Source organism: Muntiacus reevesi, chromosome 2 (assembly GCF_963930625.1).
Source record: "Muntiacus reevesi chromosome 2, mMunRee1.1, whole genome shotgun sequence".
NCBI classification, from domain to species: Eukaryota; Metazoa; Chordata; class Mammalia; order Artiodactyla; family Cervidae; genus Muntiacus; species Muntiacus reevesi.
In genome coordinates, this window is record NC_089250.1 from 265,612,210 (window position 1) to 265,721,361 (window position 109,152).

At 50.7% G+C, this 109,152-nt stretch overlaps 2 protein-coding genes across 3 annotated transcripts; both read left to right on the forward strand.

Annotated features, from left to right (window-relative positions):
- The first annotated feature begins 21,690 nt into the window (after window positions 1-21,690).
- HIF3A (hypoxia inducible factor 3 subunit alpha) lies at window positions 21,691-51,020 on the forward strand. Of its 2 annotated transcripts, XM_065926355.1 has the most exons (15): window positions 21,691-21,754; window positions 27,939-28,129; window positions 29,557-29,702; window positions 31,342-31,426; window positions 31,860-31,972; window positions 32,479-32,687; window positions 34,273-34,379; window positions 34,545-34,692; window positions 40,484-40,602; window positions 41,618-41,808; window positions 42,888-42,992; window positions 45,175-45,446; window positions 46,817-46,934; window positions 48,488-48,569; window positions 49,992-51,020. In XM_065926355.1, exons 1-15 carry the CDS (start codon window positions 21,729-21,731, stop codon window positions 50,087-50,089), a joined length of 2,010 nt encoding a protein of 669 aa, XP_065782427.1. In that variant the 5' UTR covers window positions 21,691-21,728; the 3' UTR covers window positions 50,090-51,020. The 2 variants fall into 2 exon arrangements, with proteins under 2 accessions (XP_065782427.1, XP_065782428.1); XM_065926356.1 differs by lacking the exon at window positions 45,175-45,446.
- A 3,769-nt stretch (window positions 51,021-54,789) lies between these two features.
- PPP5C (protein phosphatase 5 catalytic subunit) lies at window positions 54,790-76,230 on the forward strand. Its single transcript, XM_065926357.1, has 13 exons — window positions 54,790-55,054; window positions 61,001-61,242; window positions 67,004-67,151; window positions 67,766-67,887; window positions 69,878-69,943; window positions 70,247-70,345; window positions 71,189-71,294; window positions 73,511-73,653; window positions 73,756-73,843; window positions 74,332-74,372; window positions 74,468-74,646; window positions 75,458-75,539; window positions 75,716-76,230. Exons 1-13 carry the CDS (start codon window positions 54,934-54,936, stop codon window positions 75,776-75,778), a joined length of 1,500 nt encoding a protein of 499 aa, XP_065782429.1. The 5' UTR covers window positions 54,790-54,933; the 3' UTR covers window positions 75,779-76,230.
- The last annotated feature ends 32,922 nt before the right edge of the window (window positions 76,231-109,152 follow it).

Genomic DNA, 109,152 nt, shown 5'->3' on the forward strand with positions numbered 1-109,152 from the left:
ATCCAAGCAAGACACTGACCCAAGGTCCCACTGCTGGTCAGTGACTCAGGCTGGACTAGATCCCAGGTCTCCTGAACCCCAGTGCAGGGGCCACTGGACATCCCTGGCCCAGCCCATCTAGGAAGGACAAGCAGCCTCTGCTCATAGACCACCACCCTGGGGAAGACCCAGGTTAACGATCCCACGTGTCCTGGCTGGGGCTGGCAGAGCTGGCTCCTTGGGTGTGATACCAGGGGTTTGCTGTCAGTTCCTGCTCTCACCAATTCCCTACTGGCTTCCCCACTGCCCCAGGAATAAATAGACTAGGTCTTCCTCCTGGCAGTATCTGGGTATTATTTCCATCTGGCCTTAGGGAGCCTCTCCCAGGAAACAGGCAGGAATGAGGTAGACTTTCAAGTGTATGGAAGGAATGTCAGGTATGCAGGAGGAGGGGCTGGGGCTCCCCAGAACCACGAGGTTCCTCCTCTGCTGGCTGATGGGGAGGCTGTGCCCTCCTTTGCACAACCCTATCCCTGGGATCACACAAACAGATCCCCGCTCCCTGCAACGTGACTTCAGGTGACCAAAGAATGGATGGTCTGGCTTGACCCAGCTCTGGTTGGATCCTCCAAATGATATAGTCGATTAAGAGCTTATGTGTCTTAGGAGTGGCTGGAGGAAGAGGCTCTAGGCTGTGTCTCCTTGCATTGATCCAGGATCCAGATACTCTCGTTTCTGCTCAGTGGCTTGTTGGCACCTCAGAGCTGTCGCCTAAACTCACGGTTGCTGCTGGGGAAACACCTGGTGACTCCATGACTGTGATGCACAGGGCTTCAAGTACATCCAGAACCCCAGCTGCCAGGGCTTGTGGGAAAGGCGGACTGATGCTTCCCAGCCTCTGCAGGCAAGGAGGCCCTCAGTGAAGGGCGATGGTGCCAAGTGTCCTTCCTACACATTCCTCATGGTTCCCCATTGCCCTGGGCTTATTATAACTCCGTGTGTGTGTGTGTGTGTGTGTGTGTGTGTGTGTGTGAGTTGCTTAGTTATGCCCGATTCTTTGTGACCACATGGACTGTAGCCCGCCAGGCTCGTCTGTCCATGGGGTTCTCCAGGCAAAAATTCTGGAGTGGGCTGCCATTTCCTCCTTCAGGGGATCTTCCCAACCCAGGGATCAAACCCATGTCTCCTACATTAGCAAGAAAATTCTTTACCACTGAGACACATGGGAAGTCACCTTCCATATCAGAGCCTAGATCTGTGAGAGGGGATCTGGCCTGGGTTGACCGAAGCCATCTCTAGGTGTTGGGACCTGCCTCTACTTATGGCTAGAGAAAGTTCTAGCTGTCTTGGCAACAAGTGTAAGATCCTGACTTCAAACAACTCTTTGTTTCATTCTCTCATTCTGTTTCTTGAATCCAAGCAAGACACTGACCCAAGGTCCCACTGCTGGTCAGTGACTCAGGCTGGACTAGATCCCAGGTCTCCTGAACCCCAGTGCAGGGGCCACTTGGACATCCCTGGCCCAGCCCATCTAGGAAGGACAAGCAACCTCTGCTCATAGACCACCACCCTGAGGAAAACCCAGGTTAACGATCCCACGTGTCCTGGCTGGGGCTGGCAGAGCTGGCTAGGGCTGGCAAAGCTGGCTCCTTGGGTGTGATACCAGGGGTTTGCTGTCAGTTCCTGCTCTCACCAATTCCCTACTGGCTTCCCCACTGCCCCAGGAATAAATAGACTAGGTCTTCCTCCTGGCAGTATCTGGGTGTTATTTCCATCTGGCCTTAGGGAGCCTCTCCCAGGAAACAGGCAGGAATGAGGTAGACTTTCAAGTGTATGGAAGGAATGTCAGGTATGCCGGAGGAGGGGCTGGGGCTCCCCAGAACCACGAGGTTCCTCCTCTGCTGGCTGATGGGGAGGCTGTGCCCTCCTTTGCACAACCCTATCCCTGGGATCACACAAACAGATCCCCGCTCCCTGCAACGTGACTTCAGGTGACCAAAGAATGGATGGTCTGGCTTGACCCAGCCCTGGTTGGATCCTCCAAATGATATAGTCGATTAAGAGCTTATGTGTCTTAGGAGTGGCTGGAGGAAGAGGCCCTAGGCTGTGTCTCCTTGCATTGATCCAGGATCCAGATACTCTCGTTTCTGCTCAGTGACTAGTTGGCACCTCAGAACTGTTGCCTAAACTCACGGTTGCTGCTGGGGAAACACCTGGTGACTCCATGACTGTGATGCACAGGGCTTCAAGTACATCCAGAACCCCAGCTGCCAGGGCTTGTGGGAAAGGCGGACTGATGCTTCCCAGCCTCTGCAGGCAAGGAGGCCCTCAGTGAAGGACGATGGTGCCAAGTGTCCTTCCTACATATTCCTCATGGTTCCCCATTGCCCTCGGCTTATTGTAAGTCCATGTGTGTCTGTGTGTGTGTGTGTGAGTTGCTTAGTTATGCCCGATTCTTTGTGACCACATGGACTGTAGCCCGCCAGGCTACATGGGGTTCTCCAGGCAAGAAAACTGGAGTGAGTTGCCATGCCCTCCTCCAGAGGATCTCCCCAACTCTGGGAATCCACAAGCCATTGACTCAACAGCACTGAGACTTTGGGATAAGATAACCCTGGGTTCATGTCTTGCCTCAGCCCCTTCTTGAGGTACCGAAAAAGCCCTTGCAAAAACTTCTGCCCCATCCTACCACCAGCCTCCTCAGAGAGCCCCATTCTACTGTGCCCACCATAAGAACTCACTGTCTGGCATGGTTCTGTCTTCTGCATGTGTGTGTGTGTGTGTGTGTGCGTGCACGCTCAGTCGTGTTTGACTCTTTGTGACGCCATGGACTGTAACCCTCCAGGCTCCTCTGTCCATGGGATTCTCCAGGCAAGAATACTGGAGTGGGCTGCCATTTCCTCCTCCAGGGGATCTTCCCAACCCAGGGATCAAGCCCCAGTCTCCTGCATTGCAGGCAGATCCTTTACCGTCAGAGTCACCAGGGCAGCCTTATTACAACCCAGATGTCTCCCAACGACTCAACAGCTATGTCCTCAGTTGTATGCCTCACCACTCTCTTCCCCCCTTTTGTGTGTCCCCTACACCCCCAAGTTCCGTGGTTCATACATGATGGTTTCGGCCAGACCCTCTCCCCACTCTCTTCACGTGCCTTCCATTCACCCCCCCCCCCCCAGATTTCAGTTTAAACGCCACCCTCCTGAGATGTCCCTCAATTCAGAGGATGAGGTCTGTAACATCATGACATCCTGATAACACCTTGGACATCGTCTCCTGAGCACTTTTCAGTTTTTTGTGGCTTTGTTGTCAAGAAAGACACTTGAGAATCAGGCCTCGTTGTGCCTCAGTGAGAAGGGAATGAGTTTCGTCTGGAACCAAACAGATCAAGGGTTTCAGATTGAGGTAAACCACACCAGCCTTCACCCTGCATGAGCAGGTGGCAATCTAAATCACACTGTGAAGTGAAGCTACTCAGGGGAAGTATCGTTCCAGCAACAGAACTAACGAGAGATTGGTCAGCACCGGTGTTGTGGACAGTTCCTTGTGTTCCCTGGACTGACAACATCTGCATTCAAATGTTTTTACTTTTCATTTTTTAGAGAATTAAGTGTACTTATTTTTGGCCATGCTGGATCTTCACTGCTGCTTGGACTTTTCTCTAGTTGTGGTGAACTAATCTCATGGTGGATTCTCTTGTTGCAGAACACAGGCTTTAGGCCTCTTGGGCTTCAGCGGTTGTGGCCCCTGGGCTCTAGAGCACAAGTCCAATAGTTGCGGTGCACGGATTTAGTTGCTCCAAGGCAGGTGGGATCTTCCCAGACCAGGGATCAAACCTGTGTCTCCTGCCTTGGCAGGTGGGTTCTTTACCACTGAGCCACCAGAGAAGCCCTTGATTTTCAGTTACAATTCTATATATATTCTGGAGACTACCTTTCAGATCTTTATTAGATTTGCGATTTGCAAATATTTTCTCCTATTCTGTGAGTTGCATTTTCACTTTCTCGACAGTATCCTTTGATACACAGAATTTTAAACTTTTTTAAAAGCCCAATATAGCCTGTATCTTTTTTTTTCTTTGCCTGTTTGCTTTTTGTGTCATGTCTAAGAAACGATTTTCAAATCCAAGGCCATGAACATTTACTCTGTTGTTTCTTCTAAGACTTTTCTAGTTTTAACTCTTCCATTTAGGGTTTTTTAAAAGATGATTTTAATTTTATTTTTTACTTTTGCCTGTGCTGGGCTTCATTGCTGCGGGGGCTTTTTCTCTAGTTGTGATGAGTGGGGGCTACTCTTCTTTGCAGCGTGTGGGTGTCTCATTGCATTGGCTTCTCTTGTGGAGCACAGGCTGTAGGTCCATGGGCTTCGGTAGATGCAGTGTGTGGGCTCTAGGGTGTTTGAGCTTCAGTAGTTTTGATTCCTGGGCTCAGTAGTTTTGGCTCATGGGCTCTAGAGCACAGGTTCAGTAGCTGTGGTGAACAGGCTTAATTGTTCCATGATATGTGGGATCTTCCCAGACCAGGGATCGAACTTGTGTCCTCTGCATTGGCAGGGAGATTCTTCTTCACTGGGCCACCAGGAAAGCTTTTTAAAGTTTTTAAAGTGAAGACAAAATTCATGGAAGATAGGAGAGTGTGCACAGCAGAGAATCTTCACAAATACTTGGTAATCATGTATTTTTGGACTGTGTGTAACTCACATAACAATGCAATATCTATTTTTCCCAGTGAGTCACATAGATTAATAAATACACAAGAGATTGGAAAGACTCCAGGCACAGGCTTGCCTGCTGCTTTCCAAAGATCCGGTGACTTGCTATCCCACTGTGTCTTTCAAAAAAATGGGCTCAGCACTCACGTCGTCCAGCCCAGGTGTTTGGCACCCAGTCCGGTAGGCTTGGCACCCAGCGTGGTGTTTCTACCAGAAAGAGGGTTGAGGTTGGTGTGGACATGGGCCAGTTCCCAAGAGAAGCCAATTGCCCAGGGCGGGCTTGGAGTTGGCATCTCTCGGGAGTGAGGAGCCAGTCCTGCCCCCATCCGGAGTTCAGAGCCTGGCCTCTCTGGGTGGCTGAGTCAGTTCCTGGGTGGACAAGTGAGAAGAGATTAGGGCAGTGGGGGTGGTTCTGAGAGGCTGTCCTCAGGGAGGCTGTGGGGGGCCCGACCAGGGCTCCATAGACACGGAAGATACCAGCCCCCAAAGTGATGAGGCTTTGGAGTCAGAGAGCCCGGGGTTTGAACTTCTACAGATAGACCATTTACAGGCAACGCCTCGCATGAGAGGACTCAGTTTCTCCTGTTGGACTCTGACAGTTTTTTAAAAAAAATAACAATTTTATTTATTTATTGGCTGGGCTGGGTTCTTCGTTGCTGCGTGGGCTCCTCTCTAGCTGTGGCGAGCGGGGGTTGCTCTCTAGTTTCAGCGCTCAGGCTTCTCATTGCGGTGTCTTCTCTTGTTTCGGAGCCCAGGCTCTAACCTGGGAGGGCTTCTGTAGTTGTGGTTCCTGGGCTCCCGAGCACTGGCTTAATAATTGCGGCACCTGGGCTTAATTGCTCTATGGCCTGTGGGATCTTCGTGACCCAGGGATCGAACTTGCGTCTCCTGCATTGGCAGGCAGATCCTTTACGGCTGAGTCACCAGGGAAGTCCAAGCAGCTTTTTATTTTTATTTTATTTTGTTGAAGTATAGTTGATTTACAATGTTGTGTTCATTTCTGCTGTAGAGCCAAGTGATTCATTGTACATATACATACATTCTTTTTCGTATTTTTTTCATTATGATTTATCACAGGATATTGGATATAGTTCCCTGTGCTATACGGCAGGGCCTTGTTGCTTATCCATCCCGTACATGCGAATCTGCATCTGGTAACCCCAAACTCCCACGTCTGTTCTCTATGTTTGTGTGACTCTGACAGCTTTTGAGCTTCACCTCACTCACCTCGAAGCCATTTCTGGGGAGACCATGTTCTCCTTCTCTTGGGGTCAGAAGGAAAGTCACACCCTCAACCCCAGTCCACATTCAAGAACCTCACTCTGGAGCTTCCCTGGTGGTTCAGTGGTAAAGAATCCACCTGCTAATGCAGTGGACACAGGTTCCATCTCTGATCCGGGAAGGTTCCACATGCCTGGGAGCAACTAAGTCCGTGGGCCACAACTATTGAGCCTCTGCTCTGGGGCCAGCGACTCGCAGCTCCTGAACCCATGTGCCCTGGAGCTCATGCTCTACAACAAGAGAAACGCTGGCACAGGAACAGAGACCCAGCACAACCAGAAATAAATAAAAATTAAAAAAACAAACCTCACTCTGACCCCAGGCCCTGGACCCAAGAACGAAATCAAAGTCACCGTTCATATTTGCTTCACATGGCACTGAACCCCCTTGGGGGAGGCCTGTTGCTGTTGTCTAGGGGAAACATAAGCAATATTTTACTTACAGTGGTGCCTGAGTGTTGTTCTGTCATCCAGGACCATTCCTGGACAGTCATCGGCCCAGTGGGCAGCAGAAGCAACTGAAAGCCCACATCAACAGTCTCCAAACACAGCGACTTCCCTGGTGGTCCAGTGGTTAAAAATTCATCTGCCAATGCAGGGGACACAGGTTTGATCTCTGATCTGGAATCTGAGATCCCACATGCCCCAAGGCAGCTGAGCCTGGGCGCCACATCCGCTGAGCCTGCAAGCCCTAGAGCCTGTGCTCCACAACAAGAGAAGCCACTGCAATGAGAAGTGCATGCCCTGAAACTGCAGAGTAGCCCACACACGTTGCAACTAGAGGAAAGTCCAGGCAGCAACGAAGACCCAGCGCAATCAAAACTAAAATGAATTAAATTTAAAAAAAAATAGCAACAGTCCCCAAACAAGTTGCCTGTCATCTGGGAATGAGTCTGGGATCTCCACTGGACCTGGAGCTCCGTGAAGACAGGGACCACGGCTGCCTCATCACCACCATGGTCTTAGGTGCTCCCACTGGCAAAGGATGCTCAGAAGACCATGGGAAACAAGAGATGCTGGAAGCCTCATTGGTTGTAATCTCTCACCTCAGTTCCCTGGAACAGTTCACCGCAGACCCTGGCATGAGGGCCCACTGCAGGTCAGAGACACAGTCCTGACTGGTCCCAGACACCCTAAATCCCAACCAGGGAAACTCCATCAGGCTCAAGCCCAGCCCCTGGGAAAGTGCAAGGAGGCCCTGCGTTAAGGGATTCCTGAACAAACCCAGCAATGCTTCTGGAATGTACCGCTCATCTGCGGAGTCAGGGACTTCCCCTCAGCACCAGGGTGTAAAAAGACTGAACTTCCTCCTGGGTTGTAGGAAGTTTTATCACCATCTGGCCTCAGGGATCCCCTACTAGGGAGCAGGCAGGAACCTGGTGGAACTTCATATTTTCTGAAGCAATGTCAGGTATGCAGCATGCCCGTTAGGAGGCAAGACTGGGACTCCCCAGGGCCAGAGGGCCCCAACCTCTGGTGTCTGATCGTGCTATTTATTCTCCCTGCAGACGTCAATGTCACAAGCTGGTCCCTGCTCCATGTAACACAGGCAACCACTTGCCACACCTGATGGTCAGGCCACATCCCTTCCTGCTTCAGATATTGTGAATCAGCAGAAGCAGCGTCACAACAGAAGAAAAAAGAAGCTACTCAAATGACAAATGACGACAAATAGAAGGACTTTTCCAGTGAATGGGATCTGATCCATCTCTGGCAGGGCTGCAAGTGTTGAATCCATGTCAGAAGCCCTAGAGATGACCTGTAACACCACCTCTGAGCTAGAAACGTTAAATTTTTTTAAATTTAATTTAAAAATTTTAATTAAAAAATGTTAATTGAAGTGTCATTGATTTAGGATGTGGTGTTAGTTTCAGGTGTAATTAGTTCATTTCAAAGTGAACAGGGAACTCTATTTCCCAAGGAAGAGATTGGGGCAGGGATTTCCCTGGTGGGACAAAGGTAAAGAATCCACCTGCCAATGTAGGATGGAGAAGGAAATGGCAACCCACTCCAGTGTTCTTGCCTGGAGAATCCCGTGGACAGAGGAGCCTGGTGGGCTGCTGTCCATGGGGTCGCACAGAGTTGGACAGGACTGAAGCGACTTCGCATGCACGCATGCATTGGAGAAGGAAATGGCAACTCACTCCAGTGTTCTTGCCTGGAGAATCCCAGGGATGGAGGAGCCTGGTGGGCTGCCATCTATGGGGTCTCACAGAGTCGAACATGACCCAGCACAGCCAAAAATAAATAAATAAAATTATTTTTTTTAAAAAAGAATCCGCTTTGCAAGGTAGGGAATCAGGTTTGATCCCTGGTTGGGGAATTAAGATCCCACATACTTGGGAGCAGCTAAGCCTGAGCGCCACAACTCCTGAGCCCACACGCCGCAACTAGAGAGTCTGTGTGTGCTGCAGTGGAGGATCTCATAGCGCACAACGAAGATCCTATGTACTGCAACCGAGACCTGACGGACCCAAGTGAGTAGATTAAAAAAAAAATGGGACATTTTTGGGTAGGATGTAAAACCAATTCACTTGGGCATAAACAGTATTATGTTTTACGTGAATAAGAATAGACTAGAATACCAGAGAAAGTGCTCTGAGCAGAGTCCTCGGCTATGGTGTTTCACGCACTTTTCTCTGTGACTGTATCTGAGCCGCGTAATGATGAAATATCTATTTCCCTTGGTGAGTCACTAAACCCAGTGGTTAGTACACTTGGGGCTAGAGAAGGTTTGGGGGAATCACCTTCTCTTTTCCTGAGAAACCCTAACTTAGCCTGCCCCATCACGTCGTGTTCCCATGAAGGGGTTCCTCTCTTTGGTCCTCAGTGTTACCAGGAGTGTCCTGGAGGAATGCAAACCTGGTTAGCGCGAGCAGGAAGGGACGTGAGGCCAGACCCGGATCCCGGCCGGGGTGAGGGAGAGGAGCACGGTGCGGAGGCCCGCGCGGGGAGCAGCATCACCGAGGAGGGAGGAGCATGGTCCCCCACTCCCCGGCCTGGAGTCTAGTGTCAGGCCCTGCGGTGGGACAGAGTGGGGGACCCCGACACCGCAGGGGAGACTCAGAGGCTCTGCTGTTGGGAGGACAGCGGGGGGCCGGGCCAGGGCTCGGTGGACTCTGAGAGCCCTGACTCGACCGCGATGAGGCTTTGGGCTGCCATCCTGCCTCTGTTCCTTCTCAAGTGTCACAAAAGTCGTTACACGTGGTGCTGTCCAATGCCACCGCCAGCTCCTTCAGAGACCCCCCACTTCCCTTCTGCCTGATCTCAGCTGGCCTCAGCTTGCAGCGGCTTGAGGCAGGATTTCAGTTCCCTGCCAGAGACTGGAGTCAGTTCAGTTCAGTTCAGCCGCTCAGTCGTGTCCGACTCTTTGCGACCCCATAGACTGCAGCACGCCAGGCCTCCCTGTCCACCACCAACTCCCGGAGTTTACTCAGCAACCGCAACGAGGGCACCAAATCCTAACCACTAGCCCACCAGGGACCAGGGGTCAGTGACAAGGCCCAGGCCCATCAGCTGTGTAGAAATAAATTTCCACATAGAGAGAGAGAGAGAGAGAGATGTGATGCAAGGCGAGTGTTTACTGAGAGGAGTAAGAGCGTGTGTGGATAGACACGTGGGAGGGCTCACCGAAAGTTACACCCTCAGGGTGGTTTGAATCACTTTGCTGGCGTGTTTCTCCCGGGTCTCCTTTGGCCAGTCATCTTGCTCCCGTGTGTTCACGTGCATCTCTTAGCCAACATGGAATCTAGTGAAAATGGCTGTGGGTGGGAGGACATCACTTACTAATCGGTGACACCCATTGGCATTTCTGGGCATGTGTCATTGACTTTGAGGATGAGGAGCACGTGGTCTTGGTCTTCTATCTGGGCAGGGCCCTGCTCCTCCCTTGCTGCTGCTGCTCTGGGGTTTCTCTTCACGGGGAACCATTCCAGCTGTTCACCCAGGGGCCCCTCTGTCTCCTGCCTCTTGCCCTCCTGGGTCCTCTCTGTGTGCGGATGGCTCTGACTTCCTCTCCTGAGCCCAGCTTTGTGAGGATGCTGAACGGAAGCTATCTCAGCTGTTGGGACTCTGCCTCTACTGTGTGTAAAAGATGCTGGGTTTCTGGACGGTAAGTATGAAATCAATTGGCCATTTATTGAATTCTCTCAACCTGATCCCTGGATAGAAGTGAGACACTAGGCTGAGGTCCCATGCTGGTCGGTGATACAGGCTGGAACAAACCCCAGACCCCTGAATCCCTCCAAGAGCCTCCAACCCCGCTGGCCCAGCCCATCTGGGAAAGGCAGGCCGGCCCTGGTCACAGACACCCCTGAATAAGACCCGCCATGTCCTTCCTCCAGCTCCAAGTCCAGGATGGCAGGGCTGGGCTCCTGGATGTGAAAGCCAAGATGATGCTGTAAGTTCCCGTTTTCACCTGCTTCCTCGCTGGATTTCCCTTTGCCCCAAGAATAAATGGACTAAATCTTCCTCCTGGCTGCATCTAGTGTTGTTTTTATCTGGCCAGAGAGAACCTCTCCCTGGAAACTTACAGGAGGTGGATTTACAGGAGGGCAGAGAGAGTGTCAGGCATGCAGGAGAAGGAGCTGCGGGTAGGAGCACGACCCAGAGAAAAGCACCTGGTTTTTAGGACTGACAGATGCCTTGAATACATTTGTTTGTGTATCAATGCACGACCCAGAAATTTCTTTTTTTTTTTTTTTTGTTCTGCTGTATAATTTCTATTTTTAACCATTTTTTATTGGAGTAGAGTTGATTTACAATGTTGTGTTAATTTCTACTGTACAGCAAAGTGATTCACACACATATATACTTTTCCATGATGGTTTATTACAGGATATTGAATTTATTTCCCTGTGATTTACAGTAGGACTCTGTTGTTTGTCTAGGCTATATATACCAGTTCATCACAAACTCCATTCCATCCCTCCCCAGCCCCCTCTCCCTCTTAGCAACCACAAGTCAGAGTCTGTTTCTGTTTTGAAGATAGGTTCATTTGTGTTGTATTTTAGATTCCATGTGTAAGTGATATCACACGGTATTTGTGTTTCTCTTTCTGATTTATTTCACTTTGTATGATAATCTCTAGGTGCATCCATGTTACTGCAAGTGGGATTATTTCATTCTGTTTTATGGCTGAGTAGTATCCCATTGTATATATGTACCACATCTTTATCCATTCACCCACTGATGGACATTTAGACAGTGCTGCTATGAACACAGGGGTGCATGTGTCTTTTTGAATTGTAGTCTTCTCTGAATATATATGACCAGAAGTGGGATTGCTGGATCACACGGTAATTCTATTTTTAATTTTCTGAGGAAGCTCCATGCTGTTTTCCATAGTAGCTGCACCAAGTTACATTCCCACCAACAGTGTAGAAGGCTTCCCCTTTTTTCCACACCCTCTCCAGGATTTATTATTTTTAGACTTTAAATCATGGCCATTCTATAATGAGGTGATACCTCATTATAGTTGTGTTTCCCTAGTAATTCGTGATGTCAACCAGTTCATATTTTTACAAGCAAAATGAGTGATTCTGAGCGAGAGATTCCTGTCCTTGAGCGCATGCCCCTCAGGTGCTGTGTGTGCAACTCCCAAACTTCTATGCCATCTATGATTTGGTTTTGAGTCCCTCAGGCTGTGAAGACCGATCATTTAATGAGAACACACAGAACCTCTCATGTCTCTACTGACCTACTGTCCACCTCTCACATCATCATACACCCCTGTCAAACCCTTAACCCTGACGCCCTGCTTCCTTTACCCCCTGATCGGACATCCCAAGATGGTGTCCCCAGTATCAGATTATTATCTTGTCCTAGATTAGATTTATCAGAAATCCCTCTTCTCCAAGTTGCTGCTGCTGCTAAGTCACTTCAATGATGTCCGACTCTGTGCAACCCCATAGACGGCAGCCCACCAGGCTCCCCCATCCCTGGGATTCTCCAGGCAACAACACTGGAGTGGGTTGCCATTTCCTTCTCCAGGGGATCCTCCCAATGCAGGGATCAAACAAGTGTCTCCTGCACTAGCCAGTGGATCCTTCACTACTGTGCCACCGGGGAAACCCCATAGTGGTCCTGCTAAGTGAGTTCAGAAAGGTGAATGAATGGCTTTCATTCGAATTGGCGTAAGGGCGGAGGAATGAAGGTTAACATCTGTACTCACAGCCCTTATGCCTTTGGGGTGTAAAGGACTTGTGTCGGTTATGGGAACAGACAGGATTTGTGACAGCACCTGGTACCCCTCTCCATCTGCTAAACTGGATACTACCCAACTCATGAGTATTTGAATAAAAACAATAAGATCTTTAAAATGAACTCAGTTGAATTTTGTTTTCTAACACTTATCCCCTCCACAGACAGGAAAGAAAAAGACAAGCCCTCTTCCTGTTACAGGATCAGGGAACCAGGTCAGTATGATGAGAATTGGTCCAAAAAAAAAAAAAAAAAAAAATCAAGTATTTATTTTGCCTTTCACGTAAGACCTGGACCTCAGGACATACAGTTAGTGGAGAAATAATTTTTTTTTCTTCATAGAAGTAATCCAAACAAAAAAAGGTTGGGATAAAGGACAGGATTACATGATTACTATTTTTGTGACTCGTGAATGAATGGGTCTGTAAGCAGTAACCAGAGATGAATGGCTGTGGACATTGTAACTTGAAGGAATGCTATGCGCCACCTGGTGGAAGCACAGAACACGGGCAACAAAGTACCAACGTTATACACAAGTATTCTTCCCTGGTGGGTTTCCCTGGTGGCTCAGTGGGAAAGAATCTGCCTGTCAACACAGAAGACACAGCTTCCATCCCCTGGTCAGGAAGATCCCCTGGAGAAGGAAGTGGCAACCCACTCCAGTATTCTTGCCTGGGAAATCCCATGGACAGAGGAACCTGGTGGGCTACAGCCCATGGGGTCACAAAAGAGTCGGACACAACTTAGCGACTAAACAATAGGAGAACAAGAGATATTGACAGGCTCAAATCATTAAAAGTAATCAAGTTAATTTCATGGGTAATGATATAAATCAGAATCATGTTTCCCAGGAAAGGATGCAATAAGAAAACTGAATCCCTTCTGATGTGTCCCTACCAGAGATACATATCCTGGAGTGAATGATGAGCAAACATCAGACAACCCCAAATCGAGGGATGTTCTACAAAATAACTGGCCTGTAAGCTTCAAAAGACTGAAGACTGAATTTCCCTGGTGGTCCAGTGGTTAAAAATCTGCCTGCCAACACAGGGACCATGAGTTGGATCCCTGGTCCTGGAAGATCCCACATATCACTGGGCAACTAAGCCGATGGGCCGCAACGACTGAGCCTGGGAGCTGAAAGTACTAAGCTCACGAGCTGCAACTACTGAAGCCCGTGTACCCTACAGCACGTGCTCTGCAACAAGAGAAGCCACAGCAATGAGAAACACGACAAGGAAGGCCCAGAGCATCCAAAAAATAAATAAAGTTATAAAAATAAGTTGAAAGTGTTAAAATACGTAATCAGTGTGATCTTTACCTGTACATTGCCATTTCACAACCAAGCGGACACACACACATACACGTTTTAGGTGTGTATGTTTGAGTGTATATATCATCACATCCACCAGGGGGCGCGTCAGGCTTAGATTAGGCTTTGATTGCTAATGATTTGGTCTCAGAACGCCTTTATTTTTTATTTATTTATTTTTTTCAGAACGCCTTTATATTCTTAAAAATCATTGAGGAAAGAAGAATCATTTTTATGACATCTCTTTATTTGTTTATTTTAGCCACACTGGGCAGCATGCAGGATTTTAGTTCCCTGGCCAGGAATAGAATGGGTGCCCCTTGCATTGTGAGCATGGGAATCTTAACGACTGGATTGCCTGGGAAATCTCCAGGATCCTGAGTCTTTGTGTGGGTAACATACAGTATGGTGTGATGTTCATCCAGCTCTCTGAAAAAAAAAAACTATGATATAATGTCTCTGTGGTGTACATCCTCCAAACCAGGCCCATTTCATGCTACCAAAGATTTAACAATTGGCACATATGATGAGAAATTAAACAATTCACTCTCCCGAGTCAGTAGGAGCTGACACCAGCACACCACAGGACAGCTCTTCCTATTTACCTTATATGAATCTAAACTGATCATTCTTAAAAATTCCTATTTATTTATTTGGCTGCACTGGGTCTCAGTTGTGGCAAGTGGGATCTAGTTCCCCAACCAGGGTTTGAACCTGGGTCCCCTCTACTGCACTGGGAGCACAGAGCCCAGTCACTGGATGACCAGGGGAGCCCCTAGACTGATAATCTTTTAAATATTTATTTTTTGATTGGAAAGTAGCAGTGATAAATACACTGCATGCTAATATCAGAGCAATGACATACTCAAATATCACATGGCCTCTGGAAAACTTTACCTTATAGTGGGAAGTAGCATAAGGCCAGGGGACTTCCCTGGTGATCCAGTGGCTAAGACTCCACACTCCCAATACAGGGGACCGGGGTTTGAACTCTGGTCAGGCAACTAGACTCCCACATGCTGCTAAGACCTGGCACAGCCAAATAAATTTTTAAAAGAGTAGCACCAATAACGTCTTAGTATTCTGATCCTACAGAGCTCATGAAAGGAGCTCAGAGACTCCCAAGGGTCTGCAGACCATACTTTGGGAATCACTGACTTAGTGATATAATAATATCAATTGACTGTAATAATAGATACAAAATCTATTCAATTCAGTACCCCCTTTAAAAATAATAGATTTTTAAAAATATTACTTTTATTACCAGGAAATGAAATTCATGCACAGACGAACTCATCTGTACCTATAATCTTTAATTAAAAATTATGGTAGGACTTCCCTGGTGGTGCACTGGGTAAGAATCTGCCTGCCAATGTCAGGGACTGGGTTCAGTCCCTGGTTCAGGAAGATCCCACGTGTCGTGGAGCAATTAAGCCCAGGCACCACAACTACAAAGCCATCCTCTAGAGCCTGAAAGCTGAAACTTCTGAGCTCACATGCTGCAACTACTGAAACCCGTCCACCTAGAACCTGTGCTCCGCAACTGGAGACTAGCCCTTGCTCTGCAACTAGAGAAAGCCCACCCACAAACAAAGACCTCAGCACAACCAAACATAAAATTAATTTAAAAATTATGACAAGGTATTATCCATAGTATAGAAAAGAACCAAAAGAAAAATAAGCTCAACTGTCCTTTACTAAACATGTGAGTTTAAGAATGAAGGAGGTGTTTGATTTTTAGAAAGGTGGTTTGTGTACATGATATGTATGAGGTCAGCCCAGCTGGGTTCAGGGTGACTCATGGAAGCAAACAGATCAATATTCCCACAGTGAAATGTGGGCTGTTTACACCACAGTAGGATAAATATAGATCACCAAAGTAGCCCATGTGGGGTCAGCCTTTGCCATCAAGTACACTCGATGACACTGTCTCCTTTTAGGAGCTCTTTGGATCTCCAAATTGTGAATGACTGATGGTGAGTCTGTAATTTATGATAAATAGGAAGTGCTCCATTAGGTCAACATTCTCAGACATTACAGGGCTGGATGTCCCTGCTTTTGATGACTAGTAAGTTTAGATTTAAAGTGAATAAGACAAGATCCAGTCAAATGTCTATCTTTCTTGATAGATGACATTTTGAGATAAGGGCTAAATGAAAAAAATTCATATATCTATTAAGAGAGAAGAAAAAACAGAGTGACTGGCTAATTTGTCTGGCACTCAAATACCCTAAAGACGAGGAATGTCAGTGCTATGATTCTCTAATATGAGAATCAGTTCAGTCCCTCAGTCGTGTCCGACTCTTTGTGACCCCATGGACTGCAGCACTCCAGGCCTCCCTGTCCATCACCAACTCCTGGAGTTTACTCAAACTCATGTCCATTGAGTCAGTGATGCCATCCAACCATCTCATCCTCTGTTGTCCCCTTCTCCTCCTGCCCTCAATCTTTCCCAGCATCAGGGTCTTTTCAAATGAGTCAGCTCTCCGCATCAGGTGACCAAAGTATTGGAGTTTCAGCTTCAGCATCAGTCCTTCCAATGAATACCCAGGACTATCTCCTTTAGGATGGACTGGTTGGATCTCCTTGCAGTCCAAGGGACTCTCAAGAGTCTCCTTCAACTCCACAGTTCAAAAGTATCAATTCTTCGGCACTCAGCTTTCTTTATAGTCCAACTCTCACATCCATACATGACTACTGGAAAAATCATAGCTTTGACTAGACAGACCTTTGTCAGCAAAGTAATGTCTCCGCTTTTTAATATGCTGTCCAGGTTGGTCATAACTTTTCTTCCAAGGAGCAAGTGTCTTTTAATTTCATGGCTGCAGTCACCATCTGCAGTGATTTTGGAGCCCCAAAAATAAAACTCCAACTCTCATATATGTACATGACTACTGGGAAAAACCATACCTTTGACTATACAAACCATTGTCCACAAAGTGCTATCTCTGCTTTTTAATATACTGTCTAGGTTTATCACAGCTTTCCTTCCAAGGAGCAATTGTCTTTTAATTTCATGACTGCAGTCACTGTTCACAGTGTTTTTGGAGCCCAAGAAGAGAGAACTTGTCTCCACTTTCCCCCTTCTATTTACCATGAAGTGATGGGACCAGATGCCATGATCTTTGTTTTCAGAATGTTTTGAGTTTTAAGCCAGCTTTTTCACTCTCTTCTTTCAACCTCATCAAGAGGCTTTTCAGTTCCTCTTTGCTTTCTTCCATTAGAGTGGCATCATCTACATATCTGAGGTTGTTGATATATTAAAATAATGCAAAATTCTTGCTGGTTATAGGTAAAAATGGGAGCCTCTGTAGCCTAAGATGGTCGTTAAGAGGTTCTTCTTGCACCCCATTCGAGTAGGAACCCAGGAAACCGCTTCTGGTCCAGGCTGCACACTGCATCTCAACAATCTGGATTCCCGGGCCACCAAATGTCAGAGGACTTACAGATTTACACACATCTCCTAGGATGGCTCCAAGGGCTGAGACTTGCTCACTGAACTTCAAAGGAGGGATGTACCAGGGAGCAGGGGGACTTAGAGAACTGGGGAGGAGCGTCCAGGCCTCCAGAGTCTAAGGAGAGGTTTCACTGCAGGGGACGCCAAAGCCCTGAGCGCAGGGGGACTTGGGTCACTGTATCTATCACTCCCACGGCAGGGCGGTTTCCTGCGTTTACACCAACATACACATCAGAGTCTTCAGAGAGAACCATGTGATGCAAGAGATTTTTAGATGCGTGTGCTTATAGTCGTATGTGTGAGTTTCGCGTGTCTCATGGATGACAGGTGCCGTTGTTACAGAACCCAGATACCTACACGCGTCTGTGCCAACAGCAACAAGCAGGCTAACATCAAGGTATGCCTAAGGCCAAGACGGGCTTCCCTGGTGGCTCAGCTGTAAAGAGTCCGCCTGCCAACGCAAGAGACTCGGTTTCTATCCCAGGGTTGGGGAGATCCCCTGGAGAAGGAAATGGCAAGTCACTCCAACATTCTTGCCTGGGAAATCTCATGGACTGAGGAGCATGGCGGGCTGCAGTCCACGGGGTGCCAAAAGAGCCGTGGGACACATCTTAGCGGCTGAACAACAAGGCCAAGACATAGATCTCGACCATGGTACGTGCCAGCTCGTGCATTTGTCAGAATCCACGTGTTGCTCCTGACTTGTGTGTTAATGGCAGCCTGTTACGTGACACCTATGTGTGTGACATCAAAATGCACATGGACATGTATGCACGTGAACTTGTGGGTAGTGACTGTGCCTGTCTGAGCTATGCTTGCTCACCCTCCAGAATGGACCCCCTTGCCTGGCAGGGAAGTGAAGATTTGGAAACAATAGTCTGATCTGCTTCAGGGTTTTTTTTTTTTTTTTTTAAACTCAAAGCATTTTACAGAAATGACTCAGTCATGGAGAAATTAAGCAACATGCCCAAGCTCACACAGCTTGCAAGTGATGGAGTCAAAATTTGAACCCACGCAGGCTGGCTCTAGAACCATGGATCATAACCACTGATCAGCAGGAAAATAATGGTGCCCACGTAATGGAGCTGCGCTGATGTTCCAGTAAGAGCAGGGCTTGCTCTTGGCATAGAGCCCGTGCATAACACTTAGGACTCCTCCTATTTAATCCATCGTCTGGTTCCAGGTTGGCTTGGCTCGAGTTTGGAGGGATTTTCTGCTCCTGGCAGTGTTCCAGGAATGCCAGCTGACCTTTATAAGCCCATTTTATTAGGAGTCAGAGCCAGGGAAGGGGAGAGCTGAGATAAAATCAGATCACAAGATGGGACGTCCCTGGTGGTCTGGCAGTTAAGACTCCGAGCTCCTAATGCAGGGGGCCCGAGTTTGATCCCTGGTCAGGGAACTAGATCACACCTGCCACAATTAAGACCAGGTGCAGCCAAATAAATAAATATGTTTAAAAATTAAAATAAGAATTAGGTCACAAGAGGTGGAGGTTATAGAGTGGTTAGGAGCTATTCCCCCCAGTCTTCGACAGCAGGGAGAGTGAGTCATATAGGAGTGGACATCAGCAAGTGAAACGTCCAAGCAGATGTACAGAAAACAGCAGCCAGGAATGCTGACTTGTCAGACTGGGTATGTTCACGGTTCTGGGGCTTTGTTGCTGAACCCTATTTCCCTGTTGATGAAATAAGCATTTTTTTCTCTAACATCCCAAAGCCTAAGACTCCACCTCCATGGCACTGCTTGTAGGCAGAACTCCAAGGTAATGTTCTGTAAAAAGTGTGGCAGATATTTTCCCAAAATAGCTGCAGTAATGTTTCTAGTTCCACATGTTTTTCCCTGTGGAAGCTTGATCTTTCCCATCAAGATATGGAGTCTCTTTCCCTCCACTGGGCAGGATTTTGTGATTGCCTTGATGAAAGGAATGAGAAGGAAGTGATGCTGCATGACTCTCAAGGCGAGGTCATAAAGGAGATACAGCTTCTGCATGTGTCCTCACTCACTCTTCCTCTCCACTGGGACTTGGAAGCCATGATGGGAGGAAGCCCAAGCAGCCACATGGAAGGACCACATGTAGATGCTCCAGTCACAGTCCCCAGGTGAGGTTCTAGGTGACAGGCAGCACCAACCACCAAGCAGGTGAGTGAGGAAGCGTCAGATCACTCCAGCTTCCCTTGCCAGGGGCCTGTGTTTGATCCCTGATCAGCAAACTAGGTAGGATCGATCCCATAAGCCATGCAGCTCAGGCAAAAAAAAAAAAAAAGAAAAATCAACTCCTTTTAAAAAAAATTAATCAATTTATTTGACTACATCATGTCTTAGTTGCAGCATGTGGGATCTTTGATCTAAGATGTGGCATGCAAGATCTTTTTATTGCAGCATGTGAACTCTTATTTGCAGCATGTGGGATTTGGTTCCCTGACCAGAGATTGAACTCAGGACCCCTGCTTTGGGAGCACGGAGTCTTAGCCACCAGACCACCAGGGAAGTCCCCCAAACATATCCTTTTAGCAAAAATTAGAAACTATTTCAACAAACACATTTCCTGTATTGCTTTTGCTGCCAGGAACAACCAAGTAAAGTTTAATGTTGACCTAGATCATAGATACCTGGCACATCTGTGTATAAAAGTTTTAGTCCTGTTTTAATTTTTGTTTAACATATGCTAGTTTTCCTTGGACACCATAAATCCTCAGATTGGCTATCTGCTGTGAGTTGGATAACCTCTGCTTCCTTGAATAGGACACTGCTTCTCCTGCAGCCCTTTCTAAATTTGGCCTCTCATTGACACGTCTCTCTCCTGAGGTTCAGGACATAGTCTCTCAGTTTATCAAGATTCTTTTCAGGGTAAGCAGCTGACATCAACTCAACTAATCTAAGCACAGAGTAAATAAATAAAACAATATTTAATAACAACAGCAACCACCAAAAACCCCATAATGGTTCCATGATTAAAATGGTGTTCAGGTATGGCTGAATCCAGGCACCTAAGTGCTAGTGTCAAGACTATATTTCACAAACTTTCATTTCTGCTTTCCTCTGCATTGACATTCATCTCATAAAGCCTTTCTCAGCAACAGAGCCCCATAAGCTCCAGGCTCACACCCCACCAGCTTGGCAACTCCAGTAGAAAGAACATCTTTCATGATAGTTGCAGCAAATGTCTGTGGGCTGGTTGTCACTAGACTAGGTTAGGTCACACACCTTCCCTGAACTAATCACTGTGATCTGAGAAACAGAATAAACTGGCTAGGTCTACTCCCTGGTGGCTAAGTGGTAGAGAATCCAACTGCCAATGCAGGAGACCTGGGTTCAATCCCTGGGTCAAGATGACCCCTTAGAGGAGGAAACGGCAACCCTCTTCAGTATTCTTGCCTGGGAAATCCCATGGACAGAGGAGTCTGGTGGGCTACAGTCCATGGGGTTGCAAGAGTCTGACATGACCTAGTTATTAAACCAATCCATCACCAGTCCCTGGAGCTGGTGTTGGTAGGGCTATGGCCAGTCCTGCTCAAATTAAATAGACTGAGGGACTTCCCTGGTCCAGTGGCTGAACCTCTGCGCTCCCAATGCATGCGGGCTTGGGTTCGGTCTCTGGTCATGGAACTATATCCTACATGCCGCAACTAAGAGTTCATATGTTGAAACTAAAGATCCCATGTGCTGCAACTATGACCCAGTGCAGCCAAATAAATAAGTAAAAGTATTTAAAAAAAAAAAAGATTAAGAGGAAAGAAGTATTTCCCCAAAAGAAAACTGAGTGGGATACTAGGGTGGGCAAAACCCACAGACTTCTGCGATAGTGTCCTTTCCTCTGCCCAAAGCTGCGTCCAGAATATTGACCTGCGGTGGATTAACACCCACCTTAGACAATTGTAACACTCCTTGGTGACCTCGCCTCTCTACCTTCTCCCTTACTTCACTGGTAGAAAGCTACCACTTCTCCGCTCTTCTGAAAAGTGGGTGTGATTGAGTTTTACATATTTACCTGACATAAACTTAATCGCTCACCAGTGAGAACCTGAAAAGGGAGTTCGAGAGGCAAGGAGGCGGGGTTGGGGACCTGAGGGGTGCCAGACCAGAGGAGCGGGGACCAGGGGGCGTGGGCGCGAGAGGGAGGGATGGGAGGGTGGAGGGAAGGGCCAGGGGACTGAGGGGGATGGTGGGGTACAGAAGGGGAGGGACCGCAGAACTGGGGCTGGTGGGGTCGGGAGTTGGGGGGCGAAGAGGCAAAGCGGGGGACTCGGGGGATAGGGAAGACGAGACAGAGCAGGCGGAGCCGGGCGACTCCGGAGGCAGGGCTGGGCCACTGGAGGGGGTGGGATTGGAAGTCGGAGGGGCCCGTCTGGGGGTAGAAAGTGGAGGCGTGCGCCGCGGGTGGGAGTTAGAGGGTGGGGGCTGGGGTGTAAGGGACAGAGAGAACTAGGTGGATTCAGCAGAGTGTCGGTGTCGGAACTTGGCGGGATAGACTGGGCCAGAAGGCGAGGCCCGTCGACTGTGCTTGGGGCGGGTGACACTGCCTAGAAGTCCGCGGCAAGGGGTGTGGCGGGGTGTGTGTGTGTATTCCTCGGGACCCGCCCCCTGCACACACACACACTCGCCTGGCGTTCTAAGGCTCGGTCTCTGATCCCGCCTCTTTCTTGGAAGTGACAGACCGACCAACCAATCAGAGCCGCGGGCAGGGCGCGGGGCAGCCAACCGCGCGGCGGGAGGAGGGGCTGAGGAGGGGGCTCGCGGGGCAGGGGAGGGGGCTAGGGGCCTCGAAGGGCTCCGGAGCTGCGACTGGGGAGCCATGGCGCTGGGACTACAGCGCGCAAGGTACCGGGCTTCGCGGGCAGGAGTGACGAGAGCTGGGGGCTCTTCCTCCAGCGACCCCTGAGCCGGGTGGGGAAGGAGCGGGTGCAAGCCTAGGGCGCCCTCGGCCGCGCGGCTGCAGGCACATCCCCGCCGCACCCTCCACCCTAGGGGATCGCAGGGGTGGGGGCATTTCCCCTGGCCCAGGCTGCCACGCCCCTCTAGCCAGGAGCCACTTTGGGGTCTTGGCCCCCGATTTCCTGCTGCTCCGGGTTCGCTTCCCTTCTGACTAGGGGTGAAACTCGGGGTCCCCACGGAATTGGGGTGGTTGCACTTGAGCAGTTCCCGGGCTTCTGCGGGAGGCGTTTTCCTTCTTCAGAGTAACTTTTCTGGCCTCCGAGCCCCCAGAATTGAGGTTGTTCTTTGACAGAAGACCCCTGGGGTCCTAGGAGATACGGGACAGCCCCGAATTGAGCCTTCCCAGATAAACGGAGTCCCTTAGAATTGGGAGTCAGCTATTGATTCAAGAGAGAACCTCTATAACTGGACTCTCCCTGACACTGTTTCCCAAACCTTGGGTTGCCTAGAAATAGGCGGAGGCGGTCACCTTTCAGAAGCCACCTGGGGGACCCTTCCCAAGGACTTTTTTGTATTCCTGTGAAAGGTAGGGTCATCCGGTCAATAATAGGAAAACAGCTTGACCCACTTCCCAAAGTCTAGCCTCTTATCTGACTCCCCCAACCCCACCCAGTCCCTGTGACAGTGGGAAGCGGCACCCAAGCCTTATTTGGGAAGACCCCAGAGAGGGTGCTGTGCCTGCTTCAGTGCGAGCTGGGCGCGCCCCCTGCCGCAGCGGCCAGCTAGGTCATCCTGGGCAGGGAGTGGGTTTCTGTGTTCCCTTCCCAACAGGTGCAGATCTGCTGGGCAGCACAGGGAACTGGTGTTCTGGGTCCACAGCCAGGGGGTCCTGTCTGACCATGTTTTCATGGGACCCCGGAAAGTATCTCAAGCCCTTGATTTTTCCCGTCCAATCTGAGGCGTCCAGGAAGCCTCACCCCCTTCCCTCCTCCCTGGCTTCACAGGTCTGATTGGATCCATCTACACCCCTATGTTTTCACATCCCTCCCCTCCTCACCTATACTTCCCCCCCCCCCCCTCAATTCTATTCCAGTCTCTGGCTCTGGGCCTGCCAGGGAAACTCTATCCCACCCTTTCTGGGCCAGCCGTGGCCCAGCCCCTCCTGGCTGGGTGGGGGCCCCTCTTGGCTGAGCTGGGGGCTCTCCCCCCTCCCCATCTAAGGACAGCCCTTTCCTTTGGTGTCATCTGAGCCTGCGCACCACCCACTCATAACTTGCACCCGGATCCCGGCCACGCTCCATCCCCTCCTGCACCCCTAGGATGGCATTTGGGCCAAAGAGGGTCTGGGTGATGGTGAGTGGGCCCCCATACTCCCTTACTGCTTCCCCCTCTTCCAGCTCTGGCTAACTGCCATCCCACTCCAGGCAAGGGTGATTCTCGGGAAGCCCCTGATGGGCACTTGGCCCTGGGTGTCCCTCAGGTCAGAGGGTTCCCAGAGAACATAAGACTTGGGGTACAGGCAGCCCACTGGATTACCAGGTCTTTGAGAATGAGCAGAGTCAGGAGTAGAGAGACGCCCCCGACCCCCTTCCCCAAGTCCCTTCTTCAACCCAAACCCTGCCTCTGGCCTTTTCAGGCCACCTCGGGGCAATGCCAAGAGGATCCTTGCATGATTCAGCCTAAGGCCCCCCAGATCCTCTATATTTTTTGCAAGACCCCAAATACCCAGTCGACTGTCAGGAGAGAGAGGCCCAGGAGCACCCCCAAATGTGGGGCCGGTGTCCCCACTTTCTCCGTGCCTTTGCTCTCAGGGGCAAGTTCTTCAGAGCAGAGAAGAGGCGGGCTTCTCCCTCTCCTGATGGGGGGGGCACCAGGCCCTACTCCCCATCCCAGGCCTTACCCCGGGGCCTCCCGGCCTGGCTCCACCCCCTGTTCTCTGCTGGAACACAGAGGAAGGGTGGCAGGGCTCCAGCTGCACGTCTCAACCTGGGCAGAATGCCAAGGGGCTGGACCAGGGCTGGGCATGGGGCCAGCTGGGGAGACTGGCCAGCTGGGGAAATCCGGAGGCAGCAGGGGTGGGAGCAGGGGAAAGGACGGGGGTCCCTTGGGTGGCATGCCCACCAAAGCATGGCACTTAAAAGCCCAGGCCCCAAAGTCAGGGTTCAAATCGCAGCTCACCAGCTTCCTGGTTGTGTGGCTTTATGCCAGCAGGCTGCTCTCTGAGCCTCAGTTTCATAGCCTGGAAAATGAGGGTTCTACTTCCCATCTCCTGCACCAGATCTAGATGAGGAGTGGTGAGGGGACAGACCTTTGAGGCAGAATACTTCACAGGAGGGCAATAAACTGTGCTCAAGTCAGACAGGATTCTGGGCAAAAGCAAATGCGTGGCTGGACTAACAGAAGCGTTGAGCACAACTGCACATTGGTCGAGGGTCCTGGGATTACCAGCTTGGTGACTTGGGCTGGTAATGCAATTGCTTGGAGACTCGGTTTCTGACTCTATAAAAGGGAGATCACTTTTCCAGGTGCTTAGGGTTGTTGAAGGGAGTTAAGTCTAAGCTCATGAGTTTTCAAAATACCAGAGCTATCATTATTATTAGTATCACTATGATTTAGTCTTTTTCTCAAGGTATTATGTAAAAGTCACATGTGTGATTGCACACGCATACCACACCACAGGTTTACCACCGAAGCCCGAGGGTTTCTCCAGAGCCTACAAGTCTCCTAAGCCTTCCATCCCTGATGTGGACAAAGAGGGAATAATAAAAGTTGCCTGCAATGCCGGAGACCCAGGTTTGATGCCTGGGTTGGGAAGATCCCCTGGGGAAGGGGATAGGCTACCCACTCCAGTATTCTTGGGCTTCCCTTGTGGCTCAGACAGTAAAGAATCTGCGTGTGATGCAGGAGACCTGGGTTTGATCCCTGGGTTGGGAAGATCCCCTGGAGAAGGGTGTGGCAACCCACTCCAGTATTCTTGCCTGAAGAATTCTGCTGCAGTCCATGGGGTCGCAAATCCACCTATATATAGCATTGACCAATTGCCAGCCTCGATTCTAAGCCCTTGACGTACAGTAACTCCTTTAGTCTTCACAACAGCCCCATGAGTTTATGCTGTTCTTGGGCACAGGGAGGCCGTGCAACTTGTCCAAAGTCACACAGCTAATAAATCATGGAGTCGAGACTGGAAGGCTGAACCAGAGGAATTAACCCCGAGTCTGTTTAAAGAGAAAGGCCAGGGACTTCCTTGGTGGTTGAGTGGTTAAGGCTTCGCCTTCCAATGCAGCCGGTAGGGGTTCCATCCCTGGTCAGACCAGGGAGCTACGATCCCACATGCCTGGGGGCCAAAGAAAAACCCCAAAACAAAGAAACAGAAGCAACAATGTAACAAATTCAATAAAAACTTTAATAATAATAATAAAATAAAATGTGTAAATAAATACAGGGAAAGGCCAGAGACCAGACAGCTTGTGGAGCAAGTGAGAGACCCACCCACGCTTGCTGTCAGGATATCTGGAGAACAGGCTGGGAGCTGGAGGGAGGGTCCCGCCGCAGCCACCAGCTAGCTCCTTCTATGAAGGGAGAAGGAGTCGGCCACAGAGAGGATTATAGAGCCCAGCTGCCCGGGAGGTGGGGGGGCCAACCCCACCCCTACCCCTGTCCCTGTTCCCATTCCCTGTTCCCTCTGTCTGGGCCCCCAGCTCAGGCCCGCCCACCCCCACCCTCTGGGCAGGAAGACAAACAAGGCTGGAACAGAACGGGACAGGAGGACGGAATGTCCTCTGGGCAGAGGAGGACTGGAGGCCCCTGCCCCCCACCAGCCAGGAGGGAGGGGATGAGGGCAGTTGCTGGCTCCCTCCACCCCTCCACCCAGCCTGTCCCCTTCTGTGCCTCCCTCTCACTTGCATGAGGAGATTTTTCCCATCTGTACAGACAGGAGGTACCACGCGCCTCCCTCCATTGTGCCTGGGGGTGGCGCTGCAGGGCTCCTGTTTGGAGGAGCAGTTAATGCCCCAGAAATGGCGTCTAGCTTTTAGGAAGGTCAGCTTCTCCCTCTTGAGTTTTGCTTCCATGGAGGTTGTGGAAGGGGCCGGGTGTGGTGGGGGTTGGGGGGAGTGGTTCATAAGACAGGAATTAGAAGAATGAAGGCTTTGAAATCTCACTGCCCGAGTTCAGATCCCAACTCTTCCAGTTAATGGCTTTATGACTCTGGGGGCGAAGGACTTACCTTTTCAGAGTCTCAGTTTCCCCTTTGTGAAATGGAGGTTTCAGAGCCTAGGCTTTCTTTAAAAAAAAAAAAAAAAAAAAAAAAATATATATATATATATATATATATATATATTTGGCTGCCTCCGGTCTTATTTGCAGCGCCTGGGCTTAGTTGCCCCATAACATGTGGGATTTTAGTTCCCTATACCAGGGATCAAACCCTTGTCTCCTGCATTGGAAGGTAGATTGTTAACCACTGGACCACCAGGGAAGTCCCGGCCTAGGGCTTTCTTAGGATTGAATGAGTACACGTAGGCTGAGTCCTTCCTTAGTGCAATGCCAGACTCATAAATACTTAGCAAATTATAGTTGCTTATTAGTGGTTTTTCATACTGTCCATGGCGTTCTCCAGGCAAGGATACTGGAGTGGGTTGCCATTTATAGCCAACTCACTGGAGAAGACCTTGATCCTGGGAAAAACTGAAGGTCAAAGGAGAAGGGGTGGAAGAGGATGAGATGGTTAGATAGCATCACCAACTCAGTGAACATGAATTTGAGCAAACTCCGGGAGATAGTGGAGGACAGAGGAGGCTGGTGTGCTGTACTCCATGGAGTTGCAAAGAGTTGGACACAACTTGGCAAGGGAACAACAAATTTATGGTTTTTTATCAATAGTAGTATCTCAATACAGATAAGATTACATATACTATACTATATGTAACATACTCTTATCATTTTTCCCCCCAAAACTATAGAGTTTGGATTCAGAGAGACCTGGAGTTTGACTTTTAAGACAGTGCAGAAACAGGAAGAAGTACTAAAACCTGGAGATAATCCAGGGCGATACAACAGGAGGTGAGGGTTCGATCCCTGGGTCAGGAAGATCCCCTGGAGAAGGAAATGGCAAACTACTCCAGTATTCTTGCCTGGAGAGTCCCATGAACAGAGGAGCCTGGCAGGCTATAGTCCATAGGATCGCAAAGAGTTGGACACGACTGAAGCGACTCAGCACGTACATACAACAGAGGAAACTGAAGAATTCATGCAGAACAGTGTTCACTCCTTGTGGGCAAGCGCTGCATCTCTCTGTGCCCGGGTTTCATCTGTTCAATGAGATGTTATTACCTTCCTCCTAGGGATGTCTGAGCTACATGGGTTAATTTAAGTCACACACAGGGCACAGGGTCTGACATGATAGTAAAAGCTGGATAAGTGGCAGATATTTCTGAAAACAATCAAACAAACAAAAAAACACGATAACTTTCTACTTCCAACCCCACACACAGAATTCAAGCATTTGAAATGGATTAAAAGGCAGGTGTGTGGTTAGCCATTGGCTGAACAGAACCCCCCCAAGACCCTAGGGATGGTTTGCTGTATCTCCCTGGCAGGGCCCCGGGAGGTGGGTCGTTGGACTTTGAGATCTGTACTCCAAGATTCTGAGAACTCAGCTCAGCTGAGGAGGGAAAAGGGCAGGAGACGGGGTTCAGGGAGGTTGTAGGGCAGAGGGCCTGGAGGGGGCTGTATGCATCTTCTTGCACCCTCCCTTCCCTGGTTCCTGACCATCTCTGCCAGCCTCCTCCCAGCAGGAGGCCTCCCTGTTACCCAGTCGCCCCAAGCCCGGGGAATAATCAGCAGATAAGTCAGGGAGGGGACAGGGCGGCCCTGGGCACGCCTTGGAGAGGAGTGAGGCACCGGAGGGCAGCATGGGCTGGCGCACGGACAATAAAACCCGAGGCTAGGAGCGACTCCATAGTGTAACCCACCCAGAGAGCTCCAGGAACTCGCCCGGGCCACACAGCGAGGCCTGCACTGTCGCGGCTCTGACTTCTCTGAGACCCATGTGGCCGCACCCCACGTGCTTGCCGCATTCAACTCTTTCCCTTCCCGGAGCGCCCCCAGTGAACGCAGGCCATGCCCGCAGGTCGAGCACGGAGCTGCGCAAGGAGAAGTCCCGGGATGCGGCCCGCAGCCGGCGCAGCCAGGAGACCGAGGTGCTGTACCAGCTGGCGCACACGCTACCCTTCGCGCGCGGGGTCAGCGCCCACCTGGACAAGGCCTCCATCATGCGCCTCACCATCAGCTACCTGCGCATGCACCGCCTCTGCTCCGCAGGTGAGCCCCGCCCCCGGGAATTCCCACCTGGGCAAGGCCCCGCCCTTGGAAAGGTACATCCCGAGGAGACCCCTCCTCCGGGAAGCCGCGTCCCAAGTCCCGGCTCCCAGATGGCTTCCCTGCGGAGCCCCGCCCCTCTGGAATCCAAGTCCCTGGAGAGGCCCCGCCTCTTCGAGTTCTGGCCAATCGGAATCCAGTCCTAGGAATCCCCGTCCTCTTAGAAGTCTGTCATTTGTTAGGCCCCGCCCGTTGGAATGCTCCCTTGCATAGCTCCGCCTCCTTAGAATTAGAACTCTAGGGAATAGAAGGCTCAGCCCCTAAAGAATCCGCCTGCAAAGCAAGTGACCCGGATTCCATCCCTGGGTCGGAAGATTCCCCTGGAGAAGGGAATGGCTACCCACTCCAGTATTCTTGCCTGGAGAGTTCCATGGACAGAGGAGCCTGGCGGGCTATACAGTCCATGCGGTCACAAGGAGTCAGACAGGACTGAACGGCTACCACTTTCACTTCACTGCTTCCACTAAACTCCCTAAGGCACCTGGACTCTTAGGATTTGGTCCCCTGGGAGATCTTCTCAGCTAGGCTCACTAGTTATGTTGCTTGTCCCCTTGAATTCCCACCCTGTTAAGCTAAAATTCAGCAGGAAGCCTTCTCTCTCTCTTTCTCACACACACACCCCTTGGAATCCCAGGACCCTGAAAAGATTTTATTATGGGGAAAGTGGAGTCATCCTCTGGAGACTCTGCCCCTTAGACTTTCCTGTCTTGTATTCTGCCCTCCTTAGAATTCTGTCACTTGGGAGTCCCTGCTTCTTTAGAATTCTGCCCATCTGGAAGGTCCTGCCCCAAGAATTCTGAACCCCTGGCAAGCTTGGCCCCCTTGGAATTCTGACTCCCCTTACACCTTGGCCCCTTAGAATTTTGACCCCTGGGAATTTCATCCCGTTAGGATTCTGCCCTCCTCAGGGTTCTATTAGGGGCTTCGCAGATGGCTCAGTGGTAAAGAATCTGCCTGCAATGCCAGAGACTCAGGTTCGATACCTGGGTTTGGAAGACCCCCTGGAGAAGGAAATGGCAACCCACTCCAGTATTCTTGCCTGGGAAATCCCATGGGCAGAGTCTGGCGGGCTACAGTCCCAAAAGAGTCATAGGACACTACTTATTGACTAAACAACAAGAGTTCTATTCCCTTGGGAGACCCCTGCCTTTCTAGAATTCTGTACTCCTGGGAGGCCTTGTTCTCTTAGAATTCCAGTCCTTCTTGGTCCTCCCCTCTTCCTTGGGACTCCAAGTCACTGGGAAGGATGTGCCCCCACTCACCTGGAGGTTCCTGTAAGTTCCTCTAAGTGAAGGAAAGCAGAGGGAGGCTAGCTAGGGCGGGCTCATGGCTGACTGGACACACTCTATCCATCCTGGCCCGGACACCAGGGGAGTGGAACCAGGTGGGAGCAGGGGGCGAACCACTGGATGCCTGCTACCTGAAGGCCCTGGAGGGCTTTGTTATGGTGCTCACCGCCGAGGGAGACATGGCTTACCTGTCAGAGAATGTCAGCAAACACCTGGGCCTCAGCCAGGTAAGAGGAGCTCCTACTTTGTGCAGGCGATGCTGGGATACGGACAGCACCAGAACCACCTTAGCCCTGCTTTTACAAGGCCCACAGTGCAAAGGGGAGGCAAATATGTCACCAGAAAGGAAAATTTGGAATGGGTAGGGCTGAGGTGGGGCAGCTTAAGGGGCTGTATAAGCCCGGGGTGGAGGCTGGTACCTGACCCAGATTTGGAGGGAATCAAGGGCTTCCTGGAAAAGACATCTGAGCTAAAACCTGAAGGACTTACCTAGTCAAAGGATATGGCAAATGGTTGGGGCCACCAAAGACTAGGAATGTACATGGCCGAGGAAACAGAATATGCCAAGACACAGATGTGAGATAAAAGCAGAGCCTTTGGGGACATTTCTCCGAGTTAGGTGCAGAGTGCAGTGGGAGAAGGTGAAAAAAAGACTAGAGGTCAAAATTTAGGACTGAGATAGAAGATTTGCCTCTAGGGCACTGGGGAGTCATGGAAGGATTTTAAGCAGAGGAGAGATTGTGTCATAAAGGTGCAATCAGATTTTCATTTTAGAAAGATCCCTCTAGCTACTGCACAGAGATAAAATTGGAGAGAGTGAATCTAGAGGCTGGAAGCTCCGTAAAACGGTGGATGCAGGGTCCCAAATGGGAGAAAAGGAGTAGGATGAGGGGCCTGGGGTGGGGAGACAAGAGACTTAGGGAGTAGAACTAATTTCAGCTCATCTTATGCCTAGTCCCATGAGAGGGCTACTGTTTTTTTCTTATATCACATCAATGATCTCCACAGTTGGCATCTATTCCTTTCCCTTGCCTTGTTATCCCACTCTTTAAAAAAGAAAATGTATTCATCTGCGTCAGGTCTTAGTTGCATCACGAGGGACCTTTTGTTGTGGCACATGGACTCTCTAGTCGTGGCCTTCCTGGCTCAGTAGGTGCGGCTCTCAGTCTTAGTTACTCCTCAGCGTGTGGGATCTTAGTTCCCCAACGATTCTTAACCACTGGACCACAAGGGAAGTCCCCATCCCACTCTTGATGCCAACTTTTCTGTTAGTTTGAGCTCTTGAGTTCAGAGAGGTGAATGTTCCAAGGTCCCAGAGCTAGGAAATGACTAGGACTCCAAGATCTCATCACTCTCCTGTTCAGCTTTAGCTCTGACCACTGCTTCTAAGATAGTATTCCATCATTTCATCATAAGGGCTTCCCTAGTAGCTCAGCTGGTAAAGAATCTGCCTGCAATGCAGGAGACCTGGGTTCAATCCCTGGGTCGGGAAGATCCCCTGGAGGAGGGCCTGGCAACCCACTCCAGGATTCTTGTCTGGAGAATCTCCACGGACAGAGGAGCCTGGTGGGCTACAGTCCATGGGGTCACAAAGCCAGACATGACTAAAGTGACTGAGCTTGCATCCCACTACCCAGGAAGCTCTGAGAGTTAGATTTGTCTTTGTAGTTACTTCTGTGCCCACACCATCTAGGAGAAGGCCTGGCACATAATATGCTGAAGAAAGCAATGAATAAGGAGACTGGGAAAATAATCCGGGTTCATGAATTGGGGCAGGGTGATGAGGATGGGAAGGGTGAAATGGGTCAGAGGCCCTTGTAAAAATGCTTTTCCTCCAAGGCACCCCTCTGCTTCCCTCCCTCCCAGCTGGAGCTGATCGGACACAATATCTTTGATTTTATCCATCCCTGTGACCAAGAGGAGCTTCAAGATGCCCTGACCCCTCGGCAGAGTAAGTTCCCTGGAGGTCTCTGCCCCTAAATTACAGAAACTGAAGCTCCATCCTGCCCTTAGCATATCCTCTCCCCTCTGGAATCAGTTCAGTCACTCAGTCGTGTCTGATTCTTTGTGACCCCATGGACTGCAGCACGCCAAGCTTCCCTGTCCACTGAGAAAAAAAAGATGGGAAGAGAAGGACGCTGTGGCCCTGCCCTGAGGGAATGCAGGGACTCACCCCACTCTGGGGGGGATCATCTTAAAGAGCGTAGTATACTCCTGGAGACCCTCTCTGGTTTCAGGTCTAGATTTTGAGGATGAGGCTGGGAAGAGCTTAGTAACTGGGGTGCTGGAGGGAACTGGGCCCTCTACCCGATGACCAGCTCCTCCCTCCCCCGCCCCCTCCCTTCCCCTCCTCCCCCTGCCCCCCACCCCACGGCCCTCCTCAGGCCTGTCCAAAAAGAAGCCGGAGGCCCCCACCGAGCGGTGCTTCTCCTTGCGCATGAAGAGCACCCTCAGCAGCCGCGGGCGCACCCTCAATCTCAAGGCGGCCACCTGGAAGGTGGGCAGGACATGGCCTGGAGGGGAGGGGCCCGCCGGGGCTGGACCTGAGCCCTAAAGTTCCCACAACGGGTTGCAGTCCGTGGGCCTCCTGGGCCCGGGATCCAGTGGGGCTTTCTCAGGCTGGGTCTTGGACATCCTCTGGGTACTTAGGAGGTTGGGGATCGGGGGTCCTTGTATCCTTTCTTAGTCTGGATCTCTGTGGGCCTAGCGCTGGGAGTCCTCAGTGTCCTGAGTCTGGAGTCTCCATGGGGTAGGAAAATCTGGGGTCCTCAAAACTCCCTGTGTCTTAGAATCTGGAGATTGTCAGAACCTTCTTAGGTTGGGGTCTCTATGGGGTTGGGGTCTGGGGGTCCTCAGAGCTCCCTGAGCTGGGGCTCTGGAATCCTCAGGGCTTTCTTCTTCACAGCTCCCTAGGGGAGGGGCCCACAGGAACATACCTCCCAGCCCCTTGGGTAGCCCTAGGCCCAGGTGCATCACCCTCTTGCCCTCAACTACCCCCACCAGGTACTACACTGTTCTGGACACATGAGGGTCTACAAGCCCCCAGCACAGACTTCCCCGGCTGGGAGTCCCAACTTGGAGCCCCCCCTGCAATGCCTGGTGCTAATCTGTGAAGCCATCCCCCACCCTGGCAGCCTGGAGCCCCCGTTGGGCCGAGGGGCCTTCCTCAGCCGCCACAGCCTAGACATGAAGTTCACCTACTGTGATGAGAGGTGGGCAGGAGACAGAAGCCCACCCACCACCTGCCAACCCCAGTTCCTCGTCTTCCTTTCTGCCCAAGTTCACTCACCATCTCCTGTCCTACCCCCCACCGCCAGCTTCTCCCTCTGGTCTGTTTCCGGCTTTCTGACTCCATCTCTCTCTGTCTTGATGTGTCTGCCTGTCTCTAAATTGTCTGTGGGTCTTCTTTTTTTTTTTTTTTAATTTTTGGTCATGCCTCTGGTCATGGGGGATCTTAGTTCTTTGACCTGGGTTCGAACCTGAGCCCCCTGCATGGAAACGTGGATTCAACTTCTGGACTGCCAGGGAAGTTCCCCATATGTGGGTCTTCTTATCTGGGTTCAGACTGCTCGAGTTCAAATGCTGGCTGTGCATCCTTGGCCAAAGTACCTTACCTCTCTGTACCCCACTTTCCTCATCTGTCCTGTGAAGTGAGAACAGAGCCTACTTAGAACAGGTGTTCTGAGCACTCAGTGAGTTGCCTGATGCAGAGTAGTCTAGACGTGCCTATTTTTTGAAAATCATTATCATCACGATTACTTTTTATTTCTATTCGTTCTCTCTTATTTTTCTTTTTGTGATGTTCTTTTTTCCTTTCTCTACCCCTCTCCTATTTATTTCACGTTCTCTTTTGTCTTTCTTTTCATCGCTCTCCCCATTTTTACCTTCTCTTCTCCCCTATTCAGGCTTTCCAGGTGGCTCAGTGGGCAGAGAATCCACCTGCAATGCAGGGCTGCGTGTTCGATCCCCGGGGTCAGGAAGATCCCCTGGAGGAGGGCATGGCAACTCACTCCAGTGTTCTTGCCTGAAAAATCCCATGAACAGAGAAGCCTGGCGGGTTACAGTCGATAGCGTTGCAAAGAGTCGGATAGGGCTGAAGCGCCTGAGCATGCATGCATGCATGCTCCTTATGCACGCACGCTGGTCACGCGTGCATGCTCCTCCACTATTAATTTCCTATGGCTGCTGTATCATATTAACACGTATGTAGTGGCTCAGAACAACATATATTGTCTATCTCAGAGTTCTGGAGGTGACAAGTCTGCGATGAGTCTTATGAAATGAAAATCAAGGACTGTGTTCTTTCCAGAGGCTCCAGGGAAGAATCCGTTTCCTTGCCTTAGAAGCTTCTGGGGACCCCCTACATCCCTTGGCTCGTGGCCCCTCGCTCCACCTCAAAGCAGGTCACTTCCACCTCCGCCTCCATCATCGCATCTTCTGTTCTCTGACCGTGTGCTCCCCCCTCGTGTAAGGACTCCCGTAATTACATTGGGCCCACCCAGGGGATCCAGGATCATCTCTCCATCTCAAGATAATTAACTTCATCACATCTACAAAATCCCTTTTGCCATAGAAGGTAGCATGTTCACAGGTTCAGGGAATTAGGACGGAGACTTCTTCAGGGGCCTTTATTCAGTCTGCCACACTCCTTTTCCTATCCCTTGCTCGCCCTTCCTCTCTGTTACAAGCCTGTCCCTCTCTTGCTGGCTTCATCCCCGTGGCCCGCCTCTCCTTCCTTTCACCCACCCTCCACCTTAGCCAGCTGAACTGACCTAGGCTCCACTGCACCCACCTCAGGATCGCGGAGGTTGCCGGCTACAGCCCCGACGACCTGATTGGCTGTTCTGCCTACGAGTACATCCACGCGCTCGACTCGGATGCAGTCGGCCAGAGCATCCATACATGTATGTGTTCAGGTTCCACTTCCGGTGGACAACACCAGCCACCACCAGCTCCGCGCTCCCCAAGCCCCAGGGAGCATTCTCTTCCCTGACCCTTCATACCCCATGCCCTGCCCCCACTGCCTTCTCGCCTCAGTTTCCCTAACCCCTCCCCATGCCCCTCCCCAGTGCTGAGCAAGGGCCAGGCAGTAACGGGGCAGTACCGCTTCCTGGCCCGGAGTGGTGGCTACCTGTGGACCCAGACCCAGGCCACAGTGGTGTCAGGGGGCCGGGGTCCCCAATCTGAGAGTATCGTCTGCGTCCACTTCCTGATCAGGTAAGCGGGAAGGAGGTGGGATGTCTGTGTGCATGGGTCTGGTCTGCATATGTATGACCAGGTATGTGTGTATATGTACAAGTGTGCATGTGTACGGTGCACACATGTGTGAGAGGAAGTGTGCACATGTATGTAAAACGTGTGTGACTGATCACACACAGGCATCGGCATGTAGACACAAATATATGAGCAGGTACTGGTAATTTAAATGAAACTATTTCAAGTTTCATTGAAATGAAACTATTTTCAAGTTATAATAAGACAGCTGAATCTTAGGACCTTTTAAAAAACTGACATGTAATTTACATGAGAAGATTCACTCTTTTTTTGTATGTGGTTCTGTGAGTTTCGACAAATGCACGAATCGTGTAACCCCAACCACAGTCAGGCTATGGAGTAGGGAATTTCCTGGCAGCCCAATGGTTAGGACTTGACTTATTTCTTGACTTTTACTGCTGGGGCCAGGGTTCAGTCCCTGGTTGGGGAATTAAAATCCCACAAACTTCACAGTAAGGTAAAAAAAAAAAAAAGCTCTAGAGTAGTTTCATCACCCCCCAAAATGCTTATATAGTGAACCTCAGCCCACCCCCTAGTGATCTAATCTCTGATGCTAGAATTTTGCCTTTCTAGAATGTCATGTACATGAAATTCTGTAATATGTAGTCTTGGAGCCTGGCTTCTTTCACTTAGCCTAATAGATTTTAAATTTATGTCGTGGTGTGTATCCATCAGTTCCTTTTTGATGCTAGGTAATCTATGCTATGAATATGTATGGACTGCTGTTTAACCATTCATCAGTTGGAGGACATTTGAACTGTTGTCTATTTGGGGTGATTACGAGAAAAGTAAACATTCTCATCCATGATTTTGTGAGGTCATATGTTTTCATTCTTCTTGGATCAACACCTTGAAATGGAATGGATGGGTCCTATGGTCGGTGTATGCTTAACTTCAGAAGAAATTGCCAAACTGCTCTCTAAGGTGGCTGTACCCTTTTGAATTCCCATCAGCATTGTGTGAGGGTTCTAGTTCCTCCGCATCCTTGCCAGCATTTTATTTTACATTGTCTGTTTTTGTTTTCATTGTTGTTCAGTCGCTGTGTCCGACTCTGCAACCATGTGGACTGCAGCAAGCCAGGCTCCTCTGTCCTTCACTATTTCCTGGAGTTTGCTCGGATTCATGTCCATTGAGTTGGTGATGCTGTCTAACCATCTCACCCTCTGCCGCCCCCTTCTCTTGCCTTCAATCTTTTCCTTTTCCAGCGAGTTGGCTCTTCGCATCAGGTGGCCAGAGTATTGGAGCTTCGGCGTCAGTCCTTCCAGTGAATATTCAGGGTTGATTTCCTCTGTCTTCATGAGAACGATTCTAATGAGCGTGTAGTGGTAAAGCATAGGCTCCTCCCCGCTTCCATCATGCATCTTAGAAGTTTTTCACCATGACAACGTGTGACAAGGGCAGCTAATTATCACCCAAGACAGAGAATTACAGCTTTTCTTTGAAGTCTGTCTCCCAGGACATGGCATTCATTTCTAAAGCCATAGGAGTTTCCTTGGGTTTTTTTTTTTTAATTTACTTGGCTGAGCCAAGTCTTAGTTGTGGCATATGAACTCTTAGTTGCAGCATGCAGGATATAGTTCCCTGACCAGGATCAAACCAGGGCCCCCTGCTTGGGGAGCATGGAGTCTTAGCCCCTGGACCACCAGGGAAGTCCCTCCCAGGGTCTTTTTGATCAAGAAGAGATTGTATTAGAAAACAGAGGTTGATAACAGGAATATTTATGCAAATCTTCATACACAGGAAAACAAGCCTGGTCTTTGAAATGCTCTCCCATCAACCTCCTTTCAAATCAGAATCTTTGAATAACTTGTAGCCTTGAGAGGAATCAGAGCAAAGGAGAGGGGACCTGCCCTCTTATCTTTTCTGGAAGCTCCTTTTATTCATTTTGAAGACTTGCCTTTGGGTGGCCAGGCCCTGGAATTTCAATCTTTCGCCCTCTAAGCAAAGAGCAGGCCTGGGGAGTTCAGTTTTACTGGGAGAAAATGGATGAAGCATGAATAGGAGGTTACTCAGTAACAGGTTCCCTCTCCTTTGCTCTGATTCTTCTCAAGGCTGCAAGTTATTCAAAGATTCTGATTTGAAAGGGGGTTAACTGTGAGATGAGAAGCATTGAGTATGAATATTGTGTGGCATGCAGCTGTGTGGCTCTCTGTGCCTGCTTGAGTGCTGACACTTTGTAGACCCCATCCCTCCTCTTCCACCCCTAAGCCTCCTTCCAGTGCCGGTAGCACCTACGCCATAAAAATAAAACTCACTTGCACGGGACACTTACAGCATTCTACACCGTGGGCTTTGCGCTCACAAGAAGCCCACGAGGCACAGCCGTTATTTCGATGCCCATTTTAACAGATCATTTATTTCTTTGTTTTTGGCTGCATCAGATCTTAGTTCATATGCAGGGTCTTCGTTTAGGCGTGTGAGTTTCTCTCTAGTTGTGGTGGATGGGCTCCAGAGCGCGTGGGCTCAGTCATTTGCTGCAAGCAGGCTCTCTAGTTGTGGCAGTGTGGGCTTAGTTGCCCTGAGGCATGGGGGATCTTAGTTCCCTGACTAGGGATTGAACCCACATCCTCTACATTGGAAAGCAGATTCTTAACCACTGGACCGCCAAGGAGGTTCCTCGATCCCTATTTTTGAGGAGGGAAAACTGAAGACCAGAGAGGGGAAGTCCTTTGCCTGATGTCACACAGTTAGCTGAGTTTTGACCCAATGCAGGTCTGGAGGACCCTTCTCCTTTTGTCTTCAGTCTTTCCCAACATCAGGGTCTTTTCCAGTGAGTCGGCTCTTCACATCAGGTGTCCAAAGTATTGGAGCTTCAGCTTCAGCATCAGTACTTCCAAGGAAGATTCAGGGTTGATTTCCTTTAGGACAGACTGGTTTGATCTTGCTGTCCAAGGGACTCTCAACAGTCTTCTACAACACCACAGTTCAAAAGCATCAGTTCTTTGGCACTCAGCCTTCTTTATAGTCCAACTGTCACATCCATACACGACTACTGGAAAAACCATAGCTTTGACTATATGGATTAATGTAATTAATAATAGACTATTAAATTATTGTACATTATGTTATAGGTACATGTGTACATATTCTAATGCATACAATATCATTTCAACATATAATTGATATTAAAAATTATTATTTCAAAAGTTTTAAAGATTTTTTTGGCCATGCTGAGTGGGATGTGGGATCTTAATTCCTGCATCAGGGATCAAACCTGAGGTCCCTACAGTGAAAGGTCTGGAAGTTTGGAGTCTTAACCCCTGGACTGTCAGGGAAGTCCCCTAAAAATTATTGGGACTTTTAGATTCTTTTTTCATACTCAAATTTTCAATCTAGTGTGTATTCTGTTTTATTATTTTTAGTATTTTATTTATTTATTTGGCTGCTCCCAGGTGGCATGAGAGTTCTTCCATCTTCACTGGGGCATGTGGGATCTTTAGTTGCAGTATGTGGGATCTAGTCCCCTTACCAGGGATCGAACTCAGGCTCCCTGCATTGGGAATATGGACTCTTAGCCGCTGGACCACCAGGAAAGTCTCTGGGGTGTGTTTCACACTGACCTGCTCCGCGTGCTCAGGCACGTCAGTCATGTCCGACTCTTTGCCATCCTGTGGACTGTAGCCTGCCATGTTCTTCTGTCCATGGGATTCTCCAGGCAAGAAGACTGGAGCGGGTTTGCCATTTCCTTATCCAGGGAATCTTCCCGACCTGGGGATTGCATTGCATGCAGATTCTTTGCCGCTGAGCCACTGGGAAAGCTGTTTACATGACAGTATATCTCAGGTCCAACCAGCCATGTTTCAAGTGCTTTGTTTACTGAAAAGATGTATAATACATTTTGTAATTACATAGATAGGGCTTCCCTGGTGACTCAGTGGTAAAGAATCCGCTTGCCAATGCAGGAGATGCAGGTTTGATCCCTGGGTCGGGAAAATCCCCTGGAGAAGGAAATGGCAGATCTCTCCAGTATTCTTGCCTGGGAAATCCTATCGACAGAGGAGGCTGGCAAGCTACAGTCAGTCCATGGGGTCACAAAGAGTCAGACATGACTTAGCAACTAAACAACAACGGCGACATAGGTACATTTACTAACAAATAATGTCTTTTACTTAAGGTCTGTCTTTTCCCACTAGCACTTCCCACCATGAGAGCCAAAGTCTTGTCTGTCTTGTTCATTGTTGAATCTCCAGTGTCTAGAACAGTGCCTGGCACATAGTAATTACTCAGTAAACAATAATGGCAAATATATAGAGCTCATCCTGTGCCACAGTTCTATGCATTTGACATATACTAACTTATTTAGGCCTCATGGGGAGGAGGTACTCTTCTTATCCCCACTTTACAGAAGAGGAAAATGAGGCCCAGAGAGGTTCCGCCATAGACTAAAGGTCACACAGCTTGTACGTGGCAGAGTTGGAATCTGAATCCCAGGCTGCTGGCTGCAGAGCCCTTGCTCTTAACCACTAAGTATTTCTGGTTGTCTAGGAAAGGAATTCTGAGGTGGCACAGTGGTAGAGAATCCACCTGCCAATGCAAGGAGGGGGTATAAGAGACGTGGGTCCAATCCCTGGATTGGAAAGAGCCCCTGGAGTAGGAAATAGCAACCCACTCCAGTATTCTTGCCTGGGAAATCCCACGGACAGAGGAAGCTGGTGGGCTCCAGCCCACAGGAGCACAAAGAGTTGTACATGACTGAGCGACAGCACAAACAAGGGAAGGTCTGGAAGGAATGAATATGTGCATCCCATGTGGCATGTAGGCACGTGTGCTAGCCCCAGCGTAGACAGTATGTGTGCCTACCGGAGCAGGAACACACCTGGGGGTACATGAGGGTTCCTGTCTGTGCCTGTGAGTACAGAGTGCATGTACACCCGACTGTATGAGCCTCTGTTTTTCAAGAGGGGTGGGGTAGCTTTGGATCCAGTCTCAACTGGGATGCTTCCAGCCCAGAAGGGGTGGGTAAGGATGGGGCAGGGTCCCAGCTTCTGGAAGAGCTGGTGGAAGGACCACCCACACCCCGTCCTGGAGAGTGTTATGCAAAGGAGATGCAAATGAGGGTCTGGTCCTCCACTCGGGCCCCATTCCCCAGTTTGCAGAGGGAACATTTGGACTGCTTCTGCAGCTGGAGGCTGGGGAGGGAGGGGGCGGCAGAAGACACGAGGGACAGAAGCATTTATTTATAAATTCCTTCCTTTGAATGTGGCAAATGTCTATGAATAGAAGCTTCCTAAATAAAATCTTATTCATAAAAATATAGCCCTATAAATGTTTCATATTTGGTAACATAAGAATATGGTGCATATATAGTCTTCATCAATACATTTATAGGAATGTGTTTATAAGTAAATGTCTATAAAGAGAATATTTAGTTCTCATGCCTTTCAATCTCCCTGTTCTCTGCCCCTCGTGGCCCCTTATTCTCTCTTCTCTTTCTCTCTTCCCAGGCTGTGCTAAATGCCAACTCTTTTTTTCCTGCCTTTCCTTCCACAGAGGGAATTTGGGAAGACACCCTTAACTTTCTTTTCAATGCTATTCTTAATAAAAAAAAAAAAAGCAGTCAACAAAATTTAAATCTTTAAAACAAGTCAGCATGGCAAATTATTTTCCGCACAATGCCCTCCCACCCCTGGATGAGATGGCCTCCTGTAACAGGACATCACTAGGGGGGGACTGCCTAGGGGTGGGGCCAGACACCCTCTCTGACTCCCATTCCCCTTTCTGCCCTGTACCCCAGCCGGGTGGAAGAGACCGAAGTGGTGCTGTCCCTGGAGCAAACGGAGCGACACTCTCGCAGACACATTCAGCAGGGCAGCCCCTCTCAGAAGGACGCCCCTAATCCTGGAGACAGACTTGGTATGGGGCCGGGCTGGGGCTGGGTGGGGTTGTGTCCCCAGGATGCTTGGGAGAAAGCCCAAGTGCCTTCGTCTGACCCACTTGGCCCCGTGTGACCTGCCTCCTGTCTCCTTCCCCTTCTTACTCACTCTCTGAACCACACCAGCTTCCTTAGTGCTCTGGGAACGTAATACTCTTCCTGCCTCAGGGCCTTTGCACGTGCAGTTTCCTTTGCCCAGAATGCTCTTTTCTGTCCTCCCTCTTCTCCTGTATTGCTTCAGTCTTATTGTCCTGTGGTCTGGATCCTGCTGTGACCCCCAACTGTCCCCACTTTCAATTTGTTCCCTGCTCCCACTTCACTGTACTCTGGCTTCCAATAGTCTTGACCCTTCCACATCTGGCTTCTTTTTACCTCTTCCTTCTCTCCTGTTTAATAGCATCACCCTCCCCCTCCAATCCTGGATAAATGAGTTTCCCTCCTTGATTGTTCTTTAGGGCTTCATCTGCAAAGGGTTGCTAGCAACCCATGCTCCTGGGTGTGGTATGAGGTCACCCACACCCTTTCCGTTTCTGACTTAGAACTGGCTCGGGACCCCATCTTGACTTCTAGGGTCCTTAGAACCTCCCTGAGGGTCTTGGGCCGGCTCCCTCCCCCAACATGCCCACTCACCCTCCCTCCACCAGAGCCAAATGGCCAAAGGCTGTTCTGTGCTACTGGAGAATCAGGTTAGTTTTGTGCCCCAGTCCAGCTGTGTCAATCTGAAACATTAAAACATGTCCCCACCACTGGCCAGTTGCTACTGTCCCTATCTGCTGTATGCCCCCACTGCATGTTGCCCCTCCCCTAGGACCCTTCAGGGCCGCTGAAGGGATGGCACCTGGCCCAGCAGGTCTTCTCCAGCACTCAGCTCCCAATGCTGTGAATGGGGTCCATGCTGATTATATCATCAGTTCTGCTCCCTGAGGTGGGCAGAAAGCTCTGCCCTCAACTCTGAGGGACCCTCCTGTGTCCTATGCATCTTGATGTGTCCTGCAGACACCTCTGGTCCCCGGATCCTGGCTTTCCTGCACCCCCCTGCCCTGAGTGAGGCTGCCCTGGCCGCTGACCCCCGTCGGTTCTGTAGCCCTGACCTCCGTCGCCTCTTGGCACCAATCCTGGATGGGACTTCAGTAGCCGCTACCCCCAGCGCACCCCCAGCCACACGGCGCCCCCAAAGTCCTCTTCTGGTAAGCATTCCCTCCACTTCAGCCCTCAGGATCCAGGCTTTTGGGTTTTTGGCTTGAACCTTGCTATTCTCTGAGCGTCAGTTTCTTCCTCTGTGGAGTGGAAAGGTTGGGGATGAGATGGAGTTGGGGTTCCTTCAAGATCTAGATTCCAGATTCTTTCAACTGTTATCTGGATCAAAATGTAGGATGTTTGGGACTGGCAAGGGTAACCCCTCATGGCTTATGACTAAGCATCTGAATTTTGTTTTTTTAATTTTTACTTTGTGGCCGCACCACACAGCATGTGGGATCTTAGTTCCCTGACCAGGGATCGAACCTGCACCCCCTGTAGCGGAAGCACGGAGTCTTAACCACTGCACTGCTAGGGAAGTCCTGGGTTCTCTGAATTTTGACCTCACAGAGACAAGAATGCCTGATGTTTTAGATTACTCAAGCCTGAATTCAAACCCTGATTCTGCCACGTAGAGCTGTGTAACCCAGGAAAAGTGGGGCCTTGGTTTCCTCACCTGTAAAATTAGGATAGTAGCACGTAGGCACCTCATTGGTTATGGCAAGGGTCCAGTGATATCATTCATGACAAGCACTTGGTAAAGACTTCAATAGACCATAATGGTTACTGTTTTTACTTAAGAGTCCAGAAAGCTGACCTTTGACTCAGGGGTCCATATTATCTAGTCTTAACTTTACTTATCCCCAACTTCATGACCCCCCAAAATATCTTCTCTCCACCAGAGAAACAGACGGTGACCTTTGACCTCACCTTTACCCTTGGGACAACTGGACTCTGCATTGTCTCCCCCAGACTCCAAGACCTTTAACCCGTCAGGGCCTGAGTATCTTGGCCTCAGACTTCGGTCTTTTGAACCTCTGATGTGTGCTCTGCCAGTCTACACCCAGGCACTCAGACTTGCACACCCAGGTTCAGAAACTCACATTTGCTATTTGACTCGCTTGGTGTCCCAGCTGTCTGACAACTGACGACCCTCACTTCTAACCCGAGCTCAAATGTTTAGACTGCCTTACTGCCAACATCTCCCAGGCCCAAGATTTCCTTGAGTCTCTACTCTCTGTCCCCACAGGCTGATCTCCCAGATGAACTACTTGTGGATGTGGAGAATGCACACACAGTCCTGGCCTCTGGGAAGGACCTGCAGGCAGTGGAAACAGATCTAGATATCGCTCAGGTAAGGGCGAGCATGGAAGGAATGGTCTTTACCTCTGGGTTCTGGGTGACATATCTAAGCTTTAGAGAAGGATGGTGGAGTGGTTAAGGGGATGAATGGATGAATAGATAGACGGGTCACTGAATTCACTAGGTGAGTGATAGTAGCGAGATGGATGGGTAATGCTTAGGTATCCAGATAGATGGATGAATGGGTCACTGGATAGACAGACTGTTGGATGGATGATAGATGGAAAGTGTTTGGATGACTGACGGTCTGGAGAGATAAATGACAGTGGCCTGATGTATCAGCTATCTATCACTGTGTAACAAATTACCCCAAAACTCAGTACCTTAAACATTTATTATGTCGCACAGTTTCTGAGAATTAGAAATCGGGAAGCAGCTTAGCCAGATGGTTTCATCTGAGTCTTTCTTGAGGTTGAAGTCAAGTTCTCAATCAGGGCCACAGTCACCTGGGGCTAGAGGATCCACTTCCAAATTCATGCACATGGTTGCTGGCAGGCTGCAGTCCATCATAGCTTTGGCTGGAGGTCTCAGTTCCTCACCACGTGGGCCTGCACAGAGGCTGCCTAGGCATCCTCACAGCACGGCAGCTGGCCTCCCCCAAGGCAAGTAATCCGAGAGAGAGAGAGAGAGAGAGAACCCAAGACAGAAGATTCGGTCGTTTATATCCTAATCTCAGAAGTGACATCCCACCACTTCTGCTGTATTGTATTGGTCAGACAGACCAACGGTGGCACAGTATGGAAGGCAGGCACAAACAAGTGGGAATGCCAGAAGGCAGTGATCCTTGGGACCCCCAGTGATTCATGTCTCTCCCTCAAACAAGGTACACTCACCCCTCCCAAGGCCCCCCAAAGTCTCTTCCCATTACAACTTCAAGTCCAGAATCTCATCACCTCAGTCAGGTCTGGGTGTGGCTGAGCACCTTAAATACAGTTCCTCTCAATCTGCTGGCCTCTGAACTAAAGAGACAAGTTGTCTGCCATCTACATTCCCAATACCCAGTGATGGGACAGGCATAGAATAACTGCCAAAATATTCCTATTCAAAAAAATGGGGGGAACAACACGTGGATCACTGATCCATAGCAGCTTTGAAATCCATTTGGGCAAATGTCAAAAGTCGCTTGTCATGTCGGCAGAAACCAACACAATATTGTAAAGCAATTATCCTTCAATTAAAACAAACAAACAAACAGTTCCTTGATCAGAACTCATCCCTAGTATTTCCCAGTAGTTTTTCTACACGGTTCTTGGCTCTACCCTCTGGGCTCTTCATAATTCAGTCATCCTTCCTTTTTCAGAAAAAGGTAGCATGTGTTTGCAGCTGAGTGGCCTTTGTAACCTGCTTTCTCCTTAGAGAGTTTTGATGGTCCAGAGGTCCCTTTTCATTTTATACCATCTCTTTCCCTTTCAGTCCAAGCTGCTGGTGCTTCTGTTTATGTGTCTTTGGAGTTCACTCCACTAGACAAAAGCCATACCCACTTCTCCACTTAAGGCTTCTGTTGAGATGGCTGAGTGACAGAGGTCTGAAGTTTAATAGAAGCTCTAAGGTTTGGTTGAGAAGACCTATGAGGTACATCCTTAAACTCGAGAGTACCTTTTCTCAGACTGAGGGTATTCTAGAGACCACCTTTTGTCTTTCCAAGGTCTTTGTTGTTGTTGTTCAGTTGCTAAGTTGTGTCTGACTCTTTGTGATCCCATGGACTGCAGTACGCCAGGCTTCCTATTTCCTATTTCCTATTTGTTCAAACTCATGTCCATTGAATCGGTGATGCCATCCAACCATTTCATCCTCTGTCGTCCCCTTCTCCTGCCTTCAATCTTTCCCAGCATCAGGGTCTTTTCCAATAAGTCAGCTCTTCGCATCGGGTGGCCAAAGTATTGGAGCTTCAGCATCTGTCCTTCCAGTGGATATTCAGGGTTGATGTCTTTTAGGATTGACTGGACACGGTAGCTGGGGACTAAACTAGGGCCTAAATACCAAGAGGTGAGGATCCTTGGGGGCCATCTTGGCAACTGGCTACCAGAGTCCTTCTGCCCATTTTACAGATGAGGAAACTGAGGCTCAGACCCTTGATGGCAGGCACACAACTCAGAAGTGGAGGAGCTGGGACTCCAGCTCAGGTCCACCTAAGGCCAAAGCTCATGCTCTTAACTCCCTCCTGCCCTCTGCAGGACGTCGATGCTCTGGATTTGGAGATGCTGGCCCCCTACATCTCCATGGATGATGATTTTCAGCTCAACTCCAGCGAGCAGCTACCCAGGGCCTACCACAGACCTCCAGGGGCTGTCCCCCGGCCCCGTGCTCGGAGCTTCCACGGCATGTCGCCCCCAACCCCTGAGACCTCCCTGCTGCCCCGCTGGGGGAGTGACCCCCGGCTGAGTTGCTCCAGCCCTTCCAGAGGGGACCCCTCAGCATCCTCCCCCATGGTTGGGGCTCGGAAGAGGTGAGCTGCAGTCGAGCGGGGATAGGAAGGAAGAGGAGGGAATTCACTGGCAGCCCAGTGGTTAGGATCTGTGCTTTCACTGCCGAGGGCGTGGGTTCAATCCCTGGTCGGGGAACTAAGATAAAAGGGAGGTGGAGAGAAGGTCCCTGACCCCATCTTTCTCCTGCCCACTACTTTCAGCCTCATGCCTCCTCGTTCCTCCCACCCTGACCTCTGCTCCAGCCAGGCCCTCGGTGTCCCCAGCACTTGCCTGTTTGTTTCAATCTTTATGTCTTTGTCTGGGCTGTGCCCTCCTTCTGGAGTTCCTGCCACTGTTCTTATTGTTTATTCAAATCCCACCAGCCAACCTCTCCTTTAGGACATATTTCTGGCCTAGTGAGTTTTTGTCACAGTGAAGAGGACACTGCCATGGTGTCAGAGAAACTGTCCAGAACCAAATTTCCTAACACCTCTGAGAATCTGTTGAAAGCCACGCACTCTTCCTAAGAAACTTGACACATACATATATCGACACACAATTTCGCATATAATTTCAAGAGGATCCGTGTCCCCCTTTCAAAGATGTTAGATCATTATTTTTCTTTAACAATTCTAATTATTTTGGGCTGTGCTGGGTCTTCGTTGCTGCATGGGCTTTTCTCTAGTTGCAGGGAGCAGGGGCTACTCTTCATTGAGGTGCTTGGTCTCCTCACTGGGGTGGCCTCTCTTATTGTGGAGCCTGGACTCTAGGCATTTGGGCTTCAGTCGTTGCCGCTCCCGAGCCCTGGAGTGCAGGCTCAATAGCTGTGGTGCACAGGCTTAGCTACACTGCAGCATGTGGGATCTTCCCAGACCAGGGATCGAACCCGTGTCTCCTGCACTGACCGGCGGATTCTTAACCACTGAGCCACCACGGAAGCCCCCTAGATCCCTATTATTAATACTCAAGTTTCTGCTCTCCAAGTTGCAGGCATGAGCCCATTAGTCTCTAGGGTGGTCTCATAACTATCCTTACAAGGCTTTCATGGATACATCTCATTATTTTCCAAGGCTCTCAGCCTAGAGCTGGATACAGTGGGTACCTAACAAAGATTTGTGAAACAAGAGAGGGAGGAAATTAGTGAGTATAGTAGGTGGATGGATGGATAGGTAGATGAATGGAAGGTCAGATGGATGGAGGCTGTATAGGTATGTGGGTGAGTGATGGGTCATTGGCTAGATGAATGGGAAGATGTATTGATAGACAGACGAATGAATGGATTGGTGGGTGGATGAGTAAAGTAATAAACGGGTGCTTGGGGGAGTGAATGGATGCTCCTCACCTGCGCACACTGGGGCCCACACCTGCCCAGGTTTGCTGGGCCCTGAGATTCTTGCCTGTCTCCCTCCAGGGCTCTGGTCCCGAGCTCAGAAGACGAGGCAGAGAAGGTGGAGCTCCTGGGCATAAGACCCCCCAAACGATCCCCCAGCCCAGAACCCGAAAACTTCCTGTTGCCTCCCCTCAGCCTGGTATGTATGGGATTGCATGGTGTGGGATTCTCTGACCCTCAGAACCTAGCAGGCTTAAACCTATTGTTTTTAGAGATGGAAAAACAAGGAGGGCAGGGGCTGGCTGAAGGTCAAATGGATGGTCAGTCATCCAGTCAAGGGTAGGCCCTTGATCTGCTGGCTCAGGCAGTAAGTATGAAAGGGCTTTGCAAATAGATCTAAGTTGGTGGTAAGTGCTAAGAAGAAAAAAAATAAGCAGAGTAAGGGGAGAAACGACAAGGGTGAGTATCTGTAGGAAACCTCAGCTCCCATGGCAACCACTCCCCGCCCCCTGCCCCCTGGTAAATCTAGCACTGTCCTGGCCTTGGATTATTTGTGCAGCTTTAAGAGTACAGACACTAGAGTCAGACTGAGTTGGGTTCAAATCCCAGGTCTGTCACCTAGTAACTCTGATACCTTGGGTGTGTGGGTGAGGTCACCACCCTGAGCCTCAGTCTCCTCATCTGGAGAGTGGGGATAGTTACATTCCATAGGACTGGCATGAGATGCAATGAAATCAGGCCCTCAGCTGCTCCTTAGTGGGCTGTTGATAAATGGTCGTATAAAAACCAACCAAACAAAAGCCTGAATTCTCAGTCTGAACAGAGCTGTTTGAACATGAGGGTATATTATCAGGTTGATAATATCAACAGTTTCTTACTTATTTAGTGTCTACCACGTGCCAGACGCTGACTGCACTAAATGCCTAGTATGATTAAATTATTCAATCCCTATAGTCACTCTTGAATAGTAGTAATTATTTTACTTTTTTTTCTTTAAATTTATTTGTTTGTTTTTGGCCATGCCAGGCAGCTTGTGGGATCTGAGTTCCCTGACCGGGGACTAAACCTGGGCCCTCAGCAGTGAAGGCACACTGGACCACCACGGAATTCCCAAGTATTATTATTCACATTTACACTCAAGAGGTTAAGCAACTCTATCAGTCAGAGTCTGGACAGGACACAGAGAGCATGTTCAAATGGGGTATTAAGGAGAATTTAGTAACAGGACTGTTCGTAAAGGTGTGGGCAAGACCCTGGGATTAGCAACACCACCTCTAGCCTAAAGGCACAGGGCAAGGGGGTGGTGACCGGATCCTTGAGAGAGTAGGGTCCACCTGGTAAGAGCTGACACCTTCAGTGGAGGGACACAGCCAACCCATGAAGAGCCCGCAGGGAAGCAGCTAGAAGATCAGATATCCCTGGTCTTTCTCCTCCCGCCTGCTGGTATCTCCCATCATCGTGGGATGATATCACCATCTGCTGGTATCACTATCATCGTGAACCCCAAGGGAAAACACGGAGCAGCAAGGCTGCACCTAGATGGAGTCCATGGGAGCAGGTCAGCTTGCTGGGGCCCAGGAGAAGGGAAGAACAAGGCTCTGGAAGGAGCCGCAGAGCATGTCTGGGACAACCACTCACCCAAGGTCACAGAGCTGATAAGTGGCCACTGACCCCACGGTGCCCTTAAGCATTGCACCATCCTGCCTCCTTGGATATGGTGGTAATGACGGCGGCTTTGTCTTTGTCTCCTAGAGCTTCCTTCTGACAGGAGGACCAGCCCCAGGGAGCCGGCAGGATCCCAGCACCCACCTCCTGGAACTGAATGAGCCCCTGGGTGAGTAGCAACCTGGGTAGACGGGCCCTGGGTCCCTGTCTCCCGTGAGAGGTGCCTTAGATGGTTGAGAGAAGGTGGGGTGAACCTGAGGGTGGTGGAGGGCTGTCAGTGCCTGCCCATGACCTTACTGGAAACAGGCAGCCCCTCCTGCTTTCTCAGGGGTGGGGGGGGGGCACTGTGGGAGGAAAGAAGAGGCCCTGAGGGAGGCAGGGGCTGGCCAAACCTGCCCCCTGAGGTGGAAGTGGAGCCCAGGTCTCCCAAAGCCCTTGTTTGATTGCGCCTTGGTCATTCCCAGCTTGTGGCCCTGGGAGAAAGTTTCTGCTTCTGGAGTCCTGGTTTCCTGCCTCTGTTAGTGACAGTATGCTCAGTCGCTCAGTCGTGTCCGACTCTGCGACCCCCGGGACTGTAGCCTGCCAGGCTCCTCTGTCCATGGGATTAGAATACTGGAGTGGGTCACCATTTCCTCCTCCAGGGCATCTTCCGGACCCAGGGATCGAACCTACATCTCCTGCTTTGGCAGGCGGGTTCTTAACCAGTAGCACCATCTGGGAAGCGCCTCTGTGAGGGCCTATTGTAAGAGTTCACACTTTAAGGAGATGTTTTGAGGACTTGTAGAGATGCTGCCGAGACCGGTTTCATAAGAAACACTCAAAAAGCTCGCCCTTGTGGTGATGCTGGTTCCAGAGCCCCCCTGCAGTGCTGTGTCTGTGTGGCTCCCAGCATCATTGTCAACAGCCATGGCTCCCCTGAAACCTCTAGGCATCAGCCAGAGGGAGCTTTCTCAAGCATGACTCTGACCCTGGTCTTCCTCTGCTCAAAGTTCTTCCGTGGCTCCCTAGTGCCCTTCAGAAAGAGGCAGCCCCTCAGCTTGGACTCTAGTCTCCGTGGGGTCTGACCACTGCCTCATCTCAGACGACACTCTGCATCACATCCTCCATTTCAGCCACGGCCATGGTCCCTTGATTCATTCTTTTCCTTTATATGTGTAACGAATATTCACTGAACACACAGTAAATGCCAGGTACTGTCTGAGGAGCTGGAGACACACCTAGGAGTGAAACAGGCAGAACTCCCTGCTCTCACAGAGCTGACATTCTAGTGAGGGAGCTGGTCCAGAACAAAGAAACAAATACAGTAATGAAAAACAGTGCTACTGGGGAAAGCAGTGCATGCAGTGGGGAAAGGAGTTTGGCAGTGGGGGGGGGGGGGGTTGCCATTTTATTTTTTTTGGCTGCACCGAGCAGCATTCGGGATCTTAGTTTCCCAACAAGGGGTGGAACTCGTGTCCTCTGCACTGGAAGGCGGATTCTTAACCACTGGACCACCAGGGAAGTCCCAGCAGTCAGGCTTTTAACTGTCTGGAAGGGAAGACGGGTTGGGGTGATACCTCCCCATTGGTTTTCCTTCCATCTTCCCCCACAGGCCCGGGCCCCTCCCTGCTCTCTCTCTACCCGGACGAGGACACGGCCCAGCCCAGGAGCCACTTTCAGCTAGCAGCAGGCTTGGCCCAGGCCATCTGAGTCAGCTCCTCTTCTCCTCTCCTTTCTCCTCCCCAAGAAAGGATGTCAACCATACTCCAAGCCGGCAGCCAACGCACAGGATGGCGGTGCCCGGAGAAGGGTTCCCTCTCTCCTCTCGGTGACCCCCACCCGCCTCGGGCCTACCTCAGCCCCCACCCTTTTGCCCCCCACCATTGGGGGGCGCTCGGGGGTGGTCTCAGCTCAGTGACCTCTGGGAGGGGGTCCCTGGCCCCCTCCTGCTTCACTCAGGACTTCCTTTGAGGTTCTCAATCCTGGTTACCTCATCCTTTTCTTCAATTCTCTTGGCTTTATTTTCGGTAATTGGGGGGTGGGGGAAGTTGGGGTTCAGATCTGTATTTCTGGACTCTGGGGTGTATTGATAATCATATTCACGTTTCTTTCTATCCATCTTTCTCTCATTCTTATTTTTGATGTTTTCATGGTATGTTTTTAATTGCTACAAGTTGCCCGGGGTTTATAAGAATGTGGGACTCTGACCTCCCCCTCTCATCATAGGTGTCAGTGGGGAAGGGGGACCCCTGGGCCAGACCTAACTGCCTAACTGCCCCCTCCTCCATACCCCATAACTTCTCATTGAGCCTCCCAAGCAGCCACCTAGCTCTGTCCACACCTCCACTCTGAACTTCCAGCTGGTGCCTGACCTGGACACCAACTCCATCGCTGGTTTTTCTATCACAGGTGTAGCCTCCTGCCTCTGCTTCCAGACCATACAACCTCCAACCCTTTCTGGTTCTAGTCCATACTCAGCTTTTGACCCTCTGTGGTTCTAGACTGTGCCACTCCCAGCCTCCTCTGGTTCTAGACTGTACAACCGTCAACATTCTCTGGTTCTAGATGGTGTGCCGCCGTCCCCATCCATCTCTGGCTCCAGATTGCACGATGCCCAATGTGGTCTGCTTTAGCTCTCCCATCCTCCAAACCACTGGGATTCTAGATCTCACAGTCTTCAGCTTTTTCTCATTCTCGAGTTTACACTTTCCTACTCTTTCTTCTTCACAGTCTCCAAAGCTGTCTGGTTCTAAGGCTCACAACTTCCAACCCCCTCTGGCGCAGGACCACCGGAATCCTCTGCTTCCAGAACTAACTCTGCCTTCCTCTGGTTCTAGAGCTCTTCCCACACTTCTCCCTTGTTCCCAATGGCACATGCTCCCACTCCTGCTGATTCCAGCTCTTAAGACTAAAGATTTCCTCTGATGTTGGACCTCACAACCCCAAGCTCTCAATTGGTGCTAGTCTTCCTGACCTTTGATGCATTTCTTTCCAAATCCAAACTTTGTAACGTCTAGATCATTTTTGATTCATGATGCCCAGCTTTTTCCTTTTCAACTCCTAGACTTGCTTTTCCCATCCAAAGGAAGATATGAGTTTTATGTTTTGAGCTTATAATTAGTACTTTTTGAACTAGACACCACATTCCAGTTCTCCTTCACTCTAGTCCTCATGATCTCTACCACTTACTGGTTCTGGACTATACATAAACCTCTATGTCTTGCAATTTACAAGACTCTCTGATTTCAGATCTGATTATCTTGCTCTTCTCTGGTGCTAGAAACTGGCTTTAAATGTCTTCTGATTTCAGGCCTCATCCTAGAAATTCCCTTGGTACTAGACCTTACAATCTCCAATTCCTTCTTATTCCACATTTTATGACTCCAAATTACCCTCCACCTGGAACTCAGCCTTCAAACATCTTCTGATTACAGACCTTGCTTTATCAACTTTTCTGGTTCTAGACTTTACAGCTCTAAGCTTCTAGGGTTAAGCTCGCCCAAATCCCTCTGGTTCTAGAACTTGGTCTTCAGACTTTTTCAAATTCTAGTCTTTATTCTTTATCTCTGGTTCTAGATCTCACAGCCTCCCAACTGCCTCTGATTTCAGATCCACATTCTTGTGGTTCTAGAACTCAGCTGATTTTAGAATCTGGACCTTGCCCTGTAGATTCCTCTGGTTCCAAATCTTAAAACCCGTGACTGTTTGATTTCAGATCCCACCCTCCTAATTCTATTCTGGGCTTCCCACCCAACTCAACTTGCTCCAGTTACTACTCTCTGTCTTAAGTCTTTCCATTCCAGACCCTGACCCCCCAGGTCCTTGGGCTAATGGTCTTCCTGCTCAAGCCTCTCATATCTCAGTCTCATATCCCTAAAAATTCTCTGTCCCAGACCCCCTCCACTCCCCACCTTAGTCCCCCAGACATATATTTACCTTTACTTAACTCCAAGTACCTGGGGAATCCAGGGCTTCCTCACAGTCCAGACTTCCCCAGCCGCACAGGCTCACGCACAGCCCAATCGACATATCGCGGGGTGGGGAGGAGGCCCGGACTCCTCAGGACTCTGCCACCTCATGTCCCCGCCCCTCTCCAAACTTCTTTCTACGATGGTGCTCTTCTTGATCTCCCACAGGAGAAAGCCTCACTCTCTCCACCCAGTTCACTCCCTTTTTGGAAGGCACTTCTCATCATTTCGTCAAGAGATGGCCTGTCCAGATCGGTGCTATGTTGGAGGGGGAGAAGGATCTGACCCCTCTCTCCCTCAGGGGGTGACCTAGGCTGGGCTGGGGAGGGGGGAGGGGCCAGACCAGCCATGCTGGCTCTGAAACTCAATAATCTCTACACCTCCATAAAGATCTCGCCTTGGTAGGCACCGGAGCTCTGTGTGTTGACTCATCTCTAGGGTTGCTTCAGGGGGTGTGAGTGTACTGGGTGTCCATTTGTGACTCTGCGTGTGACACTGTGTTCCTACGTAGGTCTATGTAACATTGTGTGTCTGGTGATGTTTTCGTTCTGTGTGGGTCGCTGTGACATAATTCTGTGAACCTGTGTATGGGGAGGGTTGTAATTCCTCCTACGTGTATTAGTGTCTGGGCGAAATGATTCAGCCTTCTGTATCTTTCTCATTACTTTGGATTTCTGTGTTCCTGAGTGTAGGAGTCTTTGTGATTTTTTTTTTTGTACCTGTGTGTTGTCTGTGTGGTGTTTGTGATTCTGGCTGCACATATAGGAATGTTTGACACTACAGTTCTGTGTACTGGTGTTTATCTGTGTGACATGATTCTCTGTACTTGACTGTGCATGTGTGCATATCCATGAAAGAGAGATTGTATGTCTAGAGACTCATGCGTACATGGGTGTGCCTGACCTGCCATGTCACTGTCATAACTCCTCTCCTATGTTCCACAAAAGAATCTTTTCAAAGGAAGAAAACCACTTTTAAGCCTTGACACTTGCTGTGCCCTCTGCCTTTCTCCCTTCCCTCCCTCCTCACGTGGTTATCTCCTACTTCTACTTTAGATCTTCGTTCAGATATCCCCTCCTCCAAGAAGTCTTCCTTGCCTACTCCTGCTGGTTAAGGTCCTCCCGTAACTTCCTGAGAGCTGCCCACTACCCCCTATCCTGCCCCAACCATCAACTCCACGTACTCTGTCCCACTTTGAGCACTTATAATGGAAAGGATATAAAAAGTACTGTGTGTCAGGCCCCCTGTCACTTTACTTATATGACCTTATCAAACTCTCCTCTAATCCTATACAACATGCAGTTATCACCTCCATTTTGCAGAGGATGAAACTGAGGTTCAAAGAAGATGATCACCTGGCCAAGGTCACACAGCAGGAAAGGGCTGAGCTGTATTCTAATTCAGGATTCAGATCCATTACAGCATCCCTCTCTCTCAAAACAATGAAAAATCTAACCCACAGGGTAGGCTCTGAAGCATACCGAGAGAGTAGAGTAGGAATGAAAAGCACAGGAGTAAGGCGCGACAGGTTCATGTTCTGGCTCTGTGACTTTCTTACTATATGACCTCGGGCAAGTGGATTGACCTCTACCAATCTCAGTGTCCTTATCTGGAAAATGGAGGTGATGCTAGCACTTACCTTCTTGGGTGACTGTTGGCTGTGCTAGGGTCTGATTGCCAGGACAAGAAGGTCTGAGGGTGGGATAGCTCGTGCTATCCCCAGGAGGGGAGCCGGAGCAGAGCCTTAAACAATTTAGTGTTATACTTCAGCACAGAGTAGTGGCTGTGGGCTTGGGAAAGGTGGCCTGGAAGGGTGTACAATGAATGCGGCATCTGGAAATGTTATCTAAGGCTAGACTATTCAGGGTCTTCTAACTCATCAGATTTTCTCTTAAGTCTCGATTTTCTCCTAACGGCACTGACGAGCCATGAAAGGCTGCTGAGTGAGGGGTGAGGAAAGAGAAAGGAGATGATGCAACAAACTTCTGAGTCTAGGGGATCCAGGGTACCTTTAAGTTAACAAATTAGAAACTCCGACCCTTTCTCCTGTCGGTTTGAGAAACTGCCCGTTTTCCAGAGGGGGATAAGTGAGGCCCTAAGGAGGATGAGATTTGTTCAAGGTCACACAGGTACTTGACAATAGGGCTAGACACCCCCGGCTCGGGTTCCGCGATAGGGACAGTACTGCCACAAAGAAAAGCCACACCCACCAGCAGAGTTGGTAAACCACCTACCATCGGAGATGACGGCAGGAAGAGCCCACTCTAAGACCCCGAGAAACTTCTGCGGCACGGAACACGGAACTTTGGCACCCGGGGCCACGCCGGGCCTTTTTTGCCCGCGCGCCCCTTTTCGCCTTCCTCATTGGCTCATTCTAGGAAGGGCGCCGTCAGGAGGCCCTCTGGTCACCTTGTCCTCCGCGCGCTCTATGGCGAAAGGGCCCTGCGCAGGCGCGCGAAGGGAGCCTTCGGGGCCCGCGCTTTACGACACTTGTGCAGCAGCGGCAGCGGCAAGTCGGCACTCCTTCGCGACGATTCGGCCGGGTGCCGCTGGCGGCCGTTGCCAGGGTGGGGGTCGCTTTGCGGCATGGCGATGGCGGAGGGCGAGCGGACTGAGTGTGCTGAGCCCCCCCGGGACGAGCCCCCGGCTGATGGCGCTCTGAAGAGGGCAGAGGAGCTCAAGACGGAGGCCAACGACTACTTCAAAGGTGCGCCCGCCCTGGAGGGAGCGAGGGAGGGTGGAGAGCAGCCCCAAGTCAAGGGGTGCCGGGCCCGCGCGGAACCATGGCAACGCGGAGCGGCAGCCTGGGCGCGGGGCAGGCACTACCAAGTGACCGGGCGTGGGGAGGGTGAGGATGGCGCTACCAAGGGGCGACAGAGGGGGCTGCGGAGAGAAGGGGTGACACCTGGAAGTGGCGAGCGGAGCGGGTGCTAAGTGGGGAACTGAGGAGGGCGCTTTCAAGTGTGAAACGGGAGGGGGACCGGAATGGGAGCACCACCAAATGTGAGACCCCAGAGGTGTCAGCTTATGGCGCGACCTGAAGAGGGCGCTACCAAGTCGTGACAGGGGGCGGAGGAGTGATGGCGCTACCAAGTGGGGAGACTTCAAGTGGAGAGGCACCAGGTTGGGGGGAGGGGGGGAACTGTCCCGGTAGAGCAGGCGATCATGGGAATGGGAAATAGATCATAAGATGGGAGGGCCAGGAAGGAGGAGATTTGAGGTTACTCCAGGAGAGGGAAGGTTCTGGGGGTAGAGGTGAGGCAATCCAAGACTAGTATGACTTAGGATCTTAGGAAAGTAGGATGTGGACGCACCCATTCATTCATTGATTCGGTCCGTTTATTGAGCATCCGCTGCGTGCTAAGGACTGTGCTTGACTTTAGGTGCACAGCAGCAGGTGACACAGATGTGGCCCTGCCTTAGGTAGTTTGTCATTTAGCAGGAGAATCAGACATTGAGCAAACACACAGAGAAATAATAAAATACTTAGAAGCTGTGATGAGTCCTTTGCAAAAACCCCAAGTTGGAGGCCACGACCTTAGAGAGGTTGGTCAGGGAAGGCCTTACTGAGGAAAAGGCATTTCAGTTTCAGAGGAGAATTGGGAAGGAGTGTCCCAGGTGGGCGGTGCTGCCTGTGCTAAGGCCCTGAGGTCGGAAATGAAAGGAGACTGACTGGCTGGCTTGGCTGGAACTTTAACAAGTTAGCAGGGAAACAGATAAAAGATAAGCTTAGGACAGGGACCAGATTGCTTAGGGTTTCATAAGTCACTGCATAGACCAGTTCAGATTTGACTTGGCTCTCCCAGAGGAGCCCTTGAGTGGAGAGATGGACCAGCCTGGAACTCTCTGGTGAGGAATTTGGGCAGGATCAGCCTCTGGGTGGACTGGAACAGCCTGTGGGAATGGATGAAGTCACCTCGGAAGAGAAGGGGCTTAGGATAGAAACTCAAGGAATTCTAGTGGTTAGAACTGAAGAGGCTGCGTTGAAGTGGTCCTTGAGGTGGAAGGAAAACCAGGAAAACTGAGAGAAAGGAGTGCTTCTAGAAGGAGGGGATGTGCCTGAAATGAGATGCTGCAAAAGCCAGCACCGAGCATTGATCGTTGGATTTGGCTCTGTAACTTGTTGGTAGTAGCCTTGACCCAAGCCATTTCTAGGGGATGATGGGGCTGGTAGCCAGAGGGGAGGGTGCTGAAGAGTGAGTGGCAAATGAGGAAGTGGAGACAGCCGGTGTTGACAGGGGTCTTGAGAATTTTGGTTCTGAGGGGGAGTGGAGAAATTGGGGGGTGGGAGGACGCTGCTTTTTTTTTTTTTTTAAGAGCAGAAGAGACTAAGACTATAGACCAATAGAGCTGATCCTGCAGGAGAGAGAGGAGGCCCACAGCAGAGGGCCCTGGAGGTGGGGTGTGGTGTGGGAGGGATCTCCAGCCTTAGCAGAGAGCTAGCCTCTGCTGGGAAGATCAGGTCAGACCAGAGCAATGAGAAGGAGGTGGGACTGGTGAGAGGTGAGGCTGGAGGTAGATCCTGGAGGCGGGTCAGGGAGTGTGGATGTCATCATGAGGATGGCAGGAAGCCATGGGACATGTGAAGAGAGGAGCAACACAGGCTGCTTAGTGATGGAAGGGGATCCCCCAGTGGCCTTGCAGAGACCGGACCCAAGGATGAGGCTGGAGACCCAGAAAGAGACTAGGATGGTGGACAGGTGAGTGGGGGTGCTGCCCACCTGGCCGGAGAGACAGAAACCGACTCAAAAAGTGTTTCAGAGGGAGAAACACTTGGAGAGAGGGAACCCCAGGAAGGAAGAGCAGGATGCCAAAGGCCCAGAGGTGAGCCCAGCACCGAGGAAGTGAGCGGGGCTGGAGTGGGAGAGGCCAGAGTTGATGGTGAGGCTGCAGGGGAACTTGAGCGTCCCGCCTGGGGACTCTGAGGAGTCAGGGATGGTTCTGGGTGGGGAAAGGACGGGATGGGGTTTGTGCTTTAGGAAGACCCCCCTTGGAGGGGCAAGACCAGGGGCTGGGAGAGCTTGGGGGAGGCTGAGACAGGACCCTGGACAGGAGAGGATGAAGGCCAGACTGGGGCGGAGACGGGTATTCGGGATGGATGTGAAAGAAGAGATTTGAGAGACTTTCTGGAGGTTGACCTGACAGAACAAGGTGAATGCCTGGCTTTGAGGGTTGACGGATCAGGTGTCCCGGCCAGGGCCCAGTCTCCAGCCTGGGGCAGTGTGGAAGGTGAGACTGCCCCTGAAATAGGGCTAGAGAAGAGCGTCAAGCGTGGGGGCATATGCTGAGATGAGGGGAGAATTCTGGGAAACAGTGGGCCCTCCAGGGGGCTCCTTGCTCCCCCCGCCCCCAGGACCTGGGTTCTGAGCTCTGGGAGGCCTGAGACTGGGCAGGTAGCCAGCGGCGCTGGCACTGAGCTGGAATGGAGGGGGATGCCCCTCCTGGTCCAAGCCCCTTGCTGTCTGGCAGGCCGCTGTAGGCACCGAGGCCCAGTCCCCGGGGCTAGGGAAATAACAATAAAATGATTAATTACAGCTCGGCTTAATTGAGCCCCCATGGTGGCCAGGTACACCACTTTGTCTAATCTTCCCCCCCGGGCAATGGGAGGCAGGCAGGCCCTGTTTGTTTTATAGAGGAAGCTGAGGCTCCGAGAAGTGAAACCGCTTGCTCAAGGTCAGAGTGTGTGAGCAGCACCGCCCGGATTTCCCCCTTCCTCAACATGTGCTTGGCTCCCACATTCAGAGTCTTTACCCGCAGCCCTACCTGGAGCCGTGCTGGCCCCAGGGCGGTGAGGGGGCAGATGAGGGCCCCCAGGGGCTCGCAGGACCCTGGCTGGTTGACCCCTAGGAACTCTGGCCTGATCCAGAGGCCCCAGGAGGGAAAAGCCTGGTCCCTCGTGTCATTCACCCCTCTTCCACTCTCTCTGAGCCTCATCGCCCCCCACCGCCTTCTGTATAAAGAGAGGGGTTCCATTTAACCCCCAAGGAGCTCTCTGAGTCCAAGACTTCACATGGTTAAGAGCTCAGGCTGCCTGGGTTCAAATCTTGTTTCTTTGTCTTACCTGCTATGTGACCCCTGGGAAGACCTTACCTTCTCTGTGCCTCACTTTTCTCCTCTCTAAAATGGGGCCTCTCTTGAGGGTTATGTGCACGCATGTAGAGCGGGGCCGGCATCTGGTGTCGGGCAGCTGTGTGACGCCCAGGCCCCTCCGGCTTCCTCTCTTCTAGTCTCTTCCCTTCAGTGAGTCGCTCAGTCAGTTCTTTCATGAGCATCTGCTGATCGCTTTCTCGGCTGTAGCCACATTTCATCTGAGAGTTCCTTTAACCCTCACAGTCAGCCCGTGAGGTGGAGCCGGTTGTGCTTCCCACATTTCAGATGAGCAAACTGAGGTTCAGAGAGGGAGGCTGTCTGTCCAGGGTCTCGTGGTCAGGATCCTCAGAGCCCGATGTCAGGCTCCCCACCCCATGCCCAAAGGTATGGCAGGCACGCTGGCCGCCGGCCTCTGGAACCTGGCCAGGAGGCTGGAAGGAGTCCTCGAAGGTGTTGGCATTCCAGGGAGGGTCGGTCAGACTCCGGCTGCCTCGGTCCAGCCCGGCGTGTTTCTGGGAAGTCCTGGGCCTGCCCTCCAGGGCTCACCATCCTCAGGGAGACACACCCATCACCTTACAGTGACTGCCCAAACGGGGCAGGCCTGGGAGAGCAGAGCCCAGGGGCGGGGGCTGCCCGGAGAGGTCCCTGACCCCGCCTGGGTGTCAAGGAAGGCCTCTCAAAGGAGGTGACATCTGAGCCATTTGAAAGATTGCCAAACGTTAGCCTGCGGAAGGAATCGTTATACTGTTCCTGGTACCTCCCAGCACCTGGCTTCCTTCTCTACTGTTGGTGTGTCCTGTCTTTCTCTTTCTTTCCTATCTTCCTTCTTTCATTCATTCAGGAACCACTCATGGAGCCGGGAATCCTCTTCTTCCGTGCTTTTCTTCCAACTCACTCCTCCTCCTCCTCCTCCTCCTCCTCCTCCTCGTCTCAGCCCCAACATCCCCTCTGGGTGGCCCCAGCCACAAACACTGCGGGCGTCACTGTCTGCGGACGGTGATCTGTGTGCAGTGTGTCCCTCCCACCCTCCAGCTGGACCATGAGCCCCTGGACAGCAGGGTGGGGGGCTGCTGTGTCCTCAGACAGGGCCAGGGTTCAGAGTAAGACAGACAGCGCCCCTGCCCTTACAGGACTTAAGTTCACATTAGGAGGATGGGCCATAAGCAAACACAGCAAAGGAAAGTCCTGTTTTCTCAGATGCCTCTGGAGAAAAGAACAGTGGGAGGTAGGGCAGGAGTTCTCGTTTTAGGCTGAGGGACGGGAGGACTCTCTGAAACTTTAGCCCAGAGTGGGTATGTAAGTTGCCCCGGGACACGCAGCTAGCTAGGAGTAGAGTGGGGATGGGCCCAGTCTGCCTGCCCCCATGTCTGTGTCTGCCCCATGCCGGTCTCCCCCAGAGGCCACTGGTACGGAGGATGAACGTGGGAGCCCATGACGCTTGGCCTGACTCAGAATCCCTGTCTGCCACTTTCCGGGTGATGTGGTTTTCCTCTTAGAGCCTCATCTGGAAAGTGGGGCTAACGCAGCCGTCTTGGGGGTGCCATGAGGGTTCAATGTGGGGACCCGTGTTCCAAGAGCCCCCCAAGGCACTTGGCACATCATGTCCCCCCAGGTCGGGCACTCCCTCTGGCTTCAGTCTCCTGCCTGTTGGAGGCTTCAGTCTCCTGCCTCTTGGCCACGTGGGCCAAGACAGCTCTGCAGATAGAGACTGGGCGTCTGACCTTGAACGAGACCTCTGTGGCTTGCTGTAGAAGGAGCACCAGACGGTGCCTGTGCCGTGGGGACGTGTGGATGCCCCGGGTCGAGATGTAACGTGCAGGGCACGGCCATGGCTCACTTCAAATAAAATGGACTTTTCCCCTTGGCCAGGTGTCACGTCCTGTGGCTGCACCCTGCTCTGGCTGTGGACTTTGGGATGCATCCTGCCAGCCCCCCTGCCCTCACCTCCTGCCCTCCCCAGGTTCAGCCTGCCCCAGACACACCACCCGCTCGCTGGTCCTAGAACATAGTGCTCACCTCCCCAGTACCTTTGCACCTGCTGTTCCTTCTGTGGGGAAGCTCTTCCTGTGGTCTGGTTTATCGCTTCCTTTGAGTCTCTTTGATGTGTCGCCTTCCTGAGACCTTAGTAGGTCCCTTTTCCGTCCCCACTTCCTCTTCTTCTACTGGAACCCCTCTTTGGGCTTGTGTGCTTGCTCTGGGGCTCAGGGCAGACTCAGAGTTGCTGATTCCCATCTCAGGGCTGGCACTCATTAACATACCCTCTCCGGGGCACATTCAGAAGACCCTCCGGAAGTCCCAGAGGAACTGTTGCCCAGCTGGGGCCTTGGGGGATGATGGTTGGGTGGTCAGGTATGTGGAAGTGATTTAGGGAGTTAGGGATTTGGGCTTGGGCTCGGGTGGGACAAGTCAGGATGGGGAGCGGGCTGGAGAGATGTTTCTGAGCCCTGTTCTGGGCCTGAGTTTCTCCATCTGTAAGTGGGGGGACTGGCCAGTACCCAGCCTAGGACCCCTGCTGGCTGGGGGTGGCCCCCTTGCCTCATACCCCCCCGCTTCATCTTCACAGCCAAGGACTACGAGAACGCCATCAAGTTCTACAGCCAGGCCATCGAGCTGAACCCCAGCAATGCCATCTACTATGGCAACCGCAGCCTGGCCTACCTGCGCACCGAGTGCTACGGCTACGCGCTGGCCGACGCCACGCGGGCCATCGAGATGGACAAGAAGTACATCAAGGGCTACTACCGCCGGGCCGCCAGCAACATGGCGCTGGGCAAGTTCCGGGCCGCCCTGCGCGACTACGAGACGGTGAGCGGGCCTGAGCCGGGCTGGTGTTGAGGGCCGGGTGGGGCGGGCGGGCGCCGCCTCGTGCTTGGCCAGGCCTGACGGGCGAGGCGTGAGGAGGCTGTGCGCACGTTTACTCACCGCTCGCTCATCCAGCACACGCCAGCTGGCTTCACGGCCCAGCTCTGCCCTCGCTGCCTGGTGACCTTAGGCAAGTCACCTGGCCTCTCTCTGCCTTCTTCCCCACATCCCTGAAGTGGGAGGGCGAAGACCTACCTCTCAGGGTTGCTGTGAAGAGTCAATGAGCCTCTGCTTTTCAGGCATTTAGAGCAGCACCTAGCACGTGGTCAGCACATGCAGTTAACTATTCTGATTATTGTTGTTACTACTGCTGGTGAACAAGAAGCACACAGCCCTTCTGGTGGGGCTTATAATTTGGAGGAGGGCAAAAAATGAACCTGTCTTTGGGAGGGCAGACAGTCATTGCAGGTGAGGACATGGGCCTGGGAGAGAGAATAGGGCAGGATGCTGTAAGGGACGGCACACGGGGGTGTGTTTGGATGAGGAGACGGGAGAGGGGACCCGGAGGACAGCAAGGACTGGCCAGGCCACTCGCTCATCCACCGCTCCCGCCGCTGTCATTGCTCTGGTCGTGATGGGGGAAGGCCTCACAGAGCACGCCTGTGTGCCAGGCTTGTCCTCTCCCCTTCACGTCAGCCGGCTGAGTGACTCGTGTGGCAGTCCTGTGAGGCGAGAACTGTGGTTACCCCCATTGTACAGATGGGAAGACTGAGGCCCAGGAGGCTCAAGTCACCCACCCACCTGCATGCAGTGGGTAAGCAGTGGAGCTGGGGTCTCAATGCAGGCAGCCCAGCCTCTGGCCGGCATCTTCCCCCATCTAGAGAGTCACTTCTTGAGAGCAGGAGTTCTTTTTGTTCTGGGACTCTCCCTGGGACAGTAATTGACACCCAGCAGGGGCTTAGAGTTTGTTGAATGAATGATTGTCGTGCCTCCCTTACACACGCACACACCCTCACTCCCTCCTTCATTTCCTCCGTCCCACGCTCTGAGCAACTTCTGTTACACCAGGCGGGACGACACGGGAGGCCGAGAGCCGCGGGCTGCGGTTGGAGGGGGCAGGTCAGACAGCCGGGGCAGGCCGCTGGCCACCAGCCCAGAGCGGAGGGCGGCCTTCAGTGCAGGTTCGCGCTGAGCCCCAGGCCAGGGCACCCGTGGCAGGGCAGGGCAGAGGCAGGAAGGAGATGATTTAGAGCCCGAGAGGAGTGGAGGTGGGGGCTGGGGTGGCCACACCCCCCCCACCCGGGAGGATGGAGGAGGGAGCTGCAGAGCGGGGTCCTGACAAGCTTGGGCTTCCCATCCGTTCTCCAGCCTGTCTTTGGCCTGGGCCTGGGGTGTCCTCATTTGGCGATGGTGCTGAGAGGCGTGGCCACCTCCTGGGTGGCTCTGCTGAAGTGGTGTGAGAGCAGGTCACGGGGCCTGGAGGGTTCAGTAATGAGTAACTCAGGAGGGCAGTTGGGCTGGGTGGGGGCAGGTCTCCAAAGGTGGGGCGGGGCTGGGAAGAGAAGGGAGGTGGGCAGAAGATGGGAGGAGCCCCAAGTGCAGATCTGCACGGGGTCTTCCCTCCCAGGTTGCAGGGCTGTCTCCCCAGGGTCCTGAATGGAGGTTTTCTCACTGCTCTGACCCAGCCTGGGGCCTCGCAGCGCGTACTCCTGGAGCCTGAGATGGTCACTTCCAGCCGTCTCACAGGCATACACAGCTTTATCCCAGACCTAACAGGATTCCTGGGGGCCAGGTCACGGCTGCTGTCCCTGTCAGGGCTCTGCCAGCAGCCGTGGGGACCCCCTGCATGAGCCTGAGGTCCTTGCCTGCCTGGACCACCCGCCTGCCTGCAGGCTGTCCTTCCTGACACATTTCATCAGACTCTGGTTGCAGGGCAGAGGAGCCAGCCTGGGGTGGCTCCCCATGCAGTCTCTACCTCCAGAGCTATTGTGTAGTGACACGCTGGGGATTCGCGGAGGATGGGCTCAGACAGCTCTTCAGTCGTGGCACCGCTGGAGGCGGAACAAGACTCGACCTTGGTTAGAGCATCACGCAGCCTGGCCCTCAGGTGAAGGGCCTTTGCTTTCTCAGCCTCAGTTTCCCCCTCTGCACGCTCGCTGCGGGCCCAGCTCTGTCGCGAGCTCTTTATGTGCTTTGTACATGAAGGAAAATGGATTCACCATTTTACAGCACGGAAACTGAGGTCTAGAGAGATGATGTCCCTCCTCCAAGGTCGCCCAGCAGAGACGAGAGACTTGAACCCAGAGTCCATGCTTGTAATGCTCAGTGGGCTGTTTGAGACCAGCACTTCTGTCTTCATCAGATGGACTAGAGAAGACAGCAGTTCAGTTTGGAGGAAGTACACACATGTGTGTGTGTAAGGATATTTTTCGTTTATGTGAATACGGGTGTGTATGAGGTGTGAATTCTTACCTTGAGTCATGGTCTCCAGTTCTGCAGGTCACTCGTGCAGGGGCTGGATGCACCAGCTCCATGGTCAGGTTGCCAGGCTGTGAGCTGTGTAGCTCTGAGCGCTTTGGATCTCTTGCCTCAGTGGCCTTGTGAGGACTCAGTGAGAGTAGGGCCCCCACTCAGGGGCATTTTCTGGGTGCGCTTTCTCCTGGGGGTGTCTGGGAAGAGCCCACAGCCCCCCAGGAAGGGCTGTGTGCAGGCACGGGGCCTTGTTAGGGGCTGGGGGCTCGGGGGTGTCTCCACTCTGCTCCGCCTCCAGGGCAGGGGCTGATCGCCCCTCTCCAGGTCTGTGTTGAATCCCCCCACCAACGCCTCTCTCTCATCTCCAAGTTCATTCTTTCATGGGGCCCCTGGCTCCAGGATTCCCCACCACTTTACTGGGTCCTCTTCTCGGAAGATTCCGCCTGTGTTCTCTCCTGTCTGCGGCTGGAGCTCAGACAGTCATGAGGGCCCAGGCCAGGTCTGGGGTACTCCTTCTATACTCCCCACCTCCTCCCGGACTTCCTGGGTTTGGAGGGTTTGCAGTCCCATGTGGTGACACTGGAGGTTTTACTTCAGAAACAGGATGAGCGTGGTTACTAGGCACCACCCAGATTCGCTGGGGATGTCCCGTTGCATGGAGCGTGTGCTCTGGGTCACCTTCCTGAAATCGTAGAGTTCCCGTTTCCCAGATACACGCCAGCCCCGTGGCATCACGTGGGGGTCAAGAGCCCTTGTTACCATTTCATCGGTCTGAGTCCCTGGAGTTACTGCCTGGAAATACTCTCAGCTGAAACCACTTTGTAAAAACAGCTGTTTATTCTGAGAGCGTTGTGGTTTCACATGAAGGCATAAGGGGTAATGCAGAGACCCCACGGCCCCACTTTCCCCCAGTGACATGCCTGGCATCACCGTCACAGGATGCTGACCGGACACAACCCAGACCCCACTTGCTGTGAGATCCCTCTTAAAGAGAAGTCCAGCATTCACTTCTGAGCCAACAGGCCTCGGGGCCTCCCTGGCTGCAAGGCCTGGAGGCAGGCTGGAAGGCCTGGCCCCAGGGCCTGCTCTTAGGACCGGGATCCACAGCATGTCCCTGGAAGGCGTTTCGGGCGCTGTGGGGACAGTGGCAGTAGGTGGGGAGGGGGACCCGTCCCAGCGTGCGCCATGGGAGCAGGATCTTCAGCGGGGAGAAAATGGAATCCTGGCTTCCTGGGTCAGTGACTTCACCTCTCCGGGCCTCCGTTTCCCTGTCTGTCCATGAGGTGAAGCTGTGATGACAACACAGAGAGCTGCTCTGAGGAGAAAGTGAGGGGGTCATCGCCTACAGCGTCAGACACAGAGAGAGTTTAGCTGTGCGCTGTTACTGCTCCGTTCCTTTGTTCCCGGGGTCATCAGTGTTTGCTTCCGGCCTGTACCCCGGCCCACGAGTTCTCTGAAAAGAGGGCGCTGGCTCAGAGGAAATGCTTAGTGGGGCATCCGTCCACTCAGGGCGCTCCTTACGCCTGGGACACAGCCTCAGCCCTGCCCTCGTGGCCACGACCACCTTCCACTGGGGAGGTAGAGACGTCTCCTGCGGTGCTCAGGGCTGGGGCGGGGCGGTGGGGGGTAGCCCAGGGCACTGTAGGAGCCCGGAGCGGGTGCCTGACCCAGCCTGGGAGATGGGAGAGGGCCGGGGCGCGGTGCTGAGACCTGGAGGAGGAGAAGGCAGGGCTGGAGAGCCACTGAGGGTGGACGTGAGGTGTTCTGGGCCATGGGTGTGCCAGCCTGCAGGTGAGAGGAGGCCGGCACGTTTGGGGACTTGTGGCTTTGGTCTGGCTGGTTTGCGCTGGGCAAGTAGGGAACGCAGAGGGCTTAGGCGGGCCCTCGTGGGCCAGGCAGAGTGGCGGTTTGGACTTAACTCTGGGCCGTGGACTCCTAACCTCTGCTTGTTGGGAGGGACTCCCGGGGCTGTCTGGGGCCGCCTCTCTTCCAGGCCTTGCGCCACACCCCACCGCAGGTGGGGCCACCTGGCAGGGCGCCTTGGCCCGAGCCTGCCCCGACCGGCTTCCTGCCACCGGCCTGGTCTGCACGCCCGTTCTCGGGGGTGAGCCACACTGCCCCTTGGGGCCCATCAGCAGACACCTTTGCCCCGGCTTCTGACACACTCAGCCAGGCTTTCCACCAGGGCGCATTCCCCGCCGGGCACTCCCGTTTTCTGCACCCTGGCACAGGGCTGTGGGAGCCCACTCCTGGGGACGCCAAGAGGAGGGGCAGGTCAGGCAGGGTCCACTGATAATTTCAGGAAGGGTTAGAGGTCACTGAGGCTCAGAGGGGTGAATTCATTTGCCCAAGGTCACCCAGCACGTAAGTGGCAGAGCTGGGGTCTGAATGCAGCCCCCGCTCCCTCTGGACTTGGGGGATCAGAGTCCGTAGGAAGCGAGACAGAAAGTAGTGGGAGGTGGGGAGGGGCTCCTCTTCATGGGACCTGAGTGTGTCCCACGGCCAAGCGCCCAGTGCTTCCTGCATGCGATCCCGTGTCATGGACACGGCAGCGCGTGCAAGGGGCCGTGGGTGACTCACACTGCTGCACACCCTTCACAAGTGTTTGCTCGTTCCGTCCTCCCGTCCTCCGTCCTCCCGGCGGCCCTCAGGGTTGATGCTCTGTCGCCTCCACCTTCCTCAGGAGGGAACCAAGGGAACTCACTGGTCCTGGGTCTCCCCAGGGCCCGAGGTTGAGCCCGGGCGCGTGACCACCAGGTGCCAGCGGCTGCCCGCAGAGCTCGGGCTGCATGCCAGGCCCGTGCTGGTTCCTTATCCTCCCCAACAGCCTGTCACCTCCCCCACCTCATAGATGAGAAAACAGACTCTGGGTTATCCAGCCAGGCATTGCCTCTTCGGTTGAGTCGGGCTGTAAATCATGACTTCGGATCCAGCCCACGGGGTCCTCTCAGCCCCTCAGGTTCCAGCGAGGAAGCCGGAGCAGGGCCAGTTTTATTTTGACGATGGTCAGAGCGGTGGTGTGTTAAGAGCATCCGAATGGGTTAATACGTTTTCCCTCCCGGCAGCCCCGTGTGGGCAGCCTGTCGCACCCAGTTTGGGGACTCAGAGACCAAGACCTAGAGAGGGAGCGAGTCAAGGCTTGCACCCCTCGTGCATGGGGCCGGGTGCTCTGCTCAGCGTCCGTGGCGCCCCAGGCCAGGCCAGCCAAGGGCAGTCATGGTGCCCCTGCCTCGCCTGGGTGCTGAAGCCTCTTTCCTTCCTTCTGTCCTCTCTTGTCCGCCTTGCGTACCAGGTGGTGAAGGTGAAGCCCCACGACAAGGATGCCAAGATGAAGTACCAGGAGTGCAACAAGATCGTGAAGCAGAAGGCCTTCGAGCGGGCCATCGCAGGCGACGAGCACAAGCGCTCCGTCGTGGACTCGCTCGACATCGAGAGCATGAGTGAGTCGGTCTCAGGTGCCCCACTGTGCCAGGCGTGCGGGGCGCCTCTGGTCCCCATGCCCACGTGCCGTCTGTGCTCCTGGAGCCCCCGCAGTCCAGAGCGGGGGCTGGAGGCTTGGTGCGGGCGGGCTGCCTTGCTGTACCCGTCCCGCAGTCGCACCCACCCGTCACGGGCCTGATTTGCCCATAGGTCCTTTGGTGCTCAGAGGCGTCTGTCATTCTTTCCACGGATGATTATTGGGTCCCTACTGTGCCGCTGTTGTGGGCACTGGGGATACAGCTGTGACCCAAACAGCCCCTGCCCCCTTGAGCGGGTGTCCTAGTGGGGAGAGAGGACTGATAGTTCACGTGTTAAATGCTAGCAGATCAAGCCGGGGGGAGAGGCTGCCAGAGAGGGGGCGCCCCGTAGGTGGGAGGTCAGGGAGAGGGCCTGTGAGCCTGCATGAGCAGGAAGAGCCAGCGTGAGAGGCCCCAGCCGGGGAGCGGAGTCTTCACCCCATCCCCTCAACCTGTGTGTCCAGCGCTGAGCCTGCCCCGTGCCTGGGGGCCAGGCTCCACTTCCCACCCTGACAGTGGCCGCGGCCCCTGACTCTCCTCCCCCCTTCACACGCCAGCCATCGAGGATGAGTACAGTGGGCCCAAGCTGGAGGACGGCAGGGTGACAATCGCCTTCATGAAGGAGCTCATGCAGTGGTACAAGGACCAGAAGAAGCTGCACCGGAAGTGCGCCTACCAGGTAGGTGCCAGAGCTCGGGACCTGGGTAGCGTCAGGGTGCTGGCCCGGCCTGAACCCCACCACCGCGGGGCCGCGGGGAGCAGGGCGGTCCCACCGGCTGACGCTTGCTGAGCCCACGGTGTGCTGGGCAGCCTGCAGATGAAGTCTTCATCTCTAGCATTTCCATCGGTTACTTTTTTAATAGCTTTCGTCTCTCAGCCCCATATGTTCATGCATGTCATTTACCTTTTCTGTGAGATCCTTCAACACATTTTCCACACAGTTATTTTAAAGTCTCTGTCTAGATCTCCCACCATCTGGGTCAGCTCTGGGTCTGCTTCCGTTTATCTGCTCTTCCCGTCTTACTGCGTTTTTCTCGTGGGCCAGACATTTTGTGTAGAAGCGCAGTAGCGATGGAGGTGGATACCTCTCCTGCAGACATGGGCAGGCCCTGCTTCTGTTGGGCTGCCAGAGTGAGGGGCTGTGTCTGTCCCCCCTGCAGTTCAGGGGCAGCTCGAGTTGGAGCTGGTTTCAGATGTGTTCAGAGGGGAGTCAGGACTCTCCAGGCGCAGGGCTCGGGATCTTCGCCCTGGCGGCATCCCAGGGACACCTGTACGCCGTCAGGCCTCCAGCTCACAGAGCTGTAGGAAAGCGCTCTGATGTTCAGCCCTGCTGCCAGAGGCTGGGGTGTCTGAGGGGCGCTCTGCTCTCAGTCTCGCCCCCACTTTTGTACCTCAGGTGGCCCCGGTCCACCACGTCGCCTCTGTGTGGCCATGGGAAAGAAAACGCAGGCTCAGGCAGAGGCGCTCTGTCACGCCCGCTCCCCTCTCGGCCTTGCCCTCATGCTGCACCGACGGGAGTGGGGGGCGGCACAGTCACCATCTCTTCCCGGGAGGAGCTTGTCGCTCACTCTCTTGCAGTTTGACTCATTTAGGTTTCTTTGAGTCCTCACTCTGAGATGTTTCAGGGTGTTCTTTGTTTTTTCTTTTTTCTTCTTGTTTCTTGGCTTGTTTCCATCATTAAGGCAAGAGTGACAACCTTTTATAAGGTTCTACATTCTGACCAGAAATGGATACCTCCTACTTTTCTTTGTTAGCACTGTTTTCCCAACTTTTTACTTAGCAAATTGATAAACCCACAGAAGTCAAAAGCCCAGCACAGTTAACATCCATAGCCCCTTCACTTAGTCACCAGTTATTAAGATATTGACACTTTCGCTCTATCTTTCTATGTATATGCATGTGTACACACACACAATGTTTTCTTTTTTTCCTTCTTCCTGAACCATTTGAGAATATGTTGTACCATAACCTGTGTCCCCTAAAAACAGGACATTCTCCTGCAATCTATAGTCATTCCCATCTTGGAAATTTGGTGGTGATACAATGATACTGACTGAAGCAGGCAGTCCACAGGCCGGCCATTATTGCAAACACTGTCAGGGGTACACGATGTTGTCAGGTCCGTCTTCAGTCCGTAAGGACTAACACTGTCTGTATTTTCAGGCTGATATTTTAGTTTTCCCCAGTTTTTTCCGCCAAACATCCTTTTTAGCTGTGCCTTTTTTTTTTTTAATCCGGAATCCATTGAGAGATCAGTGATTTCATATGGTCTGCCATTTTACTTTTTTGTTCATTTAGAGCAGCCTCATGCATTTTGGGGAGATTTTTGTGACCTTGACACTTCGATGTTTGCAAGCCAGCTAGTCTGTTAAACGTTCCGTATCTGGATTCATCCCACGTGGCTCTGCCTGATGCTGATCGTTTTAAGAGAAATGGAGAATCTGGGTTTTCCCATGAAATGGTCCTCATGTTTTAATGCCGCATAGCCCACTAGGGTCACAGGCTCTGTTCCCAGCGGGCCCGCGCTCGGCCAGGCCTCTCGTGCCCCCTCCTCCCCTCTCCCCCGCCCTCCACCCAGCAGCATCTCCTGGCCAGTCTGGTCTCCCCGGGGCTGGGGTGGGCGGCTGGCCCTCCAGCTGGCCCCACTCACAGCCTGCCCTGCCTTCCAGATTCTAGTACAGGTCAAAGAGGTCCTCTCCAAGCTGAGCACGCTCGTGGAGACCACGCTCAAAGAGGTGCGCACTGGGGGCGGTGTGCGGGCGGGCGGGCGGCTCCCTGGCTGGGAAGGGGCCACGGAGCTCAGAAACTCACAGAACCCCCCCCCAACCCCCTCCCCACCCCCTGGCTTGGTCTCCCTTCCTCCCCACCCTGTGTCTCTCCTATTCCTCTCCTCCCCTCTGCATTTCTGTGCTCCCCGCCTGTGTCTGTTGCATGGTTCTTCTCCGTCCACTGTGACCTCTCACCCCTCTTCTCCGCTCTGCCCCCTCCCCACATCTCTCTCTGGGCCCCTCCCTCTCCGGCGGCCTCTTTTCTTCCAGACAGAGAAGATTACAGTGTGCGGGGACACCCACGGCCAGTTCTATGACCTCCTCAACATATTTGAGCTCAACGGTTTACCCTCGGAGACCAACCCCTACGTATCCTTCCTCAGAAGGGCCAACCCCTCCTCCCCGGCCTCTCCTCCCAAATGTGGGGTGCAGGAGGGAGAGGACTCCCTGCCTGAACCTGAGAAGGGAGGGGCCTGATGAGCACCCTGGCCCCGAGCCGGGGTGGAGCAGCCGGCAGCCTTGCTCTCCCGGCTCCGGGGCCAGACAGGCCCGGGCTGGTGCCCGCCTGCTGTGACCTGGGCACGCGGCCAGTGCGTCCGAGCCCCAGCTTCTCCTCGTCTTGAAACGGGGCTGGATGTATGTGCTGCTGCAGAGCGCGTACGTGAGGGTGGGGCAACCCTGCCCACGCCTGGCTTCCCTCTTGGCCGTGCCCTTTTCCGACTGTGTGACTCGGGCAGGTCTCTTCACCTCTCAGTTCCTCAGGTTCGTCGTTTGTAAAATGGATCTGCCTCATTGGGCTACTGAGAGGGGTAGCGTGTTCATACCTGTGACAGCCTCGGGGGCCCCAGTCCTCATTGTATGAGTGTTTGCTCACGTTAGGATAATTGCTTGATGAATGGCCACTGGGCGGGGCTACCAGGCCCATGTCCTGTTTGCCCTGTGACTTTGGGCCTGTATTTGGGGGAGAGCTCAAGCAGGCTAACCTCCCAGGCTCTCTCTGCCGTCAGTTTCCCTGAGAAGCAGGCGAGATTGGGGACCTTGGTACCTCCTGAGGCTCAGAGAGGCCAAACTACTGGGCCAGACCCAAAAAGTGAGGAGGGCCCAGGTGCCCCGAGCCCTGCTGGCATTCTTGACCCCAGGGTGGTGCCAACAGGAACGGGGTTGGAGGGGTTGGGGAGGGAGCACTCCCCCTTATTTTCCTTAGCAGGGCAGATATTTAATGGCGACTTTGTGGACCGTGGCTCCTTCTCCGTAGAAGTGATCCTCACCCTTTTTGGCTTTAAGCTCCTGTACCCAGATCACTTTCACTTACTTCGAGGTGAGCTGGGGGGTCAGTGTGGGGTCTGGGGGATCAGTGTGGGGTCTGGAGTCACTGAGGGGTCTGGGGGGTCAGTGTGGGGTCTGAGGTCAGGGTGGGGTCTGGGGGATCAGTGTGGGATCTGGGGATCAGTGTGGGGTCTGGGGGATCAGTGTGGGGTCTGGGATCACTGTGGGGTCTGGGGTCAGCGTGGGGCCCTGGGGGATCAGTGTGGGGTCTGGGGTCAGTGTGGGGTCTGGGGGATCAGTGTGGGGCCATGGGGGATCAGTGTGGGGTCTGGGGGATCAGTGTGGGGTCTGGGGTCACTGTGGGGTCTGGGATCAATGTGGTGTCTGGGGGATCAGTGTGGGGTCTGGGGGATCAGTGTGGGGTCTGGGGGATCACTGTGGGGTCTGGGGGATCACTGTGGGGTCTGGGGGATCAGTGTGGGGTCTGGGATCACTGTGGGGTCTGGGGTCACTGTGGGGTCTGGGGTCAGCGTGGGGCCGTGGGGGATCAGTGTGGGGTCTGGGGGATCAGTGTGGGGTCTGGGATCACTGTGGGGTCTGGGGTCACTGTGGGGTCGGGGTCAGGGTGGAGTTTGGGGGATCAGTGTGGGGCCTGGGGTCAGTGTGGGGTCTGGGGTCAGGGTGGGGTCTGGGGGATCAGTGTGGGGTCTGGGGTCACTGTGGGGTCTGGGGTCAGGGTGGGGTCTGGGGGATCAGTGTGGGGCCTGGGGTCAGTGTGGGGCCCTGGGCAGGGCACGTGCAGGGTAGTGAGTGCAGGTGTGTTTGCCAGGCCTTCACTGAGATCGTGCACGGGGCTGCCCTGTGAGGTTGGGCAGGTTGTGCGCTGTGCGTCAGCAAAGCATTACTGGGGCTCTGTGGGCCCCAGTGAGGACTTTGGTCACGGGAGGCCTCTGAGCGGAGGAGGGTCAGGGCCCGTCTCTGGTATTAATAGAACCTGTGGGCCTCCATGTGGGGAACAGACCAAGAGCTCAGAGAGGGAGCAGGGAGACTGGTGGTAGCTGGACCCAGGTGGGAACAGTGGTTGGAAGGGGGCTTCGCTTTTCAAGTAGAGCCTCAGTGTCTGCTGGTGGGCTGGATGCAGATGTGAGAGAAAGGAGGGGTTGGAGGGGAGCACTCCTGGGTTTTGGCTGGAGCATCTGGAGAGCCGTGGCTGTCACTGAGAAACTTGGGGGGTGACGGAAAGAGCAGCGTATGGGCTGGAAGGTGGGGAGCTTGGATCTGGATGTGGCTGTGAGGCGGAGAGGAGATATCTAGGAGGCCCCTGGGGGCTATAAAGTGGGGATTCCTCAACGTATGTGTGGCGTTGGGCTGGATCAGCTCACCAGGGAGTGAGGACCGAGGGGGAGCCCCTGCCTGCTGTGGCGGGGGGGGGGTGGGGGGGGGGCAGTGCACAGGAGAGGCAGCCAGGAGTGGAGGAGAAGCGGGACGGAGTGAGGACAGTGGGCTGGGTTGGGCTCTGAGACGCATGAGCTGGTCCAGTGGCAGAGACTCTGCACTCGCAACGCGGAGGGCCCAGGTTCAATCCCTGGTCAGGGGACAGGAGTGCTGATGCCCTCAGGTTCACACCCAGGTTCAAGGAGTTCTTGCAGTGCGCCTGGCACGTGATGCAGATCCCATGAGTTCCTTCTGCAGGCCTCCTTGTAGGAGGAGGCGAAGAGCTGGACTCAACAGTCCAGCCTCGGCTGCCGTGGGGGGCCTGGCCTCCCCCAGCCCCAGAGGGAGGAGGACTGTTTCTGGTGGGAAGTAGAAGCCCAGGCATGGGACTGGCCCACGGCAGGCACTCTGCAGGGGGCTCCTTTCTTCTTCTCCAAGACCCCCCCCCTTGCTTGATGCTTCTAGCATAAGTGTGGCTGGTTCTTTAAGAAGGAATCCGAGTCTCATGGGGATAAGGGACATGCCTCTGGCCACTTAGGGTCAGGACCAGGGCTGAACCTAGGCCTCTTGACACTCCGTGGTGATCAGGGCTGGCCTGGACCTTGTGACCACGCACCCATGGATCTTCTCAGCCTGTTTGCCCCTCTGGACAGAGGGCTGAGAACAGCGTCTCCACCTCGCGGGCTTTCTGGGAAGGACCCGCAGGGAGCTGCGTGGATGCCGCTGGCTGGGGCTGCCGCGTGGTCCTCCTTGGCCTCGGCTGGGGTTTGAACTGGAGGGCGTCCTGCCCAGCGGCGGGGTGCTGAGGTTTCTCTTCATCCTGCTGTCGGCCAGGCAACCATGAGACGGACAACATGAACCAGATCTATGGCTTCGAGGGGGAGGTGAAGGCCAAGTACACAGCCCAGATGTACGAGCTCTTCAGCGAGGTGTTCGAGTGGCTCCCGCTGGCCCAGTGCATCAACGGCAAAGTGCTGGTGAGGCAGGCTCCCCTGGCAGCCGCCCCAGGAGGCTTCGAGGCAGAGGGTGGGGGTGTGGCCGGCCCCTCCCCTCACACTGCTGTCCCCGCCTGACCCCAGATCATGCACGGGGGCTTGTTCAGTGAAGACGGCGTCACCCTGGACGACATCAGGAAGATCGAGCGGAGTCGGCAGCCCCCAGATTCAGGTGACTGGGTGGCCAGGGGCAGCCACTCCCTCTCAGGGCTCGCGGGCCCCAGCCCTGCCTGCACGGACGAAGGACAGCGAGGCCAAGCCTCATCTTCCTCTCCTGCATGTTGGGTCCATGCACCTCCCTCTTGGGGTGGCACTGGCCAGGAAGCAGGAGTGTCTGCAGTAGTCATTTATTTAACTCCCTCCAGGGGCCTCCCTGGCGGTCCAGTTGTTCGGACTCCAAGCTTCCACTGCAGGGGCCCGGGTTCCATCCCTGGTCAGGGAATTACAATCCGGTATGCTGCAAGGGGCAGCCGGGAAAAAAAAACAACTTAAAAACATACTCCTTCCAGCTTTGGGGGTCATACAGATTGAATGGGGTCTGGCGGGAGGTCGGCAGGGAGGCCTGTGGTGACCCAGATCCCCACCTCATGGGCCCCGCGTGCCCTCCTTGGAGGGCGGCACCATCGCCCAGCCCCTGATGCTCATCTCTGTATCCTCCAGGTCCCATGTGCGACCTGCTCTGGTCAGACCCGCAGCCTCAGGTGAGTCTGCCCGGGGCCGTGGTCGGCGGGTGTGGGCTATGGGCAGGACTGGCGGGGCGGGGGGAGTAGACGCCCTGAGCTGCATGTCTCCCCAGAACGGGCGCTCGGTCAGCAAGCGGGGCGTGAGTTGCCAGTTCGGGCCCGACGTCACCAAGGCCTTCCTGGAGGAGAACAAGCTGGACTACATCATCCGCAGCCACGAGGTCAAGGCTGAGGGCTACGAGGTGGCGCATGGCGGCCGTTGCGTCACCGTCTTCTCTGCCCCCAACTACTGGTGCGTCCCCACCTCCCGCCCGCTGGGCCGCTCTTCCCAGCCCACTGGTTTTCTTTTCTTTTTTTTTTTTTAACTTTTCATGATAGAAAATTCCAGAGATACGTCAGATACTGTAATGAACGCCCACATATCCGTCACCCAGGTTCAACAGTTACCGACTCTCCCCTCCCCCGCCCCCGCCATGGACTCTTAGGGAGCTAACCCCAGGCATCCTCTCTTCCACCCAGTGATGGCCCAGGGCGTTTCTGAAGGAAGGAACTCTTCTGTACGTAACCGTGATAACCACGGCCAGTCCTTCAGGTCACCTGAACCCCGCCAGAGTTCCCTTTCCCCATGTCCCTCCTCAGTGTCTCTTTGCAGTTGATTGCTTCCAAGCAGGACCCAGACGCGGACCACGTTTTCAGTCTCCTGGTCTTCGAGTTTCCCGTCCGTCTTGCCCTCTGCTTTGCTAGTGTTTAGTCGAAAAAACCAGAGTCTCCCATGCTCTGGATGAGACTTAAGTCCATCCCAGCTGGCCGGTCACCACTCCGCTCTGTGCCCCGTGTTGCCTGGTGGTTAGAGCCAGGGCGTGGTCAGATCGGGACCGTGTTTTGGCCTGAGCCCTGCCTCCACCCTCTGCCCGTCCTGTCACTGCTTCCCGGGCCTGCTCCTCTGTCTGGGCTCCCAGGTCCCCTCTCCACCTCGCTTCCTCTCGCCTGGCATCTGTGTCCCTGTCTCTGTGTCCGGGACCCTTCTCCCTGCTCCTCCTTCATCCCCCAGCCCCTCCCAGCCTCTGACTGACCACACGGCCCCTCTGCTCTTGTCTCCGCAGCGACCAGATGGGGAACAAAGCCGCCTACATCCACCTCCGGGGCTCCGACCTGCGGCCGCAGTTCCACCAGTTCACAGCAGTGGTGAGTCCGCTCCCTGCCCCGGGTCCTCAGCTCTCCCCAGCCTGGGCCGGAGGGGAGAGCCGTTCTCAGGGGAGGGCTGGTTTCTGCCTCTGGAGCTCCGAGGACCCTCCTCCCGCCCCACCCCCGCTGCCCGCCCGTTTCTGTGTCTGACTGTGTGCCTCTGGTTTCTTTCGCAGCCTCACCCCGACGTCAAGCCCATGGCCTACGCCAGCACGCTGCTGCAGTTAGGGATGATGTGAGGCCTGCGTGGCAGGGCCCCGCTCCCCATCGACCCCAGGCCCGGCCCAGGGCAATGTTGGACCCCCTTTTACTTTGTAAAGTTTGTATTTATTCCCCTTTAGGTTTGCAGAGGGGGTGGGGGGCTGGCCAGACGGTCTGCTCCCCCGGCAAAGAAGGAGGAGGTGGAGAGGCTGAGGGTGGGGCTCCGACCGGGCATTCTGGAGGAAGGCCAGCGCAGCCGTGGGGGGCGGGGCCCAGAGGCTTCCCCGCCCCCCTTGCTTGCATGGCCCCTCCCCTGCTAAAGCAATAGGGCCCCGCCATAGGAAGACCCCTGGAAGGAGGGTCGTCAGGGAGGCCTCACCTGCACCCCCCTCCTGGCAGCCCCAAGGTGGGGCTCGGCTGGGGCACACCCCCTTCCCCAGCTATTTTATGTCTGTAATTAAATATGTTAAAATAAAGTCATTATTGTAAGTCAGCTCGTCTCGGACGGTGGGGCCTCGGGAGCTGCCGGCATTGGGGTGACCATTTCATTAGGGGATCCGGAGGGGTGCAGGGGGGCCATGAAGTCCTACCACCTCTGTGCCTCTCATCTCTCTGGAGCTGGACAGGCCCGTCCTGGGGCCAACCGGCCAAGCAGCCTCTGTGTCTGCTGTCCTAGCAGGCTCCTGGGGCGAGTTCTGCCGCCTGGGACAGAGAACCCCATCCACAGCTCACGTGCAGGCGGGACCCCCGACCCCTCACCCCTCGTCAGCGAGTGTTCACTGAGGCAGCGCAGGTCAGCCTTGCCCTCGCCCGACCCCTCTCAGGGAAGGCCAGTCTCGGTTCTCACCTCACAACGAAGCAGATGTCTTTCCCCGCCAAAGCAGACTGGAGGTGTTTTCTGCCCCTTTGGCTTTTATTCTCCCATCTATATTTCAGTTTTTAAGTCTGAGCTCTAAATGAGGCGACTTCAGTCGTGATTCTGTGGAGCATTCAGAATAGCCCTACGGGTAGGTCCGCTTCTCCAAAGCCAGCCGGGTGGCTGTGAACCAGTGGGTGTGAACCACCTCCCTGGGGGAGTGCGCGCTGTCTTGAGGAAAATAAGCACAAAGCCCCCGTGTGCCGATTGCGTTTGCTTCTTGTAAGAAATGAGTTCTGAGGAGCCCTCTGGATCTGCAGGTGGAATTCCGGCAGGTGAGACCCCACAGGGGGACCCGCTTGCCACTGCAGTCTCGGACGAGTCGGCCACTGCAGAGTCGGCCCGCCAATGCAGGAGACAGGGGTTCAATCCCTGATCCTGGAAAATCCTACATGCCCCAGAGCAACTAAGCCCGTGTGTCACAAGTACTGAGCCTGGGAGCCGCAACTACGGAAGCCTGGGTGCCTGAGAGCCTATGCTCTGGAAGCCACCACAGTGAGAAGCTCCCGCACTGCAACTAGAGAGGAGCCCTGGATTGCCGCAACTAGAGAAGGCACGTGTGCAGTAATGAAGCACAGCCGAAAAATAAAAATGAATAAACCTTAAGATGTTTTAAAAAACAAAAAAGCAACAAAAAATAAAAAGCTTCCTCTGAAAGTGCCATCAGCATGGGTCTTGCTGAAGCCTTGGGCGGCAGGCAGTACCCTGGGGAGGTACTGCAGTCCCCAGTCCCACCTTTGTGTTCAACCGTTTGCTAGAACTCAGGCAGAACTCAGAAGAGCTGTTCTATGCATAGTTACAGTTTATCACAGCAAGAAAAAAAATCAGCAAAGAGAAGAGACACGAGAGCAGAGAGAGCGGGCGTGGGCTTCTGGTCTCTGCCAGGGGAGTCGGGCAGCGCTGACCTCCCAGCAACAAGGTGACGACGGGGAAGGCCGCCCAGGCCTTGGTTCTTAGGGTCTTGACTGCAGTTGGTCGCGGTGGCTGCCCTGCCCACATGGTGACCTTAATCTCCAGAGAGACTAACTGATGCCGTGTGGCCCAGGGTCCCCAGCATAGATCTCGGGAAAGTATCGGCCACCCAGAGGGAAAAAAAAAGACCCTCATCAGGGAGGATGTTCCTTGGGCTTAGAGGGCCCCCTTGACCAGACCTTTCTTGAGCGAGATGAATCCTTTATTGCACTGCAAACCGTGAAACTCACTGGCCCTAAACACGCACAGGGATAGATCCACCTTTCTCTTTTCCACGGGTTGACAAGGCTGGGCCACACAGTTCTCCTTCGGGCTCTTCCGGCAGCTGTGGTCAGTGGCCTCGGGCTGGCCTTGCTGGAAGACTGGCCTGGCTGGTGGTCCAGGTGGGCTCACTCCCATGCCTGGTGGCTGGGAACTCACCAGAGCACCCACAGCCAGCTTCCCTGTGGCTTGGGCTGCTCCCGATGCAGCAGCCAGGGCCCACCAAGGAGCTCCCTGGAACTCGTGACCTGGTCTCGGAAGTCCCCACGCGTCCCTTCCCCCACATGGTGTCCCTGGAGCAAGTCACTTAGGCCAACCCAGATGTGAGGGCCTGGGCAACAGTTGACAGACACCAGTAGTCACCTCCCCAGGGTACTGCCTGCCGCCCAAGGTTTCAGCAAGACCCATGCTGATGGCACTTTCAGAGGAAGCTTTTTATTTTTTGTTGCTTTTTTGTTTTTTAAAACATCTTAAGGTTTATTCATTTTTATTTTTCGGCTGTGCTTCATTACTGCACACGTGCCTTCTCTAGTTGCGGCAATCCAGGGCTCCTCTCTAGTTGCAGTGCGGGAGCTTCTCACTGTGGTGGCTTCCAGAGCACAGGCTCTCAGGCGCCCAGGCTTCCGTAGTTGCGGCTCCCAGGCTCAGTACTTGTGACACACGGGCTTAGTTGCTCTGGGGCATGTAGGATTTTCCAGGATCAGGGATTGAACCCCTGTCTCCTGCATTGGCGGGCCGACTCTTTACCACTGTGCTGCTAGGGGAGCCCTAGAGGAAGTTTTTAAATCATTCACATAAATTTCTTTTTTTTTTTTTGATGCGGGCCATTTTTTAAAGTCTTTATTGAATTTGTTACACTGTTTCTGTTTTATGTTTTGCTTTTCTGGCCTTGAGCCATGTGGGGTTTTAGCTCCCCAACTGGAAATCAGACCCACATCTCCTGCTTTGGAAGGTGAAGTTTTAACCACTGGACCTCCAGGGAAGTCTCCTTAAATTCCTTTTTTTCCCCCCCTTAAATTTCTGATTAAAAGTAAATTTATTGGTTGGTCCCAAGATGCTTAGCATTAACTTGAAGCCCAGAGATGCCATTATTCCTATAGGAAGAGGCCCGTAGCTAGCATTTAACTTGTCATCCATTGGGTTTGGCCTTTTAAGGATAAATCAGTTCTGGATTGCATCCTGCTGGCAGAGTCCTCTTAAGATATTGATGGTTTCTCTTTTTTAACTTAATTTTTGGAGACAACTTTAAATAGAGATAGTATTTGGAAACAACTTTAAATAGAGAAAGTTGCCAGAAAGGTCCAACGAACTCCAGGTTCAAAGAACTCCCCGTGTATGGGTCAGCTGGATTCATGTATTATAAAACATTTTGTTCCATTTGCTTGCACTGTGTGTGTTTGTGTGTGTCTCTGTGCACGCACACACACTTTTTTCCTGAATCCTTTGAGAGTAACTTGCATGGCATACATCATGATACTTTATCTTTACATTGTCGGTGTGTTTTTCCTAAGATTCAGGCTGCTTTCACATAAGGACCCTATAGTTACCCACTAGTAAATTTAACATTGCTACACTATTTGTATTTAAACCTACTGACTTGTATTCCAGTTGTATCGGTTGGCCCGATCAATAATGCCCTGGGTTAGGGACTTCCCTGATGGTCCCGTTGTTAATAATGCGCCTTCCAATACAAGGTATGTGGATTCGATCACTGGTCTGGGAACTAAGATCCCATGTGCCTTGGGGCAACTGAGCCCTACTAGAGAGAAGTCTGCCTGCCTCGGCAAGGATTCAGGGTGCCACAACTAAGACCCGACAGAACTAAATAAATAAAATTTTTTTGAATCCCCTGGGTTACCTTTAGTTCAGTCTCTTTGGTCTTTAATCAGGAACATTTCCTCAGCCTCTTTGTCTTTTATGATATTGGCATTTGTGAAGAAGACCATCCTTCTCCCCATCCTCTCTGTTTAAAGAATGTTTATTTGGGATCTGTCTGATGTGTCTTCCTGATCAGACTGTCGTGGATCTCCAGCCGAAACAGGACACAGTTCAGTTCAGTCTCTCAGTCGTGTCCCACTCTTTGCGACCCATGGACTGCAGCACGCCAGGCTTCCCTGTCTATCACCAACTCTCGGAGTTTGCTCAAACTCTTGTCCACCGAGTTGGTGATGCCATCCAACCATCTCATCCTCTGTCATCCCGTTCTCTTCCTGCCTTCAATCTTTCCCATCATCACGGTCTTTTCCAATGAGTCGACTCTGCATCAGGTGGCCAAAGTACTGGCGCTTCAGCTTCAGCATCAGTCCTTCCAATGAATATTCAGGACTGATCTCCTTTAGGATGGACTGGTTTGATCCCCTTGCTGTCCAAGGGACTCTCAAGAGTCTTCTCCAACACCACAGTTCAAAAGCATCAATTCTTCGGCGCTCAGCTTTTTTAAGGTCCAACTCTCACATCCATACATGACTACTGGAAAAACCATAACTTTGACTAGACGGACCTTTGTTGGCAAAGTAACGTCTCTGCTTTTTAATATGCTGTCTAGGTTTGTCATAGCTTTTCTTCCAAGGAGCAAGCATCTTTTATATCGGAGCCCAAGAAAATAGTCTGTCACTGTTTCCATTGTTTCCCCATCTATTTGCCATGAAGTGATGGGACCGAATGCCAGGATCTTAGAGTTTTGAATGTTGAGGTTTAAGCCAGCTTTTTCACTGTCCTCTTTCACTTTCATCAAGAAACTCTTTTGCTCCTCTTTGTCTTCTGCCATAAGGGTGGTGTCATCTGCATATCTGAGGTTATTGATATTTCTCCCAGCAATCTTGCTTCCAGCTTGTGCTTCATCCAGCTTGGCATTTCTCATGATGTACTCTGCATATACATTAAATAAGCAGGGTGACAATATACAGCCTTGACGTACTGCTTTCTCAATTGGAACCAGTCTGTTGTTCCATGTCCAGTTCTAACTGTTGCTTCTTGACCTGCATACAGGTTTCTCAGGAGGCAGGTAAGGTGATCTGGAATTCCCATGTCCTGAAGAGTTTTCCAGTTTGTTGTGATCCACACAGTCAAAGGCTTTGGCATAGTCAATAAAGCAGATGTTTTTCTGGAACTCTCTTGCTTTTTCTATGATCCAACGGTTGTTGGCAATTTGATCTCTGGTCCTCTGCCTTTTCTAAATCCAGCTTGAATAACTTGAATATCAAGTTCTTGGTTCACGTACTGTTGAAGCCTCACTTGGAGAATTTTGAGCATTACTTTGCTAGCGTGTGAGGTGAGTGACCCTGTATTTGTGATGATGATGGTGAGGGCTCAGTTGTGTCCAACTCTTTGTGACTCCACAGACTGTAGCCCACAAGACTCCTCTATCCATGGGATTTCTCTGGCAAGAATAAGTGGGTTGCCATTTCCTCCTCCAGGGGATCTTCCCAACCCAGGGATCGAACCTGAGTCTCCTACGTCTCCTGCATTGCAGACAGATTCTTTACCGCTGAGCCACCAGAGAAGCCCTGTATTTGTAATACATATTGGAAATAATTTTCTCTCAGTTTTTTTTTTTATATATACTAGTATTGTGGTTAAAAAAAAAATGGAATGACATCACAAAGTTTTCTGTGTTCCAACTTGTCATTTTTATCTTTAGATTTTGGTTGTGGTGTTGTTGCCACACAACATAAATAATTTTTGGCTGCGAAGCTTGCAGTATCTTAGTTCCCCGACCAGGGATTGAACCCAGGCCCCTGACAGTGAAAGCGCTGAATACTAACCACTGGACCACCAGGGAACTCCCCATTTTTAAGAAATCAGATGGATTGGTTTTTCTTTTATTGCCTCTGGCTTGTGAGTCAGACTTAGAATGCTTTTCCCTGCACCCAGGGAAATTCCCTCTGGCTTCCTTCTGGTGTTTGCACAGTGAGGGTGAGGAAACAGACCACTGGCCCGGAGCACCTGGAGAGCAAGAAGTCAGGATCTGGTCCCCCAGATCTGCTTACATCCAGAGTTAGCATGACCATGGGGCTAGGGGCCCAAAGAATGGGGGAGCCAGCTCGAGGAGCTGGAAAGTGAGCATGATCGGAGCGGTTGAAGCCTGAGGGTGACAGGAGGGCTGAGTGTCCATCTCAGGGTGACTAACGGGCAGCTTCAAGGGGGCCTCATGCTTTTCAGCCTGTATTTTAGAAACCAGCAGTCAGGGACTCCCCTGGTGGCCCAGGGGCTAAGACTCCACACGCCCTTGGTTCAGGGAACTACATTCTACATGCCATAACTAAAGATCCCAAGTGTCGTGAGACCCAGCACAGCCAGATAAGTAAATATTTAAGAAAAAAACAAAAAATAAAATGCAGCCACAGGGACGTAGGAACCCTCCTTTGGTGGTAGGAATGGGAAAAGACAGCCACCATGGTACACCATTTAATAAAGGTTAAGCAATCCCTTATGACTATACAATGGAAGTGAGAAATAGATTTAAGGGACTAGATCTGATAAACAGCCTGATGAACTATGGACAGAGGTTCATGACGTTGTACAGGAGACCATCCCCATGGAAAAGATGTGCAAAAAGGCAAAATTGTTGTCTGAGAAGGCCTTACAAATAGCTGTGAAAAGAAGAGAAGCGAAGAGCAAAGGAGAAAAGGAATGATATTCCCATTTGAATGCAGAGTTCCAAAGAATAGCCAGGAGAGATAAGAAAGCCTTCCTCAGCAATCAATGCAGAGAAATAGAGGAAAACAACAGAATGGGAAAGACTAGAGATCTCTTCAAGAAAATTAGAGATACCAAGGGAACATTTCACACAAAGATGGGTTCGATAAAGGACAGAAATGGTATGGACCTAACAGAAGCAGAAGATATTAAGAAGAGGTGGCAAGAATACACAAGAACTGTACAAAAAAGATCTTCATGACCCAGATAATCACGATGGTGTGATCACTGACCTAGAGCCAGACATCCTGGAATGTGAAGTCAAGTGGGCCTTAGAAAGCATCACTACGAACATAGTGGATGTGATGGAATTCCAATTGAGCTATTTCACATCCTGAAAGATGATGCTGTGAAAGTGCTGCACTCAATATGCCAGCAAATTTGGAAAACTCAGCAGTGGCCACAGGACTGGAAAAGGTCCGTTTTCATTCCAATCCCTAAGAAAGGCAATCCCAAAGAATGCTCAAACTACCGCACAATTGCACTCATCTCACACGCTAGTAAAGTAATGCTCAAAATTCTCCAAGCCAGGCTTCAGCAATAGGTGAACCGAGAACTTCCAGATGTTCAAGCTGGATTTAGGAAAGGCAGAAGAACCACAGATCAAATTGCCAACATCCACTGGATCATCGAAAAAGCAAGAGAGTTCCAGAAAAACATCTATTTCTGCTTTATTGACTACGCCAAAGCCTTCAACTGTGTGGATCACAATAACTGTGGAAAATTCTGAAAGAGATGGGAATACCAGACCACCTGGTATTTCACAGACCCTCTTGTGAAACCTGTATGCAGGTCAGGAAGCAACAGTTAGAACTGGACATGGAACAACAGACTGGTTCCAAATAGGAAAAGAAGTACGTCAAGGCTGTATATTGTCACCCTGCTTATTTAACGTATATGCAGAGAACATCATGAGAAATGCTGGGCTGGAAGAAGCACCAGCTGGAATCAAGATTGCCGGGAGAAATATCAATAACCTCAGATATGCAGATGACACCACTCTTATGGAAGAAAGTGAAGAGGAACTAAAAAGCCTCTTGATGAAAGTGAAAGAGGAGAGTGAAAAAGCTGGTTTAAAACTCAACATTCAGAAAACTAAGATCATGGCATCTGGTCCCATCACCTCATGGGAAATAGATGGGGAGACAGTGGAAACAGTGTCAGACTTTATTTTGGGGGGCTCCAAAATCACTGCAGATGGTGACTGCAGTCATGAAATTAGAAGATGCTTACTCTTTGGAAGGAAAGTTATGACCAACCTAGTTAACATATTAAAAAGCAGAGACATTATTTTGCCAGCAAAGGTCCGTCTGGTCAAGGCTATGGTTTTTCCAATGGTCATGTGTGGATGTGAGAGTTGGACTGTGAGGAAAGCTGAGCGCCGAAAAATTGATGCTTTTGAACTATGGTGTTGGAGAAGACTCTTGAGAATCCCTTGGACTGCAAGGAGATCCAACCAGTCCATCGTGAAGGAGATCAGTCCTGGGTGTTCATTGGAAGGACTGATGCTGAAGCTGAAACTCCAATACTTTGGCCACTTCATGCAACGAGTTGACTCATTGGAAAAGACCCTGATGCTGGGAGGGATTGGGGGCAGGAGGAGAAGGGGATGACAGAGGATGAAATGGCTGGATGGCATCACCAACTCGATGGGCATGAATTTGAATAAACTCCGGGAGTTGGTGATGGACAGGGAGGCCTGGCGTGCTGTGATTCATGGGATCGCAAAGAGTCGGACATGACTGAACGACTGAACTGGACTGAACGACTGAACTTAACTGAACTGAAGCAGAATTACCATCCCCAGGTACAGTCCCGACACACAGCAATTCCACCTCTAGGTGTATACCTAACAGAAGCGAAAACAGGTGGTTCAAACAAAAACTAGTACACAAATGATCGTAGTAGCATTATTCACTATAGCCAAAAGGCACAAACAACCCAAAGGCCCGTCAAACGGATGAATGGATAAAAAAATGTGGTCTATTCATAGAATAGAATATTAACTCAGCCTTTAAAAGGAGTGAAGTTTTGGGACTTACCTGGTGATCCAGTAGTTAAGAATCCACCTTCCAATGCAGGGTACTCGGGGTTTTTTCTTGGTCAGGAAATAGGTCCCCCATGCCACAGAGCATCTAAGCCCGTGGGTACTAGGAAGCCTGTGCGCCACAAGGAAAGAACCACATCCCAGAACTAAGACCTGACGCAGCCAAATAAATATCTGAAAAAAAGGGGGGAGGGATGAAATTCTGACCCATGCTACAACAGAACCCTTGAAAACATGATGCTAACTGAAGAAGCTGAATACAAAATGCTACATGTTGTATGAGTCCATTGGTCAGAAATGTCCAGAAGAGGTAAATCCATAGAGAAAGAAGTTGGATTAGTGGTTGCCAGGAGCTGGAGGGAAGGGAGAAGAGGAAGTGACTGCTTAACGGGCACGAGGGTTTTTTAAGAGTGATGGAAATGTTTTGGAACCAGACAGACGTGAGAGTTGCACAACGTAGTGAATGTAATAAATACACTTGAGTCATGCATTTTACAACGTGGTAAATTAATGGGTAAATTGCATGTTATGTGGTTTTTTGCCACAACAAAAAAAACACATGGGACCAACATTTAGAAAAATGAAAATGTATTCCTTTTAAAAACAGGGAAGCAGGGTGCAGATGTAGGGAGAAGTCAGCCAGAGTAGGGGTGCCGGAGGACCACTGCCCAGGCTGGCCTGCAGAGACCCTAGGCTGGAGAGCGGTCTGCCCAGACGTGTAGGGGTCTCTCCCACCAGCATTGCAGAAGGCCTTCAAGGGAAACATGCGGATCCGTGCAAACTTCAGTTTCCTCGTCTATAAAGTGAAGACCTTTTCAGGCAACTCATAAGGAACTGCTACATGGCTGGCTCTAAGTACTCTACATGTATTAACATTTAATTCTTATGCCAACACTATGAATAGACACACTTTTTAAAAATGGATTGAAGAATATATAATTGATTTACAATGTGTTAATTCTGCTCTACAGCAAAATGATTCAGGCAAATATATGTAGACATATATATATATATACATTTCTTTTCATATTCTTTTTCATTATGATTTATCACAAGAATTGAATACAGTTCCCTGCGCTACACAGTAGGACCTTGTTATCCGTTCTATATCTAATAGTGTGCATCAGTTAACCCCAAACTCCCGGCCCTCCCGGCCCCGCCCTTCCTCCCCGCTGGCAACCACGCGCCTGTTCTCTAGATCCGTGCGTCTGTTTCTGTTCCACAGACAGGTTCATTTGTATGAACAGGCACATGTTCTGATGCCCATCTTGCAGAGGAGCACACTGAAGGGCAGAGTGACTAAGTTCTGTGTCCCGGCTCACACGGCTGTCAAGCAGCAGAGCTGGAATTTGAACACAAAGCTGGCTCAGGTCTGTGCCTTTAACCATCGTGCAGCAATCCTGAGCACTCCCTGGGTCAGGCAGTTTGCAGGCGTGAACGCATTCAGTTCAGTTCAGTTCAGTTCAGTCGCTCAGTTGTGTCTGACTCTTTGCGACCCCATGAATCGCAGCACGCCAGGCCTCCCCGTCCATCACCAACTCCCGGACTTTACTCAAACTCACGCCCATCGAGTCGGTGATGCCATCCAGCCATCTCATCCTCTGTCGTCCCCTTCTCCTCCTGCCCCCATTCCCTTTCAGCATCAGGGTCTTTTCCAATGAGTCAACTCTTCGCATGAGGGGGCCAAAGTATTGGAGTTTCAGCTTCAGCATCAGTCCTTCCAATGAACATCTAGGACTTACCTCTTTCAAGATGGACTGGTTGGATCTCCTTGCAGTCCAAGGGACTCTCAAGAGTCTTCTCCAACACCATAGTTCAAAAGCATCAATTCTTCAGCGCTCAGCTTTCTTTGTAGTCCAACTCTCACATCCATACATGACCACTGGAAAAACCATAGCCTTGACCAGACGGACCTTTGCTGGCAAAGTAATGTCTCTGCTTTTTAATATGTTAACTAGGTTGGTCATAACTTTCCTTCCAAGGAGTAAGCGTCTTTTAATTTCATGGCTGCAGTCACCATCTGCAGTGATTTTGGAGCCCAAAAAATAAAGTCTGACACTGTTTCCACTGTCTCCCCATCTATTTCCCATGAGGGGATGGGACCAGATGCCATGATCTTAGTTTTCTGAATGTTGAGCTTTAAGCCAACTTTTTCATTCTCTTCTTTCACTTTCATCAAGAGGCTTTTTAGTTCCTCTTCACTTTCTGCCATAAGGGTGGTGTCATCTGCATATCTGGGATTATTGGTATTTCTCCCGGCAATCTTGATTCCAGCTTGTGCTTCTTCCAGCCCAGCATTTCTCATGATGTACTCTGCATATAAGTTAAATAACCAGGGTGACAATATACAGCCTTGACGTACTCCTTTTCCTATTTGGAACCAGTCTGTTGTTCCATGTCCAGTTCTAACTGTTGCTTCCTGACCTGCATACAGGTTTCTCAAGAGGGTCTGTGAAATACCAGGTGGTCTGGTATTCCCATCTCTTTCAGAATTTTCCACAGTTTATTGTGGTCCACACAGTTGAAGGCTTTGGCGTAGTCAATAAAGCAGAAATAGATGTTTTTCTGGAACTCTCTTGCTTTTTCGATGATCCAGTGGATGTTGGCAATTTGATCTGTGGTTCTGCCTTTTCTAAATCCAGCTTGAACATCTGGAAGTTCTCGGTTCACCTATTGCTGAAGCCTGGCTTGGAGAATTTTGAGCATTACTTTACTAGCGTGTGAGATGAGTGCAATTGTGTGGTAGTTTGAGCATTCTTTGGGATTGCCTTTCTTAGGGACTGGAATGAAAACGGACCTTTTCCAGTCCTGTGGTCACTGCTGAGTTTTCCAAATTTGCTGGCATATTGAGTGCAGCACTTTCACAGCATCATCTTTCAGGATGTGAAATAGCTCAACTGGAATTCCATCACATCCACTAGCTTTGTTTGTAGTGGTGTTTTCTAAGGCCTCCTCACAATAAGAATCACCATTTTACAGATGAGGAAACCGAGGCACGGAGTCAGGCAAGCAGTCTGCCTGAGGACACAGCGAGGAAGGGGCAGAGCTTCTTGAACAGATGATAAGAACTTCGACGCTAATGCTAAAAGTAGTACGTGTGGGGGAAAGCTTTTGACCCTTTGCAGCAAACAAAATAGACAAACTAAATTTTCATGACGATCAGACACAGAATACATAAAGATTTAAGTTAAATAAGAATTCATCCCACCTGGATAATCTTTTTTTTCTCCATTCAGGACAGATGGTTCGCTATCTTACCACGGATAATAAAGGCTCCTAAATCCCTCAGGGTTTTGCAATTCTCAAAGCATTTTTGCTAACCATCTGTCCTTTCAAGATTTCTCATTGGATAACGTTTGTGACTGGGGAAAGACCCTGTTGCTGAGAAAGATTGAAGGCAGAAGGAGAAGAGGGTGACAGAGGATGAGATGGCTGGATGGCATCACTGATGCAATGGACACGAACTTGGGCAAACTCCGGGAGATGGTGAGGGACAGGGAGGCCTGGCATGCTGCAGTCCATGGGGTTGAGACGAGTCGAACACAACTGGGCAACTGAACAACTTCTGTGACTGTCAACTCTTACAGGTCTGGGGGCGCTGTTAAGGTCATGTGTGTGATGTTAAGTCAGTCGTGTCCGAGTCTTTGGGACCGCATGGACTGTAGTCCGCCAGGCTCCTCTGTTCATGGGATTTCCAAGGCAAGAATGCTGGAGTGGGTTTCCATTTCCTTCTCCAGGGGATCTTCCCAACCCAGGAATCGAAGCTGGGTCTTCTGCGTTGGCAGGCAGATTCTTTACCGTAGGAGCCACCAGGGTCATAGAGTTCTGTATTTGTAACAGCGTTGTTCCAGCAGATGGCAGTAAAGCACCAGCGTAAAGCGAGTGCCTTTTCTATTTATTTATTTAATTTGGCTGCACACAGGCTTTCTCTAGCTGTGGAGCTTAGGCCTCTCACTGCGGTGGCTCCTCTTCTTTCGGAGCACAGGCTCCTGGGCGGACTTCAGTAGTTGTGTCCTGTGGGCTCAGCTGCTCCCAGCCATATGGAATCTTCCCAGACCAGGGCTCGAACCCATGTCCCCCTGCATTGACAGGAGGATTCTTAGCCACTGGACCACCAGGAAGTCCAAGGGAGTCTATTTCCCATGTTTGTTTGTTTGTTTTTCCTAATCTTCATCATTTGTATAAGATACACATATTTCTAATTTGCATCATTTGATTTCAACTACCAATTTTAACTGAGCCAGAATCAGAGAATTTGACATTAGCCCTTCTTTATGTCCCCTCCTATCTGGACCTCAGTCTTCCTGTCATTAACACAGGGATTTTTTTTTTTTTTTGTAAATTCATTTATTATTTATTTATTTGGCTGCACCAAATCTTAGTTGCAGCCTGTGGAATCTTTTGGCTGCAGCATGCGGTCTCTTATTGCAGCTTATGGAATCTAGTTCCCTGACCAGGGACAAACCCCAGCCCCCTGCATAGGAAGCGAGGAGTCTTAGCAACCAGACCACCAGGATGTCCCAAAAGGGACGTTTAGAGGCGTTTTCTTAGCCTCTTTTCCAGATCTGCCCCGTGACTCATCTGGGGCAGTCTCTCTCTCTTTGGATCTGGTTTAAAGGCCTTGGCTGCTAGATCCTCAAATGGTATCACGGACACTCCTCTCCCCACTCTCCCTAGTGGCCCTGCCCACCCCTCCTCCCCCAGCCCCATTTCCCTCCTCTTTCCTGGGCTCCAAAGCCCTGTGTCTAACTTGAAGACAGTTATCAGCATTGAACGGAGAGGCAGACAGGCGTAAAGACAAATCAGGATTTATACAAGAAAGAAAAGGCAGAAAGCTTCTGGCCATCTGGGAACAAGTTTTGTTTTTACACTTGAGGTGGGAGGGCAAAAATGATTATCCAGAAACTTTCCAACAGAAAAGAGCAAGCGTGGGATTTCCCTGGTGGTCCAGAGGCTGAGAATCTGCCTTCCAGTGCAGGGGACTCAGGTTTAATCCCTGTGAGGGGGAACTAACATCCCACACACCATGGAGCAACTAAGCCTGCACACCACCACACCGCACAACGAAGACCCAGCCCAGCCAAAAATAGAAACAATAAATAACTCATCTCTGTGTGTGCGCTCAGTCGCTCAGTTGTATCCAGCTCTTTGTGACCCCGTGGACTGTAGCCCACCAGGCTCCTGTCTGTCCATGGGATTTCCCAAACAAGATTACTGGAGCGGGTTGCTGTTTTCTTCTCCAGGGCAATCTCCCCGAGCCAGAGATTGAACCTGCGTCTCCTGCATTGGCAGGCGGATTCTTTCCCACTGCACCATCAGGGAAGCCTATAACTCATCTCTAGGTTACTTATTTAAAAAAAAAAAAAAAAAGGAGCAAACTTGCTGGAGCCACTAAAGAAAGCCATTTCAGATACTGGGGATTCTCCAGAAAACCTTGAGAGTTTGGTGGTGGAGTGTCTGTGGGAGGCTGTGTCTGTGACTCCAGGGCAGCTTCCCTTTGGCAGAGTGCCCCGTGCTTGGCCCAGGCTGGCTCCACTCCTATGTCAGGGTTTCCTCAAGATCTGTGTTATCTTTGTCTATAGGTCTCCATCTAAGTACATGCGTCCATGTCTACACTGACAGCTATATCCGTATTTAGAGCTACAGCCGTGTCTACAGCCTAGTCCTTGTTAGTGTATCTACAGTGATATCCGGGTCCCATCTAGATCTACCTCTGTGTTAGTTTCCTAAGGCTGTGTAACAGATCCCCAGAAATAGGGTGACTTAAAGCAACTGAAGTGTATTCTCATGATTCTGGAGGCTGGAAGTTCGAAATCAAGATGTCATCAGTGCTCTAGAGATTTCTTCCTCTCTTCTTTCAGCTTCACTCTCTTGACATTTCTTGTCTCCAATCTTGACATTTCAATCTACAAACTTGTCTCCAATCTTCCTCCATCTTTACAAGGGCTTCTCCTCTTCTCTCTCCCATGACACTTGTCATTGGATTTAGGGCCCACTTGGCTAATTCAGGGCTTCCCTGGTGGCTCAGAGGTTAAAGTGTTTGCCTGCAATGCAGGAGACCTGGGTTTGATCCCTGGGTCCCTGGGTCGGGAAGATCCCCTGGAGAAGGAAATGGCAACCCACTCCAGTATTCTTGCCTGGAGAATCCCATGGAGGGAGGAGCCTGGTAGGCTACAGTCCACAGGGTCACAAAGAGTCAGACACAACTGAGTGACTTCACTCACTTGGCTAATTCAGGATGATCTCATCTTTTCTTAAAAAATGAAATATGTATTTATTTTTATTGAAGTATAGTTGATTTAGGGGCTTCCCTAGTGGTTCAGATGATAAAGGATCTGCCTGGAATGTGGGAGGCCCAGGTTCAATCCCTGGGTCGGGACAATCTCCCGGAGACGAAAATGGCATCCCAATCCAGTATTCTTTCCTGGAGAATCCCACGGACAGAGGAGTCTGGCAGGCTATAGTCCATGCAGTCGCAAAGAATTGGACATGACTGAGTTACTAAGCAGACACATATAGCTGATTTATAGTGTTGTACATGGTTAGGTGTATAGCAAAGGTAGCAAGAGTGGCCCTCCATCACTGATCTGAAATATCTGTAAAAAGTCAAATTAGTGTTTGGAGATTCAAGTAACAAACCATCTGCTCTCATTTAGTCTGACTTCCCAGAATCCTTGCTGAATTTCAGCCCACAAGCCAGCAATAACACAGTAACTTGTAAATCCCCTTCCACACTCAGGCAGGTCTTCATGTGAACTCTGAAAAGACTGCCCTCTGAAAAGGCACTTGCAGAGCTTTTGGTGTGTGTGTTGGGGGGCAGGGGGCGGGGTGCAAAAGATTCCACAGTCATTGCCATTTTTTCTGTTGGAACACAGTCAGTAACACCAGCCTGCCAAGTCTGAAGATTCAGGTCTGTTTTTTCCTCTGGCTTCGGACAGCAAATACTTCCTCATGCTCCCTACACAAAACTTAAAATGAATGCCTCAGAGATCATAAAATGAAATAATTTGATTAGAAAGTGTCAGAGGAATGAAAGATCACGGACTTCTAGGTGAATGGAATCAACAGAGGACATGTTTTAAACAAATCCACCTTTTCAGTCCATCTTTTTACTCCTTTCGCCAATCAGCTGTCAATGAAGGAAAAAAAAAAAGTTGAAGAAGTGACCACGGTTCCCAGAAGGTTCTGGTCCAAATTTTTATTAGAATGACCTTACAGCTGTAACCTGTAGTTAGAACTCTTCTCGCTCCAGTTTCCTATTCAAGCCAGTATTTCCCCACAGTTTATTATCTGCCCTTGGCGGATGCTCACACGGGTCAGGAAGGTGGGTCTGGAGCGGGACACACAGAATCTGAGCGCGTCTCTGCCATCCGCCGCCAGAGGGCGCACTGCAGAGACTCGTCTCCCAAATGGCTAGTGTCGATTCTTCCCCTCCCTGTATATGGCTGGTACTTCCCCCATCAAGAAGCAAGGTCTAGGGGTTTCCCTGGTGGTCCAGTGGCTAAGACTCCATGCTCCGCACGCAGGGGCCCCAGGATCGATCCCTGATCAGGTAGTTGGATACCACATGCTGCAACTAAGAGTTCCCATGTGGCAAAACAATGTTGCTACAGCTAAGACCCAGGACAGTCAAATAATTTTTTTTTTTTTAAGAGGTGGAGCCTGTTTCTTCTCTGTTTGATTCTGGCCTGGCTTATGACTTGGTTTGACTAAGAAGTCAAATCCAAGTCAATCACTTCCTCAAACCCTTCCTATAATAATGTCAAAGCCAAAGTCCTTATGGAGCTCTAGACCGGCTCTGTTCAATAGGGTAACCAATGGCCACAGGGACGGGGGAGATTGAAATTTAGATGTAATTAAAATTAAGTAAAATTGAACATTTATTTCAGCCACATGACAGGGGCTCAAAGCTACACGTGACCCATGACTACCATACCAGGCAAGTACAGGACGTTTTCATCACCACAGAAAGTTCTCTTGGATAGCACTGATGACAGGATTCCCCGCTTGCGGAGGTCCCTAGGGTCGGGTGTGGGTGTTTGCCTGCAGACAGGCCGGGAGGGTGCCCCAGGCTCAGACCTCAAGGAGGAACTGTCCCCCCTCCCCGGACCGAACCAAACCGACGGGGGCTGACTCCCAAGGATGTGACCTGGTCCTAGACGTGCCCGAGGAAGAAACCAGGGCTCCAGGAACAGAAAAGGGACCCGTACCTTTCTCTCCACCAGGTTCTCTGAAGCCTGATGCCCACAGGCCCTGCCCCCCTTATTGCAAGGCCCGCCCTTCACACAGGAGGCCCCGCCCCTCCAACACGTAGGTCTGCCGTGTGCGTCTGTTAGTTGCTCAGAAGTGTCCGACTCTTTGCAACAACATGGACTGATTAGACTGCCAGGCTCCTCTGTCCATGGAATTGTCCAGGGAAGAATACTGGAGTGGGTTGGCATCTTCTCCTCCAGGGGATGTTGCCGACCCAGCGATCGAGTCTGGATCTCCTGCATTGCAGGCAGATTCATTACCGTCTGACCCTCCATGGAAGCCCAGGCCTACGGAGACGTCAACTCAGCCAAGTTGCCGTGGCTCATTTGTCCACCAGGTGGCGCTCCAAGCCCACTGGTTAAAATCGCTCCCCGGGGGCTACGGGTGCGCCCACGGTCCCCACCAGGAGGCGCTCTGGGACTGCCGGCTAAATTCAGGAGGTTAAATGGGGAAAAGTATTTTAAAAGAATGTGCATATGTGTACAACTGAGTCACTTCGTTGTACAGCAGAGACATGACATGTAAACAGGCATGACATTGTAAATCAACTAGTGTTCAAAAAAAAAAAAAAAAATCATAGGATGACGGAGTTTTCTGAGTACTCATGATGTTCAGGGCACTGGCCCGCCGTCTTAAGCTCCACAGCTCTGCCTGTGTTTTGAACCTCTGTGGAAGGTGGACTCTACAGTAGGCCAGCAGTTCTCCAATACTTTGGCCACGTGGTGCGAAGAACTGACTCATTGGAAAAGACCCTGATGCTGGGAAAGATTGAAGGCAGGAGAAGGGGACGACAGAGGATGAGATGGTTCAATGGCATCACCGACTTGATGGACATGAGTTTGAGTAAAGTCCAGGAGTTGGTGATGGACAGGGAAGCCTGGCATGCTGCAGTCCATGGGGTCACAAGGAGTTGGACACAACTGAGCAACTGAACTGAACTGAGTGGTTCTCCAAGTAAGGTCCTAAGACCAGCTGGATCAACTTAGAAATGCATATTTTCAGGCCCATCCAGATCCTAGAGAATCACAAACTCTGAAGGAGAGGCCCTGTATTTTAAAAGGCTCTCCAGGTGATTTTGATGCTCCACCCATTGGAGAACCCCTGCTGTGGGTTCTGATTCTACCCTGGAGCCTTAGGGTAGTGATTCCCAGTCCCTGGTACACTGTCACGATGTCTTCAATTCTTACATCTACACTGGGAGGAAAGCTCTATTGTGATCCGCCTTTCGGATGAGTAAATGGAGGCACAGAGAGGTTAAGTAAGTAGCTCAAGGTCACACAGCTTACGAGTGACATCACAGGGGATGAGCCAGGCTCCAAAACCCTCTTCCAAAAATCTCTCTTAATTTTATCCTCTCAGTGGTTTCCTCTTCCCCTGTCACACCACCATGGGCTCTAGGATGGGGGTCCCAGCAGGTCTCCACCTCCTGGAATCCAGAAGGTCCCCACAGGGCAGTATCTATTGCCTCCACATCTGTGACTCACTGTTCTTTTCCTTGGTTGTAGTGAGTGACAGCTAGGCTGGTCCTGATAAGGGTTGGTTTGGAGTCAAAACTCCAGTTCTGGAGCTTCCTCCCTGAAAATCTTGGCATATTTGAAACTACAACTTGGGAGGCACCAACAGGCTGCATTTGGGGATGGAAGCCCCCTTGGATTAAAAATAACACTGGAGGACTTCCCTGATGATATACTGACTGATATACTGCCACTGCAGGAGACACAGGTTCGATCCCTGGGTTGGGAAGATCCCCTGGAGAAGGGAATGGCTTCATTTTATTTTTCGTCAACCTGATAAAGGGCATCTGATAAAAAAAAAAAAAAATACTGCATCATACACTTCATCATACTTGATTAAAGAGTTTCCTCCTAAGATTGTGAACATGACAAGGCAATTTCCCCGTATCTAGTTAATATTGTATGAAAGTCCTAGCAAGTGCATGGTGTTTTAAAAGGGAAGGGATTGTGAGTTTGTGACTGTCTTTGTGTCTTGGCGTGTGTCTGCACATCTGTGACTGTGTGATGTGTGGGGATGTGTGTGTGTGAATGAACAGCCTGTTCACGTGACCAAGGCACAGAAGGACATTCAGTTGGCTCTGAGCAGGGTTTACCAGAAAATGCCAGAGCACGGGGGCTCCTCTCTGAGCCCAGGGTCTCTCCCCATCTCTCTTCTCCCACACCCTCCCCCCTTGCAGAGTCCCCAATAAGTGAGGCCCCCTGAGTCTGTGGCCAGCCTGCCCCTCCCTCTAACCCCAGCACTCAAGCCTCCTCTTCCTGGGCTCCAGCGATGTTCTCTGTGCTTGTTGTTGTTTAGCCGATAAACTGTGTCCCACTCTTTTTGAGACCCCATGGACTGGGGCCCACCAGGCTCTGCAGTCCATGCATGGGATTCTCCAGGCAAGAATACTAGAGTGGGTTGCTACTTCTTTCTCCAGGAGATCTTCCTGACCCAGGAATCGAATCCACGTCTCCTGCACTGGCAGGCGGATTCTTCACCACTGAGCCACCTCAGAACCCCATGTTCCCTGTGGAGTAAAGGGTTAACTTAGTGGGCTTGATCCCTGCATGTTCAAAAAAAAAGAACTGGCCTCCCGGGAGGGAACCTCTAAGCCCTTGGAATGTCCTGCCTGATAAGAGCGTCTTTGTTTACCTGGAGCCTTGGGCCAGAGAGTCTAGGCTAACAGTGTGATTCATGCCAAACAGCTGTTTTTATTCGGGGAGGAGTGGGGTCTTAAGTCAGGGTGCTTGAGTTTGCTCTCTGGAGGGGCTGGAGGCTGAATAACCAGGCTTAGGAGACCAAGTCTCAGGCAAACTCTCCAGGGTCCCTCTAACTCCCCACAAAAGTCAGAATCACATCCCAATTTTTCAGAAATCCTCTAGCTCAATTAAAAAATGAAGCTGTGTTGGGGTGTTCCCTGGTGGTCTAATGGTTAGGATATGACGCTTTCACTGCTTTCAGCTTTAATCCCTGGTGGGGGAACGAAGATCCCACAAGACACGTGGCCAATAAAAAAGAAAAGTCAAAACATTCTGAGCACACCACTAATTAGTGGTCTAATTTGACCTGTTACATCTAAGGAAGAAAGGCTTGAGTACATACTACAAATTAAGACAATCACTGCTGCACAGGAGACAATTAGCAGGTTGGGGGTGGGTGGGAGTGAGGATTTCTAGTGCAATGCAGTGCAGGCTGGGCTGGGGCTTGGGTTTCAAGAATCAGGATGGCCTACCTGTGTGGGTAGAACATCAGAGACCTGGGACATGCCCTAGCTGGGAGAGTGGCTGAAAACAACGGTGCAACAGCACCCTGGGGTCTTCTGTACTCAGAATGCATGGACTGGGATCCTTTGGTAAGCACAGCAAGAGCCGTGAAAGGCCGTATATCACAGGGTCTCCCCCTTTTAATTGTGAAAAAATAAAATACCTCAAATAACCTCTGTATCTCTCTGGGTGTCCATGAACAATGGGAATGTGTGGATGGCTGTGTCAGGCGATAGAGGTGTGTCGGGCTATGTCAGATTCGAGCATAGCCAGATCTTGACTCTGTGACCTCAGGTGACCTCTCTGGGCCTCAGTTTCTTCATCTGTAAAATGGGGATAATAGTATCTGCCTTGCAGGGTGACTGGGAGATGTGTAAAGGGCTTCTAAAAGCTCTTGGCACACATGAAGTATGCGGTAAGTACAAAAGTTTTTAGTTAACCTGGTTATAAAGGGAAAAGGGAGTATTTATAGGGGAAATGGGGTGGGGGGTGGAACCAAATCACAAAGAGCGCAAAAATCACCACCTATGTGATCATGTTTATCCAGTCACGTGAAGTGATCCCTATGTAGAGGAAATTAAACAGAACTACTATTTAACAGAAAAATTGCAAGATGAGTCTCTTCTTCTTAAGCTGTCAGAATCTGTCTGAACCCACTTTTGCACCTTCCAAAAAAGCCTTTTCTGCTTAAGGCAGTGTATTGGGTTGAAGAGTGTGTTTTAAAAATTCAAATCCGAGGAATTCCCAGGCGGTCTAGTGGTTAGGGCTCTGTGTTTTCACTGAGAGCCCGGTTCGATCCCTGCTCAGAGAACTAAGATCTTGCAAGCTGAGCCTTAGCAAAAAGAAAAAAAAAAAAAGCAAAAAAGATGCAAATGAACTTATTTACAAAACAGAAACAGACTCACAGACACAGAAAACAAATTTATCTGGGGTCCTACTCTCGCTTAAAACCACTGACTCTGAACCCTAGATAAAGGACTGTGATTCTCAACCTTGGAGACTCATTGGGATTCCTTGGGGAACATTTAAGAAATTGGGATGCCCTAGTCTCACCTTCAGAGAGTTTGAAGCTGTTCTGGGGTGGGGCGCAGGCATCAGTGATTGTTAAAGCTCTCCGGATGACTCTACCATGTGGCCAGGGTTGTGAACCCTTTCTATAATTTCTCCAATCCTCCCATTTCATAGGCAACATGCTGAAGCCAGGTAAGAGGAGGAACTTACTAAGGTCACAGGACAAGTTGGTGACAAAGCAGGAGCAGATCACAGGAGTCCTGATTCCCGCACAAAGCTTCCTTTCTTACATATGCAGCCCTGGACCCTGATGGTGATGGTGTTGTTTTTACTATTATTGTTATTATTATTGGTGGTGTCTCTGGTTGCTCAGATGGTAAAGAATCCACCTGCAATGCAGCAGACCTGGGTTTGATCCCTGGTTTAGGAAGATCCCCTGGAGAAGGGAATGGCAGCCCACTCTAGTATTCTTGCCTTGAGCATTCCATGAACAGAGGAGCGTGGTGGGTTACAGTCCATGAGGTCTCAAAGAATCAGACATGACTGACTTTCACTTTCATTATTATTATTATTATATAGCACGAGAAGACTGATATGGCTTATTTTAAAGTCCTCTGTATGGGGGGGAGGGAAAAAAAAAAAATAAAGTCCTCTGTAGAATTGAGTAACTCAAAGACTTAAAACCGGTATTCTTACACCTGAAACTAACGTAGTATTGTACATCAATTATATTTCAATTAAAAAATAAATATAAATGAATAAATTTGAGAGATAAATTATAAAAACCAGTATTCCAACTTTAGTGAAATTTTCTACAGTAAAATGTTAAAATTGTGTATGGTGCCAAAATGAGGGATAGTTTTCCCATGTTTATTGAGGTTTTTCCATAGCAATCATACATTATTTTTCATTTTCTTTTTTGGCTTCGTAGCATGTGGGATCTTAATTCCCCAACCGGGAATCGAACCTGGTTCACCTGCATTGAAAATGTGGCATCTTAACCACTGGACCACCAAGGAAGTCCCATACATGAATTTTATAGTCAGATAGAGAATGTCTATATAATTGGCACTGGGGGAAAAAAAACAAGGGGGCTAAATAGGGTGAGATGGTCATGGAGCATTTTAATGGAAATGCCACCTCCAGCCAGGAAAGAAGAAGAAAGATGTACAACGGATTCATTTTTCCCTTCAACCTCTAAGCTCAAAACCTTCCTGGTGTGTGAGTGGGTGGCCTTGGAGGTGGCCTCGTTTCTGAATAAATCTTAGTTCAGTTGGAATAAAATCTCTCTAGCTGTGGGTCAGATGTGTGTTCCTCATTCCCATGACCCCGCTGTCATTTTTTTTTTTTTTTTTTTGGTCTTAATGTCCTCCACAGCCCAGTTCTTTGGCATTTAGGACTTAAATGTGTCATTAAAAAAAACAATTGGAATATAATTAATTTATAATGTTTATTATTTTTAGTTTTTTAAAGGAAACTCTGTATTGTTATTCACAGTGGCTGTACCAATTTGCATTCCCACCAACAGTGTAGGAGGGTCCCTTTCTCTCCACACCCAAATATATGTGGTTTTCCCCTCCACATGGTATCTTTCAAGCCCAAGAGAGACTGTGATCTACTTCTCTTGATGCTGTTTCTTAAGCTTGGTTTACCAGTTGTCTTTCTGCCATGTTGCCATCTTCAAGTAGATACTTATAACCTTTGGCAAATGTAAACACAATTTAGTATTCAAAGACAACAAAACACATCATCTTTTAGAAAATAAATAAAATAGTTTATTCTCTCTCTTTTTCCCTTTAGTTAAGGGTTTCCTTTACTTAAGGATTAGTCACTGGCCAAGACTTCTCACCATGTGACATTTTCCAGACACCAGGAAGAAATGCGACCAGCCTCCACAACACAAACAGGAGAAGCTGCACCTGACTGTTTTGTGCATTTGGTTTATGAGCGCTTTCAAAATATGTGCTTGTGCTGTTGGGTTCAGATTTTCATTCGTGGAATATTCTAGAAGACAGACATAACAGGCATTTCACTACTGTACCCTGAATGAGTGACTACTTGTAAAACAAAAAAATGGTTTTAAAAGTCATGGAATATGTAACATGCATACAGACATATGCCCCAATCATAGTTGAACAAATAAACATAACAAACTCCATGATACGATGATTCATCTAGAAATGGTCAGGGGCTTCCTGGTGGCTCGGTGGTGAAGAATCTGCCTGCCAATGCAGGAGACCCGAGTTCAACCTCTGGTCTGGGAAGATCCCACCTGCTTCAGGGCAGCCAAGCCTTGCACCACAATTGCTGAGCCTGAACTCTAGAGGCTGGGAGCTGCAACTACTGAAGCCCCTACACCCTAGACCCGCCCTGCTCAACAAGAGAAGCCGCTGCAATGAGAAGCCTGCACGTCGCAACTAGACAGTAGCCCCAATCCCCAACTAGAGATAAAGCCCGGGCAGCAGGCAAGACCCAGAACAGCCAAAAAAGAAAAAAAAAAAAAAGGTGTCACTTAAATATAAAAAAGAAGAAAGAAAGAAATGATCAGCCCAGAAGCCCCAGGCGTCCTGTTCATCACCAACTCCTCCCTCCCCCAGGGAAATTCATACTCTGCTTTGTGATAAACAATTCCTTGCTTTTCTGTAGATGTGTATGTTTATTACAAAACCATGCATCTCTCAACACGATAGATTTGACTATCTTTGAGCATTAGATTCATACAGTCTTACCATATGGATTATTTTGCCGCGTGGCTGTTGTTTTTTTTTTTTTAGGAAAAATAAATCATGCAAAGAAAGAGAACATGGGGCCTCCCAGTTTCCTGGCCACGTCTCCTCCCTTGGAGACGCTTTCGAGAGTGGAGAGAGCTGCCGGAGAAAGTTCAGGGCCTGCAGCTGGCGGCTGTAACCTGAGCCCCAGCTCAGATGAAAACACATCTCTCCCCGCAACACTAATCCCAAGGTTTTGTTGGTTATTTCCAGAGAAGGGGAGAGAGAGAGAGAGAGAGAGAGAGAGAGAGAGCTCAGAACAGCCCCGGGAGGGGATAGAGTTCCCAGGTCTGTGTTATTGAACCATGGGGGTGTATTTCAGATTCTTGTTCTGTGCAATGAAAATGTGGAAGCCAGACAGCGTGTCTCTGAAAAAGCATAATCATTTCAAACAAGTGGAGAAGTCCCATCTGATTCCAAGCAACGTACAAACCAAACCTTCTCGCTGATACTGCTCAGCTCTTCATCTGAAATAGCAAAAAAAAAAAAAAAAAAAAACAGCAGAACAACCCCCAAGTTCATCCATAGGGGAATAGTTAATTAGGTTGTATTTAATAGGACTCCAGTGTTCTTGCCTGGAAAATTGCAGGGACAGAGGAGCCTGGTGGGCTATAGTCCACGGGGTTGCAATACACACACACACACACACACACACACACACACACACACACACACACACACACACACACACACACACACACACACACACACACACACACACCCAGTGGCTTTCACACAACATTGACCATGGTCCTTGGTAAGAAATATATTTTATTGTGACCCAGAACACAGACACACCCCATAGAGAATAAAGCTTCCTAAAACATAATAGGTGAGATGAATTCGGATACTTTGTATTCTGTTGTTTCCGTTGGGAAAAACTGTGAAAGACCTTGACACGTATTAAAAAGCGGACAGGTGGCTTTGCTGGAAAATTCGACATTATCTGCCACCCCTTTTCAGGTTTTCTGATTCTATGAGGTCTCTGAATCTTTGAATTCTTCACTTCTCTGTAAATTGCAGATAACAAAACAATGCAAATGATCGCTGTCCACAGACACGTGAATGAATTTTGTCTTGGTGGACAAATAATTTCCCTCTCCTGATGTGGGGAGAAGCCAGTTTTCTATGTATGAAAGAAATTCATTTTAGCTTTCTTGATGTTTGGTGTGTGTCCATTTTATGATTGTAGGAGAGTCTAGATTTTACCTCTAAAAAGATGGTAAAGAGATTCTCCATGCAACGTGAATTTGTGGGAAAAGAGTACTGAATACTCTTTTCAGTGTTTTCTTTCATAATAGCTGTAGATCGCTCTTTTTAAGTGTTCTATAATCAGATTAAAAAGTTTATTGCTTAGGAATTCCCTGGCAGGCCAGAGGTTAAGACTCTGTGCTTCCACTGCAGGGGATACAGGTTTGATCCCTGATAGGGGAACTAAGATCCCATATGCCACTTGGCAAAAAAGCAAATAAACAACAACAACAACAAAAACCCACTGCTTATTGCTTGCTCCCCACCCTCTCCAAGTTAGGAAAAGACAAAACAAGTGTCTGTCAGGAAAATCATTCATTTCCCCATCTTGGATGATGATAGTAAAGGAAGCTGACGTGCGCTGAGTGAGTTCTCTGTGCCAGACCCCATTATTCGTGTATCATCTCCTGGAATCTCCCAGCACCCCATTTTGCAGGCAGAGAACCTGAGGCTCACAAAGATGGAGCAGTGTGTTTAACATTTCCCGACTCTGATGTCATAGAGTCTGGGTTTGAGCCTGAGCTTGACCTAAGTTGTCTTAACCATCACCTTAAAACTCCTCCCTCTTGCATTAGTGCCTCTGGGGAATTTACGGCAAATTTTTTCGATAAAAGTATTCCCCTAGCCCTTCCTCTGTGTCTGACCTGTGTTGGGAAGACAGTGGTGACCAGTGACAGCCCCAGCTCGGCCTTCCCAGGACTCACAATCCAGTGGGGGAGACAGACCCATCTCCAGAGTGGGCAGAGTTGGGCCAAAGGAGACTTAAGGGGGTGCTGGACCCAGTTTGAGCAGTCAAGGAGGGCTTCCTGGAGGAAACTGAGTTCTGAAGGACAAGGAGTTGTGATCCAGGTCATGAGTGACCAAGGTCTTGCATAGAGAAGCCCAAGGGGCTTTGAGAGTCCAGAAAACCTTACAATGATTGGAAGAATCCAAGCTGAACAAGAAAGGTAAAGTCCAGATCCTCCCCAGAGTGGCTCTTGGATAATCACATCTCTTAGGACTGGCTATGAGGTTTGTTCTCTGGTTGGCATGAGATGGGACAGAGGAGGATCTCTGATGAGAGCAGCTGGCCATCTCTGCCAGACACAGCCCTGCTCAGGGAACTCTGTGGATCTTTGTTTCCCCGAGTCTGCTCTGCTCAGTTCTGGAGCTGGGGTCACCAGACTGCCCCCCTTATCCTCTCTGCTTGAGGTCCAAGTGCCCAGTCAGAGGCACAGCAAGTCAGACAGATGTAAGCTCAAATCCTGGCTTCCCTACAAACTGGATGTGTGGTCTCTGAGCCTCAGTGTCCTCATCTTCATAATGGGTTGATAATCTCTAGTCCACGTGCCTGTCGTGAGGGTTAGATTCGGATCAGATCACACCTCTGCTCCGAACTCCCATGTTCCTCTGGGAAAAAGCCAAGTCCTCCCAAGAGGACCCTCTGATCACAACTCTGATCACAGCTCACACTTCTCCCCTGCCTCCCTCTGCCCCAGCCACACTAGCCTCCTTGAGCTGTGCTTGGCCACTCAGCTATGTCTGACTTTTTGTGACGCCATGGACTGTAGCCCTCCAGGCTCTTCGGAACATGGGGATTCTCGAGGCAAGAATACTGGAATGGGTTGCCATGTCCTCCTCCAGGGGATCTTCCTGACCCAGGGATTGAACCCAGGTCTCCAGCATTGGAGGCAGATTCTTCACTGTCTGAGCCGCCAGTGAAGGCCACTAGCCTCCTTGGTGTTCCTCAAACATCTCACGCTCTCCAGCCCCTGGGTGTTTTTGCACTGGCTGTTTTCCTTGTCTGGAAAGACTTACTCCATTTATTTGCCAGGCTCATGGATTTTGTCTGCCTTGTTCACTGCTGTATCAACACTACTAGAACTGTACTTTAATAATAACGGTAATTTTATATATTAATATAATAATAATAGTAGTAATGATGATAATGATTACAAGAGCCTGTAGGCATATTCAGGGGCTCACACCCATCCTTCAATTCACCCTGTTGCAAGTCTAAGCTTGTACTTCTTACCACACGACAGGCTAGTAAACTGAGAGAAGAATCACTGGGGCAAGGAATAGCAACTTCTTTTGGAAAGCCAGCAGGCTGAGAAGATGGTAGACTCGTGTCCCAAAGAACCATCTTCCCTGGGGCAGATGCTAGTTTATTCTATAGAACAAAGAGGGGGAGGTAAGGAAGCAAAGTAAAAAAGGTGATGTTGTTTAGTCAGTCATGACTGACTCTTCTGAGAGCCAATGGACTGTAGGCAGCCAGAATTCCGGCTCCATGGGATTTCCCAGGCAAGAATACTGGAGTAGGTTGCCATTTCCTCCTCCAAGGAATCATCCTGACCCAGGGATTGAACCCAGGTCTTCTGCATTGCAGGCAGATTCTTTACCACTGAGCCAGGAAAGCCTCCCAGAAAGGTGATAAGTTATTTTAACTATTTCCTGGATCCAGCCAGACTCCAGAGATGTGTTCACTTCCTCCTACAGACATTCACAGGTGAGCCTGATCAGGAAGTTTCCTGTGAGCTAAACAAAGTTATTTTATTTTATTTATTTATTTTTGGCCACACATCACAGCATGTGGTATCTTAGTTCCTTGACCAGGGATCAAATCCTCGCCCCTTGCATTGGAAACACAGAGTTTTAACCACTGAACCACCAGGGAATTCCCTAAACAAAGGTATTTCAGTTTAATGTTCAGGCATAGGAAATGATGTTCCTGGAGATTGGCCATTATGCATCCTTTAAACCATAGGCAACGTTCCTTTAGAAGCAATAAGACAAGAAGTTTAAAGTAAAAGAAACAGATCCAAAATGGAGTCAGATTTGTTCTTCCCAATTACAGGTCCGCTACTGGCCCTCCTATCTCTGGGTTCCAGCATGCACTGCAGCCAGACCAACAGGGGCTGGGGTTGTCCTAGAAGACAGCTCTCATTGACTCTGACTATCTGGCAATTTTTTCAGCTGGGCCAATAGGAAGAGGGAATTCAAGAAATCCATGGGAAAGCTTGCCAGGATAAAAAGTACATTTTTGTGGTAAGATCTGTTTCAAGCAGTGGAGATTTTTGACAACATACGTATGTGGGGTGATGGTGGGGAAGGGGGTGAGGAGAGGACGTGAGCTGTGAATATTCATTCCAACCTTGATTTGGCTACAGGGACCTGAATTTAGAGAGAGGAGGCAGAGAAATTGCAGATTGGAAAGTTTCCCGGGAGTGGCCACCCACAGTATTTATGGCTATCTGGAGTGACTGGCCTCATTGACTGTCATCAGGGGGGGAAAAAGCTCCCTCTAGGGCAGGGGAGGGCGGGCGTCTCTCATGTGGAGTTTACTATTTACCTGTCTATACTGAAGAATAAGCACTCCTTTGTTCTAGCTTCCTTCCCAGCACTGCAGACAGAGGCAACCCTCTCTCTTACTTCTTGTTTGTTTATTTTTAGAGAGAGTGTCTCATTCTCTGGCTTCAGAGTTCCAGCGGTTGTCCAAGTGGCTGGCTCGATTTCCAACCCAGGACAGTCAATGGACACAGTCATTTATTCATTCAACAGAGAACGATTAAATGTCCCTCTTCGGCAAACACAGCTTAGATTCTGAGAATCTGATGGTGAAGAAGACAGGCAAGGTGTCTACCCTTAGAGGGCTTCCACTGTCATGGGCATTACAACTTTAGATGGTGTATGTACTACCTTTGAACCACTTTGGGAATTGTTTGTTACGCAATGATGCTAACTTATATGCTAATAAGTCAATGTGGTACGATAGTGATTTTTATGAAGGTATGTGAGGAGGAGAGGGCTTCTCAGGTGATTCAGTGGTAAAGAATCTTCTTGCCAAAGCAGGAGACTAGGGTTCGATCCCTGGGTTGGGAAGATCCTCTGAAGGAGGAAATGGCAACCGGCTCCAGTATTCTTACTGGGAAAACCCCATGGACAGAGGATCCTGGAGGGCTACAATCCATGGGATTGCAAAGAGTTGGACACAGCTGAGCAACTGAGCACACACACACACACACACACACACGTGAGAGGGAAGCTTCTGTAAATTAGGTGAAGTCTGGTAAGGTTTCTCAGAAGTGACATTTGGACCAAAGTTTGAATGACAAGGAGGAAATCACACAAGGAACAGCAAGTACAAACATCTTAAGGTGAGGACTGTGGAAGAACGTGGCTGAAAAGGGCTTCCCAGGGGCGCTAGTGATAAAGAACCTGCCTGCCAATGCAGGAGATGCAAGAGACACGGGTTTGATCCCTGGGTTGGGAAGATCCCCTGGAGGAGGAAATGGTAACCCACTCCAGTACTCTTGCCTGGGAAATCACATGGACAGAGGAGCCTGGTGGGCTATAGTCCACAGGGTCAAAAAAGAGTTGGACATGACTGAATCAACATAGCTCAGCAGAGCATATGGCTGAAAAAGACCCAAATGAACACAGAAATGCTTCAGTTCTTAAGCTAGGGGTGGGGTGGCGGATAAATCGGCAAGCAGGCATTCATTCTATTATTATGTATACTTTTTTCTTATATCTAAGTACTTAATAATGACAGTTCTCTAGAATTATGAAAATAATTATTTAAATAAAGAACATGACATACATTTATTTGGTTAAATATTTCAACAAAACAAGGAGAGGTAGGGTGTCTCTTTCTAACCAGTTAACAATATGAATTTTACTTTTAAAAGTTGTCATACTGAGCTTCCCTGGTGGCCCAGTGGTTAGGAACCCGCCTTGCAACGCAAGGGACACCAGTTGATGCCGAGGCTGGAAAGATCCCACATGTCTCAGGACAGCTAAGCCAGTGAGCCGCAACTACTGAGCCCTCACACCTAGAACCTCTGCTCTGAAACGAGGGACGTCTCTGCAATGAGAAGCCCATGCACTGCAACTAGAGAGTAGCCCTCGCTTGATGCAACTAGAGAAAGCCCAAGTGCAGCACTGAATGCCCATTGCAGCCAAAAATAAAAATAAACAAATAAGTCTTTAAAAAGAAAGAAAGAAAGTTGTAGTGATGAAGTAGGAAACAGATGGGCCTCCGGGCTGGACACCGTGCTTGTCCAGTGGAGTAAAATTGAAACTTTCTTGTCACCCAGACACTCCAAGGACAAAGCTAGTGACACAAGCTGAGCTCTGCTGAAGCAAAGAGACAAGACGACCACTCCTGAGGTCAAGGAAGACTTCCCCGTCTAGGCAGGAAGTCTCCTTGGGGGGTCACAAAGGGAAGGGGCTCCAAGCTAAATCAAATGTGGACGTGCACCCACAGGACGTGCATGAATCTTCAGCCACGTCCACCTCTTTGGATCTGTGGTGGGATCCATCTTCGTGAAAAGTTGCAGATGCATCTTGGGGAGGGTCCTGAGGCCACGCAGGTGTGAAGAGAGAACAAGATAAATGGCCAAATGTAAACAAAGACCAGGAAGGATTGTCCTGTGTGAGGGATTTAAATCACCTCTTTACTGTGCTCCTCCTCCTTCAGGACGCCCCCACACCTCTCTGGGTGTGTATTTCTGCCCGGCTTCTGACTTAAATAAATAAGCTGCTTCTCTCTGTGCTCTCCTATACATTATGCTGTGTCGCTCTGTCCGTAATAGTAAACTTTGTACCTGTTTGCAATGTTTGCCTCCTTGAAACATTTCTGCTTTCAACAGGGTAAGAATTGGGGAACTTTGCTTCTAGCCTCTAGCCCCTGGTGGACTGGCGGCTGGGTTCTATCCCTGGACAGGGAAATAAGATCCTGCTTCAAGACTACTGTCTCTCTGATAAACAGTACAAGATATTTTATGGTATTTTATTTTCTATTTTATGAGTCAGGATCAAAACAATAAAATCCTGTGGGGATGCCTTTTACTCTTTCTGTAAACCATTTTAGCAAAAAAAAGAAAGAAAATGCCAAAGACAGAAGACATTTTCTTTGTTTCATTAGCATTTTTTTTTTCATTTTGGAAACTTTAAAATGAAAACAACAGCAGAAAGAATAGTGTAATGACCTCCATCTATAACAAAGGTTTTCAAGGTCAATTCTCAGCCAATTTGTTCCATCTATCCCCCTACCCTCCTGCTTTTTTTCTGGAGTATTTTAATAATACTTTAAAAAACATATGAATAAATGATCGGTATTTGAAAATAGTCTGTGGGTTTTGTTTGTTTGTTTGTTTTGGCCATGCTGTGAGGCTTGTGGGATCCCACCCAGCCCTCTGCAGTGGAAGCACAGAGTCTTAACCACTGGACCACCGGGAATTCCCTCTGATCTGTGTATTTTTAATGATTACATGAGCTGCAGAAATATATGTAGAGACTCACATCAGATGCTGAGGCTGGCAGTCTGGAGGTTAGCGGTGAGAGGGAACGCCATATCATGGGACATTTAGAAAAGTACAAAGTGAAGAAACTGGAGCAAGAAGGAACTCTCACAGCACAAACTGGCTAGAACCAGTCAGATGAGTCACAGAACCACCAGGAGGTGGTTCTTACAACTCACTTGGGAGGGGAAATCTGGGTGAAAGTCCAGAGCCCCCGGGACCTTAGTATTTATGGAAATTCTGCGGGTTCTCATCCAAAATACACAGGAAGACAAAATAAAAACCTAAAGGTGAAAAGGAGAAGAGGATGCCAAGGTAACTCTAAAGTGCAGAGATGGGTGAAAGGGTTGGAGCTGCCAGGACCCATCGTCATGGAAACTGCAGTTGGAAGTGTTGTCATGGAAACCACAGCCAGGACTCCTACCAAGGGTGCTTCAGAACTATTTTTAGATCCACTGGTAATTGTAGGTGTTTCACTGATGGGAGAAGGGCCAGGCAGCTGACTTCTCTTACACACACACACACACACACACACACACACACACACACACACGTGTATGTACATACATACAAATATACATTTATAATTACATGTAATTGTATATTATATATGTTGGAGAAGGAAGTGGCAACCCACTCCAGTGTTCTAGCCTGGAGAATCCCAGCGACGGCAGAGCCTGGTGGGCTGCTGTCTATGGGGTGGCACAGAGTCGGACACGACTGAAGAGACTTAGCAGTATATTATATATGTAATTACAAATAAATATTTGTAAGTTCATACATATATATATATATACAACAAATTAAAACTGTCTCTCAAATATTTTGAAATGCCTAACTCAGAATCTTCTTCTCTGACTGAACCCTGATTGAACCATTCATAGGCATCCATGCAGTGAAGACTTAACAGATCTGGGTCAACCAAACTCTGTACCTTTTATTTTTTTATTTTTTGTGTTTGCCCACACTGCACGCCATGTGGGATCACAGTTCCCCTAACCAGGGGCTGAACCTATGCCCCCCGCAGTGGCAGCAGGGAGTCCTAATGACTGGACCACAAGAGAAGTCCCCAAACCCTGTCCATTTTAAATAACCAACTAGCCCTTCTGTGACTCCTGGGTAACTGCTTAGCCTTACAGGATCCTGTACTAAAATGAAAGTGATGGTCGTCGCCTTGGGCCTTGCAGCATCTCTTAGATTTCTGAAGATACTGAGGCTGAGTAACTAAGGTCAACCACAAGTGTGCTCCACGCAAATGGACTCAGGAAATAAACAAAAACCCTGGACACTAAGGCACAGGTGACCTTCCCTGATCAATACTCCATACGTGTTGTCACATGTTGCTGGGGAAAGTAAGCCCGTATAACTTAATGTATGGGTTAACTTAAAAGTAACCCATATAACTCTCTCCCAGACTCTGCCCTTTTCTTTTTCCTTTGCTGACCTTAAGCAGTATCCTTTTCTTGTAATAAACTATAATTGAGAATAAAGAATCCACATGCCAAGGAGGACATGCAGGTTCAATCCCTGGCTGTGGAAGATCCCCTGGAGGAGGGCATGGCAACCCACTACAGTATTCTTGCCTGGAAAATGCCATGGACAGAGGAGCCTGGCAGGCTACACTCCATAGCGTCTCAACAGTGTCAGACACGACTTGGCGACTAAACAACACTGTAACTGTGAACACTGCAATT

What these genes read in the sequence shown, in the direction of transcription:
- PPP5C (XM_065926357.1), top strand. Translation starts at nt 54,934, where the DNA reads ATGGCGATGGCGGAGGGCGAGCGGACTGAGTGTGCTGAGCCCCCCCGG. An exon ending in CCCTGCGCGACTACGAGACG is followed by an intron (nt 61,243 to 67,003) that starts GTGAGCGGGCCT and finishes CTTGCGTACCAG; the next exon opens with GTGGTGAAGGTGAAGCCCCA. An exon ending in GCATCAACGGCAAAGTGCTG is followed by an intron (nt 73,654 to 73,755) that starts GTGAGGCAGGCT and finishes GCCTGACCCCAG; the next exon opens with ATCATGCACGGGGGCTTGTT.
- HIF3A (XM_065926355.1), top strand. Translation starts at nt 21,729, where the DNA reads ATGGCGCTGGGACTACAGCGCGCAAG. An exon ending in GCACCGCCTCTGCTCCGCAG is followed by an intron (nt 28,130 to 29,556) that starts GTGAGCCCCGCC and finishes CCCGGACACCAG; the next exon opens with GGGAGTGGAACCAGGTGGGA. An exon ending in TAATCCTGGAGACAGACTTG is followed by an intron (nt 40,603 to 41,617) that starts GTATGGGGCCGG and finishes TGTGTCCTGCAG; the next exon opens with ACACCTCTGGTCCCCGGATC.